Genomic DNA, 143,570 nt, shown 5'->3' with positions numbered 1-143,570 from the left:
CGAATGCACTGTTAGCTATGGGCTTAAGCACAGTATCAAGACGTCACTGTTTGTAGACCACGATGGATGTGCACACCTTTAATCCTAGCATTTGTGAAGCCAAGGCATGTGGATTTTTGGTAGTACCTGGCCCAGCTTGCTGATAGTAGAGGTCCAGGTCAGCCTGGGCTACATAGTGAGACCCTAGCTTCAAAAACCGAAGACAGGGCCTAGAGAGATAAGTGCTTGCTGCTCTTGTAGAGGGCAGGCTTCTGTTTCCAGCACCCACATCATTCAGCTTATAACCACAGATAGCTCCTGGTCCAGGGTATGTGACATCCTCTTCTGGCCTCTCAACATGGTCTACAACCGTACATTCATTCACATTAAAATAAAAAATAAATCTTTTAAAAACTTCACACTGTTATTTGTATCTCAACAACACTTGACCAATATGCATGGGATCCTAGACCCCATACCTCGTAGTGGGAAAAAAACAAGTAGGTAGCCCTGACCCTCTAGTTCTGCCACCCAAAGCACACACTCTTAGGCTAGCTCCACTCCATGCCTGTAGATTTATTTACTGGGCATCCACAGTCTTGGCGTTTTCATCACGATGAGATCTCCATTGCAATGCAGTCTTATAGCTTCGTTCAATAGCCTTTACAGTACATTATACCAGTAAATTGGCATGTTTCAAGCTTGTTAAAAAGGACTTAGAGAACAAGTGGGCTCTCTTTTGTCTCCTTGCTGACACCATATATCTGAGAAAGATGTTTATCTCAAGGGTCCTCCAAAGCTCCCTGACCTGAGTTAGACTAGCCTCCTAACTCTGTGATCTCATGGAAAAGAATGGAAAAGAACTTGCAGCTAAGGTTATTAAAAACCTTGTGCACTGGCCTTTAATCCCAGCCCTTAGGCAGAGGCAGACAGATCTCTGAATTCCAGCCCAGCTTGGTCTACAGAATGAGTTCCAGGACAGTCAGGCCTATACAGAAAAACCTTATTAAAAAACACAAAAATAAAAAGCTTGTGCCCTTAAGAACAGGTGAAAATGAACCACGTCCAACAGTTTCCTTTTGTTTACTTCTTGATATAAAAATTATGCAATGAGACTAGGTGGTAGTGGGGCACGCCCTTAATCCCAGTGCTACCAGTGCTAGGGAGGCAGAGGCAGGTTGATCTCTACAAATTCAAGGCCATTCTAATCTACAGAGCAAGTTCCAGGACAGCCAAGGCTACACAAAGAAACTGTCTTGAAAAGCTAAAAATAACAATAAATTTAAAAAATTGCACAGTGGGAACCATAACCCACTGAAGGTCATCATTCATGGAGAGAAAAACTATGAACTGGAAACTCCAGATAACTGCTTCAGCAGCATTTCCCAAGTCTGTTTCTGCTGGGTGCTATGAGTCCCAGTTTAATGATCCCCTACCACCACTTGCCATCTCTGCTTGGCATTGTGAGTGCCCAGTTTGATTATAGTTTGCTGTCTGTCTGCTGCTTCACTATATCCACTAATTGGTATTTATTCTTCTACGTTTCTTGCTGTTTCTTGCTATATATTTAATAAATGCACTACTTTGAAACCAACAGTACAACTGTCATAGATCATTGTCCAGACTATAGAAAAGAGGCTTTCAGGACCCCTTGTATGGAATCCAACTGTGCTATATATTGTCTGATGTCAATGGCTTCAGTGCAGGTCTCCATAACCCCATTACTCTTTTATTTGCATGCCTACAAAACTAGGTAAGTGAGAGCCTTGCCTGCCACCACACCATACAGGCATGCTGTAGATATCCAGGAACCTGCTTGGCAGGCAGAGGAGAACATCCAGAGGAGTGGCCCACCCACAGCAGAAGCCACTATAATGTACAAGTATACAGTGGACAGATGGGAGAGAAAAAGAGGCAGAACAGTTCAAACTCTGGAGATGTGAAGGTGGAGAGGAATAGCCTGTAGTGAGTAGCCAGTCCCATCACCTGAGGCTATTGTGAAATTCCAGCCGTTGCCCCCCAACCCCCACCCCATGAGGGCCATGTGTGGGTTCATAGCCACGCAGCAGCAGGGGGTTATGTCAATGTCTGTGGCTCATATTGCCACAGATACTATAAGGAAATCCCTGGTCTAGGCGGCCACCTGAAACCACATAGATGCACAAGGGTTGTGTAGAACTGGCCCCAGCCTTCCCTGGCTGTGGCACCCTGAAGAGCTGGCCCCACCTCTCACTGGCTACAGCACTCAGGAGACTCTGGAGAGCCAAGCCCTGATGGCGAGGAGACTGCACAGGTAGATGGCCCTAAGGGCCTAAGTGCGGGAGAGGTGACTCCAGCACTCATCTTGCGTGAGGTGGAGCAGGTGCAGGGGTGATGCCCAGCGTCTCCATTTCCTCTCGCCACCTGCAGTAGCTGGAAGAGCTGGCCTGGAGGTCATGAGAGTGGAAGAGCAGGCCCTGCACCCTGCCCGGGCAACAGAGTGGAGCTGGCCGTGATGGCAAAGGCACGGGTGAGCCAGCCCTGAGGGTGTGAGAGCGGGAGAGCTAGCCCAGCCCCTGTGGCTGCAGCACTTGGAAGAGTGCTGGACTGGGCAGCACCTCGACTGGGCAGCACAGTAGACCTGGCTCTGGTGGCATGGATGTGGGTGAGCCAGCCCCAAGGGCATGAGAGTGGGAGAGCTGACCCAGCCCCCGGCTGACTGCAGCACTCAGTGAGCTAACCAGGACGGTGCTAGAGAGCTCTCCCTTGTTGTGGAAGGGATATTAGACTCTAGAGGGCTTCTCTACCCCAGCTAGTTCCCAAATAATCGAGACAGAGACCTTTTAGATTAATCAAAGTTTTAAGGTACCATAACTGGGCAGACATCAACCTCTAAACTATTTTGCTATTTCCTAGCTACACACCCCAAGTTGCTTGCCATAATTGTTCCTTCCTGGGCTGCTTCTGTCCAGTCAGACCAGCACTCAGGGCAAACTTCCCTTGGCCACATACTCATAGTCCATACTACCCCATGGTGACTTCCTTCTTCCCAGATTTTCCTCCTGCTACATCGTTTGCTTCCTCTTCCTCCTGGCCTCACCTTCCTTCTCTGACCCCAAGTCTGGGAACCTACGCCACCTCTCTTCTGCCCAGCTATAGGCTTGTTAGCACCTTTATTTAAGCAGTCAGAATATTGGCAAGCAAAGTTTACACAACGTCACTTGGTGAACAAGCTTGTCTGGGCTGCAATCAGATCCTGGGACAAGTAATTTAGCATTTGAATGCATAGCGCCAGACCAACCCACAACATTCCATGGTGGTGCTGATTCTGATTCGGGAGAGCTAGTGGGCTGACCACCTGGGCGCAGATTGAGGACTTTGAATTGGCCCACTCTCAAAATCTACCTCCTCTATGAACTGTTGATGTGTGAAGGGGCTGGTCCTGCAGATCCAAAGCTGCAGGATCTCCATGACACAGGGCAACAACAGGATAACCAAGAATTCTGGGGAGGATTCAGTATTGATGATGTAGCAGGAGCCAGAGGCCTCCAACTAGATGAAAGAGTCATTGCAATGAACATTTGCAAGTACAAAAGAGAAGAATGAACAAAGGGGAAAGTATAGTGTGGGACACACTGGAACACACAGCAGCTTCCGAAATAAGGTGTTTTCTGAGCTTTGTTTTGCTTCGTTTATTTTTTTATTTTTGTTTTTATTTTCTTTTAGCGGGGAGATTACAATCAAGGACAGAAGGCAAATATGAAGGGATGTGGAGAAGAGTGGAATTTGGGTGCATGGTGTGAAACTCAAAGGATCAATAAAAAAGTTAAAAAAAATCCACATAATTAGCACTTTTTAAGTTCTCCTTGCTGCTTGAGAGGTAGTCTGGCCCTTCTGTACCAAAACAATAGTGGCCCCTATGAACCTCAGAGGCTGAACTTCTTTAAGTGGCTACTTTCAAGCAGAAAACACTTTCTGCTGCATTCTTGACTCACTCTCTTTTTAAATGAATTTGCGTTTTTACAATGTGAAGCTTTCCAAGGATAAGGCCACGCCCTCCGAGCACCCTTCCTATTACTCCAGTACAAAGCATAAGCTTTCTCTTTAATCTTTTTGATAATTGCAGTTGATTTCTCCAGCTTGCCTTTTCTGTTATTTTCATCTCATACTCCTCTTTTTTTATGTGTTTCTTTTTCCATATATTTCTACCGGGGTCACTATAGATCTGACAAAGAGCAGTTGCCATGCCACATCCTGGATATTATACTGTAAACGTTTCTTCTGTAAAACAACTCATTCCATTTCTTTTTTAATTCAGCCTCACTCATTTTCTCAGGAAATGGACAGGATGCAAGAGATTCTTTGCCAGAATGCAATGCGAATGGCCTCTATCCCAATTCCCAGTAGAGTTCTTAAGATTCCCTTGAAAATCTATGAGCTGGGCCTTCTCCATGCAAATTTCTCTCAGCATTCCAGTCTTAGAGTTTCCTACCAGAAAGACCCACTAAGCTCTGCTTTCTGCACTCTAGGCCTTCAGCAGTTCAGAGGTTTAAACTCTTCCATGTCCCTGTGCAAACTAGTTCCAGAAGCCCAGGGATCACACAGTCAGGTTGTCAAAGCAATGGCCCCAACGTATTACTGATTTTTTTTTTTATAGCAGTTACTTTCCTTGTTATTTTGACAAAGCAGCCTCAGGAAGAAAGCATGCGTGTTAGCTCACAGACTGGGAGGATGAGGTCTCTCATGATAAGGAAGCCATGGCAGCAGCAGACCAGGAAGCAGAGAAAGGGGAATACCAGAGCCCAGCTGGCTTCCTCTTTTTCCCCTTCTTTTTTGTTCTTGGACACCAACACATGGATGGTACCACCCACATTCAGAGTGGGTCTCCAGTTAAACTTATCTGGAACATGTCCACCACAGTCAGGGTGGGTCTTCTGTTAAACTCTGGAAAAATCCTCATAGGTACAATGAGTCATCACTCCCACCAAGTTGACAATGAAAAGCAACCATTACAGTCACCAATCACCCGGCTACAGTCCTCTCACTCACATTTAAAAATTATGAGTGGAACAGGAACCCTGAGTTGGTCTTTGGTAATGTTTTGTGTTTGGCATTTGACAGCCACAAGTGGTGGTGCCATCCGGTGGTGGTGCCCTCTAGTGTTCGGCTCTGCACAAGCCTGGGGCGTGTGGACTCCTGGCTCTTACTGCACCAACCACTGGCACTCTAGTTATGCCCTGCCACGGCTGCCAAAGTATCTCTATTTCTTCGTTACCAGCTCAGCCTGCACTATCAAGTGTGGCGAGAAGAGATCACCCAGGCCTAATTCTGCAACATCAGGGAGATAACAAGAGAGTGTCTCCCAGATGACTTACTGAAATCCATAGTCTAGGAATCTTGAACTACTTCCAGATTCTAACAAAGTAAAATCCGCCACCACCACCCTTTTGTTTGTTTGTTTGTTGTTTGTTTGTTTGTTTGTTTGTTTTTTGAGGCAGGGTTTGTTTTTCTGTGTATCAAGCCCTGGTTGTCCTGGATTTGCGTTGTAGGCAAGGCTGTCCTCCAACTCCGCCTTTTCCTTCCAACTGCATGGGAATTAAAGGTGTGTGCCACTATGCCAGGGTGTAAAATCCCTTTTTTGAGATAGGTTCTCACTATGGAGCTTAGATCCATCTCCAGCTTCACATTTTCCTGCCTCTGCTTCCTAAGTGTTGTGACTAAAGGCTGTGCCACCAGCCCCCACCACAATGTGAAGTGGTTTTGTGGTTGTTGTTGTTGCGTGCTGATTTACTTGTTTTTCCCCAGTGCTAGGAATCAACCCAGGGCTTTGTCTATACCGGGCAGGCAAGGACTCTACACTGTGTCACATCTTTAGGCTTAGCCTACTTCATAATCCTGATGGCCACTAAAACCTCCCTCCACCAGACCAGGTAGTCTTCCTTCTTCATGAATCTAGTGGACTTGGATTAGTCAAGATTCCAAGGAATTCTTGGAAAAGAATCTCCAGAATAGGAATAAAAGACCCCAGGATACTATGGTGAACCGTTGCTTTCGGTGAGACAGAGGGGTGCTCACGTCTGTAGTGACTGTATTGACTTTGGGTGCTGCTCTCCTGAGGGCTCCCATGAGAACCGGTTTAAGATAGTCTACGAGTGGCTCACTGCTGAGAAGAAGGCATGCCTGGCGAGACACGGCCACTACTGTGACCCTGTCTGGGCTTCCGTGAAAAACAAAAACAGTATCCCTTTTTGTGTTTTCCCGCATCCATCTTCTCTTCTTTGTACATTTGTTTTCTTCAAAGCATGAAAATTTGTAAGGTGATCTCCAGGGAATATTGTACATACCTACAAACCAGACTTGAGAATCCTGACCGAGACTGCAGTGATCTTGGCTCAAATATATCTCTGGAGCTTGAGGTGGCTCAGAAAATAAAGCAACTGCCACAACCCAGACAGATCCCTGGTCACACATAGTAAAAGCAGAGAACTAACTGATAAGTTGTCCTCTGACCTCCACACTCCTGTAACAAGCTCTTGTGTGTATGTGTTTGTGTGTTTATTGGCACATTAAAATGGATAGATGATAGATAGATAGATAGATAGATAGATAGATAGATAGATAGATAGATTTAATTAAAAAAAAAACAAAAACAGAAACACTCTAGGCTCCTGTGGCTTCTCTACTCTCACACCCTCAAAGCAATCCTTGGAGATTCAAACTGTGGCTTGCATTGCTTCATCCTTTTTTCACAAAGGATGTTTCCCATCTACTAACAATGTTGATGATTCTGTAGAAATGTATGGGCCTTACTCAGTGCTCAGTGACTAAAACGATTCACTGCTGTGTCAACATCACTGCTTTGTGTACTTAACAATGGCATGCATTGTGCATAGTGCAATTTATTTATCTTCCTATAGTTTGACCAAAGCCACAGGTTGTAGGGGTAGGGACAAGGAGATATGTATAGAACAATTTCTGACCAGGTAGGGGGTTAGATAAGTGCTGTTGGCGTCTGGTAGGCAGAAGGATGGGATGTCGCTAAGGGATGCTGTTCAGATGTGTTCAGATCTTTGTGATGCCAGACAGAAAGATAGCCAGGCACAATCTCTCCCCATCTCAAGTGTCCATAGCACTAACTTTGTCTTAAAGTATACTCAGTAGGGATGTGTGGGTGACCCACCTAGTCCACGAAGCTTGTTTGCCCTATTTCATCCCCAGCCAGAATCTTGTGTGGTGATCAGTCTTCTCCAGACATATCCCAGCCAACACCTGCATTAACTATTTCCTGTTGACCACGACACCCACGGAGTCTCGCCCCGATGAACAGTATCATCCAGCTCCACTGATACCTTCATCCTGAAGGGAACTGGAAGAAGCATGAGAGTGGAAAAGGAGGTGGATAAACCAAACTACATTCTGCTATGACAGTAAAAATGGGGACAGTCATCTACAGTCCTCTCCAAGCGGTCAAGGGGAGCAGGTGTGACCCTAACACCTTCACTGTTACCTAAAAAGCCTCTTTCTCAGTTCAGACTTAAGCAGCTTCAGCCTAACTTGCCAGAGTCTGAACCCCAAAAAGGGAGAGAAGTTCTGTCCCTACCCTCAAGAAAGAGAGAAGAGGAAACCCTCTGCTCTGACTTTTTGGTCTGACTCTTTGAGAAATAAACATCTAATTCCATTCTTCCATAGTAAACAAGCAGTTTTCCCAGAACCATTTCTTGAAAATCCCACCACTTGGGAGGCAGAGGCAGGCAGATCTCTGAGTTCGAGGTCAGCCTGGTCTACACAGTGAGTTCTAGGACAGCCAGGGCTACACAGAAAAAAAAAAAAAAAAAAAAAAAACTGTCTTTAAAAAGGAAACAAAACAAAACAACATCCTTTTTTTGGTATTTTTCTTTTTTGGTATTTTTCTCCTAACTAGAGCAGCTGTGGTTGTGTGGCCTTGTGTCTGTAACAGGATGGGCTGGTGCTTTGTATTTGACGGTTGACCGGTTGCTCCCCAACGTCTGCTTGCTGTCTTTTACAAGCAGACACCCACGTACTGGGCCCAAGTGTTGCTGTGTAACCTTGCCTCCCTGAATGGCTGCATAAAAGGCCTACACCTCTACACCTCCGAAGGGCAGACGTGAGGGGTGGCGCTAAGGTTCACCGTCTTTGGGTACAGAAGGATCCATGGGAGGAGACAGTTACCAGCGGAGAAAGGAGCAGAGTCTCCGTGGGATAGGTAAAAAACCGCGTGGCCCATCTCATTGACGGCTGTTGGAGCTACCACCAGGGCATTAGCCATGAGTCATACTAGGCAGACTGCTCAGACCCTGAATAATCATTTAGCCAATGTAGCTCATGCCTTAGATGTACAAAAAGGAATTAATGCTCAACTAAAAGGAAGCTTGATGGTGTTCAATCAGAGGATTGACCTCTTGCAGGAGCAAATTGATACCCTATGGCAAATCGCTCAACCTGGCTGTCAATGAAAATATGCTGGACTTTGAGTCACTAGCATACAACATGAGAATTTTTCCTGTGCTGCAAATCTGTCTAAACAATTGTCGAGCTATATTTTAGGTAATTGGACTGGAGAATTCGATACTACGATGGAGCAGCTGAGAGTGGCCATTGTCACAGTAAATTCTACCAGAGTGGACGCAGGACTAGCCACAGGATTATCAACATGGATTGCTGCAGCCATGAATCATCTGAAGGAATGGGCGGGCATGGGAGCGTTAGCAGGCCTTCTGGTGTTGGCCTCCTTGGTTTGCCTGTGGTATATATGCAAGATTAGAGTCTCACAACAGTGTGATGCAGCCATGATCATTCAGGCCTTTACAGCCATTGAAGCAGGACATTCTCCCCAAGCATGGTTGGATACCATAAAAAAGCTAAAATGATACGCTCAGGATGCGAGGCTAAGCACTGCACTCAGGGTCAGCCGCTTTCGACCCAGAGAAGAGCATGTCTGATTGCATGCGGGTTGATGCCCCAGGTCCCGCCTCTGAGAAAAAGGTATCAGACGGGTCTGATGCTCTTTGGGTGGATGACACCTAAATGAACATCGGTACAAAGTCCCAATTTATTTCTAATATCAGAGATCAGACCTCTACTCTTGCCTGATGCGTCTAAAACAAAAAGGGGGAACTGTAGAGAGCTGCGGAATGCTATGCCTTAAAGATGGAGCTGGTTTCCGCCTTCCACCTTCCCGATGGTGAGTGCTCTCTGTCACGAACAATTCCACATTTGGCTAAGGCTGAGGATCTGGCTTGCTTCCATGTATGTGGACCTATCTGCATTGCCCACGTGGTACGCCTGGGTTGGCTACCCAGAGGCTATTTAAGCTGTGGGCTGGCTTTCCCCAGGGTCCGAGGATTGTTCAAGGTTCCTGAATAAACTGCATTGAAAAAAAAAAAAAAAAAAGAACCGCATGGCCTGGAGGAATTGACTCTAAGGATCCCCATAGAGAGTAGCGGCACAGAGGGAGAGCGTGAGTATTTATGGAATTACAGATGGGAAGTCGTCCAGATAAGAATGATTAAAGCAGTTGGCATGCAATGAGGGCTGGAAGGTAATTAGGTAGCCTAGGGGTTAATATCTGCCCAGCCCCAGGTAAAATAAGGTTATTCTAAAATTTACCAGGTGTCTGTGTATTTTATTGATTATGATAGCGGGTCAGATACTATTACTGTAATAAGTAAAGGATTTCAATAATAAACGTTATTAGGCTTTTTTATATTTTCTGCAACATGTACCCCTTGTGGCCTCTACCTTGTTGCAGTGATCTCTGTGTTTTCTGCCTGGACCTCGCTGTTATTTTGCTCTTGAAATCAGTTACATTAATACTTCTGTGAGCATTAATACTTCTGCTCAAGACTGCTTTAGCTATATGGTGTCTTTTGAACTTCCGTGAGTTGTGAAGAAATTCACGGTCATTTTGACAGGGATTGAACCGAATCTTTAGATTGCTTTTGGTTAGATGGCCCTTTCTACAATATTTATCCTACCCATCCATAAGTGTGGGAGATTTTCTAGTGCAGTCCTTAGTTTTTTTGTTTTGTTTTATTTTTTGTTTTTGTTTTTTGTTGTTTGTTTTTTTGTTTTTGTTTTTGTTTTTTAGTTTTAAGGGTTTTGTCACAGAGGTCTTTCCCATCCTTGGTTAGGTTTATTTCAAGGTATTTTTGAGATTAATATGGATGTTTTCCTGGTTTCTTCTTCGGTATGCTAGTCGTTGGCACATAAGACCACTGGGTTTTGTACATAAATTTCATATCCTGACACTTTTCTAAATTTGTTTATCAGTTCTAAGAGTTTTCAGGTGAAGCTGTTTGGGTCTCTGACAGATACACTCCTGTGCAAATAAGGACACTTTGACTCTTCCTTTCCTGACAGCACCCCTTCTGTTTGCTTCTCTCATGCTACTGCTCTGCCTTGGATGTCCAGTACTATACTAAACAAGGACGAGAGTGGATACCCTTCGTGTCTTCCTGATTTTAATGAATATTCTTCTAATTTTCTCCCACTTAATACAGCATTAGCTATAGGTTTGTCAAATGTAGCCTACATTGTCTTCATATATGTTCCTTCTGTTCTCAGTTCCTTAGGACTTTTAACATGAAAGGGTGTCGGATCCTGTTAAAAGCTCTTTCTGTATCTACTGAGATGATGATGCACTTCTTGCCTCATGACCATTTATGTACTTTATAACACTCATTGATTTATTCATGTCAAATAATCTCCGAATTTCTGGAATAAATCAACTTGATCATGGTGAGTGATCTGTTTGATGTACTCTTCAATTCAGTTGGCAAATGTTTTGTTGAGGACTTTTGTATATGTTCATCTGGAAGACTGACCTGATTTATATGTGTTTGTTGCATCTTTGTTTGGTTTTAGTATCAGGGTAATACTAGCTTCATAAAAAGTTTAATGTTGGAGGTTGGAGAAATGGCTCAGAGGTTAAGGGCAATTCTACTGGCCGCTCTTTCAGAGGTCCTGAGTTCAATTTCCAGCAACTACACAGTGGCTCATAAACATCTATAATGAAATCTGGTGCCCTCTTCTGGCCTGCAGAAGAATGCTTTCTACATAAGAAATAAATAAATAAGTAAATAAGTAAATAAATAAAGCTTTTTAGAAGTGTAATGTTGTTTTTGCATTTTATAATTTATAGAATGGTTCGAGAGGTATTGCTGAGAGTTCTTTGAAGATCTTTTTTCAGTTGGAAATTTTTTTTATTATTTCTTTTCTCATTGTTTAGTTCTGAATAAATTATTCATCTTATCTTAGTTTAATTTTCATAGGTCCTCTATGTCTAAAAATTCAACCATTTCTTTTACATTTTCCAGTTTAGCAGAATATATTATAAGACCTAATATATTAGGTCTTTTTTAGAAAAGACCTAATGATTTTCTGAATTTCATTGGTATCTACAGTAACAGATCTTTTTGTCTAATTTTATTACATTTTATCTTCTGTTTCTTTTTATTGCTTAATTTAGCTAAGGGTTTATCCATCTTGTTTTAACTTTTCAAAGAAACAACTCTTACTGATCCTACCATTTTAGTTTTGTTGTTGTTGTTTGTATTTTATTAATTTCTGTGATCTTAATAGTTTCCCTGTGTCTGCTTATGTGGGATTTGGCTTACCCCTTTTTATCCCTTTTTAACTCTAGCTCTCAGTGGGAGACTCTAGGGGAAGGGGTCTCATCTTGCCCGGCTCCATTCCTGGCCCAAATTGGCACGGGCACCTGGGAAGGGCAGCCGGCCAGCCACGTGCCAATGTTGCTTTAAAAATAAACCCGGGAAGAACGAGGCTTAAAAATAGCCCTGGGGATGTGTGAGCAGCTAATTACTACTGCAGCCCCCTGTCAGGGCTGCAGGGAGTGAGCTGGGCTCTGTGGTGTCTGGGCGCTGTGTCCTCTCTGCTCACATCTTCTGGTTTGTGAACCAGGGAGAGGCCTTTCCAAAGCAGCCTGGGGGAGACGGGGGCCACAGAATCCTGGAAGGTCAGGCATGGGTCCCTTTCAGGGTACTGTGAATAATGTCCGTCATTTCAGAGATTAGAGAAGCAGTGAGGCTGGGCCCAATCCTGGCACTCAGGGTTGGGGCAATGATGGTCCTAGCTGTGGCCAGGATTTCTCCATTTCACATGGTCTTTGGGTAACACCTAAGACTTTAATGTGTATCATTAAGTTATTTGGCATCTCTCCAGCTTCTTAATGTCCTTCTTAGGACTACTTTGCTCTATCCCATTGTTTGTGGTATGTTGGGCTTTCATTTGATTCTAGGAATTTTTGTAAATTTCTGTCTTGATCTCTTGAAATGTCTAGTCATCCTTCAATAGTATGTTGTTTAATCTCCATGTGTTTGCGTTTGCTCAAGAGTCACTCTTGCTGCTGGTGTCGGTCATATTCTATTGTGATCCGATAGAACAAAATGATTGTATCAATTCTTTAAAGATTTGCTTTGTACTTTAATATATGATCATTTTATAGAAAGTTTCATGGTCTGTTGAGAAAAAAGTATATTCTGCAGTGTTTGGGTAGAATATTCTATATATGTTTGTTAACTGTACTTGGTCTATGTCATTTAATTCAAATATTTCTCTGGTTTTGTTTTGTTTTGTTATTTTTGTTTTGGTCAAAATGGCCTCTCAATTGATGAGACTGAAGTATTGAAGTCACTACTATTGTACTGGAGTTAATCTGTGTCTTTACATTCAGCAGCACTTGTTTTATGAAATTTAATGCCCTGTGTTTAGGGCATATGTGTTTAAAAATGTGATGTTCTCTTGACACATCATTCTCTTGGTTAACATGAAACAATCTTCTTTATATTGTTGTAACCTGTTTAAATTCTATAGGCCCTCTGTTGAGACCTACTTTATTTCTTAGCATCACTATGACTCCTCTGTTAACACCTGCTATAGCCTTTAGCATATTAGAAGCCATTTTGCCTCCAAGTGTCCATTTTGATTGTCCCTATGGTTTCATTTCCCAAACTTTGTATACTTTGTTACCTGAACACTGTATAAAGTTCCCCAACTGTAGAACCAATCAAACTAAAGTTCAGTTAAAAATGCTTTGTCTAGCTAGTCAAAATGATGTACTGTTGTTTCCTATCCCTGGATACTTAATTGCATTTTTGTTACTTAGTTGTTACCTAGTTGCAATTTGTTTCATACACCTGGTTACAGTTTTGTTACCTGATTATGGTTTTTTGTATAAAAACCTACTTTTGGAGCAGACCAGCATCATAGTCTGGCCCCCCAGTCCACATTATGGCCCTGACCTGTCAGTTTCTGTTTAGGGTTCAATAAAACTCTATTGAGTTGAATCTGGTGTCTGAGTGGTCAATGATTGGCTATTCCTGAACCTGTAACAATGTTATCTCACTTTTTTTTTTTTTTGAAAGCTGCTATCAACCTTTAGAACAGTGACATCTGCTTGTTTCCTAGGTTCATTTGCTTGGAACACCTTTTTACATCATTTCACCATGAGGGAGTGTCTGTCTTCTGTGCTAAAAAGGACATTCCTTGGAAGCAACAAATAAATGGTTCTTGCACTTTTTGTACATGGTCACTCTATTGTATAGGCCTGCTACCTTGGAACTGACTAAGTGGACTAGGCTAGCCTCAACATACAGAGATCTGCTTGCCCCCACTTTCCAAGTGCTAGGATTAGAGGCAACCATCACCACACAGGGAGATTGCAGCTTTTTTATCCAATCTACTAGTCTGTGCTTTTTTATAATATTCAGTCACTGGTTGAAAGATACATATTGATTCCTGTCATTTTGCTGGGTTTTTTTGGGTTTGGGCTTGATTGTTGTTTTGCTTTGTTTTGGTTTGCTTTCCCTTTCATGCTTAACTATTATTCTAGTATTGCTGATCATTTCCTGTGTCCTCTGTTAAAAGCCAGCTGAGTTCATTTTTTTATTCCTTTTCCTAACTAAACATAATGTTAGAATTTGATTTATTTCTATATTGTTCTCTATGGTCTTTCTCTTTACTCATATCTCAAGCTAAAGGTCAACTTGTTTTTTACTTGTTCTTCCTCTGTAACCTTATGATTTATACATTGTAAATTGTTTCCATTGTTGCATGATATGTCCCAAGAATTGGCTGACCTTAAAATGTTTCCTGGTATGTGTCAGGAACTCCCTGACTATAAGCTCACACCATATACTTTTCCCATGATCATACAATAACTGCAAAATTCTGATTTTTGTAATCACCTATTCCCCTGTTTTTACTCTTGGCTGCTTCTCTTTTCTATTTGTACGAGTCTACAAGTTTGGCCCAGCTGTGAAGTAAAATTTTACCTTGCAACATCGTAGTGGGTACTCCTAGTTTTTTGACGTGAGTTTCTCTTCAATCTGAAAGACTATTCAAGTATTTTCTGTACAGGTGGCTTTATGTTCTTAAATTCCTTTAATTTATGTTTATTGTGGAAAGTTTCTTTTCTTGCAGTTAGAACATATCTTTGTTGGGTATAGTTCTCTGAATTTGCAGTTGTGATCCTTTTTTTTTTGGATTATAAAGTACATGTTTGTTTGTTTGTTTGTTTTTTAAATTAATCACAGGTTATTTACTTTGTATCCCAGCCATAGCCCCTTCCTCATTCCATCCCAATCTCACCCTCCCTCCCTCATCTCCTCCCTGCCCCTTTCCAAGTCCACTGATAGGGGAGGACCTCCTCCCCTTCCAGCTGATCTTAGCTTATCAGGTCTCTTCAGGACTGGCTGCAACATCCTCTTCTGTGGCCTAGCAAGGCTGCTCCTCCCTTGTGGGGGGTGGTGTTGAAGAGCTCACCATTGAGTTCATGTCAGAAATAGTCCCTGTTCCCCTTAACAGAGAACCCACCTGGATACTGAGCTACCATGGGCTATATCCGAGCAGAGGTTCTAGATTATATCCATCCACGGTCCTTGGTTGGAGAAACAGTCTCATGAAAGACCCTTGTGCCCTGATATATTTGGTCCTTGTGGAGCTCCTGTCCTCTTCAGGTCTTACTAACCCCCCCTTCTTTCATATGATTCCCTGTACTCTGCCGAAGGTTTGGTTATGAGTCTCAATATCTGCTTTGATACACTGCTAGGTAGAGTCTTTCAGAGGCCTTCTGTGGTAGGCTCCTGTCCTGTTACTCGTTTTCTCCTACATCCAATAGTTGTGATCTTTCAAGATCTCCTTGCTTTTAAAATTCCAGATGAATAATTTACTGTTAAGAAGTCGGACCATCCCAGACTAGAAAGAAAAACAACTTAGAATGAACCTAGAATGAGGGCCAACTCAGAAAGAAAAACAGCTAGGGCTACTAAACCTTGAAGAGAGGCCAGACCAGATGGCCCTCCCTAGAGGTCAGGATGAGCTTATTTTTAGATAAGAAACCTGGGGCAGGGAGGACTGCCCTTGGAAGAAGCTACAAGCTGCCGGCTGCAAAACTGATAGGCCTGCCTAAATGTATGATATGGTATTTCTCTCTTGTAACCTTAACTATATTCTCTTTGTTCTGTATCTTTAGGGTTTTGATTAAAATATGACAGAGGGAGGTTCTTCCCTGGTCTTGTCTGTTGGTATCCTAAATGCCTCCTGTATCTGGATTGGCATCTCTCTTCTTGATTGAAGGGTTCTAGCAGGCCGAGTATGGCAATCATGGCACAGGTTTTACCTTTTCTCCTTCCCTCTCCCTTGCTAAACCATTAGATTACATTTCTTGTAGAGGGATTTTAATCCAGCAACATGGCTGCTCTTGCTCTAATACAGACATGCTCTTAGCACTCATCTTTAATCCTTCTGGCTGGAATATATACATACCCTTACTACATACTTTTAATCCCAAACAATGAAAGTAAAGTTAGATTGTAGATGGAAACACTCATGTTTGAAAGTGATGTTTAATTGAGAGGCAGACAAAGTGATGAATCAAAGCAAGATTTGACAGAATAGGATATGTTCAACTCCCATGAAAACAGAGAGGGAAGACAGGTGACTTAAAACAGAGCAGGAGAGAGAGAGAGAGAGAGAGAGAGAGAGAGAGAGAGAGAGAGAGAGAGACAGCAGTTTTAATGTGAGTTTTGCAGGAAAAGGTTGAAGAGAGAACAAGCTAGACACAGGTGAAAATAGAATGAACCAAAGAATGAGAAGGAGCCACAAGATTAAAACAGATTGCTAGAGTTAATTTGAAGCCAGGTAGAACAATTTGGCCAGAAGCTGAGAGAAGCCAGTTTGAATCAGTTGGTATGGAGAGGAGTTTGAGCCAGAACAGCTAAGTTGAACCAGGCAGCCAGAGTTAAGAAAGAACTGGAAAGGGTGAACTTATTCAGCAGTTAAATCTCAGAGGCTGAAAACATTCTAGGCCTAGATTAGATTGTACGAAGGCTAGAAGCTTCCAAGACTAGGTGTAGGTTAGCAGACAGACGTAATAATCCTCCAAGACAACAATTACATCAGGAGAATAAAAGTAGCAATTACAATTTCTAAAGCTAGCCACCAAGATCTATTTCTTTATTTGGTCACTTTGTTATGTCTGACTCGTTTCTGAAACGGATCACCAAGGTCCAACTATCAAAACATCAAGGTCCAGCAACCAAAATTTATTGTTTTGATTCACCCAATTAAAATACCCAGTCAGAACGTACCAACACATCCTAGCCCATTCTAACACAGACCTCCCATTTTTGTTTTTTTCCAAGACATGGTTTCTCTGTGTCTCCTTGGCTTTCCTGGAACTCACTTTGTAGACCAGGCTGGCTTGGAACTCAGAGAGATCTGCCTGCCTCTGCCTCCTGAGTCTGGGATCAAAGGTGTGCGCCACCATTAAGGGTCTCCCCTCCTCCCCCTTTAAAATTAACTTTGCTAACTCTGGGACATTTCCTATTGATTCTTTGGGAATTTTTTTCTATACCTTTAGAACTAGACTCTTCACCCTTTCTATACCTATTATCCACATATTTGCTCTTTTCAGCATGCCACATATGTCTTGAAACTATCCAGTGCTTTCTTATTATTTTCTTTTGTCCTTGTTGGATTGTTTCATTTTTTTCCACCTTGTCTTAAAGCTCAGACACTGTACTTTCCATAATTCATTGCTGACTTCCCACAGAGGTTTTTATTTGACTTACTATGTTTTGTTTTGTTTTTTAATCTCCATCATTTTGAACTGTGTTTTCTTTTATATTCCTGTCTCTTTGGTGAATGCCTCTTTCATATCAGTCATCATCTTTCTTATTCAGTAGTTCATTTGTATCTTTGAACAAATATATAACCATTATTTTGATTTATCTCTCTGAGATTTTATCTAACTCACTCTCACTAGACACCGTTACTCTCAGGTTAATAAACTTTTTTTTTTTTTTTAGCTTTTTCAAGACAGGGGTTCTCTGGATAGCCTTGGCTGTCCTGGACTCACTTTGTAGACCAGGCTGGCCTCAAACTCACAGTGATCCACCTGCCTTTGCCTCCCAGAGTGCTGGGATTACAGGTATGTGGCACCATGCCTGGCACCAGGTTAATAATCTTTAGCAATGTTATACTGCCTTTGTGTGTGTGTGTTTCTTACAATACAGCATTGCAAATTATGCATATCCTGATGTTTTATTTGATTTATATTTTAAATAAGCTTTATCATTTCATTTGAAATTTTTGTGATGTTGGCTATTATAGAGTTGAATGTGTAGTTCTGAAAATAACTCCTCAGTCCAGGAGCTCAAAGTGCCTCATAGAAGTGCCATCTTATGCCTTGAGTGGATTATTAACTGGGAGAACAACCACAGCTGCAGAATATTAACACTGTGCAAAGTCGTACTGGTCCATTAACCACAGTGGCTCCTTTACCTTCATTGATAAACAACCAAGAAGATTGTAAAGTATACTTTGATTTTAGTTCTTAATGTTAGAGTGGGAGTAGCAATGACAGTGGGTATGGATGAGAATTAATGTTTGGTCAGTTTTGAAAATAAAAATCCCCGCTGTGCAAGGATGACACACAAATATGTGAAGCGTTCCATATTTTTGCACAGGGTCTTTTCTGAGACTGACATTCAACCAAGGACCATGTATGGATATAACCTAGAACCTCCACTCAGATGTAGCCTGTGGTAGCTCAGTAACCAATTGGTTTCCCAAAGTGAGGGGAACAGGGACTATTTCTAACAGGAACTCAATGACTGGCTCTTTGGTCTCCCCACCCCCGAAGGGAGGAGCAGTCCTGTTAGGCCACAGAGGAGGGCTTTGCAGCCAGTCCTGAAGATACCTGATAAAACAGGATCAGATGAATGGGGAGGAGGTCCCCCCTATCAGTGGACTTGGAAAGGGGCACGGTGGAGATGAGGGAGGGAGGGAGGGACTGGGAGGGAATGAGGGATCGGGACACGGCTGGGATACAGAGTTAATAAAATGTAACTGATAAAAAATAATAATAAAAATAAATAAAATAAAAATCCAAGGTGGGTTTAAGTAGCTGAGAGAAAAAAAAAATTGGGATATTACTACAGTCATGGTTTTTATAGAGTGTTAAATCTATCGGGGATTGTAATTAAGAAATAAAAAGAGGGAAGGAAAAAGATGAAGAAATGAAGAAACAACACAGGAGTATCAGGGAATGTGTATGAGATGAGGCTAAAGAGATTATAGCGTCTCTACTACTAAAATACAGTATAGAGTTCTGAAGAATACCACAGCAAACTAACTCATAAGGGTGGAAAGTTGGTTCAGTGGTTCGGAGGAACACTGGCTGCTCTTCCAGAGGAGCTGGTTTAATTCTCAGTACCCACATGATAGCTCATTTCAGTCTGTAATTACAGTTACAGGTGATCTGATAAACTCCCTCTCTGGCCTCCACACGGAACAAGCCATGCACGTGGTGCACAGAGATACATGTAGGCAAAACACCCACACACTTACGCTGGAGTGATGTTTTTTGTGCACTGTGTAAAAGATTCTCCTTGTACATTCAAATGCTGATTTCTGTGCAGGCGCAGGACAGATCTGATTACAAGCTGGACTTTGGTATCGTAATTTTTATGAAGCATTCCCTCTCTCAATGTTTTGTAAACATTGTTCCTCCATCAGCTTCTGACTGGACATATAAAGAGCTGAATGGCCAATAGTTGGGCAGGAGAGTTAAGGCCAGACTTCCTATGCCAGAGAAGGGTCCAGGTGGTGATGAGAGAGAGAGACAGAGTCTGAGTCACCATCAGAAACACAGATGAAGAAGGAACAGCCAGTGTGAGACTAAGATGGCAGGTAACGAGCCATGTGGATGGGAAGTAGGCCGGGCCAGAATTGTCAGGTTAGAGTGTCTGAGTATCTGCCCAGCTATAATACCTGAAGCTTTTAATAAATATAAAGGTCTCCATGTCATTATTCAGAGCCAGGGTGGGCATAGAAAAAAAATCTTGCATTTTACACACCTAAAATAAAACACTTTTATTTCATAATGAACTAAGATGGAGAAAAATGAACAACATCCCTAAAACCTAACTGAGCAATAAACAAACAAAAGCAAAACCATGTAAGACATATATGCAAGAATATAAATTAGGCAATAAAAATAAAAAGAATAACTTATGGAGTAAATTGCAGGCCCAGATGCGCTGAGTTGGAAGGTGAAATTTGCAGATCCCTCTGGCTCTAGCAGGTTCTATGTGGTACTGCTGGGGAGGGAGGGAGGGCATCCTTGTTCTCTGCAGTCTGTGCTCATGGGTTTCTGACTTGTGCGGGAGGGAAGACTGTCAACTCTTTACTGGCATTATACTTTATAAAGTTACAGAATAACTTCCTTAGAATCAAATAACCTGGAAGGACGCCCTGAATAGTCTAGGCAATAGTTGCTTGTAGTCACACAAAATATCTGTGCAATGCCAGCTCTAGGGTTCCCAGGCAGCCTGTCTCTCTGCAGCTAGTGGCAGCTGTTGTGTTGTGTTGTGTTGTGTTGTGTTGTGTGTGGGGTTTTTGTTCTGTTATGATTTGTTTGTTTTTGTTTTGCTTTTTTTTTTTTTTTTTTTTTCTTTTTGAGACTGGATCTTACCGTGTAGTTCTGGCTGTCCTGGAACGCACTATGTAGACCAGGCTGGCCTTGAACTCACAGAGATCCATGATATATGCTTTCATATAGTTTTAAAACTGGACTGAGCTGGAGAATTCTGTATTGTAGGGGACAGCAAGAACTCTAACCTTATACCACTAGGTGACAGTAACAGCCACTAGCTCGCTCCTATAACCAACAAAACCAATTAAAAAAGTAGCTGCAATCTTCATCCTACCATGTCTGCATCCCTGAACCCAAGTCCTCTGACAGGAATCTCAGCCAAACTGGTGCAGCTCTTCACCTAGAACCCCTATCAAGAACCACGTTCTACACAACTCTGAAAATAGTATTCATGAAAACCGCACTCGCCTTCCTTTTGCTAGACCTACTGCTATTGTTTGAATATTTGTCCCCTCCAAAACTCATGAAGAAATTTAATTGTCCCATCACTGCCAATATCGAGCCCTCTGTTTACCTATTCTGGCTAAAATTACAGAAACTGAGTTCACTAACACATTTGTGTTTTGAACTCGGGAATGCTTTACAGTTGGGGACGGCAGCTCTGCCCACTCACCACTAGGTGGCAGCAGCATCCTAGTTGTGAAAACCATAAACCTCTGTGTCCTTGCTGTGTCAGTCCTACCCCCAAGTGTCCAGGGGTTGGTGCTTGCTAGGTCCCTTTAGCCCGGACCAAGCAGGTGTCAGCAGACACTTTCAAATTTCTCTCTCTTCAGTCTTCACTAGTTTTCACCTTTCAAGAGGAAGAATCCACTTCCAGGTAGGTCTTCAAGTACAGATGTCTTTCCCTTCGAATATTGTAATAATTCATATTAAAAGGTGATAGTTTCAGTAGGTGGCAGGCTATAAGGGCATAGTCCTCATCACACTTTGAAGAGTAGAGAGAGAGCGGTTGTCTGTCTGTGGGAAGGTCCAGGTGTAAGAACACCAAGTTTCCTGCTCTGTCACTCATGACCTTAGTCCCTTGAGACAAAGTCGTTCACGGAACCTGGCTAGGCTTGTAGCAGGCAAGTCCAAACAATTCTCTCTGTTCCACACAGCCCTAGGGCTATAGAGAGACACACATGGTTTCTTATGCAGATTCTGGATTTGAATTCAGATCCTCATGTTTGCACCGCAAGCTCTCTTCTTCCCGGCTCAAAGAGAGATTTTGGGGTGCAACAACTGAACTGAGTGTGAGTGTTGCTGCCACCTAGTGGCTAAAGGCCAGGGTTGCAGCAATCGTCTACAATAAAAGGAGTTTTCACGGTGAAGCCTAAGTTAGGCAGTGAGGGACTTTTCCTTGATGAAAATTACAAGCTGATCACATGAAAGTGACAGCAGAAAGAACATAGTTTAATTAACAGCCAGCAAGATAACAGCCAAAGTTCAGAGCAGCAGCTAACAAAGCGGGGAGGGCCAGCAGCAGCCAGGCAGCCAGGGTCAGTGGCTAACAGTGGGGGCTTCAACACATGACTGCCCCTAATCATGCAAGAGCACGTGAGCACCGTGTGATTGTCTCCACGGCTGGGCCAGAGACAGATGCAGAATGTATGCCCCACTCCCGCTCTGCACTGGCTTGACATGATATGCCAGAAAAGTAACCTGTCTCAATAGAAATTCCCTTCACGTCCCTGCTTCTTCCCTAAGTCCTACACAAAGCCCTCACCCCACAGGATTCCCCCCTCTCGGGCCTCCTCTGCCGCTCAGAAGCGCCTCCCATTTTCCCTCAGGTTCTTCTTTTTCTTTACGTTTCCTAACTAAAACCTGCTTCTGTTTGGCCTATTTCTCTCTGGTGCACATCTTTATCCTTGTTGACCTGAGACAATGAACTTGACGACCACTATCTCAGGCTGACTTATGGTCACCAGTGACTTGGGCCAGGAGCCATGCAACCATTGGAAACAGCCAGAGCAAAAGTGAGGTGGAGGTGTGTCCAAACCCCACACATCTTGTTGTTGTTGTTTTGTTGTTTGTTTGGTTTTTGAGACAGGGTTTCTCTGTGTAGCCTTGGCTGTCCCGGACCTGGCTGGCCTTGAACTCACAGCCATCTGCCTGCCTCTGCCTCCCTGAGTGCTGGGACTACAAGCGTGCGCCACGGCACCCAGCATACACCCTGGAAGTCTTGAGAACAGCAGGAGTAGGACTGCCCTGTCTTTGCCCTGGGCCTGCATGTTCCCGCACATGAAGCCTTACACCCCCACCTCTGCCATCTTTGAGGTGGTCACTTAGCCCGGCGACCAGGTTACAGGTTAAACTCCTCTCTCCTTATAATCTGTGTCCAGCAAACACCTGGAATTCCTCTTCAGTACCCAGCCAATGATGTATACTCACCCGAAAATCCCGACCCATTCCCCAAAGGTTTAAGTCATGTTTGCGTCTCCGAATTAAACAAGCTGTCCCCACAGGAAGGCTGTTGTCTTTCATTCACTGAGAACCTGCATTGCACCCACGAGCCTGGGCCAAGCATCACTCGCTCCAGTCCAGCCTGGTATGCAAGGACCCTGGAGGGGGAAGCAGACACTGGGCAGCAGTGACTATCTGGTACCTTAGTTCTAGGCACTAAGAAAAGCCCCATTATTCTCAAAGACCTAAATCTGTGGGTGATTGCTCGGGCATAAAGAGCGAGCCTGCCCCCACTCCACACCCCACTTCCTTGCCTTCTGCTTTCCATCATGTGGCAATGAGCCAGAGTCCTTGCCAAATCCCAGACCCTTGACCACTGACTTCCCAACCTCCAGAACTATGATAAATAAATGTATGTTCTTCAGGTAAGCTGCTCATTCTCTAGTATTCCGTTAGAGCAGCACAGGGCAGGTTAGGGGATCTACAGGCCTGCTTTCACAAGCCCTTGCAGAGAATGACCAGTGGTTTGAAATGCACAACTTTAAAGCCTTTAGAGTACAAAACCAGAGTAGGATGGCAGTCCCCAAGGAAAAAATGTATTCACGTTCTCTGTGAGGTAAGGAGCAGATAGTGGAGGTGGAAGGAAGAAAGCCCTTAAGCTTCCGTTGGAGGCAAGTCTGGAGGAGGCTTCATACAGAGGCTTCCCTGTGTCAGAGCTTTCCAAGCACCCAGCATCTCTCTGGAAGCCTTGGAACAAGATGCACTCCATCAGAGGCTTCCTGATGAGGAAGATGGAGCTTCTGAACTTGTTCTGGAAAGAAAAACCGTCAGCTCTGCACCCCCAAGATTTACTTCTCAGCACAAAGAAGATTATCTACCCAGGGGGACAGAGGACAGGGATAAGGGACAAAGATGGGAGATAGAGGAAGGAGGAGAAGGAAAAGGGAGCAAAGGAGAGGGGAGACAAGGAGCACAGAAGAGGGGTAAGGGGTATTTGTCCTGGGAGGGGGTTGGGGGGACGACAAAGGACTGCCCTGGATAGTGAGGAGACAGATGTGTCACATAGAAAAGTGGCAGTTTATAAAGGTGTTTAATTTTAATTGAGTGTGTTAATTAGGTGAACCAAAGGGGGCTTTTGATTGCTGAACTTCAGTACTTTGGTAGCTGGGCCTTGGTAGCCTCAGGAGAAAGTGGCCAAGTAAGGGAATAGACCTAGGCGGCTAGCTTTAGGAATGTGATCTAAGAGTTTTTACCAAGGCAGAGGGAATGGGAGAGAACAAGGCCTTCCAGAGCCATGCAGGCCTTTCATTCCCATAGGCCTCATGCCTATCTACCTCAAAGTTAAAGGGGGACGTGCCTAGGTCAATGGCCCAGGGGTACCAGATCAGAAGCTCATGTCCCTTCATTCTCATTGTCTCTGGCTCTCCCAAGGTAAGGTGCCCCTTCTAGGGAAGTCTTCAAGTATGGAAATCCTTCATTTCTCGGTGACAAAACCTGGCCCAAAATGGCCAGAGGAATATCTCGAGTCCCCAAACCAAATCACTTTCATCTCAGATTGATCTAGATCCTGAGTGATATGGTTATGTTCATGTCAGCTCTGCCTCTAAGCTGGCTGCAGTGGTGGGTGTACTTTCCCTTCATGCCCAAGATGTCTGCCAGATCTGCAACGCCACTCACTCTCCAAGCAAAGGCCTCTGCTTCCTTCTGTTGGCCTGCAGCTCCCAGCCCTCAGGTTGCCATAGTTTACATTTGTTTTGTGTCATTGCAACACAACACTCTCATCAACAAGGCTCGTGGTGGGGAATCACACAATAGGGAAACAAACGTTACCTCACATTTCAGCTAAGTTTACAGCTCTGTGTTTGGCCCCAGCCATTGCTGTCCTGGGCTGTGTGCAGCTCACGGGTCACAGACTGGACACTTCTGTTTCCAATTAGACCCAGCTAGACCCATTAGACCCACTTAGAAACTACAGTGGATCAGAGTAATTGACATTGGTAGGTTTTCTTTAGCTTGAGGCCCAAATCCTTTAGCCAGTTTTACACTACTTTGCTTTCCTTGTGACAAAACGCCTGACATAAGCAACTGGATTGAGAGACTTTCTTTTGGCTCACATTTCCAGTCTATCAGGGCAGGGCCCACATGGTGAGGAGAGGAAGAGCTGTGGGGCTGCCTGCACCAGAGGCAGATAGAACCTCCAAAGGCCAGGTCCCCATCATGCACTCCATCAGGGGTCCCCACACCCAAGAGACATGCATCTTCTCCAAACCACACTATCAGGTTGGGACCAAGTGTCCAGCATGTGAGCCTCTGGGTGACACTTCACAGTCCAGTCAGAACAGTTCTCATCCTTGGGAGCCTGTGGACTGTGGAAAGGAGGAGTGGGAGTAAAATTAAGGTGTGTTTTCTGGGAGGGAGAGACAGATGCTCGGAAGCCAAAAATAGCGTATGGCCACTCTTGCATGGGAGTGTCGGGATTAGGAATCTTTTGTTTTGTGTCTATTATGTTTAGCTTTTATTATTTTGTGACTGAATAGTAGGCAACTCCACGTTCACGTTAAAACAGGTAATATTACAAATATATCAAGTGATATAGTATTAAAGTGTTGCCGTCTGCTAGTGTCAGGAACCATGAGTGAGCAGTGTAGCCAAGAAAAATAAATCACCAGAATTGTCCAAGCATTTGTGTAATTCTGTTTTAATTTCTAGAGACTTGTTTGTACTTTATGTGCATACGTGTCTTACCTACATGTATGTATCACACCACGTGCACACAGCTTAAAAGTGCACCATGTGCATGCAGCCCGTGGAGGCCAGAGTTCCAGGACCATTCTTTGTTATATCCCACTAGGCACATGCTGCCCACAGCATCTGCCACCTTTACAGCCTCAGACCCAATCCAACAGCAGCTCCCTAGAGCAGTCTCATCAGCCCTGGATTACAGGAGAAGCTTTGATGTCGTACCATTGCCTGATTTTAGTTCTCTTCTACAGACGTAGGACCACATTTCTAAAGCCCCTTCTGGCCAGTTGTGGTGGTGGGTAGGATATGCTGAAGAGGCTTCTTTCTCTCTCTCTCTCTTTCTTTCTTTCCTTCCTTCCTTCCTTCCTTCCTTCCTTCTTTCTTTCTTTCTTTCTTTCTTTCTTTCTTTCTTTCTTTCTTTCTTTCTTTCTTTCTTTCATCCTTTTTCCGAGACAGGGTTTCTCTGTGTAGTCCTGGCTGTCCTGGACTCGCTGTGTAAACCAGGTTGGCCTCGAACTCATTTGATCCGCTTGCTTCTGCCTCCCTGAGTGCAGCACCATTCCCAGCAGGCTACACTTTATTGTTGTTGTTGCTGCTGCTGTTGCTGTTTGTCTAGAGAAGTAGCTCAGCAGTTAAGAGCACTTGTTTCTCTTCCACAGGACCAGAGGACAATTTTCAGTACCCACAACTGTCTAACTCCAGTTCCAGAGAATCTAGTACCCATTTCTGGTCTCTGCAGGTACTAGGTATGCAGGACATGCAGGCAGAAAAAATCTTGTTTAAATCTTATAATATAGCTCATTGTTTGACAGTTAAACTAAGAGAAGTTTTTTTTAATTATTATTTGTTTTATCTTTCTTTTTATGTTTTTTCAAGATCAGATTTCTCTGCCTCTGCCTCTGCCTCTGCCTCTGCCTCTGCCTCTGCCTCTGCCTCTGCCTCTGCCTCTGCCTCTGCCTCTGCCTCTGCCTCTGCCTCTGCCTCTGCCTCTGCCTCTGCCTCTGCCTCTGCCTCTGCCTCTGCCTCTGCCTCTGCCTCTGCCTGGATTAAAGGCATATGCCGCCACACCTGGCTAAGAGTTTCTTATTAAAGCATGCAAAACCTTAATATAAACAGACCTCTGTCTTATTCTTCAAGGGCCATTTTCCCATCTAATGACCTAACCCTGAGTCAGCCAGGGGTCCCTGGTTCACAGCGCTCTTGTACCTTTATGCCTGTGCAAGGACTAGATGCCTTTCCTACCACACCTCACTCCTTAGCCTCCTTCATCCTCATCCTCACCAGGGCAACTCCTCCTGGTAAGGGCCTCTCTGCTGAATAACTGTGTAACAGTATGATAAATTGTTATAGATAAAGGATATATGATACATATCTGTAGCTATATACATACATTCTATGTATTGTCTCTCTCATATATGTCTCACCCGCATCTCGCCTGAGTACCATCATGCACCCTCTAAAGAGCAAGTGCCTTGAGTCTAAAGCTGCAGCTTAAGTCTGTAGCCATAGGGCTGGTTTGTGCAAATGCCCAGTATATGTCTATATGAGGGGTAAATACATGGATCAGTTATCATAATGAAAGTCCAGTATGAAATTGTGTGATCACTTCTAGCATTTTAAACACATAGAGAGGCTGTATGGTGCAATGGAAAAAAATGAAGAAAATATAAAGGACTGAATTAGAAGAAGCAGTTTTAGACTCATCTTTATCACAAACTGATGAAGGCTGCATGCAATTCTTGGTTTACGGCTCCTCCCTTGTGTCATTCCAACATCTTGCTGCTGCATTCACATCTCCTACCACTCATTCTGGCTTCATGTTTGTTTCCCTACTACGTAGACCCTTGGGACTCACTAGCCTATGTGGGTAATCCAGGACAATCACTCAGCCTCAGGAAGCCTAATTTCTTAAATTCTTTTTCTAGCATTTATTTCTTTACTTGTTTAATGTGCATGCATGCACTTGTGCAGATGCCAGGAAAGTCAGAGAATGTCTGGTATTAGTTCTTTTCTTCTACCGTGTGGGGTCTGGGGCTGGAATGCCTGCCTTGGGCTTGGCAGCAGATGCCTTTCCTCCCTGAGCATCCTGCTGGCATAGGAAGCTAATTTAACCCCCTTGGCCACACCAGAGGCAACATTCAGAGGTTACAGATATCCAGACACGAACATCTTCAGTGAGATGTGGGGATGTGGCCTCACCTACCACAGATAACTACAGGCAAAAAAAACAAAAACAAAAACAAAAACAAAAAAACGGGAACTTCACACTTTATGTAAGCATTGACTCAAAGTAAGTCAAAGATTTCAATTAAAATTATATATCTAAAAATGTAGATTACATACAAGAAAAAAGTTTTTTTGTTTTGTTTTCATTAATTTCTTTAAAGTTGCTGGAGATGTGGCTCAGAGGTTAAGAACACTTGCTCTTCCAGAGCTTCTGAGTTCAATTCCCAGCAACCACGCGGTTGCTCACAACCATCTATAATGAGATCTGGTGCCCTCTTCTGGCGTTCAGGAGTACATGAAGGCAGAACATTGTATACATAATAAAATAAATAAATCTTAAAAAAAAAAAAACTCACTTTAAAAAAAAAAGAGCTGGAGAGATTGCTCAGAGGTTAAGAGCACTGGTTGTTCTTCCAAAGATGGTGGGTTCAATTCCCAGCAACTGCATGGTGGCTCACAACCATCTATAATGAGATCTGGTGGCTTCTTCTGGCATACAGGCACACATTCAAACATAATGCTATATAAATAATAAATAAATAATTTCTTTAAAGTTAACATAGTTTGTAATTATTCATCAGCAGTGGCATGCCATCCCCCTAAAGAGTCTATAAGGTTATTTTGCTGCCTTTTACAGAGATAGACTTTGCCATTGACCTTCCCTTTCCCCCCATCTTTGCTTTTATGTCACATGAATTTCTTTTCCCTCTCTTAATCCTTTTCCTGCCCCCTAAGATCTTTTTCATGGTCCCCTTTCTGGTTAGGAAAGGATTCTTTTCTTTCTTTCTTTTTCTCTTTGGATTTTTGAAAGACATGGTTTCTTTGTGTAGCTCTGGCTGACTGTCCTGGACTCACTTTGTAGACCAGGCTGGTCTCAGACTCACAGAGATCTAGCTGCTTGTGCCTCCCAAGTGCTGGAATTAAAGGCGTGTGCCACTGCCACCACTATCCAATGGGGAAGGATTCTTAAGTGGGCACTAAACATAATCTATAAAAGACTGATAAACTGGACTTCACCAAAATTAAAACTTTTGCTCCATGAAAGACTTGTGCCTTTTTTGTGTGAAAAAGATGAAAAGACAAACTACAGGTTAATATATATATATCCAACAATACAGCTGGAATATAGATCTAAAGGATATATGATTATTCAAAGCTCAATATTAAAATCAACATAAAAGCCAATTATAAAATGGGGAAAACACATGTCCTCATTTCATGTTGCTGTGACAAATACCTTGACAGAAAACAATACAGAGGAGGAAAGAGTTTATTTAACTTACAATTACAGTTTCACTATAATTACATGGAATATATATATACACACACACACATTAATTCCATATCCCCTACCTAGGGAATAATGCTACTTACTGTAGGCTGGACTTCTCATGTCAATTAGTAATCAAGATAATTTATTAAAGACACATCCACCCACAGGTCAACCTGATCTAGATAATTTCTCATTGAGACTCCCTTCCTGGCCTGTCTAGGTAGCTCACACCGTTAGTCCAGAACTTGGGAAGCAGAAGCAGGCAAAGGCTAGCCTGATCTATGTAGAGAGTTCCAGGACAGCCAGGACTAGTTAGAGAAACCCTGCCTAAGAAAAAAAGAAACACTTTCCAATAGAGAGCTCTCTCAGCAGTTAGGGCATGTCCTGCTCTTACAGAGGACCCCAGTTCAGTTCCAAGAACCCACATTACACAGCTCACAATCATCTATTGTTATGCCTAGTTTGCAAGACTTCAAAAGATCACCAGAAATCGACTCCACTCCAAACACACGAGGGTTTATTTGATACAAGCTAGAGCTCGGGTCGCAACCTTCCTATTGAAGCAGGAGAGGAATGAGGCCCCGAGGTCTAGAGGAACAGGGTTTTTAAAGTGCAGGGAGTTTCCAAGCCTTGAGGTTACATGACTGGGTAAGGGAGGTTGACTTTTACAATGATTGATCTACTTTTGGTGCCAAGACCATAATTGATTCTGGCCCTGCTATCTGGAAGATATCTGATCATGAGCAATGCCTGGAATGTCTTGTTACCTGCTGATTTGGCTGTTGCTAGGGACGGGGAGAGATTAGCACATCTTGCGGTTTTTCTTAGAAGCAGGGCTATGTGACTTTGGTCACAAGTAGGGGCTGTCCAGGTGGGGAACTAGGGACCATCTGGGTGGGTTGCCAGGCAATGGTATCTCTCAAGAGCAAGCCTGGCTACTTTCTGCAGCAGTACGGGTCTGTCTTAGCTTGCCTGCTCCTTTGTCTAAACTTGTACCCAGGACCTCAGTCATGTTGCCCCAAGATTCAAATTTTAAATTTTGGACTTCTCACTATAACTCCAGCTCCAGGTGATCTGATGCCCTCTTCTAGTCTCTGTGGATGAGTGTGCATACATGCCACCACTGCCCATCAACAGAAACTTATTAAAACAATTTTATTTGGGCTTCCAGTTCCAGATAGTCAGAGTCCATGGGTGAAGGCATGGTGGCAAGAGCAGGAAGTTGAAGGCTCACTTCCTGTGCTGCCAGCACAAAGTAGAGCGAGATACAGAAATGGTATGAACATGTGAGGGAGGCCATGTGTGTAGAAGGTTGAGGTGGTAAGACCATCACCAGATTTTAGTGCAGGGTCTCTTTCTGTACCTCATTACAATTTCACATGCAAACATTCATAAATAATCTAAAAATATTCTTTGCCAGATTTTTCTATTTAAGTTGTTATAAATTAAGGCAGAGAATGATGAGTATTTCCAGATCTTACATTCTGCGATTCAACACGAAAACCAAGGTTTACCAGGAAGCAATGCTTATCATGGCCACCAGGTGGTAGCCACCCTCTGTTGACTGGCTGATTTGATCACCCCAGGAAATGATGACTAGCTTATTTTAGATTGTGAGCTTCTGTTTCCTGCTGCGAAGAATTTCTGGAACAATTCAGTTTTTTTACATTTTCTTGCCCAAAGGTTTTGAAAATGACCCAACAGTATATTGGATCAACTTGGTTCAATTGTCTATCAAGAGTTACCAAGTTCCAGCACAGAGCTGTACAAGGACCTGAGGCCAGAGTTACAGAAAATATCAGCTGTCCAACATCTTTGCATATAAGATGTGTGTGTCCTATAGAGGGTGTTCCTACTAACCTGCCTATAGGAAGGTTCTACAAAAGTCCATGGTTTGGTCCTTAGCTTCTCCAGCTTGAAAAAGGCCTAGAAGAAAGATTTTGTGAATATCTGTAATTCCAAAGCAGCTGTTCAACTTCCTTCAGAGATCTCTGCACAGAGTAACCAGCCTGTTGACTTTTTCTTGGAACTTTGTCAGCTTTAAATCTAAAACACTCACATCTCACAAAACTAGGTGATAAGAAAAGCTGGTTGACCACTCTATCTAGGGATGGCTTCCCTCCCAGTCTAAGGGTATGTCTGTGTGAACCAAAGGGACTTATTTTAGGATGACTTTCTCTTCACTTTCCACTAAGCCTGTCCTGTCATGAAAACATACAAGCCCAGGGCACTGTGTACAGCGATCAGGTGAGCCTAAAGATGATTTTTGAATGCTGGGACAACATCCATAGGCAAGCCTGAGTCACCAGAGCCTGGAAAACCCCCGTTGATGAGATGGAAAACTTTGTCAGTGGGGAGGGGCTGTAGTTAGAGAAAAGGAGAGAAACATTGCCAGCAAAGGGAGCAGCCAGCACCAAGGAAACAAGTAACATTTAAAGTTTGTCAGAAGCAAAAATGCTAGTGTGACAAGTGAAGAGTGAAAGTAGAGGGTAGGAGCCAAGTGGAGGTGAGCATGACCAGGAGATAAGGCTAACAGGTGGCAGGAGAAAGGGGGTCTGCTAGGTGGGAGCCTGACTTACAAGAGGTGAGACAAGACAGTGTACGGATACAATCCCAGCACTCCAGAGGTAAAGGCTGGCAAATCCCTGAGTTCAAGGCCAGCCTGGTCTGCAGAGTGAGTTCCTGGACTCACAGAGCTATATAGTGAGGCCCTGTCTAAAATACAAAAAAAAGCACAGCATCAGTCTGCAGCCCTCCGTCCTTCAATTACACGACACAGCTTCTTTGTGTTCTGAGAGGCACACAGTTAACATGTTAAGAGTAGCCAGTAAAGTTATGAGGATTCAGCACAGGCAGAACACCTGAGCCTCAGTGACTGTCCCCTGCAAGTTTCTTCCCAGAAAACTGGGACATGGGAACATAGGGAGACAGTGAAGAGAGAAGGGAGTGGGACCCAGCAAGGTGCGTCCATAGACAACCTGTAAATTGATAAAGGCACACTGCAGAAACTAAGCAAGTCTCAAGGTAAACAAGGCTCTGGGACCTGGAGCCAGCTGTCTCTGTATCAGTGTGTTTAATCTGGCAAGGACCAGAGTGGGAACAGACACAGACAACCCGTGACAATGACTCATGGTTCTGCTATTGAAATCACCTGAGAAGAGGAGCAGCTGGGAGCAGAGGTGAGCTGCCACCCAATCAACTTAGCCCCAGCCAGAGCTAACCACAGCCTCAGACTCACTTCCCCCATCAACAGGATGTAGTAGTGTTTCACAAAATACTTGGGCCCTAGGGGACAGATTTAGAAGTCTATAGCAATACACTGGACTTTGTTGATTCTGTTCAATCTGAGATAAAGTTGATAAGGGAAACAACTCGGCTGGGAAAGTGCCTGCTGTGCAAGCTTGAAGGCCTGAGTTTGGATTTCCAGCACTCACGTCAAACAACAACAAAACAAAAAACAAAAAAAGCAAAACTAGCTATAGTGACATACATCTATAATCCTAGCCCTAGGCACACAGGGACAAAAGGATCGCCACAGTTCAGTAACCCACCAGTCTAGCCAATCAGTGAGCACCAGGTTCAGTGACTGACTCAAAATTTCACTGGAGAACAATAGAGGAGCTCACATGATGTCAACCTCTGGCCCAAACGTGCGGACGACTCCGGGGTCCCAGCTTTCTTGAGTTATTCATTGGTTCGCTAAGTTGGACTTTGGTGTTACTCCTTCAGTCTCTCACTGATTGGCTGTGTAGGGTGATTAGACATTTGTTCACATCTCAGAAAGAGTCTCACAAACCTACTAATGTGGCGTGTGAGGGAAGGGACAGCAAGATAAACATATCTTTTGAAGTCAGTTGACAAAGACAACTGAAAACCCGTCTCTACCTGGGCTCCATGTAGCACAGAGAGCACGCTCCGGAAAATGCCGCAGTGTACGAATGCAAGACGGTCAAGTGCCATGTAAATGACATATAAAGAACCAGGAGGGCGCTGACCAAGCACTGTTGAGCTTATGCCTCCCTCAGTTCACTAGCCCGCTCCCACTCGGGGAGTGTATTAGAACACATTCATTCTTAATGAATTGCCTCTGTGTTTACCATGAATGATGCATCCCTAGTGTAAATGTTTGTCCTGGGACACAAGAACCTGGAAGTTTTAGCAGGTGCCCCAGGAATATGGCCTATCCCCAAAGCAATTTGTTATCTGCTGTATTGGTGAAGGTCTAGTCTAAGAAAGAAGAATTCACTTCATTAGCTCACAAAGAAAGTACTTGATTCAAAGTAATTAAAGTGTACAGTAATGTTGGCACACTACAAAGACATAGCCTAGATTTAACATTCAGGAGCAACACTTGATCTATCCACCAAAGAAGCTGGCTCCCAGAAACACTGCTGTGTGCAGACCCTGCTACTTCCTGCCCCAGCTCCAGCGCTTTTACTAAAATCCGGAGTACGATGGGCGCCTTTTACCTTGTCATCTAAGTCAGTCACAGATTCAAACGCCATTTGGGTGCTTATGGTTGGCAGAATGACAGTCAAATTCAGAGCCCAAGATACAAGGTTGAGTTTCTTACATACTAATCAAGGCTGGAGGACATGTGGGCCAAGCTGATCCACAGCCTCCACTGAACCTGCTCACACCTTGACTGTATGACCCACTGCAGGTCCCGCTGCCCTAACCCGATACTCTGGGCCTGTGCTGATCCAGTGTTAGCTGTGGGCAGACAGCATCAGCTCCCCCTGGGAGCTCTCAGGTTCTTGGGGCCCACTCCTGCTTCTACAGAACCTGTATGGAGCACGCTCCCTGGGTGGCTTTTATAATTATTCACCTGGAAAAGATTATGATAATTATTCACCTGGTCAGACTGACTTTATGGGTCTGGAATATTCACTTTTAATGATCTAATATGCAACAAAGGAGGAGAACAACCATTCCAGGAAACAAGCAACCCTTACTTTGGGCTTTGTACTCTAGTCTCAGGACTTGGATCATCATGTTCTCACTCACCATCTCACTGAGTAGGTTTCTAGTTCCTCCTTTAGGCTGATTATGGCAGTCACAGCTATAGTACTAGCCCAAGGATTTGCTATTGGGGGAGGGGAGCAGAGCATGAATATTAGACTGGAACAATTTCCAAATTACCATAAGAAAGAAATAGCAAAGCAAGGGGATTAAATGGGCTTTCTCTAAATTTTATGCATGGACATCTAGTACATTATGTATGCGCATTAGCATGCCACAGAAGTGAGTCGGATATTGACAATGTATAATGTTTCTTAATTGGCACAAATGCTTTCAGGCTAGTCATATTCATAAGAATATATTGCACAATTATGGCTTGATACTTCTGGATCAAATGGTGGGGCCCAGTGGACATGGGGTGAGTTGTATTCTAAAGCAGGTGAACTCTTGTTTATTTCCAAGACAGACAGATAACATTTATTTTTAGACATAATGGCACCCAAGAAATAGTCAGTGAATCAAATATGTGTTCTTATGCATAAGATAGACACATTTATATGGTACCTTTTTTTCTGGGGTAGGCTCCTAAAAATACTTGCTGCCTTTAGGTTCAACTGGCTTTCCATTCAAAGCTGATCAGATCCCATCTAGCAAGGTCAAGAGGTGCAGCCACCTAGGTGGGTGGCATTGTCCATGTCCTCAAATGTATGTGCATGTCTTCCCATCTCTCTGCCCCTTCTGCAGTCTATAGTGAGGCCATTTTTCACAGGATGATATGAGATTTAAGTGCCTGTGTTCTTTTCTATAAACACCATCCAAAATCTGAAATTAAAAAGCTAACATTTCACACTGGACTGAGATACCTAAGCTGCTTATTGTGTAAGATGTCTGAGTAATAGTAAAACCAGTTTCATTGTAAATATATAATGTATCTTGACCATATCTATGCCCCTGACTGTTTTTTGTTTTTTGTTTTTTAAGTCAAGGTCTCATAAATGCCAGCTGGCTTTGATCTTGCAGATAGCTGAGGGTGACCTTGAACTTCTGACCTACTAAGTGCATAGTTACAGGCATAGGCCACCATATCCAATTTATATGATGCTAGGGATCAAACTTGAGGGACTTAGAGGTAGATAAGCATCTTACCCACTAAGCTATATCCCCAGCCCTATGCAGGCATTTAAAATTCTAAAGATATATTTCCTGACCCATCTGGGTACAAAGAGGTCCAGGCACCTCTCCTACCCTCCTTGTCCACTACACAATGATGCCCTAACAATTTCCATTCAGTCTTCCAAACATTGAATGCACGCTGTTAGGCTACTGACTACTGACTACTAACTAGCTAGTTCCTGATTGTCCATTTCTCTGATGGCTTTCTATGAGTTTTGAATAATTAAAGTTAAAACAGCTCTTTGGGAATAGAACTCTTGAGAGAAAAATTACAAAGTTTTGTGCAAAGTGAGGCTGCTTTGATGGGTTTATGAGAGTGACTCTGTTCACACATCACCTTGGCTGGATCAGAGGTAAATGTTTAGTTAGGGTTTGGCCTTCATGGAAGTCAAGCTTTCAAGAAGGACAGTGACCCGAGAAGAAAGTCACTCCCCAAGGAGTCTGATGGGATGGGCCCAACTCCACAGACACCTAAGGAGACAGTTAAGTTGGCTAAGGCCATTGTAGCCACTTGGTGTCAGACACTAATCTAAGTGGCACTGTGGAAAGACGTTTCCAATGAGGTTAATATTTAAGGCAAATGTTAAGCAAACCAGATTAACTGCAGTGTGTACAGGCTTCATGCAGTGGACAGACCTGAAGGACTGAGGCTCCTGGAGAACAAGAAGAATACGTCCCCAAACTTTGACTTGACACTGGCATCAACTCTTTCCCAGTTTCTGTGTCATTCTGCAGATTGCAGACTTGCTAGCTTTCATCATGGGGAGATTGACACAGGGATGGATCACCAGGTGAAAGGCTAGCCCCAAAAGCCTGCCAACCCGACCTCAGTACCCAGCAAACATGTGAAAACAGATGTGGTGGGACACATCATGGGTAACTTCAGCACCCATGAGGAGATATGGGAGGCAGAGACAAGAGAATCTCCCTGAAGACTGTGGACCACTTCGTGGGCCAGCTCTTCTGTGATATGAAGTGCACCAAAACTCGAAGCACAGACAGGAACTGGCTCCCCGTGAGGCCCCAGGAACATGTGTGGAAGGAAACCTCAAGAAGCACAACACTGTTGAATGCACTACATATTAAGGTCTATGACATTTCTATTAATGGGACTTTTTTTTTTTCACTTGTGTGAAGACTCTTCCATGTGTATCTTGGTCACTCATTCACTCACTCCCCGCTTCAGCTCCTCCTGCCTCCTCTAGCATATCTCCTCTGCCCCTCCCAGCTTCCTCTCTTTCTCTCCTTTTTATAATCCACTAGGCCCTGACAGTGCTGTCCGTATGCGCATGTGCGTGATCCTCACCGAAACATGGGAGCCTACCAATGGTCACAGGCCCAAAGAAGAGTTAGTCTTCCTCAACTTCCATCAACTGCCCTTAGCTCCCCAGGGAGGGGAGGAGTGGGGCCTCAGCGGTCTTTCCCTGATCCATGCCTGAAAGTTTAACTGGGTTGGTCTTGCACAGATGGTCACATTGTTTGTGAGTTCATGTGAGTAATGACCATGTCACGGAATTTTTGAAATACTTTCTAGTGCTACTTGGACATGCTGGTGAGACTTGCCTGCTTTTCAACTGATGGGCTGACACACTGCTGCAGTAAAGCAAGCTACCCACAAGAGTTTCTTACAGCTGCCTGTATTGTTGAAAAAGAGGAGTTATTTCACGGTGAGGTTGACTAGAAATCTAGAATCAAGTTCTCTCTGTGTGTCTCTATCTTTCTGAAGCAAACTGAGGTTTTTCTTGTGACTTCTCAAAGACTTGAAAGCAAATGTGTTTTGTGGATCGCCAGCAGACTCTAAGATTAGAATAGACAGGGTTTCTCAAGCCTATCAGTCCATGGGAAGTATATAAAAGAGTGGTTTTGTGGACTCACATTTCATGTAATACATGAACTAATGGCAAAGCAATTGTCTTCAGATGTAGTTTTCCTGGGCTGGCAAGATAGCTGTTGGTGAGGATGCTTGCTACTGAGCCTATGGCCTGGGTGTGGTCCCTGAGACCCACCTGGCAGAAGAGCTGCTTCCTGCAAGCTGTCCTCTGACTTCCACATGCATGCTGTGGCACGCACACACGCTCACAAAGAAACCAATAATTCATGCTTTAAAAAGCGATTCTTTTCCTATTATCCTCTTATGCCAATTCTTCCTGCTCCTCTTGCTTAGAAAACAAGTCCTCAGTCTGCGGGTCCCTTTTGTGACCTGTCCGTCTCTCCAGATGCATCTCCCACTATCTCTGTTTAGTTGTTCTGCCTTTGCAGCAAATTTGCCACACCTGGAGCCCAGGTCTGTCTTTCAGGAACAGAAAGCATTAGTGGCTTTGCTGTGTCACTGAACACTTTACAGCCCGACATTCTGTTTGGTGTGTATGACAAAGGGCTGTTTGAATGTTGAAAAGAACTATGTAGCGATGTTTGGTTCTGTGAGAGCCTTACAGCCATTGCTAAAAGCTTATTCTACAATAAGCCGCAGGTGGGGTTTTACATGTAAAAGACTTTTCCTGAAGTTTCCTCCTTCTGGTTTCAGTTAATTATATGCCTTGGTTATACAGAAGACCAGTTATAGATTCCTTCTTCAACCACCAAAGAAAAATATAAAACAAATGGCAACAACCAAAAAATGAGGCTAAGAATGTAGCTCAGTTGACAAGAGTGCTTGCCTAGCAGGGCTCAAACCTTAGGTTCAAGCCCCCACACCGCATTAACCAGGCATGGTGGCATACACCTGTAATTGTAGATCTGTGGAGATGGAGTTGGGAGAGAACCAACGCGGAAAAAAGGGACTTCCACACCCTCAACACACACAGAAACACCCAAATGCCTATGCAGAACGGTGTGATGGGGCCGCTGAGGAGTTTCAGTTGGCTGTGACTATCAGCAGACACTCCTCCCCTTTGCCACAAGTTAAGCACTTCACAATTTCCTCCCACCAAGGAACCCTTAACCACCTTTGACGTCTAACCTTCCTCGCCGAAGTGTTCCTATGTACCAGGAACTCCTGGTACAGCTTTTGCAGCTGTCAGGAACGTGGGAGGCCCGCGTTGGGTACTAAAAAAATACCCTTCTTTTGCCTTCTTTTCAGTTCTTTCTGATAAGCAGCAGTCCCCGACCTCCAAACTAGCAAAGAGGGGTGACTCTCAGGAAAGCGGCGAAGGGGAAGGGGGGTACTCCACCTTCAACATCTCTCCCACCTCACTTTCCTAGCTCCGCTTGTCCTTTCAGGATAAACTTGAAAATAACGCAGAGGTTCTCCAGCCCCACCCAGGAACAGCAGGGCCGCCGCTCCACCCCTCAGGCATTCCAGAAAAACAAGTCCCAGGCTTTCAGGCGACTGGAGCAAAGCGGTGCTGCAGGGTCAGGTGACTGTCACGCGGAGAACACAGCTCCTCAGCCAATCGGGAGCGAGGATGAGTCGCGCACTTTTCCTGCTTCTGAACGAAGGGAAGCTGCCTTCCAAGCGACAGGGAGTGTTGGAGGTGCGTGCAAGACCAGCGCAAAGGACAGTCTGTGTTTCTCTACACAGACCAGAAGCGCCAGCTCAGCCTTCCGTTGGCCACTTCCCTCTGGTCGTGGTTGGCACCACTGAGGTGCTGAGTGTGGGGCTGGGACTGACCTTTACTGAACTTTTTCTTTTCCTGCAGACGCTCTATCCTCAGTGCTCGAGAAGGGTGGAGGCCCCGGATTCTTACTCCAGAACAAGTCAAGGCAAATACTGTTCATGTTAGTCACACATTTATTTAACTGTCATTTATTGCACCAAATATTTAATGAGCGTATACTAAGTGCAAACCTGGAACCACCATGTCATCTACTCTTTCACCTTCCTGAAACAGGATGTGGACTATATACCACAGACAACTCTGACGCAAAGGGAGGTTTGATCCCCAGTGGCACATAAGCCAGGTGTGACAGATGCAGGCTGCAATCCCAGCTCTCAAGAGGTGGAAGCAGAAAGATCAGAAGTCCACGACAACCAAGAGCTGTAGTGAGCTCAAGGTCAGCAAGGATATATGAGTGTGTGTGAGTTGCCTGCATGTATGTCTGTGTGCCACATGCCTGCCTGGTGCCTGGTATCTCCAGAGACCAGAAGAAAGCATCTGATTCCTTGGAACTGGAGCTAAAGGTAGTTTCCAGCTGCCATGTGGGTGCTGAGAATTGAGCCCTGATCCCTGGAAGAGCAGCCAGCGCTCTTAACAACTGAGCCATCTCTCCAGCCTCAGCATCTGTCAGAGTCACCATCCCACTGTTTCCTTATAGGAAGACACCCCTCTTCTACCCTCTGTATGTGGTGTTGAAAGTACAGTGATTAAGGGGTCTGCCCCTCCCCCTCTTTCAAAATACACCCATAACCCAAGTTAGGTCCATTCCCCTCTCTGGAGAATTTCTGAGGAGACTGTCCACTAGTTCCTGCTTCCTGGAGGTCCTCAAAGCAGACCTGATTATTGAGCTTCCTGTTTAGCATTGATATCTTCTTTCTGTTGTCTATGACTGAATAACTTATAAGCTTACAGTTCTGAAGGTTGGAGGTGTGGCACCGGTGTCTGATCATTGTGTCAGTAGGAGAGTCTGTAAGAGGATGATGTTGCCATGCCAGATGAAAGTCAGACAGGACCTCAGGGGTCAGGCTGAGACTTTTAGAACAATTCCCTCTTGTACGAAATAACTCCCCTTTTCTTGTCTGGGAGCAGTGCCAATGACAACTCTTACTGGGCTGGCGAGATGGCTCAGCAGTTAAGAGCCCTGACTGTTCATCTAGAGAGAAGACCTGGTCTGGATTCCCAGCGCCTGCAAGGAGGCTCACAACCACCTGGAACTCCATTCCTAGGGGATCTGTTGTCTTCTTCTGGCCTCCTCAGGCACTGGATGCAGACAGTATACAGACCTGTACTCAGGCCTGCACACACGAATACAGAAAGTGAAAATTAAAAATAAATATTTTTAGAGCACCTTACGCTAGTCCCGCCTTTTAAAGGACCATTCAATAGCATCACACTGAGAGTCAAGCTCACCACTCAGCAATTATTTTTTTAATTTAAATTTATTTTTTTTATAATTTATACACTTCATATCCTGATCGTAGCCCCCTCCCTCATCTCCTCCCGGTCTCACCCTCCCCCCATCTTCCCCCCATCCCCATCTGATATTTCTCAGAAAGGAGACGCTCCCCTCCCCTACCATCTGAGCCTGGCATATCAAGTCTCATTAAAACTGCCTGCATCCTCTTCCTCTGTGGCCTACAACCCAGAAATTCTTAAGAAAGCATGTTACATCAAAACTATGGTGTTTTCCCTTTAATTCTGTAATTCTTAATTTTTTTTCTCTAAAAAATTGTAAGAGTTGGTTTATGTGGCTCACCACAGAAGTCTTGACTAACATTCCCCAAAGCCAGAATTAATGGAATCCCAGAATTAATGGAACTACCACCAGCTACAGAACTAGGATCCCCTGAGAAAAAAATTCTGGGCTGGAAAGATGGCTCAGTAGTTAGAGCATTGTCTACTTTTCCAGACATCCTTAGTCAATTCCCAGCAACTCCATGATGACTCCCAACCATCTATACTGGATCTGATGCCCTCTCCTGGCATGCAGGTATATATTCAGATAGAGCACTCGTATATGAAATAAATATATCTTTTTTAAGAAAAGAAAAGAAAATCCTATAGTCCCTGATTTTAGTCACCTCCTCCAGCTTGTAAAAGATACGGGCAACCCTGACAGGATAATGTTATGTCAGCTTGAAAGGGTAAGGGAACACTTAGATTGGTGAGTACACTTCCTGGTATGTCTGGGAGGATATTTTCAGTAATAATTAACAAGAAGGGAAATTTCTCTGTGAATGTGGGTGGTGCTATCTTTCAATCTGGAGTCCCAAACTGGAAAAAAAAAATGGAGTAAAAGAGAAAAGCCAGAAAATGTGGTGTGGACATTCTTTGGCTGCTTCCTGACAACAGGAATAGTCTGCTCTGTTCTCCCCGGCATAGTAGACCACACCTTTCCTTAGACTTCTCTTGGGCATTTGGTCACAGTAATGCGAAAAGACCAACAAGCTTTTGTCTGTTTATGTTCAGTCAGCTCTAGGATGAAGCAGTGCTCATCTTCAGGTTTCCTGTGGCAACAGGGTCTCTGCTTCATGGTTTACCTCCGCTCAATTTGCTCAAGTAGGATGTCCTCTGGGAATCACTGCATTTACACTCGGCCTGCACTGACCCAGAATACAGCTGGGTAGGTTAGTATTTGTTTTAGCATTTTGGGACATGCCTCTGGGAGCTCAACTGGGAAGTGATTCTAATTGGAGTTACATGTGACATAGGGCAAAGTTCTAAAGGAGTTCAAGGGAGGCAAATTCACACAGGAACAAACCCACACCACACAGTGAGAGACAAGAAAAATCAGGGATTGGAGAGATGAGTCAATGGGTAAGAACACTTACTGGGCAAGGGCAGAACCGGAGTCTGGGTCCTAGAATCCACATGACAAAGCTCATATAACTGCATGCATGCCTGTAATCCCAGCACTGTGGAGGACAGAGACAGGAGAAACACTGGGGATTCCTGAATGCCATGCTAGCACCAGGTCTAGTGAGAGACTCAAGGGGATAATATGGAGTATGACAGAGCTGAACACCAAACGTCCTGTGGCCTCCGCATATACACACGTTTAACAGAAGAAAAAGATGTGACTTCATGACTGTCCTAAGCTGTGATAAAACACAACTTACAGAAGAAAGTTTGGGCTTATAGTTTCTGAGGGTCAGAGTGCCTTCCCAGGGCAGGGAGCAAGGCATCAGACAAGCAGCAATGGCACTGGGAGCAGTAGCTGAGAGCTTGACCGACAAGCAGGAGGCAGAGAGAGACACTGGGAACGGCCCGGGCTTTTGAAACCTCAGTGCCGGTCCCCAGTAACATACATCCCCCAGCAGGGTCACACCTCCTAATTCTTTCCAAACAGTTCCATCAACTAAGAGTCAAGCCTTTCATTCAAACCACCACAAGAGGAAAAAAGAGAAAAGAAAGAAAAATAAAAAAAAAGATAAAAGAAGTCAGCAAAGGGAAATAAGAATGTGGGGGTAACGACTGGAGTAAGTCGGGTGCAAGTTTCAAGAGCTCTCTCCCAATACAGCTACACAGAGCACACTAATTCCTCCAGCGTCAGACTTTGACAAAGTGTAGAGTGTTCTCATGGAGGGAAGCTCATTAGAAACTCGGTGTCCAAAGTATCTATCGGATACTGGTCCTCTGGGTACCTATTACCTGCACATACCATAATTTAAGGTCTGCAGGATGAAAATAGGTGTCACCATAAACCATATTATACAGCTGATAAAGCACCAAGGGTCATCCTCATCAGTTAGGAGATGAAGAGAATGTCCCTAAAATCAACCAAGGACCAACTTTGTAGGAAAGCCTTTGCAAGGAGACAGCATCAGGCCTGGTATGGCAAAACTTTTTTTTTTTTTACAAATGCTCTGTCTCTCCTTTACCCTCACAATTATTTGTGGGTCTCGCTTACTCATCCCTGAAGAGTATTTGTTAGTTTTTCTCATTGTAACACAAACTAGAATCACCTGGGAAGAGGAATCCTCAATTGAAGAACTGCTTCCAGCAGATTTGCCTGTGGACCTGTCTGTGGGGATTGTCTTGGTTGATGACTGATGTCAGAGGGCCATGTCCCCTGTGGACAGTACCATCCTGGTAAGGTGGCCTTATAAGAAGGCAGGCTGAGCAAGCCACGGAAAGCAAGGCAGTAAGTAGTGTTCCTCCCTCCTCTACGACTCCTGCTTCAGTTCCTGCCGCCAGGTTTCTGCGTTGAGTTCCTGCCTTGGCTTCCCTCAGTGATGGCCTATAAACTATAAAATGAAATAAATCCTTTCCTCCCCCAGCTGATTTTTTGTCAGTGTTTTACCTCAGCAACAGACAGTAAACTAGAACAAATGGTAGAATATACTTACATTCCCTGTATTTCCCATGACCCATCTACAGGCAGCTTGGGTGAGGACTGTATTTTCTGTCATTGTTCTTCTTTCTGGTTTAAAAAAAACAAAAACAAAATGACTTCCTAATTATTGCTGTGAACTTTGAGACTTGTCACACTGGGCTGTTTCTGTCCTATGATTTCACTGATGAGCTTCAGGTTCTCATCTTCTCATGCTTGAGGGGGACATGTCAACGTCCTTTCATTCCTTATCTGTTGCTAGAATAGTTTATTCTAAGAGGCATTTCCCACATTTTATTTGATCGTTCAGTGATATTTTGTGCAGAAACGCTTTATTGGCACCCCTCCCACTCCAGTTTTAAAGCTAATGAGGTCCTCTAGATGCCGCCAAAGGTACGTATTTTTGGACTATCATCATACAGTTACAGGTTTAAGCACAGGTGATGGTTTTCCATCTTCCAACACTAGCCTGTTCCCATTGTCGTCCACAGTAAGTCTCTGCACTTTATTTTTAGGAGTATGTGTGTGCCCTTCCATTTACGTATTTCTGCTTCTCCCCCTGGGGTTTCCAGGCTCGTTGTACATGGAATTGGGCTAGAGGGAGGGAAGCTTAGACTGGGTGAGTAGATCTTGGTCGTTATTGAGTACTCGAGAAACAGCCTTCCAGTGAGACAGCTCATTTAATTGGGGGTGGGGGAACGGAGTATTATGCACCTGGGGAGGTGATCAGGGTCTCTGGGGCAAGGTTTGTGAGGCTGTGTACAACTGGCCAGGACAGGGGTGTTGGAAGACATTTCATCTTCCATATTCAGGGGCTATAAGGTTGCAGGGGGCCATGACACACCCTTTGTAAACTGGCCAGGACAGGGGTGTTGAAAAACATTTCATCTTCCATATTCAGGAGCTATAAGGTTGGAGGGGAGCCTTGACACACCCTTTGTAAGGTCAAATCTGGGCCTTTATGTATGCCCTTGTGTAGGCATGCGTGTGTGCGTGTGCGTGTGCGTGTGCGTGTGTGTGTGTGTGTGTGTGTGAGTGAGTGTGTGTGTGTGTGTACTGGCCATGGAGGCCATAAAAGGGCATTAGATATCAGAATCACAGGCAGCTATAAGCTGCTTGAAGTGTGTTGGGGAGTCAAGCTTGGGTTTTTTGCAAGAACAGAAACCACTCTTAACTGCTGAGTCTTCTCTCCAGTCCCAGAGCCTGAGTTCTCTGTGCGTGGTTCTATCGGTCTTTGCAGACCAACTCATTTTCTTATTCATTTTTCTGTCTTTCTTTTTCTTCTCAGGCAGGCTATTCCAAGACTCCCTTTTGTAGTTCTTGTTCAAATCTAGAACAAGTAGTTTCTTTAAGAAATATTTCTTACTTTAAGAGAAAATTAGTATTTAGCATTTATAACATATATGTTAAAGCACTTAATCTAGCCAAGCAGTGATGGCACATGCCTTTAACCCCAGCACTTGGGAGGCAGAGGTAGGCAGATCTCTGTGACTCTAAGGCTATTCTGGTTTACTGAGAGAGTTCCATCACAGCCAGGGCTAAACAAAGAAACCTTGTGTTGAAAACAAACAAATAAACAAAAAATGCATTTAATCTTAATTTTTGAACGGTGGTAGTAGTGAAAAATGGTGTTTTAACATTGTGAAAAAGTGTGGGAAAAGTCATAAATGTTTGCCTTAGCTGAATTTTTGTAAGGAAGCTCAGGAAGAATTATAAGAATTAACTACATCAGACTCCCTAGGAGTGAAGTCCAGGCATCTGCATTTTGTAATGCCACCTTGGAAATCCAACTACAGCCCAGACTGAATCTCACCCATAAAGGTTGAAGAGGATGTCATTTCTCCCTCCTCAAGTTCATCCGGACCGACACTTAGTGGGACATTGGATAGACTCATCTGTACATTAATAAAAAAACAACAACAACAACAAAAAAAACCTTAAAATTTTGGGTTATTTTTAAAATATACTTTCTTTAACCCAATTTCATATTCCCCTTCCCCCTTTCTTCCTTTCTGCACATATACCCAGTTGTATTTGTGAGTTCTATGTTATGTAATGCTTGGCCTCCATTCCATAAAACTGTAACTCATAGCTTAGATTCCTGCCTCCCTTGATTTTCATCTCCCAGTTGTTGCTTTACTGTCAAAGCATAAACTGTTCAGTTATGATTGCTCCCCACTTTCTTTTCTCACTCTTCCAGAAGACTACAGCTCTCACCTGAATAAAATATTCCAACAACTACCTTGACCATCAGCGTTCCTGAGAGATGGTTGTGCCAGTCATGTCCTGTGGGAGCCCTAATTTTCTCATGTTGTTGCCCTGTGCCAGTTGATTGCAGGAAGGAAGTTTTCTTTGGGTTCCCTGAGAATAGATGAGATGTTATGGGGTTAGCTGCTGACTGAGTGGAAGAGTATTAAAGGCAGAAAGCTTGGTGTGTGGTGGTGGTGGGGGGAGAATATGAAGATCAAAGCTCCATGGCTTCCTGCAAAGCAGGCCCTAAGGACCCAGTTATGAAGGCACAGCACCTGACTTAAGGAAATCATAGTCTTAGAGGAAGAAAGTAATTAAGCCGCTGAGTCAAATGCCTCATGGTAAGCTCTTGCTAGAAATGAGCAGAGTTGTATAGAAACCAAGAAAAGAGCTACCACTGGTAGGTAGGGCTGGAGGAAAGGAAGTCTTCTTTTAGGAAGATGCCGTAAAGGTGCCATGAGGGCTCCATTTTATTTTTAACCTAAAAATAAAGGTTGGTGTGGGTTCCATGTAGAAAGTCGGAATAAATTAAGCAAGGATGCTGAAGGCAAATAAAAACACCTACAGAAAATGTCCTGCCTTTTGCCAAGTTGGAGGGAGTAAAAAAAAGATCAAACATGTAATAACTCCTTTGTACCCAGTGGTGCTACCCTGGACTTGCCTGAAAATACTGAGAAAGTGAAATGCTGAAGTCAGCTCTTGGCAAAGAGCACAGGAAGAATCCAAGGCCCCGGTCTTTAGAGGAGCTGGCCTCGACGCCCCAGGTTACTGACAAAAGTTACTTGACCATTGAAATATCCTTCTGTCGGGGGTGCCTTTGTGCCCTATTTTCTTCTTCACCATATCTATTTACAAAGATTGTATGAGCGGAACAGAATACTAAAGAAAACACAGGTGAGGCATTCCTTCAGGCACCAGTGTTTCTATTATATGTCCCCAAGGACGAGCAACTTTTCTGAGTTCAAATCCCAGTTCCTAACCTGTCAGCTGCACTTTAAGCATGTAAATATTTGTTTAAAAAAATGAATGTGTAAAACAAGGGCTAAGGGTGCCGGTAAGTGGTAGAGAACATGTTGGCCTAGCAAGCTCAAGGTTCTGACTTTGATCTCTTCCAACACACACACACACACACACACACACACACACACACACACACACACAGGTGTTCATGTCATGTGCAGGAAAGGGAGATCTGAGGTTGGCAGATGAAACTAGTGTTAGAAGCAAAGAAAGAAAGGAACTTTAGAAAGAAGACAGAAACAGTCCTGAGTCCTTCAGAGAGGGCTCAGCTTCCTCTGAGTGCAAGCTTAAGATAGAAAGCCTGAACATTTGCACACTACTTTCAGTACCAGATTTGCAGAGAAAAGCAGAGTAGAATGATAGGAAGGGAGGACAGAAGGAGGGAGGGAGGGAATGAGGGATGGAGGGAGCAACTCAGACAGACCCAGAGAGCCCCTGGCAGCTGCAAATGCTGGCAGAGACCAAAGGCAAAACAACAACAAAACTAAAACAGATCTAAAATGTACACCCCACACAGAACATAACACTGAGTAGATTTGCAGTCCATCCAGATGGTAATTCTTTGGGTCCGTACACCATTCATGTATCAGGAAATCATCTCCCCAAGCCTTTGGCCAGAGAAACTTCCAGAAGCTACTTTTTATTTATACATTATTCTGCCTGCATGTACATGCCAGAAGAGGGCACAAGATCTCATCATAGATGGCTGTGAGCCACCATGTGGTTGCTGGGAATTGAACTCAGGACCTTTGGTAGAACAGCCAGTGCTCTTAACCTCTGAGCCATCTCTCCAGCCCTCCAGAAGCTATTTTTAAAAGACCATTGCTAAGTAGTTGGCTAGGTGGCTCTAGAGGCAAAGGTGCCTCCTTCTCTACATTGTGAACACAGCATGTGTGTTGAGGGACTGTTTGCTGAGTGCTGGCATACAGAATACTGTCTGAGCTATAAACTGGATTTAGACTTACACATTTCCTGAAAGAGGAAAGACAGTAACAACAGATGCTGGTGTCCAGGACAGGTCAGTGGAGAGCTTCCTGGCACCCCTTCCTAGTACCCAAAGACTTAAAAAGACACCTCTGGCTACAATACCTAGGGCCCAACACACAAATGATACAGTATGGTTGCTGAGCAAACTACACAAAAGTCAACACAGGAAATGAAGTATCACAAAGGTTTTGCTCTGGTCAGAAACCACCAACATAAACAGCAAGAGAAGGAAAAGCAAAATGGTGCAGAGAGAGGATTTGCATCTGTGCTCAGGTGAGTGCCAGTGAAGAGATACTATTCAATACTTAATTTTAATATTGTAGACCACTTTGTCCTACAGTTGTTCTCTCTCCCTCTCTTCCTTTCTTCCTTTCTCTCTCTTTCTCTCTACTTCTCATGCCTCTCGCAAAGGTTGGACCTTGGGCTGGGACTTTTATGGCCTCTTGAATGTTAGGCTTCTCTTAGCTTGTGTGATTACATGTCTTTACTCTTTTCTCTTTGGCTGGAGCTCCAGCTGCCTTGTCTCCTCTCGCCTTTATTGTTTTTTTTGTTTTTTGTTTTTTTTTTTTTTTCTTGTCTATGTTTCCCTTTTTTATTTTTTCTCTGCTGATCTAATTCAAATTAATGGCTAGTCATACTCAGATTTTTTTTTCTGGTTTCTACACTTAGTAACAAATATCTTTTGTTTGTTTGTTTGTTTGTTTGTTTGTTTTGTCTGTGACAGGGTCTCTGTGCATAGCACTGGAATTCACTAAGTAGACCGGGCTGGCATCAAACTCACAGAGGTCGGGTTAAGAGCGCTGTCTGTGACCCAAACTGTTTGTGACTCCAGTTCTAGGGGATCAGATGCCCTTTTCTGGCTTCCACAGGCACCTAGCACACATGTGGTATGTATATGCGTCTACACACACAGGTAAAGTATCCATACATGTAAAATAGGATAATAAAAATAAAGTTATTGGAGTTGAAGAGATAATTGATTTCAAGTAACTGTTGTGTTTTCTTTCTTTCTTTAAAATTTATTTTTATTTTTATTTTTTGATACAGAGTCTTTGTAATTCTGCCTGTCCCTGCCTTCCATGTACTGGGATTAAAGTTAAGTACCTCCATGCACAGTTGTGTGTGTTGCTTCATGCTAGTCCACCACTGTAAGATTCCTCTTTAAAACAAAAACAAAAAACAAGAACAGAAATGAAAACGGTATGGTAGCACGTACTTTTAACCCCAGCACTCATGCAAGAGGCAAGAGGATCTCTGTGAATTCCAGGCCAAATTGGCCTGCATAGAGAGTTCCAGTATAGTCAGGGCTATATAGAAAGAATCTGTCTGAAAAATTAAAAATTAAATTAAAAATATTTGTCTCTGGCCTACACAATGCCTTTGCTATTTGGAAGCTACTCAGCAGCCTCAGGAGCCACTTATATAAGCAAGTAAGTGGTGGGAAGATGGGAGAGAGGTGGAACTGGCATCTTGGGGGTTGTGAGGAACAGCCTGATGCGCTGATGCGAGTGGCTGTGATGTCACCTGAAGCCATGGTGAGGTCCCGGGCATGGGCCATGGCTGGCTTTGGCCCTGCAACTGCAGGGGTCTGTATCGGTGTCCCATCCCATATCAGCTGTGGCACTCAGGAAAGCTGTCATCATTCCGTGCCTGGGCAGTGTGGGAAAGCTGTCCCCGGCCCTCACTGGCTGCAGCATGGGGAAAGAGGCCCCACGCTTCCCCTGGGCAGCATAGTAGAGCTTGCAGGCCTTGTGGGTGAGCTGGCCCCGCCTCTTACTGTCTGTGGCACTCAGGTGAGTTGGACAGTGCTAGAGAGCTGGACCAGGCAGTGTGGGTGTGGGAGAGCTGTCAGGCTGACCAACTCAGCTAACACAGTGGCCCAGATCCAGGGCTTTGAGTCCCCTCACCCCAACATCTATCATATATATGAACTGCTGGCTCTCCAAAACCAAAGCTGCAAGAACTCTGCAACTAAGGCAATGGCAGGTTCTGAGAGGAGTATGGCTGACAACCCTGTATTGACAGTGTAGCAGAAGCCCGAGGCCTAGAACCAGACCAATGACTCACTGCAGTGAACATTTGCAATAAAAGCTGTTCGAACAAAAGGATTTATGGTGTGACACACTGCAACTTCCACAGTGAGATTTTGTTTGTCAGTTGATTTGTTGGTTGGTTGTTTAGTTTGTTTTGTTTTGAGAGTGAGGTTGTAAGGGCCAGATATGGAGGGGCAGGGAGATGAGTGGGCTTGAGGACATGATGTGAAATTCACAAAGAATCAATAAAAAGTTTTTAAAAAAGATTTGTCTCCTTGATGAGCACTTTGAAGAATAATTTTACAAACGATATACAACGTTCAATAAGTATACTAAACGGTGCTAATAGTCACTGGAGAGTTGCAAATGAAAGCCACAGAGAGAAGGATAGATGGCTCATGGTTTAAAGGCACTGGGGCTCTTCCAGAGGACACAGGTTTAATCGTCAACCCCTATATGATGGTTCACAACTGTCTGTAACTCCAGCCTCAGGTGTCAATGTCCTCTTCTGGCCTCCCAGAGTCCCAGCACACACACGGTGCACAGAAATATTCAGACAAAACATCCATTCACATAAAAATAAGTAAATAAAATTTTTAAATAAAGATTAGAGTTGATTTTTTAAATTGAAGATAAATATTTTTATATACAAAATATTCTAATCATTGTTGTCCCTTCCTCCTCTCCTCCCAGATCTTTCCCATTTCCCCAGCATTTCAAAGCCATACCTTCTTTTTCTCTCTTTAGAGATCAAACAGACAAATAAAACAAACAAACAAGAATGAAAGTTTTAATTCATGGTGGTCAGATAGGATGCAGCATGTTATTTCAGTTTTCTTAGATCTGTTGAGACTTGTTTTGTGTCCAAGTTTGTGGTCAGTTTTGGAGAAAGTTCCATGAGAAGGTGGCAAATTCTTTTATGTTTGGGTGAAATGTTCTATAAATATCTGCTAGGTCCATTTGATTCATGATGTTATTTAACTCCAGCATTTCTCTGTTCAGTTTTTGTATGGATGAATGTAGCACTCTTTTTTAAAATATTCCTTTTTTTTGGGGGGGGGGTGTTTAGGCCTCCACCAACTCCCCAAACTTAAGTAGAAGAGGGAAAAAATTTAGTGAAGAGGGACACAGACCTCTTTCCTTCTTCTGGCTATTTAGGGTCAGGGGATTCTTTTAGGGTTATACCAATCTCCGTCATCCACAGATGCAGCAAGCTATCTCCTCCACGCCCCAAAGTGTTTATCTCCTCTGTCTGCTCCAAACCACCACACCATCTCTGGTCTCTGGTCTCTCCAAAATGCTCCACGCCACATGCCAACACCAAACACACACCTTTTCTTTTTCACTCTCAAATTTTGGCTCAGAGTGCTAGACCACATTCCTCTCCATGCTGCACTTGGAAGGCCATTCCCAGCTGGCAAAAGCCATGCCCCACACATAACAATTAACAGTGTGGACAAACTATAGCCCAGCTAAAATCCCACACTTAGGATTAAAACAGAAGCATATTTACATAACATACAAAGAAAACCAAAACTTCTGTTATGGATGATCTGCGTATTGGCGACAGTGGGGTGCGAAGTCACTCACTTTCACTGCGTGAGGGTCTACATAGGATTTTTTGCTGTAGTTGTGTTTCTTTTTTTGAAAATAGATGTCCTGTGCTTAATGCATACATGTTAAAAATCGTAATATCGATCATCTTGGTGGATATTTCCTATGACAAATATGCAATGTCCTTCCCTGTCTCTTTGATTAGTTTTGGTTTGAAGTCTAATTGTCAGATAGTAAGATGACTTACACTGGCTTGTTCCTTGAGTTTATTTGCTTGGAATTCTTTTTTAAGATTTATTTTTTTATTTTACATGCATTGGTGTTTTGCCTGTATGTCTGTCTATGTGAGGGTGTCAGATGCCCTGGAACTGGAATTACAGATGGCCATATGGGTGCTGGAAACTGAACCCAGGTCCCCAGGAAAAACAGCCACTGCTCTTAAACACTGAGCCATCTCTCCAACTCCCGTGCTTGGAATTTCTTTTTCCGTCCTTTTATCTTGATGTGATGTCTATTTTTGGATACAGCAGAAGGATGGACCTTGTTTTTTAATCCAATCTGTTAGCCTGTGTCTTTTTAGTGGGGAATTGAGGCCAATAATATTAAGAATTATCAGTTAGCAGTTATTGATTCCTGTTCTTTTGTTATTATTCTGTAGGATTTCCCCCAGTGCTCAATTGTTATTTATTCCTTGTGTTTTATTGGGTGTGGTTCATTCTAGTGCTTCTGTAGAGCTATATTGATAGAAAGATAAATTTAGTTTTATCCATTTACTGAGATTGAAAGTTCTTCTCGGTAAACTAGTCTAGGCTAATATCTGTGGTCTCAGAGTTTGTAGAACATCTGTCTAGGTACTTCTTGCTTTTAAAGTCTCCATTGAAAAGTCAGGTTTTATTCTAATGGTTCTGCCTTTATATGCTACTGAAATGTTTTTCCCTGGCAGCCTTTAACGGTCTTTCTTTCTTCTGTGCATTTAGTGTTTTGATTATTATGTGTTGTGAGAATTTTTTTTCTGGTTCAGGCTATTTGGTGTTCTGTGTGTTTCTTATACCTCTATGTTTTTATTATAAAATTTTATGTCTTTGACCTGCTTTTCTTCTTTTTTTTCTCTATAGCTTTTATTTGTAAATTTAGTCTTTTTATAATGCCCCACATTTTCTGGGTTTCTGCATATTTTGTGACTAAGGTATTCATTTCTTTTATCTCTGGGGTTTATGTTTGACTTTCTAACTTCTTCATTTCTAGTTCTATCTCAATTTGGGTTTTTAAAGATTATTCTATTTCTACTTTCATGACTTAAACTTTTTTCATTATTTCATTTCACTGTTTGTGTTTTCACAGACTTCATTAAAGGATTTTTTCATATCCTGTTTAAGGTCCTGAAACATTCTTGTCTTGTGTTTTAGCTATATTGCATTTCTCAGGGCCTATGGTGGTAGGGTTACTGGGTTCTGGTGGAGGCATATTGTCTTGGCAATTAATCATTGCGTTTTTCAGCTGCTGTCTAGGCATCTGGACTGAGGATGATTGAGGTGATTCCAAGGGTCGATATCTGGCCTTGTTTTTGTTGGGTACATGTTCTGATCCTCTCTCTGGATCTTAGGAATGTGTGGTAGGTGTTCTTTGCCTTGTAGGGAGTACTTCTGGGTCCCTGCCCAGTGTGGTCACTGGGTTCCCATGTACAGAGTGTTTGTCAAGGTTAACTTGCTTTCAAAGAAAAAAGCACAGTGAGATAATGTGGCATGCACACTAGAATGATGCACATTAAATGATGAGCAGTGAGCAAACCCTGACAAGAATAAGAACTACTGGAATAGTAACACCCCACGGGGGGCATGTTACACCGTACAGCCACTGTAGAAAAATGATTGCCACTTAATCACAAACTTAAACATACATTTACATATGAACCAGTTATCCTCCATGTGGGTACCTAACAAAGAGAAACACAAAGGCATTCCTATACAAATACTCATGTGTGGATATTTATAATAGTTATATCACAAATGTGTATCAATTGGTGAATGGAAAAATAAATATGGCACATATGTAAAAGAATACCAGCTAATAATAGAAAGGATGAAATCCCACCACATATAACAACATCCATGGGTTCAAAAAATTGAGCAAAAGAAGCTACATGGAAAAGTGTATGTTCTGTGATTAATTTATTAAAGGGTCTAGAAATTTTGCATTTGTCAGTCGTGACAGGAAACAAGTCATTGATTACCCAGGAGGAGGGTAGAAGGCAAAATTGACCGAAAGGACCAGACCCAGTGGTGCACACTTTCAATCTCAGCACTTGGGCGGCAGAGGCAAGTAAATCTCTAAGTTTAAGGCCAGCTGGCTCGTCTACGTAGCAAAGACTTTGTCTCAAAGAAAAAAAAAAGGAAAAGGCTGGCCACAGGGCACCCGAAGACACAGCTGGGACACTTTGTATCTTTTAAAACATTTTATTACATTTTATTTATTTAATGTGTTTGTGTGTACACATGCACACATGTGCATTCACCATAGGAAAACTTACTGGAGTCCGTCCTCCTGTTGTGTGGGTCCCAGGGATCAAACTCAGGTAAACCGCTCAGGCAACAAGCACCTTTACCACTGAGCCATCCTATCAACTCAAGTTCACTGTTTCCTGACTCTGCGTGTGTGTGTGTGTGTGTACTGAAATTCACCCATGTTTACTTTCAGCAGTCATGATAAAATGTACAGCATTAACTTTAGTACCATCGATAACGATTGTCCCCTCCACTCTCCGTAGAAGAACCCTGTTTTCATCTGGAGCGGCGGTATGCTTCCCTCTCAGCTAATGTCTGATCTGTGCAATGCAAGTATGGGTTCCCTTGTTGGGCTTCTACTCCTGGATAGATGTGAATTCAGGTAGCCATGTGCTCTTGGACTTTCCCCTTTCTTTATTAGGTGCTGGAGTTGCCATCCTGAGATTGTGAGCTGACAAGCAGGATGTCCTTCAGGAAGAAGGGAAAAGAAAGCACACAAGTCCACATCATTGTGGGCTGTTATGCTGTGGAGAAAAATAAACTCCTTACTTATTCACAGCAGGAAAGGCTCTTGTTATTTACCCTCAGACATGATGTCAAACACTCTCTCTTTTAATGGAATGAGTCTGCAGTTTCTGAATCTCAGATCCATCTTACAGACCTTCTGGACCAAGCTTGTTTTAGGTCTTAATTGTTCAGAGCAGCCTTGGCTCAGGACACTTCGGTGCCAGACTCCTTTTCTTGGCCTCCGCTCACTGACCAGCTGGTTTGCTTAGTTCCACACCCCTTCACTCCCCCAGGACACTCAGACCAGGCTCAGAGACTCTGTCTATCGCTGAGACATGCTATGCTGACCTAAAACAGACAGGCTTCCTTTTCTGCCTTTCAAGTTATTACCCCAGTCAGCTGCTTCTGAGTCATGACTGTTTTCCTTTTCCAAAGTGGAAAGATTTGCTTGTCATTTCCCTGAGTATCAAAGAAATGATCCATACTAGCTGTGTCTATCACTGTTCTTTTAGGGCTACTTCATCCATCAGAGCACTTCTCTTTGTTTTTATAAATACATAAAGTATATGCATAATCACTAATGTCTGTCTGCCTACGTGGATAAGCTATTAAACGTCAGAAGAACAAGGACCACAGCTGTTTTGGTTACATTCTTATTAATTACTGCATGCAGGTGCCATGAGATATCCCCTAACATCTAACGAAATAAATGCATGAAGAACAACAAAACATTTGCATCATTTAAAGATAGTGAGCAGACTCCCGATTCATCAGCTTACATTAACAGCCTTCTTCATGCCATGATTACTTTGTGAAAAATTTACAAAACCATAAAGACTGTTTCCACCAACATAGGCACCAGCTCGTTTTAAAAGGGCTGTTACAAGCTGTTAAGAATCATTTTTCAACTGATGTTAGTTTTCTGGCAACTTCCTCATATCATTTATTATCACTTATCACATGTTTTTTTGAGCGAATCACTGAGTCAACTGGTTTGAGCTTTTTTTTAAAGATGTACTTTCTCTATATTTCAATATAATTTTTTCTCTAGGAATGCCTCCTAATCTCTGCTTTCAAAATGGAAAGCAGAGCTGTTCCTGTGTCCTCAGACACTTTAGGAAATTGCTTCTACTGATCCCTCCATCCATAACAACAGCACTCTCATTCTCTACTTGTTTCTTTCTTTCCCATTCTTGAGTATCTATTTATTCATAATAAATATTTATTAAACACTTACTGACACCTGAACTTTGTTGGGCACTTTGAAATACATTGATGAGCAGATTATCAAAAACTTACATACAAATAGAGGTATGCAGGCAATAAAGATAAGAATAGTATGTATAGCATTTAAAGCCTGAGAGAAATACAGTAGGAAAAGAGCAGAGAAAGTAAGGGTTCTAATTTAAATAAGGTAAATGAGAGGCGCCTCATTGGGAAGTTAATACAACTTTGGATAAAGTGAAAACACATCTTGTGGGTGTCCAGAAGTTATATACTGAGCTATGTCCCTCCCCTCTAAATCTATATGTTGAAATCCTAACCCTGGCATCTCCGAGTACAATTTGTAGGTAAGACCTTCCAGGAGATGACTGAGTTAAAATGAAGCCTTAGGATGGAGCTTTAAACCAGTATGGCTGAAGTCTTTCCAAGAATAAAAAGAAGGATGGGAGAAACTGTAAGTGTTTAAAAGCATGCATTGCTCTTGCACAGGACAATAGTTTGGGTTCCAACATCACGTCAAGCAGCTCGGAATTACCTGTAACTCCAGCTCCATGGGCTCCTATGCCTTCTGGCCTCCACAAACACTGTGCTCACATATACAAACCTATACTCAGAGATACACATACACATAGTTAAAAATAATTAAAGTAAAACATTTTTACATTATAAATTTATTTTTTTCATCCAATATATAATTTGTGGTATTTCCCTTCCCCCCAACTCCTTCTCTCCTCACTACTCACTCAGCATCACGTTCTTTATAAAACAAAAACAGGGGAGGGGGCACAACCGAAAATGAAAGCAAAGAAACTGAAAAAATATTTAATAGGACAAAACCGCTTCCAAAGCAAAACAAAAAGTGCACAAAACAGCTTTTTGTCTTAGCTAGCTAATTACCCTAGGCAAGGGGCCTGCCCTGGTGTGTGGCTGATATACCTAGGGAGACTCCATTATAGAAAACTAGCTTTCCTTTTCCTGGCAAGAATATATGGCTTTAAAGGTAGAACTTTGTGTCTACTTCCCCAGAATTGTCAATGCTGCGATTTTGTCTGGTTTGGGACTTTGTAGTTCTTTTGTATGCTGTCAGGGTCCCTGTTGAATCCACATATGCAATAGTGGCACAAATGTTATGGGAGTAGCCAGCCACTTTTTATTGGATTTAAGGCCCACTCCATAAGATGGAACCCATAAGCTGACGCTGCTGAAGTGACCAAGAACTTGAGATTAGATGGGCCACAGACTTATCTAGTAGTAGGGCAAAACCACTACTGTTGTGTTATAAGAACATAGCAATAAAATGACTCCTAATGTCATATTGCTGTACCCATAGAGTAGAGCAGTGTTCAACCCTCATCAGAGAAACTTCTTTTTGCAATTGGTGACAATTAACAAAGAGATCCAGAACTAAACCATTTACAGACAGTCAGAGACTTTGGAGCACTTGGCCCTAAACAGGATGTCTGTATCAAACCTCTCTCCTCAAGCCTCAAAGTGCTGTGCACAAGAAGAGGAAAGATTGTCAGAGCCAGAAGTGGCAATAACTCCAATGAAAGTTTCCTCCAGACAACAGGACTGATACACATATGAACTTAAAATCTCTAAGAATAAGTAAAAAGAAAGAAAAAAAAAAAGAGATTCATGTGTGCGGAGGAACGTTCACATGAAGAGGCAATAGAGTGGCACAAATTCAGCCCCGACGGCTCCTAATAGTGGAATTCTAGTCTCTAGAGCATGCATGCTTTGTGGGATTTGCAATGACAACCCTAGAGAACTCATACTCGGGGTATGAACTTCAGGTCTCTGGTTTTCATCCTGAGCAAAACAGATGGTCATTTGCAGGTCATAGAGAAATGAGTTCCACAGTCGAAGACATTTGGGATGAAAACGGGACTCGCCTTCATCAAAAACATGTCAGAGTGTCAGAGCTGGGTGGAGTGAGCCGGTACAGCGAGTGTGAGACGAGGGAACAAGAAAGGAAGATAAGGCATCGAGGGATTTGTTGTACAACAGAGCGAAGAAACGTGGTAAGAACTAAAGGGAGAAACAAGTTTATATGGATTGGGGCTGGGAGGAACTTGGTGTGCTTTGCAGGCGGAGACCAGCGCACACAAATTGCCAACATCATTAAAAATCTTCCCAGTGCTTTGGTTGGTGTCCTGAATACCATGCTGAAGGATGCACCTTCTTACTGTCCCACACACCTGCTCAGGAATCTTCAGGGTGTTCTTAAGAGAATTTTACATGATTTAGCCAACCGTTCAAACTTTCTCCACTTTGGCCATTTGTAGTTCTGTCTCCTTAGGGCAGTGTAAAGCGCGCCAAACCGACCCGGAGACTTGAAATTAAGTCGCATTTTATGACTATGTGACCTTGAGCAGATTACTTAAGGGCGCCGGGCGTGGGTTCCTCGTTTATAACCGAGTAGGTGACGTTCCAGGCGCGCTGGGTTTTCTGTTCTACAGGTCACTGTCTTCTCTATCAAAGCTGTAATTCTCAGTACCGTCCAGGCCGCTACTGGACAACTCCTGAACTTTTCTCTTAAGTTTTAAGGACAGGCGACCTGCGCAGCCACACACACCACCCTCCCCTTTCCCTTTCTTCCAAATAGATCCAGCTTGGACGAGCAAAAGCATATATCCCTTTAAGGTCGGCCACCTCCCGGCCACCCGGGACTTCCTCCTACTCTTCCTTTCACTGGGGACCATCCTCTTCACAGTCAGAATCAGCCACGTACTAGGTGCCGCTTCCAACCAATCAAGAAGCAGTTATCGCCGGCCTTTGAAGGGCATCCACTTGCACCAATGATCTTCAAGTCTTCTCCAGCGCCTCGGTCCGAGGGGCGAGGCTAATTGCAGGGTGGGCCAATCTGTACCGGAGAAGGCGTTCGGGATATGGAATGGTTCAGCAATCAGCTAGGAGGACTCTGGGGAGGGGCATTTCTCATTGGTCACAGCTTCCGGAAAAGGGCCGGACTTCCACGGGCAAAACTACAATTTGATTGGAAGGTATAATGTTGACAACCAGGACCGGCTCGGAATGGCAGGACGCTCAGCCAATCGCAGCTCAGACGCGCAGAACACTCGCTCAATGGGCGATGTCCGCACAAGGCTGTCACTCAGGTGGTGGTGGCTGAGACGTGGCCCGGCAGCCGTGCTGCTGCGGCGCGAAGTCGGGAGGCGGCGGGGTCCGTGGTGCGCGCTCGCGGTGCTCCGGGGCTCCGAGCGGCGGGACGGGCGAGCGCCGACGGCCGGCTCTCCATGCCCGCGCGTGGGGCGGGCCGCTGATGGAGCGCGCCACCCGGCCCGGGCTGCGCGCGCTGCTGCTGCTGCTGCTGCTGCTGGGCTGCGCGGCGGGGGTCTCGGCGGCCGCGCGCGCCCGCAGCCTGCTAGCGCCCGCGGCGGATGCGGCGTTTAGCCTGGGGGCAGCGGCCGCCCCGACTTCGGCTGCGCGGGTACCTGCGGTCGCTCCAGCCGAGGTGACCGTGGAGGACGCCGAGGCATTGCCGGCTGCCGCCGGCGAACAGGAATCACGCGCGACGGAGCCCGACGACGACGACGTGGAGCTGCGGCCGCGCGGCAGGTGAGAGGTTGCGAACCGGAGTCGGGGTTCCTCTCGCAGGGATGAGAGTGACTGCGGATGGGTAGAAAGCCGCGACACCTTCCGGAGCGCCTGCCTGGTCCTGGCTGTGCGAGGGCAACAGCATCCTTAAAATAGGATGAGGGATGCTTGGAGAACACAGCACCCGGCGTAGGAAAGAAAGTCAGTTCCCCGCTTTCATTGTTTTTAACCATCCTCCGGGGGTCCCTTCTACACTCCCACACCCAAATATGTGACTCATTCTGTCCTGGTGCTGTTGCGACAGTTGTTTTGAGAACGGACTTTCAAAAGAGGTGTCTATACTTATCCTCCAAATACAGGTCCGTCGTGGCGCCTGGTCTAGGGTTTTGATTTTCTGTTTCTCTAATTGAGATCTGCGGGAACACCTGCATCAGAATTGCCAAGGGGATGCTGGTTAAATGGACAGTTTTCTAGGCTCCGCCCCCGTTTACTAAACCAAGACTTTCTGGGTATGAACCTGGAATCTGCGTGTTGAACAAGCACTCCCCTCAGCTCTTCAACACACTGAAAGTTTAAGGACTGTGGTTAGGTTCTTGTATACTGGCAGTTCTTTGATATTTAAAGGGAGTTAGCATACTTTATTTCGGTTGGGTTTCGTGGCCTTTTTAAGCATATAAATTCAAGAGACAAGTTTTAGAGCAAGGTCTTCGTCTAATCTAAAACACTTTAATAATAAAGGATTTTGCAGACAGTCCGAGTGTAGAAAGTGGTACTGTTTTTAACAAAAGGAATGATAAAAGAGCATTAGGTAAATTAAGACAGGAGGGTCACATCTAAGTTAGAAAGTATAAGTTTGTAACATAGTAGGTAGTTACTAGATTGTAACAAGTATCAGAAGCTTGATATATGTACCCAGCGACTACCAGAAACAGGCTAAGCCCTAAAATTCCCAGTACACTGCCTGAATGTTTATATTAAAAAGTTTTTAAATAGCAAATAGCACGATTTTCCTGCATTTGATAATGTGTAGACTCTCGTAGAATGAAGTAGCTGCACAGAGTAAATTACACAAAGTAGAATGAAATATTCTATTTTCCTTAGAACACATACCTGTAGCAGTAGGTGCTTACTAAAGCTGACCAGAGCTGACCCGGTTTATGGCTATAGAGCAGATAGCTTCTGCCTTTGGGAAGCCTACGAAGTCCAGCAGGTGGGATGAAACAGGAGGTCTTACTGCTGGGTCAAAGCGGTACAAATGAAGTGTCATGGGTGATCTAAAGTTTTGTGGTGTTTTGCCCTTTGTAGGGCAAAGGGGTGAGGTAGGTTCATAGATAAGAAATTGCTTTGACAGAAGGATTTGGTTCTTGAAAATGGATAGAATTCTGAAAGATAGTGGACTTAAGACAGCAAGAGACATGGGGGCTGGAAATTATATGAGACCATTTTGACCTGTGTGTCTCTCTGTGTGTGTGTTTTTCCTATCCTAACATCATCCGTTGGAAATGTGTTAGACCTCCACAATCAGGTACCACCCAGCTTACTGCCAAGCATCTCCACTGTAATAGATCACCATACAATTTATATTTATGGAACATTTGAGAAATGTTATCTTGAATAGCAGGCCTAAGCAAAAGTCATGCTGAGGTATTCCTCTAGCAACAAGATTTATTGAAACTTGAGGTAAGGATACTAAAAGAATGTTATAGCAGTTCAGTGGAATGTGCCATTACATGGGACTTATGTGAGAGATAATTGAAGCAAAATCTTAGTTCCTGGCAAGTAAATTGGTTCTTCTTCTTTTGATACATCTATAATAAGATCAAGAGTTGGTGGCCAGAAGATGAGAACGAACAGAAACATTGAAAGGCTTAGGAAATCTGGGAAGAAAAATTAAGGTATTTTGGTATTGGTCCTGATGCCTCAGAGATGCAAGTCATCCAGATAGATGCTTGGCCAGAAGATGGAAAGGAAAGACTTGGACTAGAGTGAAGGCAGGACAGATAGCCATAGTTATAAGAAAAAAGGGGGAGGGGCACAAAAAGCCCCAGGAAATGCCTTCATCTCAAACAAAGCCCAAACACAGCTGACTATGTAGGAGGATAGGACTGAGTCTGGAAAGATTTGGTGATGAGCACACTTAACAGGTAAAATAAGGAAATAAATAGCAATGTCTCACTCCCCTCTTACTCCCTTCTTTCCTCACGGATAGTCTACGAGGAAGGAGCCTGTATAGACAGGTTGAAAAATGAAGGAAAAAAGGAAAACATAAAGGAAAGCCCTGTGAGGTGGCTCTTGCTTATAATCCCAGGGCCTGGGAGGCAAAGGTAGGAGGATTGCTGTGAGTTCTTCGAGAAAGGAATCTGCTTGTCAGTCAGCAGGGTCACTTTTTTCTGTATTCAGAGAAACAGTGAAAATAGAGGAAGTCAGGAGAGTATGTGATCTCTGGCCCACAGGACTGCACCGCAGCGTGAAGTTAGTGTTGTGTGAATGAGTGAGAAAGCCAAGGGTGAGTTGGGTCAGCAGGAGATAATTATTCAAAAGTTTTTTTCTAAGTGTCCTTTACAAGTCAAAACCCTGAAATGATTGGTTCCATGATAATAGAGCGATATCCTGTTTGTGTCAAGAGGAGGGCTAGGGAGACTGAGCTGAGTTAACCAAGCGGTGATTGCAAACAGCTGTGAAGAACCATGGCACTGGCAGAACAGGGGGAGGTGGAGAATTAAGGTCTGCTTTTTTGTGCCTTGTCTTTTGATGCTTAACTAGATGGGACCTACCGGAGATTCATTTTCCTCTCTCCCTTGATAGGCTTTCATCCTCTTTACCAGTGTCCACGTTTACTCTGTGCCTCAGGCATGTGACTAACCGGACAAACACTCATTTTTCCAAAAATGTGAACTTGGTTTTTTCAGTAGCAGTCTCTGAAAGTTTTCTTCTGAGCTTTAGACTGGTAAATGGTATCTGCTTCCACTTCCTCCGACACACACACACACACACACACACGAAATTGAGAAGAACACCTCAATCACACTTAACTGGCAGATTTTATGTCTACTGGCTGCACTTATATATCAGCTCTAGTTTCAACATATGTAGCAAATTGCCAAGTGTTACTCCTGCAGTTGCAGTGGGTTGGGCCTGCAAAGTTTGTCTTGAGGTTCCTGAAGTGGCTGGGTCATTTGCACATTGAAGACATTTTGAAGCTATAAAGGGCAAATTAATCTTGCAAAGTGTATTTCCTTTTTCCTTGCTTGCTCTCTCTACTTCCTAACTAAAGTTGATAGGTCTTTCTGGTTTCTCTATACACTGAGCATCTGCTAGTGGAAGTTTTTGAATTTAAGGAGACAACATCAAATATTTTGCAAATGTAAAATGATTTAATTCTTTTTTTTAAAAAAAAAAAAAAAAAAAAACAAAGCCTCAGTCTTTTCCCAAACTGAGCTGATAACAAGTAAGGGTGCAGAAATCTGGTCTTCCTCGGATTTTTAAATCCATAATCATAGTATTTTCTTTGTTGCTTTAAACCCCTTCAGGCCTTTAAATAATATAGTATCTCCAAATACTGTGTCAAAAGACAGCGTCATCAATCGTGTAGGCCTGTCAGTGCTCCCTCTGCCCACTCCAGGGGGTTACCAAAAATCATATTTAAAGAAGAATTTACATGGAACTTCCCAAACAAGTTGTAAGCCAAACTAAACAAGCTTTAGGCCAATAAATAGACTGTCTTTCCTCTCTGTCGTTTCCTTTGACTTACCTGATGCCTAGACTGAATATCTGTGACAGAGGCTAAGCTGTTTTGTATCTGAACTCAATTCTGTAAGTTCATTTTACAAAAGTGACCTATCTGTCAGTGGCTGTGAGCAGTAGTTAGAACTTGGCTCCTCAGTACCAATTACCTGGGATCTCCACCTGCTTTTTTTTTTTTTCTTTTTTATATTGAAAGCAGCATAAATCCATGTTATTTGTACGTGTTTATCAAATTGGTTTAAAACACTTTGAGGGACTCTGGGTAGCATGAGAAAGGCCCAAGGCTTAATCCAGAGCACAGAAAGCAAGCAAACAAACAAACAAACAAAACCTTCATAAGACAGCAATAACAAAAGGTAGAGAACTTTGTAAGGTACAGTAAATGTGACAGGAGGAAATTAAATATGAAGCTTTTAAAAATCCTGTTGTATTTGTGAGTAACCATTCTGAGTAAAATTGTTTCATTATATAACATGACAATGCTTTTTTTTATTTTCTTCACCTAGCCCAGGCTGGACTTGAACTCATGATCCTCCAGCTTCTACCATTTAAATGATGAAATGTTGGGACTTTTTTTTTTTTTTAAGACAGAATGTTACAGTGTAGCCCAGGCTGGCCCAAACTCATGATCCTACAGATTCCCTAGTGCTAGAATTGCAGGCTTGTGGCACCATTCCTGCCCCGAAAAAGTTTCCATTAAAAAGGACTCTCTGTTACTCTTATGTTACCTGTAAATTTGCTTAAGTTTCTTCAAGGTCTAGCTGATATGTCAAAACAATTGAGCATAGTTGACAGTGTTAGGCGTTACGTTTATTTTCACTTGAGGCCTGGTTGTTCTTATCATATGTTTAAATACAGGAAACTTGATTGTAAGATTTACTTAGTAGATGAGGACTAGGAAGTCAAAGCCAGTCAGCACTAGGTTTGTTGTTTTTATGAGAATACATGCTTCGTTTATTGATGTGTGTATGGTGGAAGATTCTTGGCTTATGTTTCTTTTTGTTTTTGGGGGCTACTTTTTGGGTATTTTTAATTTTTTTTTGTTTTGTTTTGGTGTTTATAAAACAGGGTTTTTCTGTGTAGCCTTGGCTTTCCTGAACTCCCTTTGTAGACCAGGTCTGCCTCTGCCTCCCCTGCCTCTGCGTGCTGGGATTACAGGCATTTGCTACTGCATCTGGCTATATATATGTATATTTTTTTCCAATAAAGTCACATTTCCAGATGTCTAAAGTATATTCACTAGAAGGAAATAAATGGAAAATATTAAAGCAAGCAGTTGTTAATCTGTAAACTATTCAATCCAGATAATGCATTCTTTCACCTGCTGGAACTGTCCACAGGATATAAGACTTCCTTGAAATAACTTTACAAAGGAGTTTAGTATCTTCCAGAATCCAGCAAACTTAACTGTCAGTAGACAGATGTTCTCTGATCAACTTTAGTCAGAGCCAAGGCAGCCTGTGTATTCACTTGGCCTAAGGTCATTTCTGCTGAATTGAGGGCATAATCAGAGTGGTTATAAGATAAATGAAACCTTGATGACATTTCCGGAAGGAAAAAAAAAGCTGCATATTACAGTAACATAATAGTCATTTGGGAAGATTTAGAGTTGACAGACTTAATAGTGTTGGGAAGTCTGAAATTCCCCAGTCCTGTCCTAAACTTGTCTGGGAGTGATCCAAAGCAAGTTCCATTTCTTTTCTTCTTTCTGTTGGCCTCCTTTCTGTTTTATGTGGTAATGAATGCCTTTATGTCAGGTAATCTGTGTAATAAGCATTTCTTTCCTAAGCTAGGCACTGTTGGGGAATGAGAGTAGAGAGAAGCTCAGGGTCTGACAGAAATAACTTGGTTTACAGAATTAACTAGATTGTAGTAGATAGTCAGGCATCCCTATAATGGCATGAAGGTGAAGAGATTGGGACTGTTGCTGTCATTTTATCAAATCCTTAAACAGGAAAAGTGTCAGCGTGGGAACTGGAGAGATGTCTCAGTGGTTGAGAACACTTGCTGCTCTTGCAGAGGTCCCAGGTTTGGTTCCCAGCACCTGTATGGTGACTTATAACCATCCATAACTCCCATTCCAAGTGACGTGATACCCTCTTCTGACCACCCGGAACACCAGGCATGTATGCAGTGCACATATACGCAGGCAAAACATATATATGTCAAAGAAATGCCAAAGGCCAGAGAAGTGGTTGCCACAAAGCCTGGCAGTGACTACACTTGATCTCTGGAACCCAGATGATTGCCACGTCTGTAATCCTTACACTCCTACACAGAGATGGGAGGCACAGACAGGAGAATCACCCAGATACTTGCAGGTCAGCTAGCCTGGAACACACAGTGTCTCAGCAGAGACAAGGAAGAATTGACTCTCTCTCTGTCTTTCTTTCTCTCTCTCACGAGTGTGCATAATAATAAATAAAAATTTTAATAAAAAATATTCTTTCAGGTAGACTAGGCAACAAAATCACTCATGGAAGGGCGTTGTGTGGGGAGGGGTTACAGTGAACTTAGCAGGATTTCTAAGCCCAAGTTCCCAGATCACTGTGTGCCTGCATATGGGACCTGTGAGATCTGGTGGGAACCCATGGGCCCATAGGTTTTTAAAATAATGTAATGGAATGAGACATTTAATAAGGAAAACAGTAAGAAGCCAAGCCATCTGTGGTGACATATACCTGTAATCCCAGCACTAAGAGGCAGAGGCAGAAGGACCAGGCATTCAGGGCCATCCTCTGATATATGCAGTGTTATCTGAGGCCATAAGACATCCTGTTTCAACAAACTTCTTTGTCTTGAGCTCAAATGATGTCAAACCTTAGGTAATAACTATAGTTATTTCTTTCTGGAAACCCTGAATATTTAGGTTAGGTTAAGTATTTTCTTTAAAGCTGGGACTACCCAGATGGGTCAGCAGGTGAAGGAGTTTGCCACCAACCCTAAGGACACAGTTTCCATCCCTAGAACCTACTTGGTGAAAGGTGGGAATTAACTCCTGTAAATTGTCCTTTTACTTCCACAGTTCAGATTATGGCACACTGTATGCTCCCCCCAAATAAACAAAATAAATGTTTTAAAAAAAACAGCAGCAATAAGCACTTGGCAAATAAAATATTTGCAGACAGGGTGAAAATTGAATGAACAAAGGAACCTTGTTGAAAGGCTGGAAACCCATGGGGGGGTGTTGTCAGTGAGGAGAGGGGATTAGCTTGGCAGAAGTGACAGAAAGTGAGGTTAGGAAAGTACACAGGAGCCAAATTGTGGAAGCCTTCTGTCCCTGACAAAGCAGTTGGCACATCAGAAAAGTTAATCCAAGCTCTACCCTGGAAGCTCATTAGAAAAACGAAGAATAGCTCCTGGAGCCAGAAAGTACCTAAGAGAGGCTTTAAAGATGTTTTGATGAAAAATGAGCCTGTTTTAGGGCCAGGGCAGGGGTAATGGAGAAACAAATGTAAAGGCAGCTTCGGGATTAGGTCAAGAGTACATGGCTATGATCTTAATGCCTCAAGAGGGTGAGAGAGCAGGTGGAGGTGATGTCTGCGTTACATGTCTGATAGCAAAGTGAATAAGTAAGGAGTTTATTTTTCTCCACAGCATAACAGCCCACAATGATGTGGACTTGTGTGCTTTCTTTTCCCTTCTTCCTGAAGGACATCCTGCTTGTCAGCTCACAATCTCAGGATGGCAACTCCAGCACCTAATAAAGAAAGGGGAAAGTCCAAGAGCACATGGCTACCTGAATTCACATCTATCCAGGAGTAGAAGCCCAACAAGGGAACCCATACTTGCATTGCACAGATCAGACATTAGCTGAGAGGGAAGCATACCGCCGCTCCAGATGAAAACAGGGTTCTTCTACGGAGAGTGGAGGGGACAATCGTTATCGATGGTACTAAAGTTAATGCTGTACATTTTATCATGACTGCTGAAAGTAAACATGGGTGACTTTCAGTACACACACACACACACACACACACACGCACGCAGAGTCAGGAAACAGTGAACTTGAGTTGATAGGATGGCTCAGTGGTAAAGGTGCTTGTTGCCTGAGCGGTTTACCTGAGTTTGATCCCTGGGACCCACACAACAGGAGGACGGACTCCAGTAAGTTTTCCTATGGTAAATGCACATGTGTGCATGTGTACACACAAACACATTAAATAAATAAAATGTAATAAAATGTTTTAAAAGATACAAAGCGTCCCAGCTGTGTCTTCGGGTGCCCTGTGGCCAGCCTTTTCGGGATTAGGTCAAGAGTACATGGCTATGATCTTAATGCCTCAAGAGGGTGAGAGAGCAGGTGGAGGTGATGTCTGCGTTACATGTCTGATAGCAAAGTGAATGATTATAGTGTGAAGAGACAAAGAAGTGGGAGGAAGGAATTAGGTGAGAGGTTTGATTTTTCTGAATGCGTCGTCCTCAGAAGATGTGGAACCTACCTGCTGAGCTATCGTGGAAGGGGTGGTAAACCACAGTACCATGTAAGTTTTATTTGGGTCTGTTGTTTTCCCGGAAGGGAAAACTCTGGCTTTTTAGGAAGAATGTGCAGTAGAAGCAGTGTGAGTTTGCGCTGGGAAGAGGTGGGGCGCTATGGGAATGAAGGTGAGAGTGTGAGGCGCTGGTCCTCAGGGAAGCAGGGACCTCTGTGGGCACTTGATAAGGCGACTGGATCACTGAAACCCTTCCGGGCGTAGCTGGAAAGACATGGAACGGTGCTTGCTGGGAACCCCAAACACATGCTCTGCCACACGAAAGAACTAGCACTTCAGAAGTGCTTATGGCTCGTGTTCTAACATGAATACTTCCCTCCTCTATTGCACATTATTTGGCACAGCTGAGCTTAGTGTGTAACTCACCCTGCATATCACCACACATTGTCTTGTGAGCCTTTAATAGTTTGTAATAATTTTTATGATCATGCAAGTTGAGTTACATTGATCTAGGAGAAATAGCTTCTTTTTCACCTATTAAGAAACAAGGCGAGGGGCTGGGAGAAAGCTCAGTAGAGCTAGCACTTGCAGCCCTGCAGGTGTGAAGACGAGAACCCACACTCCTCCGCTCCTCCTGCCCTCAGGAAACTAGCTAAGCAGACTAGAAGGAATTGGCAAGCTCTGGGTTCCACCGGGGATTCTGTCCCAGTAAATAGAGGACTCAGCATTCAAGAGCACTTGCTGCTCTTCCAAAGAGGACCCAAATTTAGTTCCTAGTACCCACATCAGGCAGCTCATAATTTCTTGTAACTCCATCTCCAGGGGATCCAACAGCTTCCTCTGGCCTCCACAAGCACCACAAATATGTGACCTACACATGCAAAGCATACAGATGCACATACTACATATAAATAAAAATAAATCTCTTTGTGTGTGTGCAGGGAGGAATATGGGTCCTCTATAGCCTTGGCTGGCCTGGAACTCATTATATGGACAGATCAGCTAAACAGCCCTGCCTGCCTCCCAAGTGCTAGGGTTAAAGGCATGTACCACCAAGCATAGCTAAAAATAAATCTTGTTGTTGTTTATTTTTTAAGTCATTAAATAAAATGGAGAACAACTGAAGAAGACACCAGATGTCACACTCAAGCTTGCACGTGACACACATATACATGCAAAATAAATATATAAATAAAAATTAGAAAAGCCCAAGCTGAGTGAAACTTTGAGGAGAATAAAGGCAGAGCCATGGAGATGTGTACCAGGTCTGACTTCCAGGCCCTCGCAGTAAAATCTTCGATTCTTGAATAAGTTAAGGGTTTTCATCTTGTTTGAAATTCTGAATTCGTGGGGAGATAAATGCCTTCCTGTTCTGCCCCTTGTCATCTCTCTGTCCTGTGTGACCTCTGTCCTCTCGTTATCCCTGCGTTCAGCTGGAGCACTTTGGTTTTAGCCGAGTCTGGCTACTTGCAGCTCTCCAGTGGCAGTGAGCGTACACCTCTGACTGTAATTCAGTGATCTACAGAACCTCAGGTCTGTGTTTGCCAGCGGTGCTGCTCAGTTCCAGCTGTGGCACGTGGGGTCCCTCCCTTCAGGACACGTGCTGTGGGAAGGAGCCAAAGCAGTGTGTGACTGCCAGCTTGTCATACACCCCAGCCTGTAACAGACAGGTAGAGGATTTTATAGACTTTGTTTTGTATACTTGACAGAGTACTCAGAAGGCTAAGGGTGAGGCTCTCTTGACCTCAGGAGTTCCAGACTAGCTTAGGCGACAGATAGAAAGCTCAAAAGATATTAGACTGGTCCTTTTCTTTGATATGTCATCCAGAGTTATGTGCCAACATCTTTATTTTCACAAATTAGATAAAGACTTACTACTTAAAAATTCAAAACAGGAAAATGAATGTATAATTTGGTGATTACATGTATTTTATGTTTTGTTTTATTTTAGACAGGGTTTTACTGTGTAGCCCAGGCTGGCCTTAAACTTGGTGTGTTGCCCAGGCTGGTTTGCTGAAGATCCTTCTGTCTCCTGAGCATTGGGATCGTGGTGTGTGCCCCTATACCTCACAAATTTGTGCTTTGAGAGATTCGAATGAGTTTATATTAACTTATTTCCTTTACTTTGTGCATATTGTACATCAAATGCAATGCAAGGGATAAAGTTGTGTCTTATAATTCCAAACAGGAACGTAAGTATACATATTTGGAATTTGCTTGATCTTTTAAAGGGATTTAAAAATGTTATTTATTGTTTGTTGTGTGTGTGTGTGCGTGCGTGTGTGTGTGTGTGTGTGTGTGCGTGTGTGCACACGCGCGCTCCTTCAGTGTGTGCTTGAGCACACACATTGAAGACCAGTGGACAGCCTTCAGGAGTGACCTCTCCTTGTCTATCATGTGGGTCCCAGGGATGCTGAGGTTGGCATCAAGTACTACCACCTGGGCACTCCCTGTCCACCCGATATGATCCCTGCCCTTGTGTGGTCTTTAAACATGGCAAATAAGCCTGGTGAATTCCTAGTGTTCAAGTAGGAATTGCAACCAGTTCAGCTGAAAACAGTGTTCAACATTCTTTCATCCAGTGTGTCATTTATAGAGTCTGCTGTGTGTCTAGGGTGTATGTCCCACGTGAAAGCGACGACAGTTAAGAGAAATCATGCAGTTTGAACATTTGAGGGATTCTCAGTGGATATATCAACACTGATATGTCAAGAAGCCTGTTAGGAAACTTCATTTTAGTAAACAGACATGTGTGCCCAGACCTAGGGAAAGTCCTAAAGGCAGACATTAAAATTTGGGAGTTGCCAGCACAGAGATGTGTTTGAAGCTAGGAGACTGGCTCAGATCACCAAAGTAGTTAAACAGAGGGAGAGACTATTTTAAAAGGCTATAAAAATTAAAAGGAACCAGAAAATAGAATTGTGAAAGAGGATCATAGAAATGAGCATAATAATAATAATAATAATAATAATAATAAATAATTTTTATAATATACTTTTATAATATAATTACATAATTTTCACTGTTCCCATTCCTTCCTGCAGTCCTTTCCACTTACCCCATTTTCCTATATCAAATTCATGGCCTTTTTTTCTTTAAGTATATACAGACACATACACACACACACACACACACACACACACACACACTCCTAAATATATAATTACAACCTGTTCAGTCAATAGAAAGTTACTTCTATGTTTCAGGGCTGACCACTGGCACTGGATAATCAGCTGCAGGGGTGGGAGTAGCTCTTTTCTAGGGAAGACTTTCTCCCAATCTCAGCATTCCCCAGTTGCTGGTAATTTTTTATTTAGGGTTAAGACACTTCAAGCTTTCCCACTTCCGTGATATGTCCATTGGTGTCATCATTGTTCAGGTCCTGTTTAGGCAGCCCTGTTAATGAGACTTCAGGGGTGCAGTTTCTCTGCCATTTCTAGGAGACACAACCTCACAGCAAGCTTCCTGTTCCTCTGCTTCTTACAGACTTTACACTCTCTCTTCTGAAATGATCCGTGAGCCTTGAAGTTACATGGTAGATGTATGATTGGGATTTGGCACCACATAATCTCATTATCTCTTGTCCTCTGCATTTTAATTGGTTGTGGTTTTCTACAATGGTCTATGTCTGTTTCACAAAAACAAAAAAAAAGAGGCATGGTAGCAATGCTTGCCAGAAACAAGTGGGTCTCTGAGTTCAAGACAAGCCTAGTCCATAGAATGAGTTCCTGAACAACCAGGGCCACATGGCTATAAATAAATCAGTCAGGAAAGATGGTATCTTAAAAGCCACTAAAAAAGTATGTTTCAGGAGTGGAGGAAGGGGAAGTTGGTTGGGATGTAATATGTGTGAAGAATAAAATTTTAAAAAGACTGTGTTTCAGGACTTACACTTGGCACTGAGCATTTGTCATTGTGAAGGTCACAGTGACTCCAGGATAAACTTCCCTGTGCTGTGGGAGTTTTCTAAAAAAAAGCAAGAAAGGGATTGGAGGCTAGGCATAAAAGAGTGGTTTGTCTCGCTTGATTTAGTATTTGGACTTTGGGGGTTTTTTTTAGTTCTTCTGCCTCAGTCCCTCAGATACTGGGAACATAGGCATATCCATCAGGCCTAGCTGGTCCTGATGTTGGAGGGACTTACAGCAGATTTGAATCCTATTCTTGTGTATTCAGGGTTGGTGTAGTGAAGTACCGTAGCCTGGGTGGGCAGAAACAACAGAAGTGTTTTTTTTTCCTCACAGACGTGGATAAGAAAGCGGTGAGGGCAAGATGGTAGGAAAGGCTGTAGGATTAGTGTTACACCGTCTTGTGGAGTCAGAGGTTTGTTGGAGTGAAGAATAGGAAGCGAGCAGGAACAAGAAGGGCTGGTGGCTGGGGCAGCATTCTTGAAATGTGGTCCAGACAGAGTCAAGGGGCTGACAGGAGAGGCTGGTGCAAGGTAGACACGGTAAAAACCCTGAGAACTGAGGCAGAAGTAATGTGAGGTAGTGGCAGTCAAACTCTTCCAGGAATAAGCTGGTGACCTTTGCAAGGTCAGCACAGGACCATTAGGAGGCTTGATGGATGGAACTGTCTGATCCTAAGGATTTCGAGGGAGAAGAGGAAGAAAATGAACCAGCAGTAGCAAGGAGGTAAACTGGTAGTCAAGAATCATGATAAAATGTTCTCTTCTCTGTAGGGAAGCAGTGTCCTTAGAGAAAGATCTAGGAAAGCAAGCAGCAGAGTGAAAGTTTAGGGAGGAGTCCAGGGCTAGGGCTCAGTACAGGCTTACTGTATAAGCACGAGGACCCAGGTAAAAGCAGGGAATGGTGGTAAACTACTGTAACCCAAAATCCTGGGGAAGCAGCCACAGGAAGACCCCTGGAGCTCTGACCTCCACACACACATACATGCAGGGAAGTTTGGAAGATTGTGTTGGAAAGGAAAAGGGAGGAGGAAAGGACACAGCCAGGGATGTTGAGATCTTCGTGGTGGTGGTGAGGATATGGAAGGCGGTGAGACCTCAAAATTGGGGTGTTTTCATCAGAGACTTGAACAGATAAAGGGCACAATGATGTTAGTTGTCCTTCTGTGGAGACAGGTGGCAAGACCTTAAATGTTGAGGGACAGTGCTCACCCTACTTTTCTTACTGACTGAACTGATTTTATTTCAAGTGATGAAGTAAGTGCAGTGTCTAAGATTGCTTTCCAATTTTGTTGTGTTCATTTTTCATTTACAGATCCTTAGTAATTATCAGCACTTTAGATGGACGGATCGCTGCATTGGATGCCGAGAATCATGGTAAAAAGCAGTGGGATTTGGACGTGGGATCTGGTTCCTTGGTTTCATCTAGCCTGAGCAAGCCAGAGGTAAGAAAACCCAAGTTGTTGTGAGACTCGCTGCTGCGTCTTCTTGTGAAGCTTGAACCTGGAGCCTTTGCCTGGGCTGGAGATGTCAGATAGTTACTGCCCTGTCTGTAAAATGCAGTAGGTGTTAGCACACACTTTTAAATGTGTTAATCATGGAAGTAACTGAGGAACCGTGTCTGTTGAATCCATATAGCATATTACCTGATAGAAAACATGATCACCTTTTCTTATTATCAGCATAGGATCTCCAAGGAGTAACAATAAGTGAGCTTTTCTAGTTAGAAATCTGTGTTTCGTAATCTATGCTTTCTTGTTCTCTACGTTTTTCCTTAAGTGATGCATATCCTAATTATTTTGTATCCTTCAAACTAGGAGAGCAAGAGATGACCCGAGCACACAGGCACACACGTGGGGCATTGCACATGTGGAGTTGTGGGTCATCTTTGTGGAGTCAGTTCTCTCCTTCCACTGTGGGTTCTAGGGATTAAACTCCAGTCGTCAGGCCTGTGTGGCAAGCACTTTACCGACCGAATCATCTCACCAGCCCTGAATGTACCACATTTCATTGGATTTTTATTAATTGCAGAGAACTTGCACTTCCTAGTTCTGAGCTCTAGAATATGGAGAGTAGCAGATTCAGACCATGCTTCCAAAACTGCTCTGACTGCCTCATCAGCGAGCAATGGCCCACCTCAGGGTGGTGCAATGGGGAGACACAGAGGAGAGCTTATTTTCCAGTATTTAATCCTCCTCCTGCGTTGTCTCCTCCATCTGTTTAAGCCACTTAAATAAGTCCATCTTTAGAGCTGTGGCAGCTAGCATGTAGTCAGTCACCTTTCTCCTCCCACCTCTAGTCATCCCTAACTGTGGACACCCCCACAACCCCCGGTACTCTTCTCTTTAACACACTTCCTTACTGGTATAAAGTTGGAAAGAGACAAGCACTGACTTGAGAGGTTTAAGAATGACCTTCCTGATGCTGGTGGATCTTTGTGCTGGGAACATTGCTACCAGCCTCTTTTCTGTTTCCACACTTCCCTGTGTCTTAGTAACCGGGTCTGGATCCTTTCTGCAGCACTGATGCAGGGACTTAGGGAAACCGTCTTGCCAAATCTCCACACTTCCCGTGCGCTAAGCCCAGCCGAGACTTTGATCAAGCAATGTTTATTATGCTTTCGTTTTTCTCAGGTGGTATGCTGAAGTATGTTAGCTACTGGCTGTCGTAAAATGGGGGGGTTCATTACCTAGGGAGCATAATCTCTTAAAGCCCCCGAGTGAACGAAGTAGATTGGTTTCGTATCAACATTCTTTTGAGGAAGTTTGGTGGGTGCGTTGTCAACAGGAAGGAGTGGCAAATGAGATGTGTGTCCCAAGGCACTTCAGCCTTCCTGCCACATACAGTTCTAGATACAGTACAAAATATTTGTTCCTAATGGAGCTGTCACTTGCCCTTGTCCACCAGGAATTTTCACTTGCATGGTCAAAGCACGAATAAAGCAACACAGTGCGCTGGTTTATAAACCCCTTTGGATCAGAGAAAGTTCATGACATCAGAATAAGCCAGGATGCAATGAGAGCTGAACGTACATAATGTGATATGTAATGTGTAATGGATCTGTACATTTAATGAAAACATAGCATGTGTACATACGGGGTGTATGCATGTATGTGTTTGGGGTGGGTGTGGGGGTATGGTTTTCCCCCTGAGACAAGCCTCTCTGTTTCAAACAGGTGCATAAACAGACAGGTGCATAACCAATAGGCAACAATGATATGGTGCTGTTGGCGAAGAGAAAGTGTTTACCAACCTGCCTTCACCCTGATTAGCACAGAGGCTTCCTGTCTCGGCCGTCACGGCCCCAAGATTACCATCATACCATTTATGGAATGCCTTTGAGCAGATGCTCCTATTGCTGGACATGGTAGCCTACACCTGTAATCCCAGCATTCAGTCATTCCAGCACTTGAGCTGAGACAGGAGGATTGTGAATTTGAAGCCAGCCTAGGCTACATGAATGAGATTCTATCACAAACAAATGAAAGCAAGTGTGTATGCACACCCACATAAATAGTGTATGCTTCATAGTTACTAATTCTGATTTGTTCACGAATAGTTCATTCACAGAAACAGAGTGTTATTTTATTAGAACTCAGTTGGGCATGGGTGAGGCAGGTGTGTAATCTCAGACTTTGGTTCAAAGACAACCTGGACTACATAGTGAGACATTGCCTTAACCCCCACTCCACTCCCCTCAAAAGGGAAGACTGCAACCTTTTTCTGTGTAATACTGGAGACTGAACTTAGGCCTTGTGCTGGCCTTTTGTCAACCTGGTAAAAACCTACATGTGTGAGAAGAGGGAGCCACAGTTGGGAAAATGCCTCCATAAGGTTGGTCTGTAGGCAAACCTATGGGTCATTTTCTTAATAACTATTGTGGGTGGGGCAGCCCTAAGCAAGTGGACCTGGATATATAAAGAAGCAGGCTGAGCAAGTCAGTAAACAGCATCCCTCATGTCCTCAATTTCATTCCTGCCTCACGTTCTATCAGTGATGGAGTCTGACCTGAGAGTTGTAAGCTGAAACAAACTTCTCCAAGTTGCCTTTGATAATGGTGACTCATCACAGCAATAGAAAAGTAACTACAACCTCATGAACTCTAGGCAGGGGCTCTTCCTCTGAGTCCTTTGTAATCTCTGAAAGGTTGTCTAATTCAGAGCTAAAGAAAGAGCTCAGTAGTTAGAAACACTGGCTGCTCTTGCAGAGGGACCCAGGTTTGGTTCCAGCACCCACATGGCAGCTCACAGTCATCTTTGACTCTAGTTCCAGGGTGTCTGTCACCCTCTTCTGGTTTCCACGGGCACAAGATTGTGTGTGTGTGTGTGACATAAGCAGAGAGGGAGAGACAGACAGCAACACAGAGACACAGGATCTCACTAAGCTATCCTGGAGCAGGCGGCTCTCCACCTCTTCAACCTCCTTTCTCAGTCTTCCAAATGCTGCGGTTACAAGCATGCACCAGTGTGCCTGATCCACATTTCTTTGCTTTTTGAATCGGCTAAGTCATCAGCTATGAAGTCCATTTTGAAGATTGTCAATCATGTAGTAAGCCTGTATTGAAATGGTTGCTTAATTGCTTTTAATTATAGAATGAAGCAGTGGTTTTATTTAATTTTTTTAAATCCCTTAATGTGGCTGAAAGCAATTTTGTGAACTAATCTAATTCATTCTGGCATACATGCTGCCAAATGAGAAACTGAGGTTACCCCACAGCTGTTGTTTAGGAAATGGGTTCTTCCTGTGCACTGTTTTTCTATTTTATAAGTGTCCATCAGTTGTGGTGAAGACAGAGATGGTTATTAGAATCACTGTTCTTTCATCATGACTCAGAGATGTATGCTTAAACAGATATTGCCATTTTCCTTCAGACGTTTTATAAGTTGGCTAAATTAGAAAAGTGTATCTTTGCCCTTGAGATTAATTCACAATTTTAAAGATAATAAATGCCGAATCACTTCTAGTGTTTTATTGTACATTTTTTTTTAAACATGTTTTATTGGTTTGTGTCAGAGACAGTCCCTGTTCACATTACTAGGGAACCCATTTGGACACTGAGCTGCCATGGGTTACATCTGTACAGGGGTTCTAGGTTATCTCCATGAATGGTCCTTTGTTAGAGTATCAGTCTTAGAAAACACCCCTGTGTCCAGATTTGTTTGGTTCTGTTGCTGTCCTTGTGGAGCTTACAGCAAAGAGAATGTCAAAAATCCTTTCTATTGTGATTATAGAGTAAGCTTTAAGAGGAGGCGGAGGAGAAATGTACCCGCCTGTTTATTAGATAGCCAAAGTGAAAGCATTCATCAGTAATTTAGGAACTAGAAGAGATGCACCTTTTAAAAGTAGTTATGGGAAGGCTGACAGGATGACTCGGCTGTTAAAGACTGATGCCCTGAGCTCAATTTCTGGAACCCACATGGTGGAAGAAGAGAACTGGTTCCTAAAGATTGTCTTCTAACCTCATTCGTGGTGGCACGTAAGCCTCCCCTCTCCACTAAACATTGCTTTTGTAAATAATAAATAACTGTGGATTAAGTATGAAAATCAGCTGAAATAAGTAAATGTAGGAAATGTAAGCCACCAAAGTATTAGTTTTTATCCACAGTCTCCCAGCAAGTGTGTAATGGTATGAGGAACCTAAGGAGTATGGCTGGGTGAGGTGCAGTTGGCAAACTGTCATGAGTCTTGGCATCAGATGAAGCAAGTGGCGTGACTAGTAAAGTTGTTCTGGGCAGGCAGAGTGTCCAGCTTAGTGCTTTTGATGAATACTGTCCACCTACTTTACCCCTCCTAGTAGCACATTCCCAGTCTTGATTCCTTGCATCTTTGTTGTGTGCTAGAGATGCCCCTGCAGTGATGGAGGTTTGGCAGGGGTGTTCCCTGTAGTAAGCACTGCAGGGTAAAGGTGTTTTCATTCTTCTCTCTGTTGGCTCCTCCTTGTTGAAACAACAGGTGATGCTTTTCATCCCTGTCTCGCTTTCTCGGTACCTTTTCCTTCTTCATTGTTTCTCACCCATGCTACATCTGGAACTCGACTCTTTAACTGGTCTGGTTAGCATATTCCCTTCTGGGTCATAAAGGAGACTGGTATCACTGAGTCACAGGCACCATTTTCAACTTTGTGTCACACTGTGCATGAATTATTACTGGATACAACTTTGGAGATTTGATGATGGTTAATGTCTGAGTCACTTACCAAAACACCTGTATATACACATCTGGCTTCCAAAGCAGAGTGAGGAGAAATTATTTTTAGAAAATAAAAAAGCTAATAAATAAAGAGTAAGCAATAGAATTAGAAATCACTATATTATTCTGTTTAGACTGAATAATGGGATCATCAACCAATACCACAATGAAAAATTGATGGGATACTTTTAAGTGGAGAAATTGAGCTGACTCAATAATGGTAACAACATTATTTAAAGTGGGGCAGGCAAATAATATGCACCTTATAATATGACCTAGCACAGGAGTCACCGAGCTTTTTATGTAGAGGACCACATGGTCTCTGTTGCTATCGTAACAATTATTGTCATTATAGTGAACTTGGTGGTTGGGACTCAGAAGTGGTCACAGCTAATATGCAATGACAGAGTGTGTGACTGGGTTATAGTGAGACTTTTCGTGATGAAACTGATTGGGCAAGACTCTTCAGTTACAGACTGCTAACACAGTAGGAGATAGCAGCCGTTCTGAAGTACACATTCCAGGAGATACATGGGATAAAACCAGGTAAGGAATGTGTAAGTTCTGACTGAACCTTCTGTAGGACATTGAATCCTTTCTCCAAAAAGGGAGTGATGCAGAGAGATGGCTCAGTGGCTGCTCTTGCAAAGAACCCAGGTTCGACTCCCAGCACTCATGTGGCACACAGCTGTCTGTAATTCCAGTTCAAGGGGTGCCAATACCCTCTTCTGGCCTCCTAGGCCACCAGGCATACATGTGATGCACAGAAATATGTTCAGGTAAAACACCCATACGTGTAAAGTAAAATGAAAAAATTTATTTAATAAAAGGGGACTGAAAACAGTGCTTATAGGGATGTGAGGAATCAGATAGAATGTGTATATGTGGTATTTTCCATTGCAAAATGTATCTTTGGGACAATATGAGATATATGAATTCTTATGATTTTATGAACCATCTGACAGAGTATCAGTAATTATTGGAAATCAATCCATGAGGGATGCTGTACTGGCCTTGTTACATTTCATAGGTTTGAAATATTTCATACTAAATTAACGTTGAATATGTGGCCACAAAGAAAGTGAAGAATACATCCAGGACTACACAGAGACCTTGTTGCAAGGGAAGGAAGGGAGGGAGGGAGGAAGGAAGAAGAGAAGGAAGGAAGGACGAAATGAAAACCAGTTTTGTGCAGCTGGAAGATTTTTTTTTCCCTAGTGGTGTTCATTTTAATGTTTCTTTTTCTCTTCCTTTTTTTTTTCAGTGAAAATAGAGTTCTTATTTTCACCTTAGTGTTTCAGACAGTTCCAATTACATGTGTACATGTGTGCCACTTGGGTTTTTATTCAGGACCAAAAGTCAGATTTCTTCACTCATCTGTTCATTCTTTGTAATTGCCCAGAAGTCAAGGGCTCTAGATCTTTGTACCGAGTTTGCTAGCCAATGTGACAGACCTTTATTTTAGAATTATGAACACAGGGAAAACAAATAGAGGAAGTAAATACAAAATAGCAAGAATTTATACTTTTTTTTTTTTTAGATGACCAAAGGGAAACACAAGTCCCATAATTAGCTTGAGATGCAGAGCAGCGGATCAGAACAAATAGCTGTTCAGGGGATAGATGGCTGGTATGTGGTTATGCATCACCCGGCACCGCAACCTTTTTGTTTTTTTTTTTTTTATCGAGATTCAAAGCTGACTATCAGAGTGACTCATTCCTTTGCTTAGAGGATGAGGTAATGCTATTGTGAAGGGTGATGTCATCTCTACCTGAACTGCATGCATATAGATCACTGCTCAGGCTCTCCAGGAAAAGCACCATCTGCTTTCATATCCACAGCCTGAAAGGCTTTGCAAAGATTGGTCACCAGCCTGGAGTATGACTCATAGGCAGCCAATCAGTGACGAGCTGCTATTGAAAAGTAAACTTCTAAAATCATAATCCAGAGGTATGACAGGATGATTCGATACTGAATCACAATTCTTAGGTTGTATGTTTTGCATTTACTGAGTTCCCACCATTGAGGGTTTAACTCCTAAAAATAAAGTTGTTTTCTCGATGTGGTCAGTCATCACAAACCTTCTTGGTTGTTAAAAGCATTTTTTTTAATTGGTCATAAATGTTCTGTTACATTAGAGCCGCCTGGGTCGTTCTTGAATTTCAGTCCACATTAGGTTGACAGCTGCTTTCTGCAGTTAGGAGATGGTGTGTTCCCCAAGAACCAGCTGCCCCTTAAAGAGTTGCTGGTGAAAGAGGAAACACGCCAAAGGAAATGCTCACCTGGTGGCAAGCCCACCGAGGCTCCCTCCGTTTTGGTGACAGTGCTTCCCCACACCCTTTGAATTGACTGTCATTGGAATCTGCCATTCTCCTGTGCAGAGTGTCAAATTCCCGACGTATGCCGGAGGACAGGCAACAGGAAGCACTTGGTTTTCTTCATTAGTATCTTGAAACGGCACATCATCTACATATTGCTCAATAGTCTCTATCTCAACACACATTTGTTTTAGTGGCAACTTTAAGTCATCCTACAAATAAAAAGTTAATTGTTTTAAATACAATATGCTGTTATGAAGAAATATAAGGAAGGGAGCTGGAGAAATGGCTCAGTAGTTAAGAGAACTGAGTGCTATACCAGAGGACCTGGGTTCAATTCCCAGCACCCTCATGGCAGCTCACAACTACCTGTAACTTACACATATTATGCATAGATATACATGCATGCAAATATATGTGAGATAATTAAAAGAGAAAAATAAAGAGATAAAAGGAAGCAAAAATAAATAGTAACTTTAAACTAAGTAATATCAGGTAGCATACATTCCAGTGTCTGGAGAATTTATGAAAAATCAGATATTAGCTAGACACGATGGCACATGCCTGTTAATTGTAGCATGTGGGAAATGTGCAGAAAAGTTGCTGTAAATTTGAGGTCAGTCTAGGCTACATAGTGAGTTCTATGGCAGCCTGATCTACAGTATGAAATCTGTCTCAAAACTACAATAGAATATAAATATCCTATTGGTCATATATCTATATTATATGTATATATAATATATATAAATATCCTATGGTCATATAAATATCCTATTCATTGTCAGATTTTTCTGCCTGATTAACATTGATAATTATTGTCTGATCTAAACTTTATAAATGCTAAGTTTTTCAATTCTAGATTCCCCTTTTTTATTTTTTATTGGTAGTTATTTTTTATTGGCCTGAACTTAGGTCTCTCTCTCTCTATGTCTCTCTCTCTTCTCCTTTTTAGTTATCTCTCCTCCCTCCCCTATTTATTTATTTGTTTGTTTGTTTATTGTCTTTCGAGACAGGGTTTCTCTGTGTAGCCTTGACTATTGTGGACTCGCTTTATAGACCAGGCTAGCCTCGAACTCACAGAAATCCACCTGCCTCTGCCTCCCAGAGCACTTAGCTTCTCTCTTTTCTTAATAGTGCTTACTTTGTCCAGTAGCATGCCTCCAAACTTGGTTTTTGTCATAATAAGATGGCAATGGCTCATCTTATACCTACTCCACCTTTGCTGTGGACTTAGACATTTCCTTCTGGTGGAAAATTAAAATCTGGACGTTAGTGTTAAGTCATTAACATTCACAAACAAATTTGACCATTTCTCTGCCTGCTGAATATTTCTACAACAAACAATTTTGAGAATATACTAGAGTCTCAGCTTTAGTTACCACAGGAAGTGAAGTACAGGTGAGTGTGAAGTTCAGTGGCATTAATTCATCAATTCACCGGCAGTGTGTTAATTCACTCCCCACAGCCTGAGGCCCTAGAGTCCATCCCTAGCCAAGCAAGGTTAGATACAGAGCTGGCTGGAGAGATAACTCACTGGATAATAGCACTGGTTGCTCTTGCAAAGGGCCTGGCTTCACTCCTCGCACCCACACGGCAAAGTCCTACTCCAAAGGATCCAGCACCCTTTTCTGGCCTCTGTGGGCACATGGTACACATACACAGATACAGGCAAAACACATGAAATAAATAAAGCCTAAGAGACTACATAGAGATAAGAAAGTAGAGAGGCTGGTGAGTAGAGCACTAGCCGATTGCTTGGGTGCCTAAAATCTGTGGTTCAGTTCTTAGCACCCAAAAAAAAAGTACTGCCGCACTGTGGAGTGGAAAGTTTTCCGTCAGCAAGTGTACACTGGCAGTATTTAAAACGGTGATGCCAGGTTGAAGGCCAGGTAGCTGTTGGTGGCCAGTCGTATAAGAAGGTGTCCCATGGAGAAGAAACACATTGCCAGGGAATTGAGTGGTGGCAGGAATGGTAGTTGTTGGTTGTGTAAGCATGCTGAGTTTCTGCCCACGTAGGAGAAAGGGAGAGAAAAGTGACAGGAAGGTTGTTAGAGGTCACACTGACCGGACTTTGAATGTCCTCCACAGGATTTCTAGTCCTTGGGATTTGGGGTCTTTAGTAAGAAGATAATAAAGAGCCATTGAAGATTTTTCAATATTGTTATAACAAGCTTATCCGGCCCAGAGTGATTAATCTAAAAGATACATCAGCTTAGACTGAGGGAATTTCCAGTTGAGATCTGTAAAGAGGTTATTATAATAGCTCAGGTCATACAGAATAAGGATTTGAACTAGAATATTTCAGAAGTGAATTAGGACAATGGTCTTCACCTGTCTTCCAAACCCCCAGAGTGTAAGGCAGAGGTACAGGAAGTGTAGAGTGTGAGTGGATGCCAAGTTAGAGCTACTTAAAGAAAGCTGCTTCGGGCCTCAAAGACATCCAGGGGGTTCTGTGCTGAACAGGTAAGGCTGACATTTGTTTGAAGGGTTTGTTTTGCATGCATAGTTTGTTTGTCTTTAACTCTTCCAATATTCCCAAAGTTTGAAGCCTTGATTGATTGAGACAGAAGTTGTGTCATTAATTGGGGTTGATGAAAATTTAATTTTCATTCTTTCATTCATTTTTTATTTATTTTAAGGAATTCTTTTTTTTTTTAAGATTTATTTATTATGTATACAATGTTCGGTCTTCATGTACACCTTCACACCAGAGGAGGGCACTGGATCTCATTATAGATGGTTGTGAGCCACCATGTGGGAATTGAACTCAGGACCTCTGGAAGTGCAAGCAGTGCTCTTAACCTCTGAGCCATTTCTCCAGCCCAAATATTTATTTATTTATCTTTACTCTATGTGCATTAGTGTGAAGGTGTCAGATCCCTTGGAATGGGCATTACAGATAGTTGTGAGCTGCCATGTGGGTGCTGGGAATTGAACCCAGGTCCTCTGGAAGAGCAGACAGTTCTCTTAACCACTGAGCCATCTCTCCAGCCCCCAGAACCTGAGTTTAAGCCCTCATTTGGCTTTTGAGACAGGGATTTTTTGTGTAGCCCTGGCTGTTCTGGACTCTGTAGACCAGGCTGGCCTCGAACTAACAAAGATCCACCTGCCTCTGCCTCCCCGAGTGCTGGAATTAACTTATTTTTAATGTTTGAAGGTCAGTGCCATGAAGATTTGTACTGAAATTCCTAAGTCATCCTTGGCCAGAGACCTTAGGTCATGCTCTGGTTTCCTTTCTTTTGCCCATGCTGCCCAGTGAATCTACCATTGAAGCCTTCCTGTTATAACACAGCTTTGGTAACTTCCTCACTTTCTTCACTGCTAACTAGTCTTTGGACTCATCCTCTGCTCACTGTCCATGCCTCCTTTGTTGCTCCTTATCTTGTTCACTGTTTTGTGGTGCCTCAATTATGACCAGGTCATTTCTACCCAGAGGCCTTTGCAAGCTTGTTCCCCAGATGTCAACATGATCTACTGTTTCTTGTGGAGAGCTTGCCCAGCTGTTATTAATTTTCTCAGCAGGATCTGCCATGAGTTTCTCTATCGACAGTTCCTTTCCACTCTGCCCCTTTATCTTTAATTTGCTTTCTCCTTATGATCTCCGTCACTAACATATGTGTCATTTACTTACAATGTTTGTCTCCAGACATCAGACTTCAAGCTCTGTAGGATAGTGACTTTTTTTGTCTATCTGCTTGCCTTTCCTGAGCCAGCCATCAAGGTTTTGTTTAGCCAGGTAGAGTGGCCTGTGTCTTTAATCCCCGCATTTGGGAGGCACAGGCAGATGGATCTCTTTGAGTTTGAGGCCAGCCTGGTATACAGAGGAAGTTCCAGGACAGCCAGGGTTACAAAGAGAAACTCTGCCTTGGAAAACCAAGTTTTAAAAAAAAAAAAAAAAAAAAAAGATTTTGTTTAAAGAAGGAAGCATGACTGCACACATGAAATGTGTAAGGGGCTTGGTTAGCAGCTGTCGACTCACAGCAGACTTGAGAAAGGACATGGAGAAAAGGGACGCTGGTTGGATTAGTTTCCCTCACCCTGTGTTCAGTCTGAGTCTGTAACTGACCAGAATGACGTAGGCCTAGAATAATTCATGTTATCCATTTACTAGAAAATCATACTGTTCCTTAGCTTATTAACAGCTATGAAAATTACTGTAGCCTTTAATTGGTTTTTTTTTTGGGGGGGTCTGTTTGGTTTTATTTTGTTTTGTTTTTACTTCATTGGATCCCCAGGCTCTCCTTTGGCAACTTATTTACCCATAGCAGAGTTTGAGAAATATCATACTGGTTTTTCAGTCAGGCCAGGGGACCGTAGGCCTGTGAAGTGACGGGCCGTTCTTTTCAGTAACTTATGGTTGATAGACTGTTGTTGTATGTTGCTCAAAACCCTAGATCTTAGTTACTAGTCTTCAAGGTGCAAGGCTTTTAAAAGCCCGCTTTTGTTTCAGGTGTTTGGGAATAAGATGATAATTCCTTCTCTGGATGGAGACCTCTTCCAGTGGGACAGAGACCGAGAGAGCATGGAGGCCGTTCCTTTCACTGTGGAATCCCTTCTCGAATCTTCATACAAATTTGGAGATGATGTTGTTTTGGTTGGAGGAAAATCTCTTACCACATACGGACTCAGTGCGTATAGTGGAAAGGTGAGTTACAGTGTTTCTATGGGGTGAGTTGGAAAACATTAGGAAAGAAGAAATAGCGCTTTTAGTCAGGGTCTCACTCTGTAGCTGGCTAGCCTGGAGCTTGCTGTGTAGACCAGGCTGGCCTCAAATCCACTGAGTTCTACCTGCCTATATGCTGTTGGAGGTTGAGCTTTATTGTACTTTCCCCCTGGAGATAGAATTTGTTTTAATAAGACAATTGTGGGGTTGTAATGGGAAAGTAAGTTTATCTAAGGTAAGAGTAAACATCAGAGGACTGGAGAGATGGCCCAGCTGTCAAAGGCTCACAACCAAAAATACAGGAGTAAACATCAGAGCCAGGATGACAGGAGGAGAGTTAATAATGTGCTCTACTGTGCCAGGTGCTTTTATGGTGTGTTATTTTTGAAATCTTCATAATATTCTTTTTTTTAATTTATTTTATTTTTTAAATTGATTACACTTTATTCGCTTTGTGTCCCCCCCGTAAGCCCCTCCCTCCTCCCCTCTCAATCCCACCCTCTCACCCCCTTCTTCACGCATGCCCCTCCCCAAGTCCACTGATAGGGGAGGTCCTCCTCTCCTTCCTTCTGATCTTAGTCTATCAGATCTCATCAGGAGTGGCTGATTGTCATCTTCTGTGGCCTGGTAAGGCTTCATCATATTCTTAAGGATTATGTATTTTATATCACATTTTTATAGGTGAAAAAAAACCCTTCAAAGACTAATAATAATCCTGATAAGAATAATTACTCCTTATTTATCTGGTTTGGTCCCATGAAATTGCCCAAGGAAAAGATCTGCTGCTCACTAAAAAAGATAGGGAAATTGAGAATTTAACAGATTCAGAAACTTGAAGATCAAATTTGCCTCAGACCAGGCTGATGGCAAAGTCATTAATGACTTAGATTCTTTCTAGCAAGACTACTGGGATACAGTCCAGAATCAGCCTGCCTCTTAGCCCCTGGACAGATAGACATTTTCTGTATAGATTAATACTATGAAAACGAAGGATGGGTATATGAGTTCCTAACCTGTAGGTTCCCAGAGCTCAGCAGTTCCTCATCCAGGTGCTGTGCCTTGTACACACCTCTTCTGGATGCTTTTGTCTTCCCCACTCACCTGCATCTGAGGAGACTGAGGATTTTATGCTATCTAGGCTGGCCATTGTTGTTTTGTTTTTGTTTTAGGGGGTTTTGTTTTGTTTTTAATTAAAAAGCAAGTCTTGAGTCTCCCTTTATGTTTGTATCCTCCTGTAAACTGTGGGGTTGATCTGGTTCTCTGGCTCGGTGTACTGCTGCAAAAAGTCTAGGGTTCCAGCGTGTTTCTGCCATTTGTGATTTTAGTTTGGATCAGACTGAGGATCCTCCTTTTCTTAAGTAAAGGGTATTAGGAAAGGTTCAAGTGTTCCAAAACCATGCATAATACGAGGTGGAAATTGTCGACGCATCTGGAATGTTAGTAATGACATCTCTGCAACCCTTGATTATTCATTTCTCCCCATAAATTCTGTGGAATGCCCAAAACAGGGCTCAAATTATTTCAGTCCTTAAAAATCACTTATTCCCTAAAACAAATTTTGTTGGAACTTTCATGGTTCTAAATAGCTTACTTTAGGATTTCATAATCTAACTGATGCTCATAACTTAGGTACTTCTTCTGGATTTCTTTAATTTCATTTTACTTTTTAAAAATTATAAGCCAGGCATGGTGGCATATGCCTTTAATCCCAATACTAGGGAAGCAGAGTCAGGCAAATATCTGAATCTGAGGCCAGCCTGATGGACAAAGGGAGTTCCAGAACAGCCAGGGCTGTTACACAGAGAAACCTGTCTCAAAAAAGAAAGAAAGAGAGGCTGGAGAGATGGCTCAGAGGTTAAGAGCACTGGCTGCTCTTCCAGAGGTCCTGAGTTCAATCCCCAGCAACCACATGGTGGCTCACAACCATCTATGATGAAATCTGATGCCCTCTTCTGGCATGCATGTGTACATGCAGACAGAACACTGTATACATAATAAATAAATAAATATTTAAAAAGAGAGAAAGAAAGAAAGAAAGAAAGAAAGAAAGAAAGAAAGAAAGAAAGAAAGAAAGAAATTATAAAGGTCTTGTGTTGGACATGGTGATCTACACTTTAATCCCAACACTTGGGAGGCAGAGACAGGTGGATCTCTGTGAGTTCAAGACCAACTCTGTCAACATGTTCCAAGTTCTAAGCCAGCCAGGGCTATATAGAGGTGGTGGTGGTGGTGGTGTGTGTGGGTGTCTTGCTTCCTTGATTCATTTTATATCTGTCTTTTCAGCTGAGGTATATCTGTTCTGCTTTGGGATGTCGCCGATGGGATAGTGATGAAATGGAAGAAGAGGAAGACATCTTGCTTCTGCAGCGCACACAGAAGACTGTGCGAGCTGTTGGGCCTCGGAGCGGCAGTGAGAAGTGGGTATCAGACTAGCAGTAATGGCATAATTTAGAAGTTTGAAACGCTGGGTGTAGGGTGCATACCCTTAATCCCAGCAAAGGCCAGGAGGGGGGAGAAGAGCTCAACTTCTTTAAACCCAAGATTTCTTGCAGGCTTTCCTTTGTAGAGATTCTGTGGAATATTTGTTAACCTAAAAGCACAAAGTACTTTGAAGAGGAATGAATGCCTTATTGTGTTAATCCCAGACATCTGAAAAGAAAGACCACAGACCCAAATCATCATGACAAAATTAATTAAAGCAAACTTTTTTATTCATATACCCAGGCTCTCTCCCCCTAAAGGCAGGGAGAGACATGACAGAGACAAGGTTTTTATAGCTCAAGGGTAGGAGGTTCCCAAATGGGGGATTTGGTGGGCAAACTAGGCAGGATTCTGGGAGCAGAATTCAAGCCTGAAACAAAGGCATGATTGTAAGATGGTGGTAACTACAAGTGGTCATAACAAGGTGGCCATAACAACCCTTTGAAATGTTGTTATAACAACTTTTGAAACAAAGACATGATTGCCATTTCCAGAACAGGCAGAACAGAACCATTTACAGTTAAAGTTGCAGGTGGGGCATAGCCCAATTCTTGAGAAACAGAGATTTAATCATAAACAGGAATGAACCTAGTTTGTCTTGACTATAAGATGGCAAGCCTAAGATGCAGGCAGGCCAAACAGCATCACATCGAGTGCTTCAAGGTATGGTAGCCAGGAGTCCCGTGAGTGAATGTATTTTATCGTAGTCGTAGGTCGGTGACACTTGGCATAGCAACATGACTGATGGAAGTTATTTAATGGCAGGAAACCCTTAAGACAGAGTTAGCTGGCACTCTGAGTGTCTGTGAGTAGTTTCATAGTTGGTCTCATTAACCCATTGTATTTTATTTACCTTTTATTTATGTTTGTAGTGCTGAGAAGCAAGCCAGGCTCTTTGCACATTCTAGGCAGTATTCCACCACTGAGCTGAAGTCCCAGCTCCCAGCTTTAGAGCAATCATTTACTCTGCTTTCAAAGTACTGGCCGTTCATTTGACCTAATACTTTCTGTTTTTGTTTTTTTCAAATAATGAGCCTTTATATAATTTATCTCTTAAATTCAGCCATTAGATGTGCTGATCCTGTCATCTCCAGACTTTTTCCAGCTTGATATACTAAGCTCTGAGTTTCCTGTATAGTTAAAAAAAAAAATCACTTTAGATCCCATCTTGATCTTTTGAAACTGAACCAGACTTACAGATTTTGTCACCTGATGAAATAGAATTCAGGTGTCTCTTCTGAAGTTTGTTTTTTCAAACCCTTTTTGTTTTTGCTGGCCTATGAATAGAGCTTTGCCTTTGTCTGCCTACTTATTCTGCTGAGACTGTTAAGTCTTGAGAGCTCTGTGGGAGCTTGGCCACCTGGAGGCAGAAATGCAGCTTAGCACATTTGTGAGTTACCAGAACTGAAGAGGCAGTGTGGGGTTCTTAAGAGAGAGAAAGAGAGACCTAAGCTCCATGTTCCTAAACATGAATATATATATGTATATATACATACATATATCACTGGATTTCAGAATTCTTAACTAGAGGGTTTTATATCTAAGTGATATGACATTCTAGTAAAATCAATAGCTAGACCATTTTATATCTAAGTGACATGACACTGTAGTTAAATCAATAGTTACATGGATTTTCTGTTTGCTAACTATGGATGAAACATTGCTGCTTTATGGATAAGAACACAGACACCTAGGACAGAGTGACCCACCATATTTTGGTCAGTAGAGAGCTGACAGTAGGCTTTCGATGTTTGAAAAAAGTTTAAGTTCCTTCTGTAGTCATCTTTTCATTAGAATCTAAAATTGATGCATTTTACATTGATTTGTTGAGCTATAGTTTACTGTGCTCAGGTAGTTAAGAAATTGAGGCAGGCTGCGTGCCACCTTATTTTAATGTGATTTTGTTGTGCTTTGTGAAAAATACGTGTTAGTTTTTGAGAAAACATCCGGCCATAAGTGTTTCCAGTCTATAACCTCAGAATGACTGTTTGCATGGTTCTCTCAGGCCCTCTTGTGGCAAAAATCAGCATTGTGTTCCTTTCCAGAAAGTTACGATGAGGTCTTCCCATCACAAAATTATTCTGTCTTCTTCAAAAAACAGTGCTGTGTTATTTGGTCCCTTCATTTAAATACAGGATTCTAAAACACACCTTTGTAAATTTAAGGTGGAATTTCAGTGTTGGCCACTTTGAACTTCGGTATATTCCAGACATGGAAACTAGAGCCGGGTTCATTGAGAGCACCTTAAAACCGGGCGGAAACAAAGAAGACTCTAAGATCATTTCAGATGTGGAAGAACAAGAAGCTACGATGCTGGACACGGTGATAAAAGTTTCTGTTGCTGACTGGAAGGTCATGGCGTTTAGTAAGAAGGGAGGCCGCCTAGAATGGGAGTACCAGGTATGAGACCACTGATTCAGGAGCTCTGTCCCCCAGCCCTTGTCTGACTTGTCTAACACATTTTTTTTCTGCTTTAAAATTGTGACTTTAAGAGACATTTTGTGGTGTAGCATGGTGGTTGAGTCAGTAAGTACTTGCTGTGTAAGCATGAGGACCTGAGTTCAGATCCTAGCACCCACACAAAAAGCCAGTCCTGGGGATTCAGGTCTGTACCAGCCATGGGAAGGTGAAGGAATGTGGGTCCATGGTACTCGTTGGCTGGTCAGCCTGGCCTGATCAGTGAGTTCCTGTAATTGGGGAGAGACCCTGTATCAAAAAATAAGTTGGAGGAGCTGAAGAGATAGATGGCACTGTGGTGAAGAGCAGCTGCTGTCCTCGTAGAGGACACAGGTTGGGCCTCTAGCACCCCCATGGCTATTCACAATGGCCTGTAACTCCATTTGTAGTAGAGCTCCTGACCTCTGCAGGTACCAGGAGTACAAGTGGCGCACAAACATACATGTAAGTGAAACACCCATCTACTTAAAATAAAATAAATAAAATAGTGTGCAAAGCAACTCAAGAAGATAGCATCAACATCCAACTTTCATATGCACACCACACAGGTACACACAGAAAGGAAGGGATAATTAAGAACAAATAAAGTAAAAGACATTTACAAGTTGAACCCACTTAAATATTGCTTAAGTTGCTAAATGTTGTTTTTTTTTTTTCCTTTTTGTCTAGTTTTGTACTCCAATTGCATCTGCCTGGTTGGTGAGGGACGGCAAAGTCATCCCCATCAGTCTGTTTGATGATACAAGTTACACGGCTAATGAAGAAGTTTTGGAAGATGAGGAAGACATTGTAGAGGCTGCCCGGGGAGCCACAGAGAACAGTGTGTACTTAGGTGGGTAGATTTAGCTAGTGAGAGGTCCACTGAAGTACTAAGTACATTCTTTTGATCTAGTTAACACTGACATCTGTGCCTTGATTTGCATTCTTGCAGTTTTTCCACTCGTCCAGTTCTGCAACCTAATTAGTATAGTATATTCTTTTCATCACCTACATTAGGAAGGCTTAGAAATACTCTCACTGGGTAGAGCAGTGGTTCCCGATCTTCCTAATGCTGTGACCCTTATGTGCCTCAAGGTATGGTGGCATGCAACCATAAAATTATTTTGTTGCTACTTCATAAATGTAATTTTGCTATTATGAATCATAGTATAAATATCTGTTTTCTGATGATCTTGGGTAGCCCCTGTGAAAGGGTTGTTTGCTCCCCAAAGGTTACCACCCACAGGTTGAGAATCACTGATGTAGAGACAAAAACCCTTTATCACATCTGTATTGGTTTGCTATCCTATAATTTGTTTATTTCATATCATCACAGGTTTTCTGAAAAATAAATTTTTTCTGTGGTTCTGGACTACTGAGCATATCATATAAATATATTTTGAAAATTTTGGTATCTATTTGGGTTAGTTTAGGTTATTAAATTGTCACAAAGTTATATCAGTGATATGCCACCCATACATCAACCCAGTGTCCATGAAAAGCTGTCATCTGAAGGAATATATATCTTTGGCAACATGCACAAGTCAAATATATCTTTAAATAATATATTTATGGACTTAAAGAGGTCTCTCCTTTTGGTTAAATAAAATAAAATATCATTCATATGTTGCAGCAGTGTATGGCCAAACTGTTAGTCATGGGCCTGGAATTATAGTTATTTAGATAAACTCTTACGGAGACAGTCATTTCATCTCTTGAAGCACCCAGAATCTTATTTTTTAATGTTTCAGTTGGAATGGTTTTCTGTTACTGAAAATGTGCCATTTATTCACTGAGGAACATTGTACAGGCCTTATATATGCTCTTGGGTTTTGTTGAGTCAAATGGAAATGCTTTAAGCATTTTTTCTACAAAAAGCTGTGTAGCAGACAAAGAAGTAAGTGAAGTTCATCTAAGTGCATTAAATCAAAGTGAACTTTTAAGAACTCCATCACAGAGGCAGAGCTCTTCCAGAGGTCCTTTTCAATTCCCAGCAACTATGTGGTGACTCCCAATCATCTTTAATGGGATCTGGTGCCCTCTTCTGGCATGCAGGCAGATCATTGTATACAGAATAAATACATCTTTAAAAAATACAAAAAAAAAAACCAAAAAAAAAAAACAAAACAGAACCCTCTATCACGTGGCTGACATATTTTTGGTTGACCCAGGGATGTACAGAGGCCAGCTGTACCTGCAGTCATCCGTCAGGGTCTCAGAAAAGTTCCCTACAAGCCCGAAGGCCTTGGAATCTGTCAATAGCGAAAATGCAATTATTCCTCTGCCGACGATCAAATGGAAGCCCTTAATCCGTAAGTCACTTGGAAAGTTTACAAATACTCCTGAAGTCTCTAGGTAAGCCAGGTGTGATAGCATGGGCCTGCAGCTTCCTAGCACTTGAAGTGTGGGAGCAGGAGGCTCGGAGGGGCTGAAGGTCCTATTCAACCTGAGTGTGAGGTCAGGTTGCGGTCCTATCTCAAAGAAAAGAAAAACAAGCACATGTTTATCCAGGTACTTGAGAGGCAGAAGCAGTCAGAGCTCTGTTAGTTTGAGGTCACCCTCGAACTAACTGGAGTTCCAGCCAACCAGAGCTACAAAGAAAGACCCTGTCTCCCAAACCAACTAACAAAAATACTGTTAGAAAAAGAAGAATATGGCGGGTTGTGGTGGTACAGAGGCAGGCAGGCTGATTCTGAGTTGGAGGCCAACCTGATCCACAGAGTGAGTTCCAGGACAGCTAGGGCTACACAGAGAAACCCTGTCGCAGAGTGAGCAGGCGAGAGAGAGAGAGAGAGAGAGAGAGAGAGAGAGAGGCGACAAATAAATGAATTGAAGTACTGGGCCAAATTCTTTAGTTATCTTCCCACACCTTTGGGATTTTTATTGGAAATGTTATACTTGAATTGCTTCTTTAAAAATTGTTTAATTTTATTATGGGAATGCAAGCCCTTGCACATCTGTCAGTCTGAGGACAGCTGTGGAGCAGTTCTGTCCTTCTACCTTTATGTGGTTGCAGAGCTCAAACTCAAGTTTGAGGCTTCTGTGGCAGATGCCTTTACCCAGTGACCCACTTTACTGACCCTTTAGTGGCTCCTTGAATGGCACTTTCTGCATCTGTTGTTTTGGGATCACATTGCTCCTGAGCTCAGATTATCTCCTTCCCTGCCGGAGCTAGGACTGCAAGTGTAAGTCATCTTCCTAGTGCAGGCTTGATTTGGGTAACTGTCAGCTTCGTGAATGAATGAGCCAGGGCCTTTTATTAAAGTCACATGGTTAATAGTTCACATTGTCTTTAGATTCTCCTTCTAGGACTCCTGTCTTGGTTGGGTCTGATGAATTTGACAAGTGTCTAAGTAATGATAAGTTTTCCCATGAAGAATACAGTAATGGTGCACTTTCAATCCTACAGTATCCGTATGGTAAGTATCATTCCCATAAATGGAAAATATTCCATTTCATTTGTTTCATTCAGTTCTTTGAAATTAATTACTAGAATTAAGATGAAGGTAAATTGGCCGGGTGGTGGTGGCGCACCCTATAATCCCAGCACTTGAGATGCAAAGGCAGGCGCAGAGGCAGGCAGATCTCTGAATTCAAGGCCAGCCTTGTCTGCAGAGTAAGTTCGAGGACAGAGAAAGGCTGTTTTGGGGGGAAGAGGGAGAGAAAAAGAACCATTATTGTTGCCTTAACACAAAACACTCTTGATGTTTGTTTGCTCAGATAACGGTTACTATCTTCCATATTACAAGAGAGAAAGGAGTAAGCGGAGCACACAGATCACAGTCAGATTTCTGGACAGCCCACACTACAGCAAGAACATCCGCAAGAAGGACCCTGTCCTTCTCCTGCACTGGTGGAAGGAAATATTTGGAACAATCTTGCTTTGCATCGCAGCCACGACCTTTATCGTGCGCAGGCTTTTCCATCCTCAGCCCCACAGGGTAAGGTGCTCTTTCAGCCTAATGAGCTTCAAAGTGTTCGTGGAATAGAAAACTTAGACAAAGGACCCTGGAAAGGTGGCTCAGCACGTAAGAGCACTGGCTGTTATTCCAGAGGACCCTGGCTCAATTCCCAGCCTCCATGTGGCTATGCTGAATCTACTTCCAAGGGACATGAGGCCCTCTTCTGCCCTCTGTGGGCACTACAGATATGGCACAGCAAGACACATGCAGACAAAACACTCAGGCAAATAAAATAAATATAAATAAATATTTGAGCCAGGTGCGGTGGCGCATGCCTGTAATCCCAGCACTCAAGGAGGCAGAGGGAAGGATCTCTGTGAGTTCAAGGCCAGCCTGGTCTACAAAGTGAGTCTAGGACAGTCAACACTACACAGAAAAATCCTATCTCTAACTCCCACTGCCTCCCCCCCCCAAAAAAACCACAAAAACAACAACAAAAAGAAAGAAAACTTAGAGGAGGGGAGGTTAATGTACTTTACCATAGAATCACCCTATACCATCTCCATGCCTTAGCCAGGAAGGCACAGTCCAGGAACTGTGCTGCTAGGCAGTTTATCACTGTGCAAAGGTCCTAGAGTGTACTTCCACAAATCTACACAGTCAAAACTATGACACAGCCTGCTGCTGCTAGGCTGCAGTCTCATAGTCTGTGACTGTGACACAGTGTTATCTGAAATAGGTAAGACATAGCAAAAGAAAATCCTAGCCAGTTGTTTTCAACTCTATTATGATGTTGTGGGGAAGGCTGGAGAGATGGTTCAGGGGTTAAGAGCACTTGCTCTCTTGTAGAGGATCTGAGTTCATTTTGCAGCACCCACATTAGACAGCTCTTTTTTTTTCTAAGGTTTTTTTTTAAGATTTATTTGTTTGTTTGTTTGTTTATTATGTATACAATGTTCTGTCTGCCTGTACACCTGCAGGCCAGCAGAGGGCACCAGGTCTCATTATAGATGGTTGTGAGCCACCATGTGGTTGCTGGGAATTGAACTCAGGACCTTTGGAAGAGCAGCCAGTGCTCTTAACCTCTGAGCCATCTCTCCAGCCCCCTATAACTCCAGCTAGAGGGGATCTGACACCCTCTTCTGGCCTCCACAGGTGTCCTCATATCCTTGGCATAGAGTTATACACACATATATACATAAATAAAAATAAAACATCTATTTAGGGGCCTGGAGAGATGGCCCAGAGGTTAGGAGCACTGACTGCTCTTCCAAAGGTCCTGAGTTCAATTCCCAGCAACCACATGGTGGCTCACAACCATCTAGAATGAGATCTGCTGCCCTCTTTTGGCCTGCAGGCAGAATACTGTATAAATAATAAATAAATAAATCCTAAAAAAAAAAGAAATATTATAAAAAATTCTTTTTACATAATGACACATTTCTGGGGGCACTGTTGTGTGCTACGTGTACTGTCCACGCATGAGTGGCCATGATGCAGGGCATGGCTGTACCCCACTTCTGCTGCGTCATCTTCACTCAGCCCTCTCGCCGTTGTATTCCGGCTTTCACTCCTTACAGCTCACAAGCCTCACCTTGACTAGAGCTTTAGATGATCTTTGTTAAGCATAGTGGACATTTTCCTGGCCCCTGAGCAAGCCCCTGTGATGCCACTGTTGCATGCTTCTCTCTGACTTGTCCTGCCTGCCTTCCTTGACCCAGACCCTCCTACTCTCCTTGAAAGTTGAGCGGATCCTCCAGGGCTTCACTTTCCTCAGCCCTTCTTGGGCACCTCAGGTGCACAGAGTCCCCTCACATGTTCTGGTCTTTAAGACCGAGTCTCAGCCTGTAACCCAGGTTGGCTGGGACTGACAGCAGTCTACCTGCCTCAGCTTCCTGGGTACTGGGATTCGATGTTTGATCCCATATCCAGATCCTTTCTCTGGAATGACTCTCTAGTGAGACCTATCCAACTACCTCAGATGAGCCATATCTCAGACTGTTCTCATTCACCCCATACCAGCCGCAGCCTGTCCCGCTGGCATTTTCCGTCTCAGACTGCAGTGCTCCGCTCTCTCCACCAAACTGTTCTCTTCCTCACTGGTCAGCAGATCTGCCACGGTCTTCTTTCTATGGATCTTCAGTTTTCTTTTCACGTCCTTATCTCTGCTTTCATTTCCTAGATACCAGTCAACTGATTGCTGAAATATCTTCTACCTGGGTTCATGACTCTTGTCTACTCCTGTCTGCAAGCCATTCTCCATCTCCCACTCTACGTGCATTTCCTGGCTTTAAACCTCTAATAACTGCCTTCACATCCTTGTTAGAACAAAGTTCACCCTTCTTCAGATATGCAAGGGTGATTTATGCCCTTCCTGTTCTGCATTCATCTTTGCCCACACCTGGATCCTTAGATTCCTGAATTGGGCTCCCTGCTTATGTCAGAAACACCCCCTTTCCTTGTTAATGCATTCAGTACGGACTATCTCATTTCTTTTTGCCTGGAGATGACATTCTGGAACCAGTTAGTTACTCGTCCTGCTCTCCAGCCCTTTACATAGCACCTGGCAGGACAGAAATCAGTTACTGAATAGATGAGCCATGATTACCCCTGCTCTTTACCATGCTAATTTTTAAAAAATATTTTTATTTTATGTTCATTGGTGTTTTGCCTGCATATATGTCTGTATGAGATTCCCTGGATCTGGCTTTCCAGACAATTGTGAGCTGCCATGTGGTTGTTGGGAATCGAACTTAGGTCCTCTGGAAGAGCAGCTAGTGTGTTAGCCCCTGAGCCATCTCTCTAGCCACTACCATGCTAACTTTTAATATCCCCTAGAGCAGTGGTTCTCAACCTTCCTAATGCTGTGACCTTTTAATACAGTTCCTCATGTTCTGGTGACCCCCAACTATAAGATTATTTTCATTACTACTTCATAACTGTAATTTTGCTACTGTTATGAATCATAATATAAGTATTTGTCTTTCCAGTAGTCTTAGGTAACCCCTGTGAAAGGGTCATTTGGCCCCCAAAGGGGATGAAACCCACATGTTGAGAACAGCTGCTCTAGAAAATCTTTTAGATGTTGGTAAAGAGACATTGCCAAGTTCAGTTTCCTGTTGTCAGAGCATTTTTAAAGGATCTACAAGGGCTGGAGAGATGACTCTGGGATTAAGACCCTTGTCTTCAGAGGATCCAGGTTCAGGTCCCAGCACCCACAGTGCATCTCACAACCACATGTTAATTGTATTTCTAAGGAATCTGACATGCTTTTCTGGTCAGGGTGGGCACCTGAACACACATACATATGGTACATGCACATAAATGAAAGCAAACATGCATACACACTAATTTTTTAAAAAAATTAAAGAGAAACAAAAATCCATTTATTGACAGGAGGTGTGGCAATGGGAACATAAACCTATTGAAATATAGTAAAAAGATTTGCTGTTCTTGTGTTTGTGCTTTTGTCTCAGTGTCCTTTGTCTTTCGACGTTAGGCTAAGATGATAGGTGACTTCTGTTCAGCTGTGCTAATAGTAACTGCTTTCTGCCCTCTCAGCAAAGGAAGGAGTCTGAAACTCAGTGCCAAACTGAAAACAAATACGATCCCGTGAGTGCTGATGCCAGTGAGACTAGTTGGACGGACATTAAAAGCTCAGGATATGTGTCCCGGTAAGAGTCCTAGGAAGTGTTGATGCATACAGACAGCTTCTGGTGGATTCAGCTGTGAAGTTGTATGAGTCTTCAGTCATGCATGAGATGTCACTCTTTTAGCGCATCAGAAGGTGGTACAGTTGGCCGCTGAACTGCTGAGGGCTTTTGCACTTAGGGAGGTGGATTTGTCCTGAGCTCCTTGACTAGCTATTTTTAAGAGCTCAGGTGATCGCTCCTCCTTCTCTGTGAGGGTAATTGGCCCAGGGAGGGTTGACATCAATTCTGTTTCCTTCTTAACTGTTCTCTGACCAGCTGAGGCAAGTACTAAATTGGCATGAGTGTACAAGTTGTAACATACTTCCTAAGAGTGACACCGTACAACGGCAGAGTCTCCACCCCGCATGGCTGCAATAGTCTCTGGCCTGCGTAGGTTAATTCTCACAGTTACTGAACACATACTTGTTAGACCTTTGCCAGGTAGTATCCAGGTTCTAGAAATGCAAAGAGAAACAGAAATATTTTGCCCATATTTATGGTCCCCATGCCGCAGTGTGCTGAGATAAATCAACTTTGTTGTAACTGCGAAAGTTAGTGCATTCCGTAAGTTCTGTGGACAGTGCTGTGGGGACACTAAGATGGGTAAGATCAGCAGAATGAAGGAGTACAAAGAAGGAGCTATCCCAGGCGAGCACAGGGCGGGAACAAGAACCCTGAACCAGAGAGAAAGAGTGATGCACAGGGTAGGTCAGACCCCTGTCTTCTCTCATCTTCTCATTACGGTACCCGGAATGCATAGCCTAAAAATTATGAAATCGGGTTCCACCATGAGGAACACAACTTCAACCTGACCTTGGATTGAAGTGAGAAAATATAATCATGACTTTCCCCTTTGACCCTGACAAGAAACTTAGAGAAGGGGGCGTGGTGGCTCATGGCAATAATGCAAGCTGTTGGGAGGCTGGAGAGGACTGCCCTGAGGCACCAGAGGGAGACAGCTTGCAGGTAGCAGTGCTGATCTAAGCTTAGCTGAACACCTTCCATGGTGGGCCTTCTGACCCATGAGGCAACCCTGCCCGCATCAGCTTTGGTTCCTACTGAGAGTTCCAGCCGTCGAGTATTTAAATATAATTAAGATAGAAACTTTCTTTAGAGGAAATGTATAAGCAATGAAATACAGTTAAAGAAAAAGAATTCTTTTGAGACAGGGTTTCTCAGTGTAACCTTAGCTATCCTGACCCAGTTTGTAGACCAGACTGGCCTCAAATTCACAGGGATCCACCTGCCTCTGCCTTCCAAGCGCTGGGATTATAGGCATGAGCCACTGTGCCCAGCTGCTAAAGAACATTTTTAACAGTCAGAAATGCCAAAGAAAGCAAAAGCTTAGAGATGAAGATGGTATTTTGGTAGCTGACAGGAAGTTTGGGGCAGAACAGATCATTAGTAAACTACTGTAAGAACAAGTAATTACTAAGTAAGGCCATTTATCTATCTGTCTGTCTATTTGAGTGAAATATATAAGCATGTGTGTTTGCTTTTTATGCACACAGGTGAACTTTGAATACTACTAATAAAAATTAGGCTATGTTTTTTATGAAGTTTATTCTGACAGTTTACAGAGTTTATGCTTTTGTGTTTGATGACGTAATATTGAGCTGCCTTTGTTCATTATTTAAATGTTATTGTAACATTTGAAGCTATTTCAAACTTTAAAAATGTATGTTTTTTTTTTTTTTAAGATATCTAACAGATTTTGAGCCAATTCAGTGCATGGGTCGTGGTGGCTTTGGAGTTGTCTTTGAAGCTAAAAACAAAGTGGATGACTGCAATTATGCTATCAAGAGGATCCGTCTCCCCAACAGGTAACGGATACCTTTTAATAAACTTGGATGTCATCTCATAAGTAAAATGTCCTCCTTGTGCTCCAGGGTCACAGTGTAGATTCTCCTTTTAACTCTTTAGTTCTGAGTGCTGCCGGGTAACAAGTATCTTAAAGTTGTAAGCTGCAGATTACTTTTTTATTTCTTTTAGAATATATTCTGTTTATTGTTAAATTAATAAGGTTTTGTATTAGTTTTATCATTACATTTTTGTTTGTTTTTTTAATATAATTTTTTATTTATTACAATTTAGTCACTTTGTAGCCCCACCCTCATCCCCTCCCAATCCCGTCCTCCCTAGCTCCCTCATCTCTTCCCAGGCCCCTCCCCTAGTCTATTGATAGTGGAGGACATCCTCCCCTTCCATCTGACCCTAGCCTATCAGGTCTCATCAGGACTGTCTTTTATAGTCTTCCTCTGTGGCCTGGTCAGGCTGCTCCCCCTCAGGAGGTAATCAAAGAGCCAGCTACTGCTCCCCTTACTAGGGAGCCCATTTGGGGACTGAGCTGTCTCAGGCTACCTCAGTGCAGGGGATCTAGGTTATCTCCATCAATGGTCATTGGTTGGGGTGTCAGTCTCAGAAAAGACCCTTAGGCCCAGATTTATTGGTTCTGTTTTCCTCCTTGTGGAGCTCCTGTCCCCTCCAGGTCTTTCTATCTCCCCCTTCTTTCATAAGATTCCCTGCACTCTGCCCAAAGTTTGGCTATGAGTCTCAGCATCCACTTTAATACCCTACTGGGTAGGGTCTTTCAGAGGCCCTCTCTGCAGATTGCTTTAAATTGTGTCTTTCAGACTAACAATGTAGATGGCTTGGAGGTTAAATGCCTTTTTGGCACAAGCATGAAGATCAAAGTTCAGATCCCACCACCCAGATAAAAAGCTGGGCATCCTGCACACAGCTGGATCCCTAGTTCCAGATGGGACAGACATGGGGGGATGGCTGAGGCTTGCTGGTGTCTAGCCTAGGTTTAAAATAAACAAATAAAAAACAAGCTACAGGAAAAACCTGCCTTAAAAGGACTATGATAGTCCTTTTAAGAAGGGTACCCGAACCTTCCTTTGGCTTTTATATGTTCACATACACATTAACCAAAATCATACAGCCTACGTACACAGGCATCTCTGTAAATTCTTAACTCAAGATCCACCAGAGGCAAGTATAATGCTACAGTCATAGCATTCCAGAATTCTTTTGTTACACTGCATTCATTGGCTACCTTAATGCAACAAAAGACCAGACAACTCACTTTAGAGTTGTTGGTTTGGCTTAGGGTTCCCAAGGTTTCAGTTGATGGTGAGCTGGCCTTGTTGCTTTTTGGCCTGTGGCAAGGCAGAGAATGTGTGATGGAGAAAAACAGTTCACCTCGTGGTTGGGAGAAAGGCCTGGACCTCAGATCCTCTTCTAATCACATCCCCAGTGGGCCACTATGAAGTTGTCATCACTTCCCTGTAGTGCAGGGATGTTCCATATCCAAGAACTACCCTGGACCAGTGGTACGTGCCTGTAGTCTCAATACTCAGGAGGCTGGGGTGGGAGGTTCAGGAGTGCCAGGCCAGTTAAGTGTGTCTAAATCTAATATTATTATCACTTTCCTCATTGCGATAATGAGTGCCTGGCAAAAGTGGCCAACGGGAGGGTTTGTTTGGTCTGTTTGAGGACAGCCCATCATGCCAGAGAAGGCTTGGTGGCAGGAGCATGAGGCAGCTGCTCACACTGGATGCTGCTGCAGCCAGGGAGCACAGGGGAATGGATGCTGCAGCTCAGGTTCCATCCTTCCTCTTGTCTGACAGTTGACAGGTCTTCTTGCCTCAGTTTACATAATCTACACAGACTGTCCCTCACGGGTGCACCCAGAAGCTTCTATCCAGGTGACTCTTCCTCCTGGGGACCAACAGACATTTAAGAGTCAATAGTGCTTCAGTCTCCTTAAACCCGAGGCTCCCCTTCTCTGAGGAGTAGGGGAGGGAAGATGAAAACAGCAGGAGAGGAGGGAGGGCATAATTTCAGGATGTAAAGTGAATAATTTTTTTTAAAAAAGAGTCAATAGTGATTTCATTCATCAAAGAAACTTTATTTAGATGAGAAAATAAGTATATTTATAACTGTTATTTCCAGAATGGGGGAAAAAAACCTAAAATACACTTTTTAAAAGAAACTCAGTCCTACTATATGACAGGCTAACTCATATGTTCTTAATTTTGTATTCACAGATACCTCTACTGTATTCTTCTGTTTTCACCATTGGACATATTGAATATTTTAGATATGGACAAACTGTCTTGTCTTCTGTATTTCAGGGAATTGGCACGGGAGAAGGTAATGCGGGAGGTGAAAGCCTTGGCGAAGCTGGAACACCCGGGCATTGTGCGGTATTTCAATGCATGGCTGGAAACTCCACCAGAGAAGTGGCAAGAAGAGATGGACGAGATCTGGCTGAAAGATGAAAGGTACCTTGGTTGGACTTCCAAATGAGTGTCTCTTTTTGTGAACATGTGACTCCTTTGCTGTGAACATGTCATTTTCAGGGCCTGAAAAAAAAACATTGTAGCATTCTGTCCTGTATCATCATGTTTATTCTCTCACCACTCGCTAAGTGCTTGAGATTTGCTCCAGGCTTTCTCAACAGGCTGTTATAAATATGGATGATAATCAAGGGATCTACATGGCTTTTCTCAATAGGAGGTTCTTCTGTGTGTATCCATTCATCCTTTTTTCTTTTTTATGCGGTTTCTCACTTGGCAGTTAACAATTTATAACTCCTTTTTAAACAGTTTTAGACTATTTCAAGTGTGTTCACTTGTTTTGTTGTTTGTTGTTGATGAGGTTTTTCTATATAGGCCTGGCTGTCCTAGAACTCAGTCTGTAGACCAGGCTGGCCTTGAACTCAGACATCCATCTGCCTCTGCCAGGTGTGTGTGCCACCACTGCCTGACTGGCTATTTCAATTTTAAAAGGTACATATACTTAGTAGCCTGCCGATACCACCCTGTTTTATCTATAGGAAGGAATCCCCTCAAAAACCCCCATGAAGAATAATGAAGCAACATGCCTGCAGAGCGTTCAGGGCCTGGAGGTATCTTGTTAAGTAACACCTATTACAGACTCCAGGACAAAGGAAAGTGGCCTCTTGTGTCAAGGCCTCTGAGCTACTTAAATTTGCATAGGAGCTTCAGAATGTGGCCTTCAAGAAACCCTGTCATTGGTGTTGCTTTCCTGTTGTATATTTTGTACACACAGATAACTATTTCAAGTATATAATTAAGCTCTCAGGGCTAGAGAGATGGCTCAGCAGTTAAAAGCGCTTGCCGCTCTCGCAGAGGACTTGGGTTCAGTTCACATCACCCTCATCAGGAGGGTCACAGCTGCTGTAATCCAGTTCCAGGGAATCCAGTGCCCTCTTCTGGCCTCTACAGGTACTGCCTGTGTTCATTGTACACAGAGACAAGAAGGCGAACATGTATATACACAAATTTAAAACAAATAAAATGAAGCTCAAATAATATTAAATTCAAATAAAAATTGTGAAAAGGGATAAGATGAGGTATTCTTTGTCCCACACGGTGTTTTATTTAAACCCTTTGTGTTTTTAATAAGTGTACTTATAATAAATGAAACATTTTAAACCAAGGTCCAGGTCTCATGAAATTGACATATATTCTTCCAATTCTTTCTATTTCTCCCATTTTTAGCACAGACTGGCCACTCAGCTCCCCTAGCCCAATGGACGCACCATCTGTCAAGATCCGCAGGATGGATCCTTTTTCTACAAAAGAACATATTGAAGTCATAGCTCCGGCACCTCAAAGAAGCCAGTCATTCTCAGTGGGCATTTCCTGTGGCGAGACAAGCTCATCTGAGAGCCAGTTCTCTCCCCTGGAGTTCTCGGGGACAGACTGTGGAGACAACAGTGGGTCGGTAGACGCAGCCCACAAGCTCCAGGACAGTTGCCTGATGGAGTGTGATGTGGAAGACGGTACTGTGGATGGCCATGACGAGGGGCACTCTTTTGAGCTTTGTCCTTCTGAAGCGTCTCCCTACACAAGGTCCAGGGAGGGAACCTCCTCTTCCATAGTGTTTGAAGACTCTGGCTGTGGTAACGCATCCAGTAAGGAGGACCCCAGAATGAGCCGGCTGCATGCCGGCAACCACTGTGTTAATAAGCTAACTGACTTCAAGTACTCCAGCAGCAGGTCTTCCTCAGAGGCCACCTTGTCTACCTCTCCTACCAGGCCAACCACTCTAAGCTTAGACTTCACCAAAAACACTGTGGACCAGCTGCAGCCCAGTTCCCCCAAAGTGTATCTGTACATTCAGATGCAGCTGTGCAGGAAGGAGAACCTTAAAGACTGGATGAACCGCCGCTGCAGCATGGAGGAGAGGGAGCGCAGCGTGTGCCTGCACATCTTCCTGCAGATCGCAGAGGCCGTGGAGTTTCTGCACAGCAAGGGACTCATGCACAGGGACCTCAAGGTCTGTAGCCAGAGACCATCACAACAGGTTTGGCTGTGACATGTGGTGTTCGGAGCAGAGTGGAGTAATGTAAAGCCACCAGACAGCAGAGGTCCGGGAGGAAATGGGAAAGCAACAAGTCTCACCTTTGCAAGCTTCAGGCAGACCACGCGTCTTCCCCAAGAGCCTGTTCATTTTTGTTTTACTGTAAAAAGTGTTTCTAGTAGTCCGGATGGGGAAAAGACTATCTGAAGTCTACCACAAGCAGTTATACCACAAAATTCCTATACTTCAAAAATGTATTTACATTGCCAGGCAGTGGTGATGCATGCATAATCCCAGTATTCAGGAGGTAGAGGCAAGCGATCTCTGAGTTCGAGGCCAACCTGGGGTACACAGAGAAACCTGGCCTTGAAACACCAACTGTGTGTGTGTGTGTGTGTGTGTGTTCTTGGTATATGTGAAGGTCAGAGGACAACTTGTGAGAGTCAGTTCTCTCTCTGGAGATCCCAGAGATTGAACTTAGGTTGTCAGGCTTGGCAGCAAGCACATTTATCCACTAAGCCATCTCACCGGCCTTGGACTTCTTATGGCTCTGAATAACCTTGACACAGGTAACCCACAGTCTGCAGCACATGGTAGAGGACCTGGGTGGAAGGGGAGATGAGTCTTCTCACCAGCAGCAGATATCCATGTTTTTGCCCCATTTCTGGCTGTGGGCTTTGAGGGAGAAAGATGGCAAATGCGCAATCAGGTGGCCGTCGCTGTGCAATTCTCTGAGTATATAGTATTGAACAGTGAAGCAATACACTGTGCTAAATTTTGTAAAAATCCAACTCAAGAGTGCTAGTGCGCTCCCATAATCCCAGCACTTGATTGCCGTGAGCTCAAGGCCGGCCTGGGCCACAAAGTGAGAGCTTCTTTCAGTAATAGATACAAACATACACAGTGTTTCCATAGTATGCATTTCTAAAGACAAATGTGCGGAACTACATTTGAGGCTAGTTTGTTGATTCCATTAAACTTTTATTTGACTGTTTCCTGCCGTGACCCACATGCTGCTGATAGCCCCCAGTAGGTGTGTATGGAACCTATAAACATTTCCTGAGGGAAGTGACTTACATGTGTGGCAGATTTGGCCTATTTTAGGTATTATAAGTTTTATTTTATGTAACCACAAACTTTGCTTCCGATGCTAAAGTAGCTGTAACAGGAGTTGTTTCTAGGCCTTGGAGTATATCTCCATTAGTAGAGTGCGTGCCATTGTCCATCTTGACCACATAGCAAATTTCAGGCTAGCCTGGACGACATGAAACCGTCGTCTTTAAAACAAACAAACAAGCAAACAAACAAAAAGTTACTTTCTTCTAAAATCATTACCAAAATGTTTTTAAATTTTTGAATGTATTTTAAGAGTTTGAGTTAAAAATAGAAATAAGAACTGGGAAGAGCCCTTGAGCTCCAATATGACTGCCTCTTGTTATAAGCACTCACTGTGCTTTGGTAAATTTGGTTGGGTTCCAATTGGGTGCCATTGACTGTTCCACACGAAGTGAAGTTTAGAGGTTGGCATGGAGATGTCTTATAGCAGAGAGGCCTTTGGCTTGGGATGGGTGATCCTAGCTGTTGAGGTATGAGTTCAGTCAACCTTCCTCATGTGTGCAAATTCCCTGTTGGCATTACTCCCTGTCATGCTGAAGCAGCAAGATGAAAGCAAAGGCCAGAGCCTTCCTAACAATAATAGTTTGCTGGTTTTATCATGTGAGCAAGGTGATGGAGAAAGGTTTGCTCAGCACTATGATGTTTCTCTATTTGTATGTCAGAAAAGAAAGGTAATTCTCCCTTTAGTTTTTCTAAAAATATAAATAAGTTTATTCCCTTGAAAAGGTAATCATTTCAAAGATACCTAGTTTGCTGACAAAAATATCACCATGAATTTTCCCCTCACTGAAAAGCCTGTATTTTGCTCTGTTCTGACTGTGTATTCAGTGTTAACCTTCTAAGCGTTCCTATCTCACAAAGTCTGGTCACATTTTTGTCTTCAGCGCCTCTGACACTACCTCTCCAGGCCTTCTGTTTTCCTTTGGGCTTTTCTCTGTGTTTCCTGAGAGACTCTGTTTCTCTTCTGTCAGCCTCATCACACATAGTTCATTTGTCCTCTGCTTTCCATGGTGGTCCAAATTACATCCACCTTGCTCCCTCATTCCAGGCTCAGAGCAAAGCCTAGCATGTTCTGGACCCTTGATTCATTTTTGTATTTTTTTTTTTTCTGCTTGCAACCAAAAGCATAGCAATGACTAAGCCTGCAGAAGCTCTGTCAGTCATGCGACAAAACTGTCAGGGATTCAGGTAAAGCATCAGGATCAGACGATTTGGTGAGCAGGCACTCCTGTCACAGACTCAAGATGGCAGCCAATTATTCTCAAATATGTTTGTCTTTTAAGCTTTCTGGGGGCTTTTGGTAGGATAATATCTTGTTCCCTACCCCCAAGTTGGCCAGAAAGCCTGGGGATTATTCTCAGTAAACCAAGGTCCCTAACCCATCCCTCTATTAGAATCCTTGGGAGGGAAGGGATTAGACAAGCATGGTGTTGCTGCCCACCAAGAAGAAGGGAGTTCATAATGTCAGGATGGTTCTAGGAGAAGCATGGGAGATAGATGCTAGAGAGACAAATTGTCTTTTAAGGACTCAATCAGTACTTGCTGTTAGAAGATGGTGGTGGGCCACTGGGAATGTAGTCCAGTTGGTAGAGTGCCTGTCTAGCATGTGTGAAGCCATGTTTTATCCTTAGTGCCACATAAAAGGGAACTGTGAGGAGAAACATCAGAAGTTCAAGGTCATCTCTGCCCACACAGTGAGGTTGCAGTCAGCCTGGAGTACTTGAGACTCAAGAGAACGAGACAGAGAGAGTTCCAACACAAGTACCGCTTTGTAGTAGTCTTGAGGCCTTACTATATCTGTAGCCCAGCAGGGGGAAGGAGGAGAGAGAGGAAGAAAGGCAGTGCCACTTACTGCCTCTGGTATGGGGCTGTTGATATGAAAGTTCTAGGTTATTACCACAGGTTTTAGTTACAATAACCTCATCGCTTCAAAGTCAAAATTGGATAATGGCATCTCAGGAATCAAACAGTGTTATTTTCTGGCAATGTTGGAAGCATGATGTGGTTTGATTTTTATGAGCTAAACGGTTCCTTTTGGTTGTGAAAAACGCTCTCACTGTGTCACTATAGACTCAGAAAAGTGATAGATTTCATGTAGGGACCTAGAATTGGAGGAGCTCGTGACATTTGGTTAGCTGCATCTAATATGTAAATTCAAGTGGGAATTTAGAACTCAGGACAGAGGCCTAGATGCAGCTTTGGCATTGGGAGCTGTGGGACTGAGAAGCAGGGTAGAACAGCACTCATGAGTTCTGATTCCCCCTCAGGCGCAGACCACATGATGGGTATGTGACATTGGGTAGATGATCAGATGGTCATCTCCCATAGAATAAAGGAATCAAGATACAGCAAAAAAGACAGAGCCAGGCTGCTTAAGTTCAGTTCCTGGCTGTACCACTTGCTGGCTGTTAACCTCAGGCAATTTACCCTGGCTGTCCTAAACTGTAGTCCAAGCTGTCCTCGAACTCCCAGAGATCCACCTGACCCTGACCCTTTGCTAGGACTAAAGGCATGCACTGCCACCACCCAGCTTTTCTTCCTCTCTTTGAAATACAGTTTGATCTTACCCTTTCCCCTCCTGCAGCCTCTCCCAGGGCTTCCTCCACCTTCCTACCTACCCATTTCATGTTCTTTCTCTCAGTAACAAAACAAAATGAAAAGCCTATGTAATCTAATTTGTGTTGCGCATCTACTTGGCACAGCAGCTCATTTTAAAGAGTCATATACTGTAGAATCTCTAGTTCCTTCTATTTCTTTTCCAAAATCATGTCATTCATGTTGCTTGTTTTCTTTCTCTGTACATACTCACTGTGCTTTTTTTGTTTTTCCTTCTTCTTTTTTCCAGCCTTCCAATATATTCTTCACAATGGATGATGTGGTCAAAGTTGGAGACTTTGGACTAGTAACTGCAATGGACCAGGATGAAGAAGAGCAGACTGTTCTGACTCCAATGCCAGCCTATGCCACACACACGGGACAAGTAGGGACCAAGCTCTACATGAGCCCAGAGCAGGTGAGTCTTTAGGCAGTGAAATAATAGTGCCTAGTAAGTCTTCTCCCATGTTCTTGGTATAGTACCCAGTAATGAACAGCCTAAAAATGATTGACATGATTTTGCCCCAGGAACACAACTCCATTCTGGGGCTGGGGTAAGGAAATATAAGCATGAAATATCCTTTCACACCTGAACCAGAACCTGAAAAGAAAAGAGACTTAGGGAGAGAGGCATGGTGACTCGTGGCAGTAATCCAAGCAGGGGGGCTGGAGCAGGAGGATTGCCATGAGTTCAAACGCAGCCTAGGTTACAGAATGAAACCTGTCTCAAAAGCCCGAAGAGAAAGAGAGGTGGGGGGTGGGAAAGAAGACAGACAGATGTACATCAGCAGTATGTTAATAATGAGAGAAATGGAAAATACTGAAATTTATACATGTTTTCAAAGTTCTTTTGGACTTTAGTTTGTTGGCTTTGTGTTTGTTTTGGTTCTGAGACCCGGTCTCGTATAGCTCAGTCCTTGAGCTCTATACTTTCTGCCTCTGCCTCATATATGTGTTTTATTACATGAGCCTTCATTGCTGAAGTGTGGTAGTGGTCTGTGCTCAGTGAGAGGAGAGGAGAGGAGCCATAGGCAAACCTAAGACAATAAAACAGCAACACCAGGTTGATTTTAATTGTTTTGCATCTAAACATTAAGTTTCTCTAGCAAAGCTACCTAAGAGGAAGAAAAAAGTAAATTAAAAAGGATATAGCAAAGACTTTATGAATCACAGAGAGAGAGAAATCAGTTGGCCTAAGTAATTGGACTGTCTTCATCAAATGATATAGCAAAGACTTAGTGGAGAAAAAAGATAGTGTGGACTGTTGAAATGTTCTAAGTATAGGTCTGTGTCCAAGGAAGAAAGGCCAGGGGAGCCCTAAACTGTCAACCTCCATTACTTCTGATCTGAGGGAGGGAACTTGAAATTTTAACCTAGTCTATATTTCCTTCACTTTTCTATTCTTATCACAATTGATATAAAAGGGGGTTAATTGATTTTTTTTTTCTTTAGTCTTTCCAGAGAAGGAATCTCTGTGTAGCCATGGCTGTCCTGGAACTTGTTCTGTAATCCAGACTGGCCTCGAACTCACAGAGATCTACCTGCCTCTGTGCTGGGATTACCCAGCCTAATTGTATTTATTAAAGTTAATCATGCACTGACAAGATAGTTCCATGGATCAAGGCACATGCCACCAACCCAATTTCTATCCTTGAAACCCACTAGTTGTCTCCTGGCCTGCACAGGAACATTGTGGCATGTGTGTATGCACACACAAAAATAAATAAACTTCAAAACCTAACAAATAATTAAAAAGAAGCCATTGTTTGCAGGGTCAGAAATAATGTTCACATGGTAAGTAATGTGGAAGTAAAGTAGGAATTCCTGACTCTGGATGCTTCTTAGTGAAGGGCTCACTGGGATAGGGGGCCCCTGCTAGCCGGAGCACCCATCCCCCGCTAGCACATACTTGTATGCTCGTCATAGTATTTTCAGCTCTCTAAAATCTTTTCTCCCCCTCTAAAACATAAGCTTGCCGTGTTACATGGAGGCATGGTGGGACTACTTGGAAAAGAGAAGGAAGAGGAAAAGATGGGCAGTCAGCAAATGATGCACAGTACTCCAATAATTTAAAAAAAAAAAAAACAAAACCAAACTAATTTTTAATAATTAGTTTCAAGTTGGGCAATAGTGGCACACACCTTTAATCCCAACACTTGGGAGGCAGATGGATCTCTGAGTTTGAGGTTAGCCTGGTCTACAGAGTTAAGTTCCAGGACAGCCATGGTTATACAGAAAAACCCTGTCTCAAAAAAACAACAAAAAAATTGTTTCAAATCATTATTTTTCTTGAGAACTACTTATAACTATGTTATGCAGTGCAGTGTTTTAATTTAAAATACAATCTCAAACCAAAAGTCTGTGCTCATGATTTTTTTTTTTTTTTTTTTTGAGACAGAGTTTCTCTATGTAGAACCCTGGCTGTTCTGGAACTCACCCTGTAGACCAGGCTGGCCTTCAGTTCACAGAGAACCACCTGCTTCTGCCTGCCTAGTGCTGAGATTGAAAGCGTGTGCTAGCTCTTACTTTTGCTTTTAAAAAAATATAGTGCCCAGCCTGCTGCCCTCTTGTGGTGTACTCAATAAACTGTTCTTCAAAAACTAAATAAAAGGTGTCTTCAAAAAAATAGCTCAATCTCCACAAATTCATATAATTAAAATAAATACACGGGAGCTGGAGAGATGGCTCAGCGGCTCTTCCAAAGCACTAGCTGCTCTTCCAAAGGAACCTGGTTCAATCCTCAGCATGCATGTGGCAGATCACAGCTGGAACTCCAGTTCCAAGGGAGCTGACACACAGACATGTATGCGGGCAAAATATCAATGCACATAAAATTAAGATACAAAAAATGTTAAGTCCCCAAAATCTAGTAACATTAATAATTATTTTTTTCTTTATATATTAATCTTTCCTCTACACAAGGAATGTGTAAATAGAGGAATGTATAATAAAAATGGTGTGTACCAAAAAATATGTCTAAAAATATTGTCATTTCCAGCTGTGTGCACCCATGCACACATAAATATATTCAGTGTTTGTCTCCAGCACTGAAGTTAATGTCAGTTATGCTGTCACTGAGATGACTGCATCTCTCTACTTCTCCATCTGCCCTGCGAAGGACAGAGTTCAGTGTCACTAAGCATCAACTGTCCAGCTTTCTCCAGTGAATGACTCAGTTTACATCATCCACGTAGTGTTTGAGGGCAGCTTTTTTTTTTCCCTTGCCCTCGGAGACAGTGTTCTTAAACACACTTTCTTTGAACCCTCCTGAAACCAGAGGTGGGTGAGGGGTGGCAGGCAAGGAGTGCAGATAGATTGCTATAATCACTTTAAAAGGAAGGAGGGTGACACAGCTGATACAGTCACCAGAATTTTGCACCTGATCTTCTTTGAGCAGAAGTAGGTCATCTGCTGTTTGCATAGAAGAACCAGGGAGGCAGATAGCTGTGGTGGTGTGGAGAAGAGGGAGGGATGGCCTCAACCTGACAGCTGCTCCACAACCTAGCGTCCGTCTCCCCTGTCCTTCCCCTTAGTCCAGCAGTTCTGAGGTGAGCCAGTTCCAAAGCTGTTTACCTGTTGTCAAGTGACTGGCCTAAGGAAATGTTCATAAATAAAAGGGCTCTCCCGGGGCACCAGGAGTTCGCTTTGCATTTGAATGAGGCTTTCCTAATAGAGAAGAGCAGTTGTGATTCATTGCTTCTGGTATCAGGTATTTATTGAGGGCCTTCTCTATACTTAGCCCAGTGCTGAATGATGGCAAAGGAACACAAAAGCAGCAGGTCTCTTCCTTGCCAGGACTGGGAAAGAACAAGAAATATGCACATGAAAAATAGAGCTATGCATGCAAAGCAGTCTGCAATTAAGTACATAATGAAGGCTCGTAATGAAGGCTCGCAGGTTGATTAGTGGCTTGGAGTAATGACCTCTTCAGGACTAGGTGATTAGAAATGAGATTGGCTTCAGATAGTGTCCCTTTGAAAGCTTCACCTCAGGGGTCCTGAGTGGCCCTCACAGGCCCCAGCACACAAGGCTCCAGGTTTCTGCCGATCTGCTGATGCATATCTCTCCTAGGAGCCTTACCTAGACTCTGCCTCTGTGATGCTGAGTGGCCTAATTGCTCCTGCCCACAGCGGAAGAGGGCAGGAGAGGGATCTAGAGATTAACTCTTTGCTAACATTTTTACACATACTAAGTCAACTTGGGTCAGTGATGCGGTCAGAGATGGAACCATCTCTATGTTACTGTTGTAATGACGTGCTCTCTCTGGGATGATATTTTCTTTACATATATTTATGCTATTTCAGATTCATGGAAACAACTACTCCCATAAAGTGGACATCTTCTCTTTAGGCTTGATTCTGTTTGAACTCCTTTACCCATTCAGCACTCAGATGGAACGAGTTAGGGTAAGTAGGCCTTACCCCCAAAAGGATGGGAAGAGAAAATCACTTAAAATTTATAAGAGTTTTTAAAGATTACATTTACTCTTTTTAAATTTTTTAGATTATGTGCATGTGTGTGCGTGCAGCGGCGTGAGAGTGCAGCAACCCTCTGATGTCAGAAGTTTCAGGTCCCCCTGGGCCTGGCCCCCGCTGAACTTTTCAACGCCGTTAGGTTTACTCTTGATTCCATTAGACAGTTAAATTGGAGCAAAGGGGATTATGTGAAGCAACAGGATTATTCTTACATGTTCCCTTGCCACAAATTCATCATAATCTTAACAGTATTTTGCATTGGCACCGTCGTGATCAATGCAAAGCCGGAGGGAGCTGCACGGGTAACATGAGTGAGAGAAGGAAATGTAGAGATGGTTGGCTGAAGAAACGGATACAGAGGACAAGTGGCAGGGCACTCACAGAGTAAATGCTGGCAAATGAAATGTGGCCAGGTTTTTCCTTCTCAGAACAAATCATGACCATGGGTTTTCAGGCAGCTAGTACTAGCTGGGTGTGGTAATGCACACCTTTAATTGTGGCACTTGGGAGGCAGAGGCAGGAAGATTCCTGTGTGTTTGAGGCTAGCTTGGTATACATAGTAAGTTCCAAGCCAGATCTCACTAGCTACCTAGTGAGATCCAACCAACTAAAAAATCAAGACTCAAATTGTGGAGTTATCAGTTCATCAAAGACAGTTAAGAAAGTAGAAGGTTTGGAGCTGGAGAGAAGGTTCAATGGTTGAGAGCTTTCACTGTTCTTTCAAAAGATAGGAGTTCAGTTCCCAGCACCTACAGTTCCCAGTTGCTTGTTCTCTAGGGATCTAACACCTTCTTCTGGGATGTCTGGGTGTACACACACAGTCAAAAGTGTACACACATGCACACATATAACGCACATAGACACATGTACATTAATCAAAATAAAAAGAAGGAAAGTAAAAAAGGCAAGCTAGGGTGTTATTAGTGGAGAACCTGACCCTAACGTGTGAGAAATACATATGACCAATAAAGTTAAAAGATTAAATAGTATTTTCTTTCTTTTCAGACCTTAACTGATGTAAGAAGTCTCAAGTTTCCACCACTGTTTACTCAGAAATATCCCCAAGAGGTATGTACAGTTCTCCGCTTCTTTCTCTCATTGTATTCAGTGCTCAAATTGTTCTTAAGACAGCCTTAGACAAGGGTCCTTAGCAGTCAACTAGTCAGCGTCCCCTTTTCAGATGAGACAGCGACAGTCTAGAGCAGTGGTTCTCAACAGACCCTTTCACAGGGGTCAGCTAAGACCATTGGAAAACACAGACATTTACATTAGGATTCATAACAGTAGCAAAATTGAAGTTATGAAGTAGCAACAAAATAATTCATGGTCGAGGGTCACCACGGTGCAAGGAACTGGGTCACAGCATTAGGAAGGTTGAGAGGACTGGTTTGTTAGGACTGCCCTCGGCCCAGTGGCCAGCAGAGGTCAGGCTGCACTGCAGCTTCCATGAGGCACCCTCACAGGAGCAGCCATGTTCCATTAACGTATGGTGGTGACTTGGTCAGTATCTCTAAAAATGGCTTATCATTAAACAAAAGGCCTCAGTTGTTCTTGATCCCAGCTGTAGTTTAGGCCACACAGGAAGTGCATTAGAAGATTAGGGGAAGGTTGACGCTGGACCTCATGTTAAAAACATAGCCTAAAGTTGTCATTTGTTTTTGCAACTTTTTTCCCATACTGTGTGTGGGTCTACACACTTAACACTTTAATATTTACACATTGGTAGATCTTGGCTTTAAAAATGTTTTATTGCTGGGTACGATGGCTCACACCTGTAATCCCAGCACTCAGGGAGGCAGAAGCAGGCAGTTCTTTGTGAGTTCAAGGCCAGCCTGGTCTACAAAGTGAGTCCAGGACAGCCAAGGCAACACAGGAACCCTGTCTGAAAAACCTAAATAAGTAAATAAAGCTTTATTGAGATTATTGTAGAGTCATGTGTCTTTATAAAATGAATTTATTTTTTAATTACTTTATTTTTAAAATCAGGTGACATCTGTGCCTCAAGGCCGTGATTCACTTTGTTATAAAAATAACCTTTTACATCCAGATAGCCTTTGTACATTTATAGCAAGGCTGACAGGCTAAATCCAGTCTGCCTCCTATTTGTCAATTTATTTAGTGTGTGTGTGTGTGTGTGTGTGTGTGTGTACACATACATGTAAACCATATGGAAATTGGAGGACAACTTTTGGGGTCTAGTTCTCTCTGTATATAAGAAGCCAACTTAGGTCATCAAGCTTGGCAGCAGGGACCGTGGAAATGACTCCATGGGTAGGGGTGCTTCTTTAGGACCCAAGCTGGAGTCCCCAACACTCACACACAAAAACCTGGACATGCCTGCACACACATTTGCATTGTGAGGGCAGAGACCCAGGACCACTGGGACTTGCTGGCCTCCGGCCTAGCTCCAGGTTCAGTGAGAGACCCTGTTTCAAAGGAATAAGGTGGAGAGTAGAACAGGTCACCTGGCCTCCTCCGCTGGTCTCTGTAGGTGCTCACAGGCACACATGTGCACACACACACAATGATGGAACAGAGCCATGCTCTTTACATACTCTCTGTGGCTGCTTTGGGGCTTCTGTGGAAGCTGACTACTCAGATGTAGTTCGCACACTAAAACAGAAGTTTGCTGGAGCAGAGGGTGTAGCTAAATAGAGACCATTGATACCTACCACCTGCCGAGCCCTGTGTTCCAGCTCTTGTACTACAGCTGTGTGTGTGTGTGTGTGTGTGTATACACGTACCCAGTGCATGCATGTACCCACATGTGAGTGTGTGTGTATACATATATATCTATATGTGTTTGTTACTTTCCACGACTTAAAGGGCTTTTCAGTAATCTAAATCTAGAACTTTTTTCTATTATTATTATTATTTTTTACGATTTATTCACTTTGTGTGCTGGTTGTAGCCCCCTCCCTCATCTCTTCCCAGTCCCACCCTTCCTCTTCCTCATCTATCCCTCTTCCATAGTCCACTGATAAGGGAGGTCCTCCTCCTCTATTGTGGACTCTAGCTTATCAGGGCCTGCTAGATCCTCTTCCTCTGTGAGCTGGCTAGGTCATCCTACCAGGGAGAAGTGATCAAGTGGTAGGCAACTGAGTTCATGTCAGAGATTGGTTCTTCTCTTACTATGGAACCCACATAGAAATTAAGCTGTCCATGGGCTACATCTGAGTAAGGGGTCTAGGTCTTCTCTATGCATGGTCCTTGGTTGATGCATCAGTCTCTATGGTCCCCACCCCACCCCCCCGGGGCCCTGGTTGTTTTTTGTTTGTTTGTTTTTGTTTTTGTTTTGGCTCTGTTGGTCTCCTTATGTGGCTCCTGTCCCCTCTGGGTCTTTCTATCTTCCCCCTTCTTCCATAAGACTCCCTGCACTCTGTCCGAAGTTTGGCTGTAAGTCTTTATATCTGCTTCAGTCTAACCCTAGAACTTTTAACACAAAACTATTTTTATGTTTCAGCATATGATGGTTCAAGACATGCTCTCTCCATCCCCCACGGAGCGGCCTGAAGCCACAAACATCATTGAAAATGCTGTCTTTGAGAACTTGGAATTTCCTGGGAAAATGATTCTGAGACAGCGGTCCCGCTCCGTGAGCTCATCTGGAACAAAGCATTCCAGACAGCCCAGCAGCTCCCACAGCCCACTGCCTGGCAACTAGCCTTCAGCTGTGCCAGCAGCCCTCATAGGTGGCACAGAGCAGACACCTTGAGGAATGTGGCTCTCCACAGCGGTGGACTCGGATTTTATGCTTTGATCAGTTTGATTTGGGACCAGTTTTTCTAAGTCAGACTGGATTATGGGTCTTACCAGTTTGCTCTTAACTGGACTTCAAGGAGAGGGCTATGTAAATGACATGTGGACTTGTTCCTTGTAGGTGTCCCAGAACTAGCTGGTCAAGCTTTAGAGCCTTCACTTTTCACCAGGAGGTAGAAGTGATCCCTGAAATGATCTGAACTGGAAATGTCTTTAAAGCACAAAAGGATACAAGACCCTCCCACATGGTAACTACACGTTCTAGAAACATGCTTTCTAGAGATGCAGCGTGATTTGGGAAGTGATTGATATAAAGCTGACTTCCGTTTCTGCCCCTGGTGGGCACGCGACCATTTTGGAAGGCACATAGCACAAGCTGGCTCACGGGTTATGTTGGTAGTGTCGTAGTCTGCTGTGCTGAATAGCGTCATGCTTTAGGTGGTTCTAGGGAGCAGTATGAGGTTTTTGTACTTTTTACCTCCAGTAATGGGGAAATGAAGCTTTGTAGGTATTGGTCAAAAGTTCTGGTTTGAGGTTTTTGTTTTTAATGTATTAAGAAATGGATCATCTATTACAACTAACTTCTTATGAAAATTTTATCCTAGTAGAATCTATCTTATATGTAATAATACAAGTGGGTACATCCCCAAACTGATTACAGACAAGTCTAATCATCTCAACTTGCTAACATGTTTTCCTTTTTCCTGTAAATAAGTTTATTTTTTATTTATAAAAATTCTGAGATCAATCCGTTTGGGTTGGTGGTGTACAAAATACACATATGTGTGTTAACTATATGACTTCTTTCAAGTCTAAATGATTTAATAAAACTTTTTTAAATTATACTTATAGTTGACTCTTATTTTAGAAAGTTCTTAAATGATGATTTTCTAACTTACAAAATGGGCTTAATGGTAGGGCTCGGAAAGGAATGCCCCTTATTCTCAAGAAAAGTTTTCTTTTTTTTTTTTATTTACGTGTAGGCGTGTAGATCTGTCCCGTGAGCACAGGTACTAGTGGAGGCTAGAAGAGGCCGTCACCTCTCTGGGGGCTGTTTGTGAAACATCTGATGTGGGTGCTGGGAACCAAATGCAAGTCCTCTCAAGGAGCAGTGAATGCTCTTAACTGCTGAGCCCTCTCTCCAGCTTCACAGGATTCACAATCAAAAATGGGCTCCATGCCCCACCCCATGCCAAGGACTGGGAGTATAGCAGACCATGTCTGAGCTTGAGAGCTCACAGAGAAAAAAGGAGGGTGGTATTGCTAATTACAGGCCTAATTCCCAACTGTGCCTGTCTTACTTTTCCTTTTCCTGTTGCTGAGATAAAACACCCAAGACAAAAGCAACTCCAAGGAGTAGGGAGAAACTGGCTCGAAGTCCCAACGTACAGTCCGCCATGGTGAAGTCAGCCCGTCAGAAGTGTAGGGTAGCTGGGAACCACACATCAGCACATAGGAGTCTGTAGTTACTGACTACAGTCTCTGAAGTTATGTTTCTCAGATACTTTGTCACAATGAAGAAAGGCCAATGGAAGATGGAAGGCTATTTCCACACATAGTTAGGAGCAGCTTGTGACATGAGAAAACACTTCCAAGCTGTCTGGTCTTTATAGACTCACACCTAATGGCAGCGCTGCTCAAGGTTCTGATTGGCATCTAGCCAGCCCTGTTCCATCTCCTGGACAGCTTGGTCTGTGCTGCATTTCCCTGACTGATGTACAATGTAATCATTGTGTCCAAACCTACTAGTCACAGCCAAAGAAACCACAGGAAGGTTTAGACTGTAGTGTCCAGCTAGGAACAAACTCAGTGCTGCATCTGCCCCAAGATGCATGATTAAAAGAAGCTGACTAAAAAATACAAACAAACCCATTCGAGAAAAGGAGCAGGGAAACTGGGTGTGCAGCGTCTACCTATAATTGCCCACACTCAGGAGGCTGAAAGAAGAGGTCATCAGTCTGAGGCTAGCCTAAGCTGTGTAACAGAGACCCGTCTCAAATACAAAGGAAGGGAAGCTGGGTAGAGTGCGTATGCCTGGCCTACTGGGGAAATTTAAGATTACTGATGCTAAAGACAGATAACTGCTGGGTGGTGGTGGCATGCACCTTTAATCCCAGTGCTCCAGAGGTAGAAAGGGTCCAAGGCCAGCCTGGTCTACAGAACAAGATCCAGTACAGCTGGGGGTGGGAGCAAGACAGTCAAAAGTCTCAAGTCCTGGAATTCTTCTAATGTGCTTTGGTTTAAATGAGAGAAATGGCCCAGTACACTTGCTCACCAATTCACCAATTAGCATCCTCTGGAGACACGCATACCTGCTGGACCCCATGCCACAAGAACATATCTGCATCTCCCAAGTTCACCTCCCAGAAGTGAACGGTCCAGAACTGAGACTCCCTAGTCAGGGAGACTAGGGCAAAGTTTAAAATTAACTGTTTTTTCTCACTTTCTGATTTTAAGATGGGATTGCCCTCTCCCCCTCCCCTCTGCCTTCAGTCTACTTTTTCTGATGATATATTTAAAACAAAAACCGCTGCATTGCTTTGTTTTTTCCCCTAATGGAATGGAACAAAATAGGTAATAGCTTGCAGACAGAGGCAGAGTCTTGTTCTGTGGCCCAGGCTGGCCTCTGACTTTCATCTTCTCTCAGCTTCTCAAATACCAAGATTACAGGTGTGCACCATTATGCTTGACCAAATATTCCCTTAGTAAAAGACAGTCTCAGAATGCTGTGGAGAATTTGGGATTTTATTAGCACATGGGAAGCCACCAAAAGTTTCTGAGCCAAAGACAACGTAAACAATTTTAAGGTCACCATGGTGAATAAAGCGGATGACTAGACAGAGAAAGGGTTCTAGACAGGAAGTGGGCAGGGGCAAAGGCCAGAGAGCCTGAGCCAGGAGCCGGCACCTAAAGTCATCCCTGTCCAGTAGCTAAGTGAGTGAAGACCCCAGCAACCCAAGGCCCCTGCTACTGTCTTCACTGTTGAGTTGTGAGGGACTTCCTTGAGTGTTATGGTGGTTAGGGTAAACGGCTTGCCAGTTTGGAGGTACTCACTGCCTTCCTAAGTGATTTTAACTCTTAAATATTTTTATTTACTGGGCTGACAAGATGGCTCAGTGAAAAGACATCTGCTGCCCAGGGTTTGATCCTTGGGCTCCGAGTAGTGGAAGGAAACCTCCAGCTCTGGAGCACCATACAGACACTGTGGCATGTACCCCCACACTCCTCCCCCAAAGGAAGTACAATTGCTTTTGTTTTGTTCATTGAAGACTGGCTGTCCTGGAACTTGGTGTGTAGACCAGGCCTCTGTCTCCCAAGTGCTGGGATTAAAGGTGTGTGCCCGCATTGTCTGGTAATACATACAATTTTTACAAACATATTTTGTGTGTGTATATATCTATGTGGGGGGGCAAGCGGATGCCATGGCATGCCTGTGGCAGCTCTCTCGCTTGGCAGCAAGCACTTTAGGTGCTGAACTATCTCATCATGGGCTCAAATGTCTGTCCACAGTTAGCTTTAACAAGAGACACTAGCATGAGAGACGACAGCAACTTTGGTCAAAGTATCCTCTTCCTCAGTTCAAGGAGCATAAGTAGGAACAGAAGCCTGAACCTGTGGGCAGGCCCAGGCTCTGCCCTCGCCTCTCCCCCACAGGAATCCAACAGTGTTCCCTACTCAGAACTGTAAGCTGAGGGGCAGGGCTGTCACTGAGATATAATGAAGCAGAAGAGGGGCTCGTCTCTTCAAGGGTCTTCTAAAGACTCACTCGACTAGCTGCATACAGAGGACACATTCACTGTGTGTGTCCTGTGAGTCAGCAGCAGAAGCGGGATTTTTAAATGGTGTTTTTAGAAAGATAAATATCAAACACAAGTTTCAGAGAGGTGGAACATTGTAATAGCCTCCAGCCACACTAGTTTCCTATAGATGACATTGTTTTCATGGGGATAGAATGTTTATAGGAGTCATGCCCAAACTTTATATCCTTTTCCAGGATATAACAGTTATGTGACTACGTGTTCGACTATTGCCGATCATGTCAAATAAATAAAATGACAAAACTAAAACCAATGTTTCCACACCTGAAATTGAACCATTTGGGAAATTTTTAATTATGTTTTTTTTTGGTGTGTTTGTTTAGTTATTTTTGGAAAAGGGTCTTGCTGTGTCTGGTTGGCTGACCAGAACTCAATATGTAGACCAGGCTGGCCTCGAACTCACAGATCCTCCTGCTTCTGCTAGGAATACACGCAGGTACCCCTGGAAGGAGCTTCAGAAATGTAAAGCTATTTTTGGTTCCATAAAAAATTTTGAGACCAGCCAGAGCTACCTGAGTCTCTGTCTCACAAACACAAAACACACACACACACACAAAGAAAAAAGAAGGCAGAAAGAAAAGTAGAAAGGAAGGAAGAAAAGGAAGGGAGGGAGGGAACAAGAAAGGGAACATTTACATTATCTTAAGTGATCTCAGATTGGTACTGTTTTATAGACTTTTATATGACCTCTAATTTAACTAGGTCCTTGGTAAAACAGTTATTTTCTGTTGCTGCTTTACATGTCAAGGAACAAAATCGCATAGCTAGCATGCCTGCAGTACCCTGTAATAACCCACTTGCCACTGCACCACCCATATTTGCATAACAAGTCCCCATCTTGTTTCTCAAAAACCCTAAGGGCATCTTTTCAGGGGTGACAGGTGACAGGACAGGTGTCTTCTGGAATCACAGCCTCTGGCTGCTTGTTTATAATTGCCCTTCAGCTCTCTAATCTACTTCAACTACTGCAAATAACACAGTGTGAAGATTAAAATAAGAGATTTGACCTATATTGCAGGATCTGATACCCGGAGTTCAATAGAGGCTCAGAATGAAGTTAGGGTTCACGTTCCTCAGCTCCACAATGAATGCATTCTCCTAGGGTTCATGTGGAGATCTGAGGGCTAAACTGTGGGTTAAAGAGCCACACCCACCTCTCCACCTAGAAAACGCATACACATATGCAGAGCTATGAGTGTTCTTCTGTTTGGGTGAGTAGAAAGCTAGAGAAGGAACTCCTGGCTGATCCCTTTGATTATTCTCAGGTGGAAAGAGTGAAAACAGAAGAGGGAGGAAAAGGGAAGAACACAGACTTGCAAAAAGACCAGGAGACTTGCGGGGCACGACTTTAATCCCAGCATTCAGGAAGCTGGTTCCAGCCAATCTCTATAAATTTCAGGCCAGTCTGGTCTATGTAGTCCTGTCTCAACAAACAAAATCCAGCCTAGTAAAACCTGCCACATAGAATACCTGGTGAAACAGTCTGTGCACCTGCCAAGCGCTGACTGGCATCAGGATTAGTGGTTGCCAACCTGCTATGCCTATGGTTGTTATTGAAGAAGTTGAGAACTGTCCTTGAAGAAAGGAGAGAGAGAGACTTCCCTACAGTTCCTATTAGAGGAGGAGTCGGGTTGGGATGGTGCTCTTGAGGAAAGGGCTGGGAACACCTTTCTTCCAGAACTTTGACTCCAAACTGCAGAGCATGCCCAGGGGCGGGGCATAGCTAGTTTGTGAGTCAGTAGGCACTCATCCACCGTAGCACATCTGAGTCAAAGCACAGCCACAGCGTGACCTCCGAGTTTGCAGAGATCTAAAATACAGGAATGCTATATCGATTCTCTCAACTGTGCCTTGAATCTGGCTCCAGCCAGCTATGCAGGCCTACAGTAGAGTGTTGTGGAAAGTGTCTTCGAGGTAGGACTAGTGTTAGCAACTTGCCTCTAGCCTTCTGAGCAGCATTTCCCAACACTGTTGAAGGGTTGCTGTTGCCATTAGTTCATAGAAGCTGGCTGGGTATTAGATTTAGTGGCCAGAGGGTCGAAGTAGCTGTGTTCAGCTAACATTTCACTTAATAATGATTCCAAAGGGCATGAATCCATGGTGTTGGCAACTAGCAGAGGATGCCAAATGGTTGGCATCCCAGGTAGCACAGAAAGAAGATTTCATCATGATATTAGAGTAACTTTTTAAAAAATTTGATATATATGGATTTTTTTTAATTTAATAGTTTTGGACTACAGTTGACTAAGCTTGGAGAAGGGGGAGACCATTGAACATCCCAAATTATCATTTTCCATCCTACAAATACTATTTTGGGTCCAAACCATCACTTTTCTTGCCTGCACTGTTCTCTTCCTCTGCTTCTCTCTATCTTCAGGGACAGGATTCTTTACTGATCCTGGAGCTTGCCATTTAAACTGGACTGGATGCCTAGTGAGCCCCCAGGACCTGCTTAGATTTGCCCCCAGTGAGGTTACAGGTGCACACTGCTATGCTGGGCTTTACCCAGGGGCTAGCAATTCAAACTTAGGCCCTCATGCCTGTGCAGGAAACAGTGTGCCAGCTTACAGTAACACCCCAGTTCACCTCTACAGTTTCTTAGCTTTCCCACCTGAGATGCAAACACGACCAAGGCAACTTATAGAAAAAGGTATTTAATTAATGGCTTGCTTACAGTTTTAGAGGGCTAGTCCATGATCATCGCTGTGGGGGAATACGCTGGCCGGCAGGCAGGCATGGTGCTGGGGCTCACAGCTGGGCTGCAGGTTGCAGGCCAAGAGAGAGAAACACTAGGTCTGGTTCCGATGGGCTTTTAAAACCTCAAAGCCTGCCAGATGTGGCGCTGCACTCAGAAGGCAGAGGGAGGCAGATCTCTGTGAGTCTGAGGCCAGTCTGGTCTACAAACCAAGTCCAGGACTACAAAAGAAACCCTGTCTCCAAAACCCAAAAATAAATAAAACCTTAGAGCCCAACCCTCAGTGAAGTACTTCCTTCAACAATTTGAGTTTTCAAAAAAATTTAATGTATTGATGGTGTTTTGACTGCATGTATATCTGTGCCCCACATGCATTCAGTGTCCTCAGAGGCTAGAAGAAGTTCTTAGACCCCCTGGAGTTGGAGTTACAAATGGTTGTGAGCTGCCATGTGGGTCCTGGTAACTGAACCTGGATCCTCTAGAAGAGCCAGTATGTCAGTGCTCTTAGCCACTGAGCCATCTCTCCTGCCCTGAGTTTGACTTCTTTAGGTTCCTTAAATGAAATAAATACATACTGCATGTGTGTGTGTGTGTGTGTGTGTGTGTGTACACATACAACCCTTCCACTCCTCCCCTCCCCCAAAATAAATTAACGAAAAAATGTGTGTGTATGTATATACACACACACATCTGGAAATTAATGGGCACATTCTGGAATGCAGCTTCACCTGAATGATTTCAGATATATCAGTGCAGACCTCCTAATCGACCTCTATACATCCAGCCCATCACACCGTTATATATATAAATATCCTGGGGAGCCTGGTTTCTATTCTTTTCTCCCAGGAACTCAGCGTCCATTTCTGTAGCTTCTCCCACACAGCACTAGTCACTCAGCCTCCTCTGAACTGAATATACACATAAAAACCAGGAGCTAGCTCCAGACCTTACAATGTCCATCTGGACCTGGTGTCCACATTTTCCCAAGAGGCCCAGGTACCCTCCCCTCAGACAGGCACCTCTCAGAAGTAGTCACTGCTGGAGAGTGTGGGATGGGGACAGTGTTCACCCAGATAGTGCCCTGCATGTCTACTTGGTCTCCTGTCCCTTCTGTAAAATGGGTGTGCAAATTCCTAAGTCCCAGCGGGGAGAAATGAGCATGAAGAAAGGTAGCACATATTTTGTAAACATCAAGATTTATTCATCTTCAAGGACTTTGGCCTTACCTCCAAACCTCAGCCCTGTTTCTGCAGACTGCTTGCAGAAACAAGCATTCCCGTGGCCAAGGAATGACAAGGGATGACAGCCTGACTGGTACAACATCATGAGAGGCTGTTTTCTTCAGTATAGCATGGTGGAGAGCATCATATCGGGAGGTGGGGCAAAGGTACATGATCATGTCTCTTTTTTTCTTCTAAAGCCGCAAATGTGGCTGAAGAGATGGTTCAGGGCTAAAGAGCACTGGCTGCTCTTCCCAAGGACCTGGGTTTGATTTTCAGGGCCCACAACTGTCTGTAACTCCAGGATCTTCTGGCCTCTGAGGGCACAAGCCTTGCATGTGGTGCACAGACATGCAAGCAAAACATCCATCACACACTAAAATAAAATTAAATAAAAATAAAGCCACAAATGGCATCGTGATCACCCCTCATCACAACCTCCTCCAAGTCTAATTATCTCCCAAACACTCTAGTTCCAAACACCAGAAACCTGTGAACTTGGGGGTTAATATCCAACACATGAGCTCTCTGGAAAACCATTCAAATAACATCTGCCAGAAAATGCTAAAAACAGTGAGATTGAGCAGAACTGTTGATGGCTCATTTCAGCTTATTTTCTTAGTAGGCTTCCGTAGTCACAGTTAAAAGTGTGCCCCCTCCTCCCCACATGGTTGCATTTATACGAATGTGGAGATGGTTAAAGCCATGGCATGAGACAGAGGGGAGTTCTACTTGTTGCAAGGAGAGACTTAATTATAATAGAATACGACACAAACCCTTGCATAGTGCTTCCTGGCTCTAATCCCAGAGCTTGGGAGGCTGAGCCAGAAGCATGCCAGAAGATTCAAGGCTATCCCAAGCTATATAATAAAATCTAGGCCAGTTGGGCTATAGAATAAGACCCTGAGTCAAACACTCTCGCCAAGAGCCTGTGAGATGGCTCAGCAGATAAGGGCATTTGCTGCCAAGCCTGACAACCTGAGTTCAAACTCCTCAACCCCAGGACCCATGTGATGGCAGGAGAGAACTGACTCCAACAGAGTGTCCTCTGACCTCCCGAGCACACTGAGGTATAACCATCTGCCACTGCCCTCCACCAAAATAAATGACAAAAACAAACAATAAAAACCACTCCTACCAAAAATAAACATGGTAGGCTGGGGAGATGATATACAATGCTTGCTAAGTAAGCATGAGGACCTGAGTTTGAATCTCCCCAGAACCCATGTAAAGCTAGGTGCAATAGCACATCTTTAATCCCAGTGCTCTTATAACAGCTGGGAAGCCGAAGTGGGAAATTCTCTGCCCCTAGCAGCTTGTGGCCAGCTGCTTGGGGTAAGCAGTCCCAAGCAACAGAATATACAATATAAGGCGAGCACTGAGGTCATCCTCTGACCTCCATGTGTGTGCCATAGCATAGAACACATGCCACCACTTACACACATACACATACATCCTATACACACACCCCAAAAAAGGCATAAAAGATAAAAATGACACTGGGTGCAGTGGCACACACTCAGGGAGGCCGAGACAGGCAGATCAAGTTTGAAGCCAGCTTGGTTTACATCGCGAATCCAGGACAGCCAGGACTACAACAGAGAGACCCCATCTCAAAAAACAAATGATAGATAGATAGATTCACAGACAGACAGATAGAAATAGTAATGACGCCCATTTCCGTTCAGCACACACTGATTTTTTTCCTCCTTTTCCCCTCCTTTCTCTCCTGCACTGAGATGAGGATTCTAATGAAACAATGCCCCTTGGTATAGAGAACATCTTTCTGGTTTTATTTTGGCGTGGGCATGGAATTTCCTCTGTTAGGATTTTGGAACCAAACTTGCTTCTGGTTGCCTAGCAACTTATATGTCGACAGCCAGGTGGCCACACCTGGAAGGCATGGTTACCTTGCCCCTTAAAGGGAAAACCCGACAAGGTGGTCCTTCTCTTGGCCTTTCTCTCCGTCTCTCTTGTTCCTGGCCTGTTGGCCTTTTCCCCTTTCTCTATCGGGGTGCCCCTTGTCTCTCTTTCCTCTCTCTCTCTCTTTCTCCCCATCATGTCCTGCTCTCCCTTCTCTCTCTCCATATCCACCTAATAAACCACTTTCATTGAAGATCTGTTGCACGTCTAATCGTCTTTATTTAGTTTGTCCCATATCCTTAGATCCTCATAATTGAAACAGCAGGTATTCTCACACTTCTACTGGTAAAATGGCATCACCGGGCCCCACTTATTCATGATGGGGACCTTGACTCTCTCAAAAGGAGCACAGGGACAGGCAGGGAGTAGAATGTAGTCTTTGCCTGCTTCTGGAGCAGGCTGCCTATCCAGCTCCAAGAGGCCCGGGAAGTCTGACCTCTGGTAAAGCCAGGAGGGGTTATTCTTGGCCAGGTACTGAGACATGCAATCTGGGCAAGCATGACGGCGGATGTGGGGAAACCGGTCCTTCGCAGGAGTTACCAGATGTCGTGGGAAGAAGCCACAGACTCCTAAGTCTTTTGCAGTCATGTGGGTTCTTTTGAAAGCAGCGTACCCATCCTCCAGCTTGGGGTTGGGGTTGGGCATGGGCCGGTAAAACTCTTTGTTTCGGAGCTGAGTATCGAGCTTTTTCTGCTGTAGGAAAAAAAGGGAAGACTAAGAAAGGGCACCCAGGCAGCGTCCCTCAAAACGCTCTAGACAAAATGCATACTACTTTGAAAACGGTATGTTCAGGTCTGGGGAGATGATCCAAAGATTGGGAGAGAGCACTGGCTGTTCCCAGGACCCACGTGGTGGCTCACAAGCAATTCCAGAGGATTTGACACCCCTATGACCTCTGTGGGCACCAGGCAAACATGTGGCACAGAGACATATATGCAGGCAGAAGACCCATACACATAAAAAGAAATCTTTTTTTAAATGTAGGTTCACTATTGATTTTTTTAATAATGCTTTTTTAGGGTGTGGGTGTGTGTATCTATTGTGCATCTATGCAGTTATGCGGCGTGTGCATGGGTGTGTGGGCATCATAGCACGCATGTACCCCATGCACATACATACATACATAACACAAAATTTAAAAAAAGAAAAAGCCAGCCCACAGTGGTACATGCTTTTAATCCCAGCACTTGTGGGGCAAAGGCAGGTAGAACTTGAGTTCTAGGCCAGCTTGGTCTACAGAGCCAGTTCCAGCATAGCCAGGGCTACACAGCGAGAAAAGCCCTGTCTTGAAAAACAAAAGTTAAAAAGGAAAATTATGGCCACAAACTATATGATTCCACACTCACCAAATTTAGAAAACCTTTCAAAAGCTGAGTAAGAGGGCAGAGTCAGCATGGCCACTCAGCACTGGTGATGGTTTAAACTGGAATGAACTTAAAATGGATACTGTTGCCTAACACTTGAAAATTAACAATTCCACTCCTGTCATAAGAAACTCCTGCACCTCAGGATGAGCCTCCTCTCCAGTGAGGCATCCAAGAGGGATAAAACACTTAAGTGTTCACCAAGGGAAGGAATACCCACATTGTGGTGAGTTTGTGGAGTATAATACTGCATAGGAAATGAGTGATCACTCCAAGATGCTTAGCAAGAGTAAAAGCCACAGAACATGAATAATTCACTTTCAAAAATTATGTAATAACAGGGCTGGAGAGATGGTTCAACGGTTATGAGTACTTGCTTGTCTTGCAAAGGACTGGGGTTTGGTTCCAAGTACCTACAAGGCATCTTAAGACCAACTAACTCTGATAGCAAGAAATCTGATGCCCCTCTTCCGGCCTTCATGGGTACCAGGCACACACATGGTGCACAGACATGCATGCATGCCAACACATACATAAATCGTTTTTTATTACATAGTGCATTTTATTTTTATTTATGTGTGCTTGAGTGTGTGTGTGTGTTGGGAGGGGGTAGTCGTGTGTACATCTGTACATACATATGGAGGCCGGAGATCAACCTCCAGAGGCCAGAGATATTGTCTCTAAGGAACCATCCACCTTATCTTTTGAGACAAAGACTCACTGGTGCCCAACAGGCTAGACCGCATAACCAGTGAGTTCCAGGGATCTGCCTATCTCTGCCTCCTTAGCATTGTGGAAACAAGCACATGCCACAAAAAGGCCTGGCTTTTTATGTGGGTTTTAGGGACCAGGCTCAGGTTAGAGGAGGAAGGGAGGAGGCAAAGGAGGTAGAGGAGGCTGAGAAGTGCTAGGTAAGGCATACAGCCAATGAACAGAGTGCTTGCTTGGTTTCGAGTTCAGTCCCCAGCACCATGTAAACTGGGCCAGCTGCACATGCCTAACTTCAAGAAGTAGATGCAGAAATAGCAGAAATTCAAGTTCAAGGCCATCCTAGCAAGCTTAAGGCTAGATCCTAAGAGACCTTATCTCAAAATAACAAAAAAGTTAAAGAATTCTACAATCAGGCCAACCTTTAGAAGATGAGAGTGAGAGAAGGAATAAACACACATGCTCACGCTGGTTAATGGCTGCATCAGTGTCGGCTTTATCAGTGTTATTTAACTCTGTTACATTTAACCATTTATTGTGCATGAATGTGTCAGACCATGGTACATGTGGAGGTGCACACACATATATGCCATGGTACACGGTCAGAGAACAACTATGGGAGTCACTTCACTCCCTCTACCATGTGTATCCTGGGGACTGAACTCAGTGCAACCTCGATGGTTCTTATCAGTGTTATTTAAACTATGAATGGATATTACTTTCAATTTTTCATGTGCTGTACATTTTGATTTATCACATGCATGCATGTGCACACGTACACATACAAGCACACAAAACCTTGAAGTAAAGTTCCCTGGCACTGGTTATTTTAAAACCTACAATGTCCACAGTAAAGTAAAAATCATACTGGGTGGTGGTGGTGCACACTTTTAATCCCAGCACTCGGGAGGCAGAGGCAGATGGATCTCTGAGTTTGAGGTCACCCTGGTCTACAGAGTGAGTTCCAGGACAGCCAGGGCTACACAGAGAAACCCTGCCTTGAAAAACCTTAGGTAAGTAAATAAATAAATAAAGAGCATTGACACTGGAGAAATGCTTCAGTGGGTAAGAGCACTTGCTGCACTTCCGAGGACTAGGGTTCAATCGCCAGCAACGACGTGGTGACTCACAACCATCCATAACTCCAGTTCCAGAGGATCCAACACGCTCTTCTGACCTCTGTGGCCACTGCACACATGTAGTACACCAACATACATACAGGCAAAACACACGTAAAGTAAAGTAATCTAAAACAAAGGTCGTTCCAGGGAGCCATGGGATGGATGACAGGCCGACGAGTGTCCCTACCTCTTCTGGCGTGACTATGCAGTATTTGTGCTTATTAAAGGGCTGGTAGTCAACCATGTAGGAGCTTTTGTATACGTCTAGGTCCACATGGTCCTAGAGACAAGTGAGAAAACAAATCAAGACCCTGGCCCTTGTCACTCTCCCACTTAGAGCCGCTCTTGTCCCTGCTTTTGTCCCTACATGCTCTCACTGCCTGATGAAAACAGAAGCTGTTCTTGCCAACCAGAATTTTTTTAAATAATTTATTTAACTTTATTTTATGTGCCCCCAGATCCCTTGGAAATGGAGACAGTTGTGATCTGCCATGTGGGTGCTGGGAATTGAACCCAGGTCCTTTGGAAGAATAGTCAGTGCTCTTAACCACTGAGCCATTTCTTCAGCCCCTACTGGCTTCTTCTAACAAACCGATCAAATGTCACTTTCCCCAGTCGGCCTCCCACCTCTTCATGCCCCAGCTTTCAGGAATGAAAACCTTTCTTCTTTCCCCTGCTTCAGTAACACGCTTTGCAAATGTTCTTTCAGGAGACAACACTTCGATTCCCAGGACCCAAATTAGGCAGCTTACAATTACCTGTAGTTCTAGGGAGATCTGATGCCTCTGACCTCTGAGGGCACCGCGCGCGCGCACACACACACACACACACACATACATGCTTAAAATAAATCTTAAAAAAATAATTGAAGATTCTGAATGTGGTGGTGCATACCCATAACACAGCATTTGGGAGGTAGAAGCAGGAAATTCAGGAGCACAAGGCACAAAGACCATAAAAGACTCTAGTTCCTAGCCTGGGGTGGTGATACATCTCTTTGTTCCCAGCACTGAGAAGACAGAGACAGGTAGAGCTCTGTGAGTTTGAGACCAAACAGGTCTACAGAGAGAGAGAAAGAGAGAAAGAGAGAGAGAGAGGGAGAGAGAGAGAGAGAGAGAGAGAAAAGAAAGAAAGAAATAGAGAGAAAGAAAGAAGAAAGAAAATGAGAGAAGAGAGAAAAAGAAAGGAAGGAAGGAGAAAGGAAAGAAAGAAGAAAGAAGGGAAAGAAAGAAAGAAGAAAGAGAGAGAGAAAGAGAGAAAGGAAGGAAGGAAGGAAGGAAGGAGAGAGAAGGAAAGAAAAAAAGAGAAAGAAAAAAAGAAAACACACACTGACACCAAAGAACAAAAACACCAAAGAAGATGGCTCAGCAATTAAGAGTGCTTGCTGCTCTAGATTCAGTTCCCAGCACCCATATAGAGGCTAACAGCCATCCAGTTTCAGGGTATATGCCCTCTTCCAGTGTGAGCCACAAAGCATGCATGCGCGCGCGCACACGTGCACGCACGCACACACACACACAAAATAAAAAATAAGCAAATCTTTTTAAAAAGCAAATTAAACATTTAGCCAGTGTAATGGCTAAAGATATAAGATTTTTATCTTTAATCACAGTATTGAGGACACAGAGACAGGCAGATCTCTGAGAGTTTGAAACCAGTCTGGTCTACATGGCAAGACATAAGTTTCAGACCAGCCAGAGCCATACAATGAGATTCTGTCTTAAAAACAAACAAACAAATAAATAAACTCAAAAACAAAACCACCAGAACAACAAACTTAATGAGGTATGCTAGGCTGAGACCTTGCTTTAGCTCTTTCTTTTTCTAGAAGTCCAATGCCGGTGCCTGGTACACCACACCATTGGGCCTAATAAATTCATGATGGATAAATAAATCTCCACAACAGTGCAAACTTTCCCTGCTGCTGTGTACCTAACACTGAGACTGTTATAGAGGACAGAAATCTACATCACTCACCTTTTTGCGTTTCACCACATGTGCCATAGCCAAGGACCTAGAAAGACATGTCAGTTAGCCCTGCTCTGCCTCAAGCAGGAGTGATATCCAACTATTTCCAGAGTTACACAAAGCAAGCAGGACTGCTCTGGTCCCCTTCATCCACCTCCTCCCCACCTTCCCTAAGATTCTGCCTTACATGTTCTCTGGAGCCAGTGGAGACACTAGCAATGGGTGGATCGGAGCTCTGACAAAAGGACTAGAACAGGATTCAGAGGAATTAGAATTCACTTAAATATCAGCTCTACCTCTCCAAAGAGTGCATCAAATAGCAAAGCAAGTTTAACTTAACAGAAACCATGACTTTAGAGCATCTGCCAATCCCTGTGTTGCAACGCCCCCAGCATGGCCATTTCAAGCTGCTAACACATGGTTGATGCTGAGTTGCAGAGTAGGATGCCCCCAGCCAGTGGGTGCCAAGGCTCGCACTGCCCGGAGAAGGCAAGGCAGCATGCCCAGGTAAAGAAAGTTGGGCAGCATTCTCCATGAATGATGAACATGAAGATTCAATCTTGTCCAGCCCTGAAATTTCCCTGAAATCTTCAGGGAAACCATGTTGTGGGTATCTTTGTCTCTGTTTCTTTCCGTCTCTCTCTCTCTGTGTCTTTGCCTCTCTCTCTCTCTCTCTGTCTCTATCTCTCTTGCCTTTCCGACAGGGTTTTGTGTAGTCCAGGCTGGCCTCACACCTGCTAAGCAGCTGAGAATTACTTCAAACTTCGATCTTCCTACCTCAACCACCTAAGTGCTGAGATTACAGATGTGTACCACAGCCGTTAGTCCCAGCACATGGGACATGTGTGCAGATGGATCTCTGTGAGTTTAAAGCTAGCCTGGTCTACATAGTGAGTTCTAGGCCGGCCAGGGCTACATAGAGAATCGATGTCTAAAAGACTAAAACAAAATTAAGCCAAACTGCACATGTGCACCACTGTGTCTGGTTTATGTGGTGCTAGAAATTGAATTCAGAGGCTCATATACTAGGAAAGCACCCCACCAACTCTGCTATATCCCCAGCAATCACCCCTCATTTCGCTCTCAGGAGCTACTCTGCCTGGAGGCCCGTGCTGGTTGGCTGGCTGTGGGACCAGCCAGACCTCAGCAGATACTTTATGTTTCCCCCTTTCTGAATACTGACAGTTTCTGTCCCGGAAGAGGGTCTCACTTTAGTTCAGAGCTTACCTTTCCTTGTGGCAAGACTCAGTGCTCCTGCCCTTCTATCCCCAGATGCCTCTGCTGGTCCTGTTAGCACTGTTTTCACTGATATACTGCCTCCTGAGACCAGCCCCAACCTTCACAACTAACACTGTTTTTGTCATCTGACCTGGTCATTGTGATGTCAGTTCCCCCATCCCTGGGTTACCCCTCCCAAAGTCTCAATACGTGTGGACCAACTAGGCCAAAACAACCCTGACCGACTAAATGGTACTGGAGGGGAGATGCTTTTCAATACTCTATAGGCCAGGCTATTGCCAGGAGAGGCAATAGGTTGACAATATCAGATTGAGTTTAGCAAAATCCATGCCCCTGGCTCATCCTATTTGTCAAAATCTTACTCTCTTTTACTTGTATTAGTAAGACTATTTTAAAAACAACAAACAAACAAAAAACACGAAGCAGAAAGTAGCAAGTGATGAAGATTCCAAGAGAGTAAAATTCATGTAAAATGGTGCATCTAGTAGAAATAGGTTGAGAGTTTCTCAACAGTTAAGCACAGGGGCACACAAGATGGCCCAGCAAGGAAAGATTCTTACCACCAAGCTGTATTACTTCTGTTGGTATAAAGTTCTTATGGAATGTATACAATTTACCCTTGTTCATTCAAATGCTCATTTCTCTACCCCACTACTGGTTTCAATCCAGACATTCTGCATTGTGATGCTTATTCAAGCATCACCTGTCTCAAGTCTGTGTAAACATGTTACCATTTGTTCTCTGTGTTGCCAATAAAACAGCCAGCCAATGCTGAGCAATGGAGAGACTAGGGTGGGACATCCTGGCCCGGAAGGGAGGAGAAAGAGAAAGAGGAAAGAGAGATTAGAGAAGAGAGGACCTGGAAACACCAGGAGAGATGAATTGGACCTAAGATATTGCTAAAAAGCAAGTATAATGTGGGAAATCTGAATGGGAAGAAGCTATGCAGGTTTGGAGGTTTAGGATGGAGTAACTATTGCCCAGCATTGTGCTCTAGGTTAATTAAATAAACCCTAGTCTCTGTGTGTCTCTGTAGGTTTTGGGCATACATCTGGCTTAAGAATAACCACTATTTAACTAAAAGACACATCAATATTAAATATTAATAATCATCAGCATACTTGTGTTTGAACCTGGGATTTACATGGCACAAGGAGAGAACCAGCTCCTTAAAGATGCCCTCTGACCTCCACATACAGGTATAAATGTTTGGACACACATGGAAAATATTGTAGTAAATTAAAAATAAAATGGGTGTTGGGCTATATAATGTTTATTATTACTCCTAAAATTGTCACAGTGGGATTATCTAACCCACTACCACAAATAATAAGACATAGACACTTGTCAGATTTTATCATTGCCTTATTTACCTTGGGGTGGGGCAGATACTCCTACCTACTCTGTCTAAATCACCTCACCATCCATCTCCCAGCCCCCATCCAATGCTGTCCTCCTTAACCATCAACCTTCCATCCATAATCTTTTAAATACTTACTTTTGTTCTTCTTCTGGGCCTTTTTATGCCATTATTGGAGTTCTTTCTCCTGGCCCCAAAAGGTTTCTTTTTCAGGCTAACCCATCATAGAATTCTCCTTTTTCCTCCCTTCCTCACTGTCTCCTGTGATTCTCTCCCAAGCCCAGAAACCCTAACCATACCTATCCCATTCTGCCCTGCCCAGGTATAGGCTGTTTAATCAGCCCATCAGATGTCTTAGGCAGGTTTACAAAACAAAGATAGGTGTAACCAGCTCTTAAGGGTCAGTAACGCACATCAGACTAACTTCCAACAATTCCCCTTTTCTGCCTAAATAAAAAGCCATTTTTTATACAGTAAGAATAATTATGAAACAATTATAAAAACCAATACCTAGGCATATATATATATATATATATATATATAATGTTTACTGTAAATGTATTTGGCAATCTTGAAGAAAAGGTTTATTCTATCTATGATGGTCTAAGGTTTGTTTTGTACCTAAGTTATTTTATAATTTGTGTCTATCAACTTAAAAACATCTATCTAGACCTAAACATTTTAAAGCTAATTATAATACTATGACTATCTGGTTTTCAACCCCATCAGAGACTTGAGAAGGAATAAAATTAATTGCTTGAGTAAATAGGAAGTGTATGCTAGTAGCTTCAAAAAAATAGGAACTGATAGAGACAGTTTGCTGCCACCCAAAACTCTATAATATTGGAGCAGCATCTTCATCCTCTGACCCTGTATATTTGACAAACATATATGTGAAGCAGGAACTATTTAGGACTTGCTTACCCTGTCTTGGCAGAGTCAGACAGTGGACTTGGCCTGTATTTGAGCTTGCCCATTTTTGGCAGAATTCTATCTGTCATGAAACCAGGGCATTTTCTTTTTGCCTGGGTTGCTAGTTTGCCATATTTGAAGGCATCCCATACAGAGGTTCTTTGATGCACATCATCTTTTTTGAGGTAGGCTGGGTACTGCCAGGAGATGAATGTCTCATAATCAAAGAATCTTTAAAATAATAAAAATATTTTTAAATGCCATATTCTGTAGATCTCTGAGGTTTTTGAAGACTCACCTCTCTGTAAAATCATACCCATTTGTTAAAACTAAAATGTATATTCCTGTGATAAATTAGACTAGTGTCTGACATGACCATGAGTTGATTAACTAACAATAAACTTGTATTACCTAAAATCCTGAAGAGTGTGTAATAGCAGTTGTTTTTAAAAAAAAAATTTTTTTAAAGATTTATTTATTATGTATACATTGTTCTGCCTGCATGTTCACATGGTCAAGCCAGAAGAGGGCACCAGCTATCACTATAGATGGTTGTGAGCTACCATGTGGTTGCTGGGAACTGAACTCATGACCTTTTGGAAGAGCAGTCGTTGCTCTTAACCTCTGAGCTATCTCTCCAACCCTTAAAATAGCAGTTTTTAAAGTATTGAAAGTAAACCTTAAATTTGTATCAATATACCAAAGTCTATATCTGTGTATCAAAAAGTACTTTTTTGGGGAGGCAGGGCAAGATGGCGGCGCCGGGAGGACTCTCATTCTGACCAGCAGCACAGCAGGATCAGCACAGTGACCAGCAATCAGAACTCAAGGCCATAAAACACAGTGCTGTGTTTCCCAGGTGAGAGGATACCCCACGGTGGGGGATTCAATCAGCTTTTAACTCACCCGGCTAAACCGTGGAAGAGATCCCGGTTCCGCCAGACGCTTGGCTGCCGGCCGCCAGCCCCAGCCCCAGCCCAGAGCCACAAGCCAGTGTCTCTGGTCACGGTCCCAGACTGAACCGTGCGCACCACACTATCAGAGACTGGAATTTTCAGTCAAGAGATAACCCCAGGGTGCAGGAAACGATTGGGACCGGCCTTAGGTCACCCAGACATCCCCTGGAAAAGACTCAGGTTCCATGGGCGCCCCAGGAGCCAGCCTGGAGCCAGAGCCGGGGACCCAGGTTCCAGCACAGAGCCCTGCCTGCCTGCGCGCCTGATTCGCCGCCGGAGATAGAAACGGCGGGTCTGATCTGAGAGCACTCAGCTCACCCCCAACTTGAAAAGGTCCCCGGAAAATTACCCAGCTTAGGGAGCCACTCAGGCTCCCAAAAGCCGCAAAGGCAGACACAGGCAGTTTCTGCGCACCAGACAGCTGGCAGAGACTGAGCCGCCATCACACAGCTGTGCTCCAGGCACAGGCAATTTCTGTGGCCAGCCAGCTGGCGGACACTGAGCAGTGTGCACCAGGGCAAAAAAAGACACTAGGAGTCCGTGTCTCCAGAGAATCCACGGGGAAGGAAGGAAACTGTACTGATCTAAATCACCCAATCCTTCCCTAGAAAAAGTCTAGCAGTCGAGTGGGGCCGAGGCGCCAGCACTCAGCTGTGCTCCAGACACAAGCACAAACAGTTGAGGCGCGCCTGATGTCCAATTGGGTCACAGCAGCTGATCATTAAATTTGCAACAAGAAACCCAGAAACAGGGCAGCTGCCCTCAGGACTTCCCTGGGTGAGAGGAGAACCCTCTCGACTAACAAAGACCACAGTTACCATGCAGGTCTATATCCCTGAGGTGAGCAACTCCTGAAAAAACACCAGCCATCCAGGGACTATACCCAAAAAGCTGAGAAGACATCCTTCAGGAAATACCAGCTTTCTGCAAAGGGGATTCTCTCCACCACAGGATCCCCAGGAACCACCAGAAAACAACCCCAAACACCTAAGATAACACAATTAGTAGAGGCCAGCGTAAAAGCTCAAGCAACAAAAGACCGAGCAATATGGCATCTCCAGAACCCAGTTACCCAGGGGCAAGTAGCCCTGGATACCCCACCATAACTGAAATCCAAGAAGATGACCTAAAAAGTATGCTCATGAAGATGATAACAGAGGAAACAAATAAGATTCGTAAAGACACAGAGGAAGATAAACTCAAACAGAATATTGCCATCCGTAAAGAAATAGAGAAAACTGCAGCCAAACAGTTTATGGCCTTTAGAAAGGAAATGCTTAAAACACTGAATGAAATGATAGAAACAGAGTTGAAGGAACTAAAAGAAAAACAGGAAAGTACAATCAGACAGGTGAAGGAAGTAAACAAAACAACTCAAGACCTGAAGATAGAATTGGAAAAATTAAAGAAAACACAAATGGAAGAAATAATGGAAAGGAAGAATCTAGGGAAGAAAACAGGAACTACAGAGGTAAGCATAACCAACAGACTAAAAGAGATGGAAGAAAGAATCTCAGGTGTAGAAGATACAATGGAAGAAATCGATGTATCTGTCAAAGAAAATGTTAAATCCGAAAAATTCCTGACACAGACCATCCAAGAAATGCAAGACAATATGAAAAGACAAAACCTAAGAATAATAGGTATAGAGGAAAAAGAAGACTCCCTTCTCCAAGGCCCAGAAAATATTTTCAACAAAATCATTGAAGAAAATTTCCCCAAGCTAAAGGAAAGGCCAATTAGAGTACATGAGGCCTACAGAACACCCAACAAATTTGACCAGAAAAGAAAATCCTCCCGCCACATAATAATCAAAACAGTAAGTATACAGAACAAAGAAAAAATACTAAAAGCTGCAAGGGAAAAAGGCCAAGTAACATATAATGGCAAACCCATTAGAATCACACCTGACTTTTCAACAGAGACTATGAAAGCCAGAAGGGCCTGGACAGATATCATGCAGACCCTAAGAGAACACAGATGTCAGCCCAGGCTACTATACCCAGCAAAACTCTCAGTCCTCATAGATGGAGAAAACAAGATATTCAAATGACAAAAACAAATTTCAACAATAACTACAAACAAATCCAGCATTACAGAAGACACTGGAAGGGAAAATACAACCCAAGAAAGCTAGCTACATTCAAGAAAACACAGGAAATAAATAACCTCACTTCAGTAAAACAAAAAGCAACCAAGCACACAACCTAATGACCACAGCCAACATCAAAATCAAGAGATCTAACAGCCACTGGTCATTAATCTCTCTCAACATCAATGGACTCAACTCTCCAATAAAAAGACACAGATTAACAAAAGGGATACGTAAACAAAACCCAGCAATCTATTGCATACAAGAAACACACCTAAGACACAAAGATAGACAATACCTGAGGGTAAAGGGTTGGAAGACGACTTTCCAAGCAAACGGACCCAAGAAGCAAGCAGGAGTAGCCATTCTAATATCTGATAAAATAGACTTTCAACCAAAATTAATCAAAAGAGATGGGGAAGGACACTTCATACTCATCAAGGGAAAATTCCACCAGGAAGACATCACAATCCTGAACATCTATGCCCCAAATACAAGGGCACCCACATTTGTGAAAGAAACATTGATAAAATTTAAAGCACATATAGATCCACACACATTAATAGTGGGAGACTTCAACACCCCACTGTCAACAAAGGACAGGTCAACCAAACAGAAATTAAACAAAGAAACAATGTCTCTGACAGAGGTCATGAATCAAATGGACCTAACAGACATTTACAGAACTTTACACCCAAACACAAAAGAATTTACCTTCTTCTCAGCACCTCATGGAACCTTCTCCAAAATAGACCACATAGTGGGTCACAAAGCAAGCCTCAACAGATACAAGAAGATTGAAATAATCCCATGTATCTTGTCTGATCACCATGGAATAAAGCTGGACCTCAACAATAACAGAAATAACAAAAAGCCTACACACACATGGAAACTGAACAACTTGTTACTAAATGACAGCTGGATCAGGGAAGAAATAAAGAAAGAAATTAAAGTCTTTCTAGAAATCAATGAAAATGAAGACACAACATACCCGAATTTGTGGGACACAATGAAAGCAGTGCTAAGAGGAAAGTTCATAGCACTAAGTGCCTTCAAGAAGAAATTCGAGACAGCTCATTCAAGCACCCTAATGGCTCACTTAAAAACCCTAGAAAAAGAAGAAGCAGACACACCAAGAAGGAGTAGACGGCTGGAAATAATCAAACTCAGGGCTGAAATCAATCAATTGGAAACAAATAAAACAATTCAAAGAATCAATGAAACCAAGAGCTGGTTCTTTGAGAAGATCAACAAGATAGACAAACCCTTAGCCAAGCTAACTAAAAGGCAGAGAGACACCACCCAAATCAACAAAATCAGAAATGAAAAGGGGGACATAACTACAGACACTGAGGAAATCCAAACAATCATTAGGACTTACTTCAAAAGTCTATATGTCATAAAATTTGAAAATCTAAACGAAATGGACAATTTTCTTGATCGATTTGACTTACCAAAGCTGAATCAGGACCAGGTAAATCAATTAAATAGTCCTATATCCCCCAAAGAAATAGATGCGGTCATCAAAAGTCTCCCATCCAAAAAAAGCCCAGGACCAGATGGCTTCAGCGCAGAATTCTACCAGACCTTCAAAGAAGAGCTAACACCAATTCTCTTCAAACTATTCCACAAAATAAAAACAGAAGGAACATTACCAAACTCATTCTATGAAGCCACAGTCACCTTGGTACCTAAACTTCACAAAGACTCAACAAAGAAAGAGAATTTCAGGCCAATCTCCCTTATGAACATTGATGCAAAAATACTTAACAAAATACTTGCAAACCAAATCCAAGAACACATCAAAGATATTATCCACTATGACCAAGTAGGCTTCATCCCAGGTATGCAGGGGTGGTTCAATATATGGAAATCCATCAATGTGATCCACCATATTAACAAACTGAAAGAAGAAAACCACATGATAATCTCCCTAGATGCTGAAAAAGCATTTGACAAAATCCAACATCCATTCATGTTTAAAGTATTGGAGAGATCAGGGATATAATGCACATATCTAAACATAGTAAAGGCGATATACAGCAAGCCTATAGCCAACATCAGACTGAATGGAAAGAAACTTAAAGCAATCCCACTGAAATCAGGGACAAGACAAGGCTGCCCACTCTCTCCATATCTCTTCAACATAGTTCTGGAAGTCCTTGCTAGAGCAATAAGACAGTTGAAGGAGATCAAGAGGATACAAATTGGAAAGGAAGAAGTCAAATTATCACTATTTGCAGATGATATGATAGTATACGTGAGTGACCCCAAAAACTCTACCAGGGAACTCCTACAGCTGATAAACACCTTCAGCAAAGTGGCCGGATACAAAATTAACTCAAAAAAATCAGTAGCCCTCCTGTATACAAAAGACAAAAGGGCTGAGAAAGAAATTAGGGAAACAACACCCTTCACAGTAGCCACAAATGACATAAGGTACCTCGGAGTAACCCTAACTAAGGAAGTCAAAGACTTGTATGAAAAAAATTTCAAGTCTCTGAAGAAAGAATTAGAAGAAGATATCAGAAGATGGAAAGATTTCCCATGCTCATGGCTTGACAGGATTAACATAGTAAAAATGGCCATCTTACCTAAAACAATCTACAGATTCAATGCAATTCCCATCAAATTACCAACACAATTCTTTACAGACCTGGAAAGAAAAATTCTCAACTTCATATGGAATAACAAGAAACCCAGAATTGCTAAAATAATCCTCTACAATAAAAGATCTTCTGGAGGTATCTCCATCCCTGATCTTAAGTTGTACTATAAAGCAACAGTTTTAAAAACTGCATGGTTCTGGCATAGAAACAGAATGGTGGATCAATGGAACCGAACAGAGGACCCAGAAATAAATCCACACACTTATGGACACCTGATCTTTGACAAAGATGCCAAAACCATACAATGGAAAAAAGATAGCATCTTCAACAAATGGTGCTGGTCCAACTGGATTGTCTACATGTAGAAAAATGAAAATAGATCCATATTTATCACCCTGCACAAAACTGAAGTCCAAGTGGATGAAAGATCTCAACATAAAACCAGACACATTAAATGGGCTAGAAAAAAAAAGTGGGGAATACCCTAGAACTCATTGGTACAGGAGAGAACTTCCTGAACAGAACACCAACAGCACAGGCTCTGAGAGCAACAATCAATAAATGGGACATCCTGAAACTGAAAAGCTTCTGTAAAGCAAAGGATACTGTCATCAAAACAAAGCAACTGCCTACAGATTGGGAAAGAATCTTCACCAACCCTTTATCTGATAGAGGACTCACATCCAGTATATATAAAGAACTAAAGAAGCTGAAAAGCAGCAAACCAAGTAATCCACTTAAAAAATGGGGAAAAGAGCTAAACAGAGAACTCTGTGTAGAGGAATATCGAATGGCAGAGAAGCATTTAAAGAAATTCTCAACCTCATTAGCCATTAGGGAAATGCAAATCAAAACAACCCTGAGATTTCACCTTACACCCATGAGAATGGCCAAGATGAAAAACTCAAGTGACAACACATGCTGGAGAGGTTGTGGAGAAAGAGGAACCCTTCTCCACTGCTGGTGGGAATGTAAACTTGTACAACCACTCTGGAAATCAATCTGGCCCTTTCTCAGACAACTAGGAATAGTGCTTCCTCAATATCCAGCCATACTGCTCCTAGGCATCTATCCAAAAGAGGCTCAAGTACACAAAAAGGACATTTGCTCCACCATGTTTGTAGCAGCTTTATTTGTAATAGCCAGAAGCTGGAAACAGCCCAGATGCCCCTCAACTGAAGAATGGATGCAGAAACTGTGATACATCTATACAATGGAGTATTACTCAGCAATGAAAAATAAGGAAATCATGAAATTTGCAGGTACATGGTGGGACCTGGAAAGGATCATCCTGAGTGAGTTGTCCCAGAAGCAAAAAGACAGACACGGTATATACTCACTCATATAGACATACAACATAGGATAAACCCACTAAAATCGGTACATCTAAACAAACTAAGCAAAAGAAAGGACCCTAACTAAAATGCTCAATCCCCATCCTGAAAGGCAAAGAGGATGGACATCAGAAGAAGAAGAAAACAGGAAGCAACCTAGGAACCTGTCACAGAGGGCCTCTGAAAGCCTCTGCCCTGCAGACTATCAAAGCAGATGCTGAGCCTGATGGCCAACTGTCGGGCAGAGTGAATGGAATTTTATGTAAGAAGTGGGAAATAGCAGGAGCTGGAGAGGACAGGAACTCCACAAGGAGAGCAACAGAACCAGAAAATTTGAACACACCAGAGACTCATACTCCAACCAAGGACTATTCATGGAGATAACCTAGAACCCCTGCACAGATGTAGCCCATGGCAGTTCAGTGTCCAAGTGGGTTACATATTAATGGGAAGAGGGACTGCCTCTGATATAATCCGATTGGCCTGCTCTTTGATCACTTCCCCCTGAGGGGGGAGCAGCCTTACCAGGCCACAGAAGAAGACAATGCAGCCATTCCTGATGTGACCTGATAGACTAAGATCAGAAGGAAGGAGAGGAGGACCTTCCCTATCAGTGGACTTGGGGAGGAGCATGCATGCAGAAAGGGGAGGAAGGGTGGGTTCAGGAGGGGAGGAGGGAGGGGCTTATGGGGGGATACAAAATAAATAAAGTGTAATTAATAATAATAATAAAAAGAAAAGGAAAAAAACAAAACAAAAAGTACTTTTTTGTGTGTCAATATATAAAATCCTATACCAATGAGTTAAAAATAACCTTATTTGAGAATTAAAAAAAGCCTTAATTTGAGAAGATTCAATAATCTACCTTTTGTGTTATTATTTGTATAAAATATTCCTGTATTCCCCTTTCTTTCTTTTTAACATTTTTTCTCCTTATCTAAGAAAGAAATAAAGAGAAAAGAAAAAAGAAAAGAAAGAAATCCCTAAGTTTAACCTATTTTCCCTCTGAATAAGACCATGATTAAATAGCCTATACCTGGCAGGGCAGAATGGGGTAGGCATGGCTAAGTTTCCCAGGCTTTGGAAGATGAGAGGATCACGGGGGTGGGGGGGGGGGAGAATGCCAGGATAGGTTAGCCAGGAGAAGAAACTATGTGGCCTGGGAGGAAGGACTTCAATGATGGCATGAAAATAGACTAGATGAAGCAAGTAGCATGGGATTATGGATGAACGATAATCCAAAGGATGGGGGTTGGGAGATGGATGGTGAAGATAGTGAGACAGTATAAGGAAAATATCTGCCTGGCCCAAGCTAAATAAGGCAATTATAAATGTAACAGGTTTCTGTGTCTTATTATTTATGATAGCAGATTAATTAATACTGCCATGATAATCTTAGAGCTAACAATAAATAATATATAGCCCAACACCTTTCTAAATTTTAAAAGCCAACACCTTTTTTAAATTTTTAAACAGAAGAACCATGTGATCTGGAAATTTCACTTACAGTCATCTATCAAAAGGAATTAAAGGTAGACAATTAGAGATACTGGATGCCATGCTATAGCAACAGGATTCATGGTGCCTAACTGTCTGCCAGCAACTGAATGGGTTACCCAAATGTGGTACAGGCATACTCAGCGGAATATTACCCAGTGCCACAAAAGAAGAAAGTTCTGATCGATGCTACACAGGAGATGAAACTTGAAAATATTATGCTTAAAATATTATGTTTAAAAACTAGTCACAAAAAGACTGCCAAATGCATAGCAACAGAATGTAAAATGATTTGCTATTTTTTTTTTTCTTATTTTATTTGGCACTTAGGAGAAGAGCCTGCAGGAGCAACTGGGTGCTGTTCATGCAGCCTGGGCAGGTTACTTCACTCCAGAGAGTCCTTCACAAGGGATTGCACTCCTGGGCTGTCCATAGTTTTCCTCACACAAACTACAACACAAACTATCAAATCCTACCAAATTTCACTCTTTACAACGCAATACAACACATCCCTTGTGTATGCGTGATAGGTATGCATCTGTGTGCACTTGTGTGTGTGTGTGGTGTCTGTGCATATGTACACGAGCATGCTTGTGTGTGTGTGAAAGCCAGAGGCCAACATCACTCACCACCCTAGCTTTTGAGATAGAATCTTTCACTGAGCCTAATTTGGGTAGGCCAGTTGGCCAGTGAGCTGGAGAGGATTCACCTCTCTGCCTCCGCAGCACTGAGAGCACAGATGTGGTCCGCTACACCAGGCTTTTTTATGGCAGTGCTGGGATCTGAACTCAGTCCTCATGGTAGGGAGGTAAACACTGGATCAAGTAACTGAGCCATCCCCATAGTCCACACTGTCCACTGCTCTCCCTCTCTCTCTCTCTCCCTCTCTCTTGTGTTTTTCAAATTTTCCAAACAGGGTTTCTCCTTATAGCCCTGGCTGTCCTAGAACTCACTGTGTAGACCAAGCTGGCCTCGACTCACAGAGATCCGCCTGCCTCTGCCTCCCAAGTGCCACCGCTGTCCAGGATTATATGCTTCTCAAGAACAAAAGTACAACACATGTTTTTTTTCCCATGATGCTTGTTATAACCTGCTTTATTAACATGCAAAGACATGTTTTCTACATTTTATGCCAGGAAGCAAAATTTGTCTTCCTTTGTTTTCTATTGCTTTCCCTGTATTGTGCATGCTTACCCTGACCTCAAGGGTCCTCTCAGACCCTGGGGTGTGTGTGTGTGTGACACATTGTATAGTGTAGGGTAAGACATATTAAATAAAAAAATAGTAACCAACTGGACTGCAGGAGCATGCTTGTGCTAAATTGAACAGTACTAGAAGGCTGCAAAATTAAGGAGTGAGGGGAAACTTTGTGGACAGCATCCAGTAACCAGGAAAGCAGAAACAACCAAGGCTCTTGGGGACACCATTTGTTCTTCAGTCCCCGCTCCCCCCCGCCCCCCCCCTGCTTCCTCCAGTGAGAATAATCATCTCCAATTTGATAAAAACACGTGTCCAAACAAGGCACTCACATGTTTGGCAAGCTAAGGAGGGGATGTGCTTTTAGCTACTTCACTCTGGGTCTAGTATGCTGTAGGAGCTTAATTATTGCTGCAGAGTGCCCCAAAGCTCTTCTTAGCATGAATCCCCCACTTCAAGCCCCGTACCCGGAAGGGAGAACCAGGCCCCTAAATTTCTGTCTATGCAAATCCAGCCTGATAATATTGTTAGGAGAATTCTCCCAACTCAGAAGCCCCAGTTCCCCAGGCTTCTATTAAAGGGATTACAATCCACTTCCTTCCTAACAGGGCTAATGCTCCATGGGAAGGCCCCAGGCCAGGGATTAAAGCATTTACGCCTTTAATTAGGAGCAGTCCGTCCCTGAGCGCCTCAAACACAAACAGCCAGGCCACATTACAAAGTACCACGCCCTCTCTTAGAGCCTGGGGTTGTGCGTGGGGGGGTGGGGGGGTGGATACCAGACATTTCCTAAAGAAGTGCCTTGTCTAGGGTCCTCAACACAAATTAAATCGCCTTCACAAACCAACCAGGTAAGGCGCAGCACGGCAGGAGAAAGAGACCTGGTTAAAAGACCCGGGCAGGTTGGCACATCTCTAGGAGGGGCTGCGCTGTCCAGTGAGGATGCTGCGCTATCTCATAGCAGTGGGTCGTTACCGTTCAAGGAGACAGCTCTGGAAATGACAAAATTCAGCCCCCTGCGATGCTGCTGCACCAGGAGCACACCAGCTCTGTCCTTTCACAGTTCTAATGCATAGCCCTGGAAGTCCCTGAAGGCCTGGTTTATCCAGGAACAGCCAAGTGACCTCTACTTCACAGCTGCTAGGTCTCGTGATATTGGCCTGCTATCTGTCCTTGCTTTTTTCTGTCGCCAACCATAAAATAATCTACTCTGAAAACGCTTCTCTTGCAAGGAATTTTAAGATTGAAAGAGGAAGC

The 143,570-nt window shown here is 43.3% G+C and overlaps 2 protein-coding genes and 1 long non-coding RNA gene across 4 annotated transcripts; 2 read left to right on the top strand and 1 right to left on the bottom strand.

Moving 5' to 3' along the window:
- Positions 1–38,069: 38,069 nt before the first annotated feature.
- On the top strand, positions 38,070–40,913 carry LOC132653936 (uncharacterized). Its single transcript, XR_009591754.1, has 4 exons — positions 38,070–38,167; positions 38,333–38,411; positions 38,525–38,687; positions 40,760–40,913. It is a non-coding gene; the product is annotated as an uncharacterized LOC132653936 (long non-coding RNA).
- Positions 40,914–57,772: 16,859 nt separating this feature from the next.
- Positions 57,773–115,145, top strand: Eif2ak3 (eukaryotic translation initiation factor 2 alpha kinase 3). The gene is made up of 17 exons (XM_021657524.2): positions 57,773–58,278; positions 71,654–71,783; positions 83,296–83,490; positions 85,792–85,925; positions 88,155–88,389; positions 89,116–89,278; positions 90,597–90,737; positions 91,722–91,844; positions 92,146–92,366; positions 95,889–96,001; positions 97,720–97,842; positions 100,159–100,308; positions 101,551–102,331; positions 106,317–106,484; positions 110,371–110,472; positions 111,547–111,609; positions 114,005–115,145. Exons 1-17 carry the CDS (start codon positions 57,983–57,985, stop codon positions 114,203–114,205), a joined length of 3,339 nt encoding a protein of 1,112 aa, XP_021513199.1. The 5' UTR covers positions 57,773–57,982; the 3' UTR covers positions 114,206–115,145.
- Positions 115,146–124,235: 9,090 nt separating this feature from the next.
- On the bottom strand, positions 124,236–129,153 carry Spmip9 (sperm microtubule inner protein 9). Of its 2 annotated transcripts, none has more exons than XM_021657523.1 (3): positions 129,127–129,153; positions 127,337–127,429; positions 124,236–124,649 (listed from the first exon to the last, which is right to left on the bottom strand). In XM_021657523.1, exons 1-3 carry the CDS (start codon positions 129,151–129,153, stop codon positions 124,236–124,238), a joined length of 534 nt encoding a protein of 177 aa, XP_021513198.1. The 2 variants fall into 2 exon arrangements, with proteins under 2 accessions (XP_021513198.1, XP_060239256.1); XM_060383273.1 differs by having other exon boundaries at positions 124,236–124,646.
- Between the last annotated feature and the right edge of the window lie 14,417 nt (positions 129,154–143,570).

This window comes from Meriones unguiculatus, chromosome 5 (assembly GCF_030254825.1).
Source record: "Meriones unguiculatus strain TT.TT164.6M chromosome 5, Bangor_MerUng_6.1, whole genome shotgun sequence".
Taxonomy (NCBI): Eukaryota; Metazoa; Chordata; class Mammalia; order Rodentia; family Muridae; genus Meriones; species Meriones unguiculatus.
The sequence above is the reverse complement of the archived record's forward strand: the minus strand, read 5'-3'. Positions and strand labels throughout refer to the sequence as shown.

What these genes read in the sequence shown, in the direction of transcription:
- Eif2ak3 (XM_021657524.2), top strand. Translation starts at nt 57,983, where the DNA reads ATGGAGCGCGCCACCCGGCCCGGGCTGCGCGCGCTGCTGCTGCTGCTG. An exon ending in CTAGCCTGAGCAAGCCAGAG is followed by an intron (nt 71,784 to 83,295) that starts GTAAGAAAACCC and finishes CTTTTGTTTCAG; the next exon opens with GTGTTTGGGAATAAGATGAT. An exon ending in AGCTCAGGATATGTGTCCCG is followed by an intron (nt 96,002 to 97,719) that starts GTAAGAGTCCTA and finishes TTTTTTTTTAAG; the next exon opens with ATATCTAACAGATTTTGAGC.
- Spmip9 (XM_021657523.1), bottom strand. Translation starts at nt 129,153, where the DNA reads ATGGCACATGTGGTGAAACGCAAAAAG. An exon ending in ATGTGGTGAAACGCAAAAAG is followed by an intron (nt 127,430 to 129,126) that starts GTGAGTGATGTA and finishes ACTTGTCTCTAG; the next exon opens with GACCATGTGGACCTAGACGT. An exon ending in GCATAGTCACGCCAGAAGAG is followed by an intron (nt 124,650 to 127,336) that starts GTAGGGACACTC and finishes TTTTTCCTACAG; the next exon opens with CAGAAAAAGCTCGATACTCA.